General features: G+C 38.1%; 1 protein-coding gene across 5 annotated transcripts; it reads right to left on the bottom strand.

Annotated features, from left to right (window-relative positions):
* On the bottom strand, positions 56219 to 142579 carry MACC1 (MACC1, MET transcriptional regulator). 5 transcript variants are annotated; one of them, XM_018047343.1, is made up of 6 exons: positions 142408 to 142579; positions 126933 to 127008; positions 83595 to 83717; positions 80082 to 82123; positions 76249 to 76449; positions 56219 to 57753 (listed from the first exon to the last, which is right to left on the bottom strand). In XM_018047343.1, exons 3-6 carry the CDS (start codon positions 83707 to 83709, stop codon positions 57541 to 57543), a joined length of 2571 nt encoding a protein of 856 aa, XP_017902832.1. In that variant the 5' UTR covers positions 83710 to 83717; positions 126933 to 127008; positions 142408 to 142579; the 3' UTR covers positions 56219 to 57540. The 5 variants fall into 5 exon arrangements, with proteins under 5 accessions (XP_017902832.1, XP_017902833.1, XP_017902831.1 ...); XM_018047344.1 differs by lacking the exon at positions 126933 to 127008 and adding an exon at positions 121592 to 121684; XM_018047342.1 differs by lacking the exon at positions 126933 to 127008.

The following is a 144179-nucleotide window of genomic DNA, read 5'->3' as shown; positions in this document are numbered from 1 at the left end:
ATTCAGGTTGAAAAAACTTACAGAACCAGAATAATCTGAATTCAGAGACTAAGCCCTACTGGAATAAAAGTCTTCTCACCAAGTGTCTTTTGTAAGATGTACTATAGCAGCAGTAACATAGGTTTTGGAGTCAGATAGATCAGGTTATTCCAGTCTTTGCTGACCAGCTGGGTAGCTTTGGAAAATTATCTAACTGCAGAACTTCGACTGAAAAGTGAGGATTCTCCAATAAATCACTGGTGTGTTGAGACAATCTGTGTCAGTGCCTAGAAAATGCACTGTTTATGATTTTGCAAGGTAAACAGTAATTATGATATTGGAAGGTATTATTTGATTACTATAGTATCTCAGGATATTAAGTCAAATATTAAACCAATTAAAATATATATGTAGCTAAAACTGTCACCCAAGATTAGCCCTATAAAACTCTTGCTTTGAAATATGAAAAGAAGGACATGTATAAGAAAAACAGTATCTACTTGGGATTTAGGACTAGAATACCTATAAATATTTTATGGATTTGATACTTCTGAGGCAATTCATAGAAATGAAAAGTATTTTCAAAAGGTGCTACTATTTATTAGAAGTAAAAAAATGAAGCATGTTTTAGTTAAGATGCTTAAATTCTATTTCTAGGTTCATCCATTTTTTTTTTTTTCCTCTAGCAATGACTTGAGAATTTCTAGTCAGATTTTATATGTGTTTTGAATTTCTCTTGTTTTAGACACTTCATAAGGCCAAGGTATTAGTACTACAGCTTAAGTACTGTTAAATTTATAAATTGAAAAATAAAGTAGTTGAAAATAAAACAATTGATTTAAAGATTCAAGTTGTTTAAGAGCATGGAGAATAGGAAGAGAAAAATCTATATATGCAGCAGAAATTTTAAGAAGAGAAAATAGCAAGAATAGTTGTCTTTCAAAAGAATGTTCCAGAATTGGGAAAAAAAAAAAGTTTTCATAGAATAGACAGGATAATTTGAACAGGGTAAATAAAAAGCTATCTATATCTATGCCCATCACTGTTAAGCTTAGTGTATCAAAGACAAATTTAAAAAAATTAAAACCAGTCATTAAAAAGAAAGATTTGACAGCAGGATTTTCATCAGCAACTGGCTCTTTCCCCAGTTTTCTCTAGCTCATTAAATAGTAGCACAATTTCCTAAGATGTTTATGCCCCAAACCCCTGAGTCACGCTTCAGTCCTCTATTTACAACATACCCATATTTCAGTCATCAGAATAAGTCTGCTTATCTGTAATTTCTAAATGTCTCCTGAATCTGAAAACTTCTGACCACATTCAGGGTCCTCCACCTGACCCAGGAACTCATCTAAGGATTGAAATCCCCTTCCAACTGGTTTCCCAGTGCCTCACCCCTACGAATTAATCATACTGCATACCTGCTCAAACTATTTGATAGCCTTCCATCTCATTCAGACTAAAGTTCAGATTCTGTTCCGCAGCATACAAGGTGCTACATGACCTTGCACCTTTATCTCTGACTCCTCCTCCTAATTTCCCTGTTTATTAATCACTTTAGCCATGTAGTCCAAGCTTAATCTCATCCGCAGGGCAATCATTATGGTCTTTCTCTCTGCCTGGAATGATATTCACCCACATCACAGCATAGCCTGCTCTCTCATTGTATTTGGATTTATACTCAATAATCTCTTTAGAAAAGACTTACCCACTTTTCATAACACTTCTTTATAATTGCTTTTAGCATTTAACATGATGCAACATAGTATCATATGTTTATTGGTTGGTTTGCCAATCCCTAAACTACAACAAAATCCATGATTGTATGACATTATACTTCCCAGTGCCCCAAACAATGCCTGGCATATAATTCTCCAAAAAATTATTTCTTATATTAACTCTTATTTCCAGCAAAGAGAGAGAGTACACATTGATTCAAAAACTTGTGGAATATTTACAAAAATTTGCCTGACACTGGGGCACAAAGGAAATCCAATCAATTCACAATAATATATATCACACTCATCATGAAGAAGTATGAGTCCACTTAAACCAAGTTACAAAAGAAACAAAATGTCTCTTATAAAACAAATGTCTTCTCTGTGTCCAGACAGAATCTAGTACAAATTTAACTGCCAAAACAAAATCTCAAAGACTCAGTATGTCACTCATGTAGGAAAGAATTACTCAGTAGTTACTATTTGTTTGGAGAGAATTTTTAAAAAAAAAAGAATTTGCCTAAAGTGACTGAAATTGAGTAAGAAAAACTATATAAAAATATTTCACATAAAATCAGATTTAATGTTGTAAAATGTTTGCAAAGTCAAAAGACCAGTTTAGTGGAAGAAATGACTTTTGATCTAGGACTTAATCAATGGATAAAATTTAACAGGTGCCTATGGGGAAGGAGAAGAAAGAAAATCCAGATGGAGAGGTTAGTAAGTGTTAATCTATGAAATCAAGGAAGTGTACATTTTTAGAGAAATACCAAGTCATCCAACTTGGTAGAAATATATGCTAAGTGGTAAAGCTACAGGTTAGTTCAGTTCAGTCACTCAGTCATGTCCAGCTCTTTGCAACCCCATGAATTGCAGCACGCCAGGCCTCCCTGTTCATCACCATCTCCCGGAGTTCCCTCAAACTCATGTCCATCGAGTCGGTGATGCCATACAGCCATCTCATCCTCTGTTGTCCCCTTCTCCTCCTGCCCCGAATCCCTCCCAGCATCAAAGTCTTTTCCAATGAGTCAACTCTTCATATGAGGTGGCCAAAGTACTGGAGTTTCAGCTTTAGCATCATTCCTTCCAAAGAAATCCCAGGGCTGATCTCCTTGCAGTCCAAGGGACTCTCAAGAGTCTTCTCCAACACCACGTTCAAAAGCATCAATTCTTTAGGGCTCAGCTTTCTTCACAGTCCAACTCTCACATCCATACATGACCACTGGAAAAACCATAGCCTTGACTAGACGGACCTTTGTTGGCAAAGTAATGTCTCTGCTTTTCAATATGCTCTCTAGGTTGGCCATAACTTTCCTTCCAAGGAGTAAACATCTTTTAATTTCATGGCTGCAATCACCATCTGCAGTGATTTTGGAGCCCCCAAAAATAAAGTCTGACACTGTTTCCCCATCTATTTCCCATGAAGTGATGGGACCAGATGCCATGATCTTAGTTTTCTGAATGTCGAGCTTTAAGCCAATTTTTCACTCTCCACTTTCACTTTCATCAAGAGTTTCTTTAGTTCTTCTTCATTTTCTGCCATAAGCGTGGTGTCATCTGCATATCTGAGGTTATTGATATTTCTCCTGGCAATCTTGATTCCAGCTTGTGCTTCATCCAGCCCAGAGTTTCTCATGATGTACTCTGCATAGAAGTTATATAAGCAGGGTGACAATATACAGCCTTGACGTACTCCTTTCCCTATTTGGAACCAGTCTGTTGTCCCATGTCCAGTTCTAACTGTTGCTTCCTGACCTGCATATAGGTTTCTCAAGAGGCAGGTCAGGTGGTCTTGTATTCCCATCTCTTTCAGAATTTTCCAGTGAAGGCAAATTCTGAAAGCTTTGTAAGTGAAGCTACTGAATACCAACCTTAATGGACAGGTGATAAGAAACTGCAAAAGGCTTTAAGGAGAAAATTTTTTTTAATCTAAATAATATTTAGCAAAATTTATTTGGCTGAAGATATTTCTCTGGTAAGAACAGGGTCCATTATCGGTTGTGGGCAGAGAAAGTGGTCACTGAAACATTCTCTAACCTGAAAAAAAAAGAAAGAAAAAATAGGAAGAGAGGAGGGAGGGAGAGACAGAATGAGAGAGAATTTGAGAGAACTGTGTCTTATACAAGTCTTTTGTCTAAAAATACATTCCTCAATTCTGATAAATAAGATGCATGTTATGCATTCCTACCTACATCTGTGGCAAAGAAAAAGAAAGTTCAGAGTCCCTTGTAACTGTACTAATTTCCAGCCCATTAGAAGAGCTGGAGTGTGGGAACTCTTAGCTTAAGAGTAAATAGCTCCTGGCTTCCATCATTTAAAAGAAAGAAATCTCTGTTTTCACCCTTGAATGGGAGGTCACTGAGCGAGATGAACAAAGCTCTGCAATTACGGAGCCATGCAGTATATGCTGAGTAATATATTTATGCGCAATTTGCACAACTTTTTAATTAGTTTTAAATATCAAGCTTATCCTAGCTAACATCTAAGCTTTAATATTATCCAATTCAAGCAAAGTATGTGGTTTTGAATTTGCTTTGCAAATAGTATGTCCTTCAGGGTTGCTTATGCAGAAATATTCTGATCGCAGTAGCTACATGATCTGTCTCAAGAGTTCTGACCAGACAATTCTATTTAGCCACAGAGGTGGAATACACATCTCTGAACAGATCTATTGAGACAATGACTCCAGAATATTTATCTGACTTAAATTTTCTAAATGCTGTTTCTGGGTTATGATGATAGATCAAATAGATATACGTAATTTATCTTCCTCCAGAAAACACACACTCATTTAAGTTTTTGCAAAGCAAAGTGTTAAAAATGAAAAGTCACAAGGATGAGGTAAGAACAGCAAATGGGTCTGTGCTGACAATGGCCACTGTGTATGACAGAGGCTGAAATGAGGGCCAGAAAGTGTTAGTTGCTCAGTCCTGTCTGACTCTTTGACATCCTATGGACTGTAGCCTGCCAGCCTCTTCTGTCCATAGGATTTTCCAGGCAAGAGTACTGGAGTGGGTTGCCATTCCCTTCTCCAGGGGATCTTCCTGACCCAGGGATTGAACCTGGGTCTCCTGCATTGCAAGCAGATTCTTAACCATCTGAGTTCACCGAAATGAGGGCCAGTTCAGTTCAGTCGCTCAGTCGTGTCCTACTCTTTGCGACCCCATGGACTGCAGCATGCCCAGGCCTCCCTATCTATCACCAACTCCTGGAGTTTACTCAAACTCATGTCCATCAAGTCAGTGATGCCGTCCAACCATCTCATACTCTGTTGTCCCCTTCTCCTCCTGCATTCAATCTTTCCCAGCATCAGAGTATTTTCAAATGAGTCAGTTCTTCACTTCAGGTGGCCAAAGGATTGGAGTTTCAGCTTCAACATCAGTCCCTCCATTGAACACTAAGGACTCATCTCCTTTAGGATGGACTGGTTGGATCTCCTTGCAGTCCAAGGGTCTCAAGAGTCTTCTCCAATACCGCAGTTCAAAAGCATCAATTCTTTGGTGCTCAGCTTTCTTTATAGTCCAACCCTCACATCCATACATGACTACCGGAAAAACCATAGCCTTGACTAGACAGACCTTTGTTGGCAGAGTTATGTCTCTGCTTTTTAATATGCTGTTTAGGTTGGTCATAGCTTTCCTTCCGAAGAGTAAGCGTCTTTTAATTTCATGGCTGCAATCACCATCTGTGCTGATTTTGGGGCCCCCCAAAATAAAGTCTGACACTGTTTCCCCATGTATTTGCCATGAAGCGATGGGGCCAGATGCCATGATCTTAGTTTTCTGAATGTCAAGCTTTAAGCCAACTTTTTCACTCTCCTCTTTCACTTTCAACAAGAGGCTCTTTAGTTCTTTTTGCTTTCTGCAATAAGAGTGCTGTCATCTGCATTTCTGAGGTTATTGATATTTCTCCCAGCAATCTTGACTCCAGCTTGTGCTTCTCCAGCCCAGAGTTTCTCATGATGTGCTCTGCATAGAAGTTAAATAAGCAGGGTGACAATATACAGCCTTGACGTACTCCTTTTCTAATTGGGAACAAGTCTGTTGTTCCATGTCCAGTTCTAACTATTGCTTCCTGGCCTGCATGCCAATTTCTCAAGAGATGAGGGCCAGTAGGATATAAAAACCCAGCTCTTCATTCTATGTTCTCCCAGAGAGACCTGTGTCCTTATGGAGGAAACACTTCCCCCTAATTCACAGGAACAACTGGCTCAGTACATCCAAGAAGGCCAAAATTCAATTTGGCAGTAGTGAAAAATGAAGAACCAACACAATTTGTATTTCAAGCAGCACAATGATAGCAGCACTAAGTGCGAAAGTGTGTAATGACTTAAGGGACTATGGTAAACACTGAGAACTCGGATCCCTCTCTCATACCACACCTCAGGGGAATTGATCACCATCTCCAGCAGAAGCCTAGAGGTTTAGTCTCTCACCCAAGGAGAAAAGAGTCTCTGTACTGGGAGGCCCAGATGGATCTTGGAGAATATATTTCTGAAACAGCAGGATTAAGTGAACACTACCATTCCAAACACTGGAGACAGAAATATCCCCTGAACTATCACACTGTCCCAAGATGTTGGTCCCAGAGGTTCCTCAGAAACAATCAACTCATAAACTTAGAGATTAACTCAAGGAACACAGGAATTCCAATTTTGTGTCTCCTACTCATGTTCACAATGCCAAGTCCTGACTGACCTTTAAGAGAAAAGATGTCTTTAAAGTCGAGTATGGTGACGTAAACAATCAAAAAGGGGACAAAAACTGGAAAAAACAGAATGCTGGGATAAGAAAATACTGGTATCATTCATTTATGCAGAGATATGGCAAGATAACACTTGATTCCTAGGAATTAAAAAAAATTATAGACATGAAAAGTTCAGTAGAAGGTAAATAGTTGGAAGATAAAACAGGAAATCTTCCCAGAAAGTACAGCAAAAAGACAAAGAAAAAAAAAAAGAAAATCAGATCAGACCAGGCAGTCTGACATCCAACAGACTTTTCACATCCTCTTTTTGATTTCTATACCTCTTTTACTGCTGACATGAAATGACGTATTATCTTCTGAAGACTCTTTGAGAGACATATGCTATTTTGAATACAAAAATCAAAGTCTGGAAGACCATCGGCCTAAGGAATTATTCATTAAGCCCAATGGTAGTCTTCACCTGCACCCTAGATTATACATACACTATATCCACTAAAGAAACAAAACCATCCGTGCTGCAAACCATTACCTAGACATATATATGAACTCCCTTCCTTCATAAGGGGATTATCTACTCCCAGATAGCAGGGCTCGTATCTCATTCCCTGTTGTGTCCCCACATATAAGCTTGTATCTACTGGCATACAATGAACACTGACTAAAATTTTATTGAATAAACATTGAATGAATTTCCATAAACTTTTATCATGTAGTAAAGGGGTATATTTTTATCTTACATAGAAATTGCAGGTGACTCAACTTTAGCAGCTGCAGTTAATTAAGCAATTATGTTTTCCCTCACTTAATGTCTCTGGTGAGGTCATGGTAATGTAGTCACAAAAATAAACATGAACTAGCTTTTATGGAATAAAATTTGGCAACTGTTAAGTTTCTCTATGATGATCACATTCAGTGCCACACTGGTCGGTCTCTAACATGAGACCGTCCCTGGAATTGATGAGGCATGGAAGTCCCTTTGATTAGTTACTGTGTATTAAAATAATAAAGGGAATCCTGAAGTCCGTGACAAATTCTTATGTTTAGTATTACCAAAACTTGCTAGCCCCAGAAGGGGCAGCAATCTGTCCATATTGGAGCTGACACCTGTTCTGGATGTAATTTTTCCTTCCTGGCTTCTAGCGGCTGTAACAACATCAATATGGGAAGCTTCCAGAATGCCTTGATTGACCAGTATGGATTCCCACATAACAAAGCCTCAAAATAAGGGGCTTATTTCATAATAACGAAGTTGCAAAACTGGACACGTGACCAAAGATTTAGCATGGTTTTACTCTGGCTATTTCTAAATTCTCAATTGAAAGCAGATATAATCTGTCAATGCAGGAGACACAGGAGACACCAGTTCCATTCCTGGGCCAGGAAGATCCCCTGGAGTAGGAAATGGCCACTACTCCAGTATTCTTCAGCTGGAAAATTGCAGGGACAGAGGAGCCTGGTGGGCTACTGCTCATGGGGTTGCAAAGTCAGACGCAACTGAGCATGCATGCATGCTCCTTGCCCATTTTCCTAGATTATCTTTAATGCTCTTCATGTTTCCTTACTCAGCCTGCATCCTGATGACCAACTAAATCAGCCAAACTTTCAATACTTTATGACCTTATACCTCCTGTACCTACCCCCATAAATCCCCCATTTTGAGGTAATCTACAATGTTTTGCTTTTCATTATGTTCAAAATTCTTAGTCCAAAGTTATTGGATACTAATGAACAAAAGACATTAGTAAGTTGAGAACTTTTTAAGGTTCATTCTGTTCACTTTGACCTTAGTCTTCTCCTCTTTCATAATCAATTTTGTACCTCACTGTTGTTCTTTCAGATTACCCCACTTTCTCACATCCAGAGATCCACCCTGTTTTGTCTTCCTACTTAGCAGATGACCTTTCTAGCTACATGTAAGGAGAAGATAGGTAAGAGGTGATTCCCATTACTACTCTCCCAGAACTTTCAGCAGTACTGCTCTGATTTCCTTTAAGGTTAATCTCCCTCTGATATATTTCCTATTCCATTTTCCTGAAATCAATGTTAGTATCTGTCCAACTTCTATGACTTCCTCCACATCTTCTTACCAAAACACTACTGTGTATTATACATTTGGAGATTTATTTTTCTTTTAACTAGACAGAATCACAATTCGCACTCTGAACCTAATTTTCACTTAAGACCTCTCTCAAAAATACATGAGTACTGCCGGGCTGCACCCCGCAATCCAGTAAGCCCCATGCTCGCCTAGCCACGAGACTGAAGAAAGAGACTGGAGTGAGGAACAGAGACATCAGTGCTGTAATGGAGGGGGAAACTTACTTGTCTGAAGCAAGGTTCTGGAGTGACATCCGAATGTGCGCAGAGGAAAGCAAGGAAACGGCAGCAGATTTCACTCCCCAGAGGAGGGGCGGGGTAGGTTACCAGTTATAGGGGGAATTGGTATCTGGTTGGCTCCTTGGTTACCAGGGAAACTAGCGGAGGGGCCCACCCCTCACCGCCTCTTTAATATGCTATCAGGTGGAGATGTTCTGATCTAAAGGTTAGGACAATCATTAGCTGGGGCTGAGGCAAGTATGTGGGAAAGTCAGTCAGGTGATTAGGGTGTAGGCGAAGTAGGCACTGAGCCGGACGGGGGATGTACAGAGAGCAAGAGAATGGCCGCCTTGGGTGACCTGATCATAAAAATACACACATACTAATACACGCAAAAGTATTTTTAAAACACAGTAATATAAGATGCTGGGAGAATTTAGGAAAACATGTTATTCATTCAACATTTTCTTGAATGTCCTTCCATCTCTGACTTTTCTCATTCCTCTCCCTACATCATTCCCCTACCCTCACCTGGTTCATAATAACCCATGTAAACTACCTAGCAAGTTTATATCAGATTTCATCAACTGTTTATAAATACATGTATATAAAAAGGAAATTATACATATATATGTCTCTCTCTCTATATATATATATTTTTTCAGTTCAGTTCAGTTGCTTAGTCGTGTCCAACTCTTTGCGAACCCATGAATCGCAGCACACCAGGCCTCCCTATCCATCACCAACTCCCAGAGTTCACTCAAACTCATGTCCATCGAGTCGGTGATGCCATCCAGCCAGCTCATCCTCTGACGTCCCCGTCTCCTCCTGCCCCCAATCCCTCCCAGCATCAGGGTCTTTTCCAATGAGTCAATTCTTTACATGAGGTGGCCAAAGTATTGGAGTTTCAGCCTCAGCATCAGTCCTTCCAATGAACACCCAGGACTGATCTCCTTTAGGATGGACTGGTTGGATCTCCTTGCAGTTGAAGGGACTCTCAAGAGTCTTCTCCAACACCACAATTCAAAAGCATCAATTCTTCGGCACTCAGCTTTCTTCACAGTCCAACTCTCACATCCATACATGACCACTGGAAAAACCATAGCCTTGACTAAACCGACTTTTGTTGGCCAAGTAATGTCTCTGCTTTTCAATATGCTATATATTAAAAGATGTTAACGTTTCCTGGGGGATACCACAATACAATGGATATAAACTTTCAAAATTCAGGACAGATCTGAGGAAATTTCAAAATGATAAGGACTAGTAATATGATCCTAAACATTCATCTCAAAGAGATTATTTTTTAAAAAATGAGGTGTGTGAAAATTGGTAGGTTTCTGAAGAAATTTCTTTCCCCAGAAGAATGAGATGAGATAACAGAAGATTCATTTCATAAATTTGGGTCTTTCAAGAGAGGCTAAAACAGTGTCCTTTGGGGAGCACAACGTGTTCTCTGAAGTTAGGCAATGCAGGAACTGGTGTGTGACTCACCTCAAAGGAAACTAAAAGTAGCCTGGGGCAGCAAATATGCCTGCTTCTGAGAAGACATGGAATTCCCTCCAGTGTGAAATAGGGCAGGGGGTACATGTGAGACCTACCAAGGAGACAGTAGACTTGGAGATATTTCAGCTTCTGTCAAAGAGTACAGCTTAAAAAGGCAGTTTTCCTGGAATCTAGAAAACCAATATAAAACTTGAGGCTAGAAACGACTGCCTCTCCCTTGAAAAATAAGTTGTGGTCTGAGGAACCCATAGAGGAACCCCTGAAGAACCCATGAAAGTGCCCTAGAAAGAACCATATTCACACATCGATAAGCTGAGAAAGCATACAGCTGTGATTTGACAGCATCTGTCAAGTAAGAACTTTCTTCTCTCCTCCTCTTGACCATCTCCTTTGGTGTTACAACCCTGGACAAATCAGGCAGAACAGCAAGCTAGTGGGAAATAAAGGAAGCTAGCAAGCAAGAAGCAGCCAGACAAAAATGCAGGCTCTGTCCTACAGTTCACTCCTGCTGAGGGAAGTGTTTATAACAAATTGAACTCCCTTTGAGCTGCCATGAGCCCAGGATTGGCTCTCTCTTTGGCTATTTCCCAGGAGTACCGGCTCCTGGAGAACAGGTCAGTGGCCAGCCTAAGCCCTCACCCCAGCCACCTAGCTCCACTTCAGAGTATCTTTTGAAGTTAAATTGCAAAGCTGGGTCTCTGAAGAGCTGGAGGGGTGGTGAAGATGGGGAAAAGGCACAGAATATTCACCCTCTGCCCTTGTCTGCCTGGCTGACACCTCATATCTCAGCAGACAAGCCAATGACCATTCAGTCTTACAAAGCAGGTTTTTCTTTCCACAAAAGAGTCTTTCATTTCTAGAATTAAATATTTATTGTTGAATTGTTCCTGACACAAATCCAAGGTGTGAATTTAGAGAGAAATAATGGTTAATTCTTGGCTTCCCGGGTAGCTCAGCTGGTAAAGAATCCACCTGCAATGCAGAAGACCCTGGTTCAATTCCTGGGTTGGGACAATTCCCTGGAGGAGGGCATGGCAACCCAATCCAGTATTCTTGCCTGATGAATCAGCATGGATTAAGGAACCTGGTGGCCTACAGTCCATGGTGTCGCAAAGAGTTGAACACGACTGAGCAACTAAGCATAGCACAATGGTTATTATGTCACAGAATCATTAAATATGTTCTTTTATCTTCATTTTTTCTTTCTGAGAAACAAGCTAATTTGGAGGGGTTGCCTCGGGCTTCCTAGGTGGCTCACTGGGTAAAGAACCCCGCCTGCCAGTGCAGGAGACATAAGAGACACAGGTTCGATCCCCAGGTTGGGAAGCTCCCCTGGAGGAGGGCATGGCACCCCACTCCAGTACTCTTGCCTGGAAAATCCCATGGACAGAGGAGCCTGGTGGGCTCCAGTCCATGGGTCACGAAGAGTCAGGCATGACTGAAGCAACTGAGCATGTGCACATTGATCCAACAAAGCCTTAGGTCTGAGCTAGTCAGTGGGATGGTCCATGGGTTTCTCTTTCTGGATTTCAGGTGCATTCATTAAATAATGGCATCCTGGTACCAAAAGAACAAGCAGAATTTATCTTAGAAAATGACTAACTAGATCACAAAAGAACACATTCCAATATGGATTAGATAGTCATTATCAAGACTTTCCTAAAAATGTCTGCCTTAAAGTGATCTTATAGACAGGTATGAGTTTTCACACAGGGACAGAGGATGGACTTCCTGAATTAATTTTAAGAAAATATTTAGATTAAAATAAAAATGAGTTCTGGTTATATCCTATGAATCATATTTCTTCATGGTACTTAGATACAAATATATTTAACTTATTTAATGAATATTCATTGACTTTTATTAGTACCAGGCATTGCTCTAAGCTATTAAGATAAATAGATTAGTGAAACCAAATAAAGATCCATGATCTAAAGACATGCAAATTCTAATAGAAGGGGGAACACAGTAACAACAAAATAATTATAAGTTACATAATATTTTATATACAAAGGCCCATATAGTCAAAGCTATGGTTTTTCCAGTAGTCGTGTAAAGATGTGAGAGTTGGACCATAAATAAGGCTGAGCACCAAAGAATTGATGCTTTTGATCTGTGGTGTTGGAGAAGACTCTTGAGAGTCCCTTGGACTACAAGGAGATCAATCCAGTCAATCCAAAAGGAAGACAACCCTGAATATTCATCAGAAGGACTGATGCTGAAGCTGAAGTTCTGATACTTTGGCCACCTAATGAGAAGAGCCAACTCACTGGAAAAGACCCTGATGCTGGGAAAGACTGAGGGAAGGAAGAGAAGGGGCGACAGAGGATGAGATGGTTAGATGGCATGACTGACTCAATGGATACGAGTTTGAGCAAATTCCATGAGATAGTGGAGGACAGGGAAGCCTGGTGTGCTACAGCCCATGAGGTCATGAAGAATTGGGCATGACTTAGCAACTGAACAACAACAAAAGTGGTATTTTACATGGTGATAAGTACAGTGAAAATAGTTTAGGGTAAGGTAGATTTGGAAAGTTGTGATATGAGGGTGGAAATCATTGTAAATAGGGTCTCCAAGGTCAGTTCAGTTCAGTTCAGTCACTCAGTCTTGTCTGACTCTTTGCCACCCATGAGTCACAACACACCAGGCCTCAGTGTCCATCACCAACTCCCAGAGTTCACTCAAACTCATGTCCATCGAGTCAGTGATGCCATCCAGCCATCTATCTCATCCTTTGTTGTCCCCTTCTCCTCCTGCCCCCAATGTCTCCCAGCATCAGGGTCTTTTCCAGTGAGTCAGCTCTTCTCATGAAGTGGCCAAAGTATTAGAGTTTCAGCTTCAGCATCAGTCCTTCCAAAAAATACCCAGGGCTGATCTCCTTTAGAATGGACTGGTTGGATCTCCTTGCAGTCCAAGGGACTCTCAAGAGTCTTCTCCAACACCACAGTTCAAAAGCATCAATTCTTCAGGGCTCAGCTTTCTTCACAGTCCAACTCTCACATCCATACATGACTACTGGAGAAACCATAGTCTTGACTAGACAGACCTTTGTTGGCAAAGTAATATCTCTGCTTTTGAATATGCTATCTAGGTTGGTCATAACTTTCCTTCCAAGGAGTAAGTGTCTTTTAATTTCATGGCTGCAATCACCATCTGCAGTGATTTTGGAGCCCCCAAAAATAAAGTCTGACACTGTTTCCACTGTTTCCCCATCTATTTCCCATGAAGTGGTGGGACGAGATGCCATGATCTTCATTTTCTGAATGTTGAGCTTTAAGCCAACTTTTTCACTCTCCTCTTTCACTTTCATCAAGAGGCTTTTTAGTTCCTCTTCACTTTCTGCCATAAGGGTGGTGTCATCTGCATATCTGAGGTTATTGATATTTCTCCCGGCAATCTTGATTCCAGCTTGTGCTTCTTCCAGCCCAGTGTTTCTCATGATGTACTCTGCATTGAAGTTAAATAAGCATAAGTTAAATAAGTTAAATAAGGGTGACAATATACAGCTTTGACGTACTCCTTTTCTAATTGGGAACTAGTCTGTTGTTCCATGTCCAGTTCTAACTGTTGCTTCCTGACCTGCATATAGATTTCTCAAGAGGCAGGTCAGGTGGTCTGGTATTCCCATCTCTTTTAGAATTTTCCACAGTTTATTGTGATCCACACAGTTAAAAGCTTTGGCATAGTCTCAATTACAAGAAGGTATTTGAGCAAAGTCTCAAAACTAAAGAATGGAGATAGCCTTGTAGATATCTGAGGGAAGAACGGGCAGAAGACCCTAAGAAAACATGAGTGACAAATTTGAGGATCTGTAAGGAGGCAATGTCATTAAGAAAACTGAACAAGGGGAAGAGAAAAAAAGAAATAAGGTCAAATGGGTTATTTGTAAAGAGCAACTGAAAGAATGAATTGACATTAAATCCAATGGTTATGGTCTACAGACTAAAGTCCATGGGGTCGCAAAGAGTCAGACGCGACTGAGCGACTTCACTTTCACTTTCACACACAGAGACAAGAATATCCCTCAGTCGGTTCAATTCAGTCGCTCAGTCAAGAATATCACTAGTTTTGTACATACTGATTCATGATGTGCACTACATATCCAAATGGAGATATTAAGTGGGCAATTGGACATCAAGTCTAGAGTTGGCCAGAGGTAGAAATGTGGGAATCAGTACTGACGAGCGGGATGAGATTAGCAAGACTGTGCAGGCAGCTGGAGAAGAGGGGGAAGAATTGAACCTGGGGCAATTCAGGATAAAGTTGTTGAGGAAAAGATAAGAAACCAGCAAATGAGACTGTTAAAGAGTAGGGAAAGAGGAGGAAAGTAAGAGAGGAGGGTAACTATATCGCATTCTAGAAGACAAGTGAGGAAGTGTTATCAGTGAAGAGGGGGGTTACCTGTACTAATTGCGGCTGAAAGACTGCGTAAAATGTGGACTGAGAATTGAATGTTGGCTTTAGATATAGAACTTTGACCAAAAATCCTGGTGCTCTGGTGGGGTGCAGAAAATTTGATTGTTAAAGACAGTTTAGAAGAGAAAGAATTTCAGAGTATATAAACAGGAGGGCAACTCACAGGAGAAGTGAAACGAAGATTTTTAAATAAAAGAAAAAAATGATAGCATGTTTGGATACTGATGTCAACGATCCAGCAGACAGTGAAACAGTGATAGTATGGGAGCTTAAGGGAAATTTCTGGAGATACATCACTGAAGAGACAGGGGATGTGTCCCACTACATAAGAGAGTGCATGCTTAGAGGCATCATCTACAGTAGGAGGCAGGAAGGGGAATTATGGGACTGCTGGTACCCTTTTACTTAGGTTTTGCTCTTCTGGATGAATTGCTATTCATTTCCAATGTTACAGGTCATATATTATTTTTCCATGCCATTCATGATTATCTTTGCATTGTGGATATTTATTTTAAAATATCCTACCAGTATATATGAAACCAATATAACAACTGTTTCCTTCATAAAAAATCTCTGTTCCCATGTGATATTCCACCCATAAAAAAGGTAAACTTTAGAATATTCTTTTTCTTTTCCTGCCCTTCCTCCCCTTCCCACCCTGTTTTTTGCTTTGATCCATAGGGGAAACTTTTGGAATTCTTTTACTTCTCTTTCCTCATCATGATTCTAACCCAACTTTTAAATTTTACTGAAGAAACCTGAGATTTTCAATTCCAAATGATTATTATCCCAGGTGGCGCTAGTGGTAAAGAACCCACCCAGTGCAGGAGATGGAATAGATATGGGTTCGATCCCTAGGTTGGGAAGATCCCCTGGAGAAGGAAATAGCAACCCACTCCAGTATTCTTGTCTGGGAAATTTCATGGACAGGGGAGACTAGTGGGCTACAGTCAGTGGGGCCGCAAAGAGTTGGACAAGATTGAGCGACTGAGCATCATCGTCATTAGAATCTCTCCACACAATTTGTCTCTTCTATTTCAAGAACCTTTATAAAGGTCTCCTGTTGTATGTAAACCAGCAGGCTTTCAACGACTCTGTCTAACAGCACCCATTCAGATGTAACCAGATTTTGCACGACTCCTTGCTTACCACTCTTCCTGTCCTCTTTTGTCTTTCTCCATCTTGACTATACTCATTTATCTATTCTTTGGGTAGATAGTTTGTCTTTACCTGAGATTAGGTAAATAGTGATAAGTTCTCTAAAAACATGTATATCTGTAAATAGTTCTGTAAAAAGGAAATAGAACTGACTGGGCATAGGGTTTTAGATTTCATTCCTTCCCCCCGCCCCCAATAGTCTATAGATTAGATGGCAGTGCTAGGTATTTATTAGAAACATCTGGGGAGCTAAAAAAATACCAATTCCTTGCTCCACACTAAGATATTCTGATTTAATTTATCTGGGATACAGCCTGGGGTCAAGACCCTCCAGCTTCTTTCTAAAGCTTTCCAGCTGATTCTAAAGTGCAGCCAGGGTTGCAATCTTGCTGATGCTCTTGTACTTTGATTGTTTTCTGCTGTTGACATCGCTGTATTGTGGCCTCGCACAGGAGATAAAAAGCCCAATCCCATCCTCATCTGCCTGTCTTTGTAACTTACTTGTTCTTTCTATATGAAAGTGTTAATATATTCTCTTTATGCCCCAAATTTGGGGATTTTACCTTGGTTAGGTATGAGTTTTTCTTAAAAATCATGACTAGAACCTGGAAGATCCTTTTAATTGAGCTTCCTTTAACTCAGGGAAGTTTTTCTCTGCTTCATTTAATTAATGTGCTGGCATAATCTCCCCTGTTTTTCTTCCTCTGGAATTCCTATTTTTTTTTACAGTTTCATTTTTGTCGCTTAATTCTTCCCTTACAATTTTTATCCCTGCATTTTGCTCTGTGATATCTCCTTCAGTTTTTTTTTTTCTAACCTACTAATTAGGTAGTCAATATCTTCTCTGTTTGTTGACATGGTGAACCTCTAAACTTGATTCTGTTATCAAAGTTCTACAAAGTTTCTTTGGATTGCACTTGAATTTTCTTAAATGCTTTTTATGATTTCTATGTTGAAATGTCCAGAAGGCACGCCGTATCAGGAACCTTACCGGAGGAGGGTTGATCTGTTTTGTTTTTTTCTTTTCTCTATTTGATGGGCCCCTGTAGGTGAGTTGTAGGGCTTCCCCGATTGCTCAGCTGGTAAAAATTCCATCTATGATGCGAGAGACCCCAGTTCAATTCCTGGGTCCGGAAGATCTGCTGGAGAAGGGATAGGCTACCTGTCTCAGTATTCTTGGGCTTTCCTGGTGGCTCAGCTGGTAAAAAAAATCCGCCTGCAATGTGGGAGACCTGGCTTAGATCCCTGGCTTGGGAAGATCTCCTGGAGAAGGGAATGGTTACCCACTCCAGTATTCTGGCCTGGAGAATTCCATGGACTGTATAGTCTATGGAGTCATGAAGAGTTGGACATGACTGAGCGACTTTCACTTTCTGCAGGTTAGTTGTAATTTTCTGGGTTCTGCTCATTGTAGCTAAAATCTGGCTGTTTGGGAAAACTAAATGGCAACAGTCCCAGAGGAGGTAACGTCTGTTCATATGGACTGGGCTGGCCCTGTTGCAGATGCCAGGTTGTCCTCCCTTGTGGCAAGAAGCCTTTCTGTTCCCTGGTGTCCACAGCCCTTTAATCTTCAGAGATAGAAAATTGAACCTACCATCCCAACTATCCCTCCATTTATTAAAAAAAACAAAGAAAGCACACTCAGGTGAACCCATCTTGGCCTCTTTATCCTCACTCTCACATATATACCATCATGAAAACAGGATCACATTAAGCTCAGTAAAGAAATAGCAGTCTTCAAATATTCACCATGGGTTCTCTAACCCTGACTTCAGTCTTTATGTTTAGCACTGAGCCATCAGTTTTTCCTGTGGCTCAGAGGTAAAGAACCCACCTATCAATACAGGAGATATAAGAGACAAGGGTTCGATCACTGGGCTGGGAAGATCCCCTGGAGGAGGGCACAGCAACCCACTCCAGTATTCTTGCCTGGAAAATCCCATAGACAGAGGAGCCTAGTGGGCTGCAGTCCATGGGACTGCAGAGAGTCAGACACAACTGAGCAGATTTTTTATGCTTTTATTCCAATTTGGAGCTGCATCTGTCATAGCACTGAGAGCCTGAGGCTTACGCTTTTCAGTCTCTACCTGTCTGCTGGTTGCCTCAAAAGCTTATTATGGGATGGGTAGATGAGTTGGAGTTAGAAGTAGAGGAACTAAGATCCATGAAGTCAGTATATTACCAAGAATTCTTTCTCTTTGGGTTCTAAACTTTCAAGAAATTGACATTTGTTCAGCCCCATATGGGTTCTCAGTTAAGGGGCTATTGACTGACATAGGACATGTGTACTAATTTCCTGTAATGCCACAGTAAGAAGGAGACCTGCTAAGCAATAATTAGCCATAGTTTGCAGGGTATAGATTCATTTATATACACCATCAGATTTGATTAGTCTGTGGTATGGCCTGTGCCTTGATACCATTTTCAAAGTTCCCATGTGGTTCTGATATATAGCCAGGTTTGAAAACCACTGACATAAATGAAAAAGTTCCCATGTTATTAGACCTTTACAACTACTGTTTATAGTAGTATTTACCAGTGAGGTTTGAGAACTATATACTTCAGAACACCTGGGGTGGGCTATTTAAAATGTAAATCCCTTGGACTCACATAAATCCAATGGATTCTTGGATAGACAGCTTAAATTTGGTGCTTTTAGCGAATTATTATGATAAATCTTATGCATACGCAAATTTTTGAGACTCATAATAAAATTTGTGCTGGAATTCCCTATGAGGATACAGACCAAGAATACAGGAGGTACAAGTTAATACCTGTACTCTATAATACGCTAATACTTAACTGACATGGCATAGAGAAGTAAGATATTGTTACTAAATAGTTAACCTGAAAGATCAGTTTATTTTTTTTTTAATTTTTAAAAAAATTTTTTTTTAATTTTTTAAATTTTAAAATCTTTAATTCTTACATGCGTTCCCAAACATGAACCCCCCTCCCACCTCCCTCCCCACAACATCTCTCTGGGTCATCCCCATGTACCAGCCCCAAGCATGCTGCACCCTACGTCAGACATGGACTGGCGATTCAATTCTTACATGACAGTATACATGTTAGAATTCCCATTCGCCCAAATCATCCCACCCTCTCCCTCTCCCTCTGAGTCCAAAAGTCCGTTATACACATCTGTGTCTTTTTTTCCTGTCTTGCCTATAGGGTCGTCATTGCCATCTTCCTAAATTCCATATATATGTGTTAGTATACTGTATTGGTGTTTTTCTTTCTGGCTTACTTCACTCTGTATAATTGGCTCCAGTTTCATCCATCTCATCAGAACTGATTCAAATGAATTCTTGAATCTATTATTTCTGCAGGACCCTTCTCTCTCGTTTCTCATTTACTAGTTTATATTTTGGGAAGAAAGGGAGACAATGGAAGACTCAAGGGAAAAGAATAACAAGGCAATGTGCTCTAGAGTGGTTTTAGACCTGGTCTTGCCTACCGACTGCTCATTCATGCCTTAGACAGCATAGGCTACGTTACATACAGGTAACAAATTAACCTTAAAATCTCAGGAGCTTCACAAAATCAGTTAGTATTGCTGGCTCATAGTATATATCCAACACGGGTAGGAGGAATGGTTATCCTCTACATACAAGTTAGGAACCCAGGAATGACAGAAGCTCTGCCATCTTTCCACAAAACCATATCAACACAAGTTTTCAGCATTTGCTAGAGGGGAAATAGTGTGGGCAATTTACATCTGAACTACCTGAAGTTATGTATGTTACTTCCTCTCAACATCTGCTGGCCAATATTAACCATGTGATCCTGACCTCACTGTGTGGGAAGTTGGATGTCTTCTCATGAGTGCAGGCAGGAAAGAATTGGATATGGTGATCTCTAATGATCTGTGCCATAGAAATGTTTATCATGCACATACTGTGTGCTCTATACTGGGCCAGAAAATAGGAATTAGCTGTCAGATAAAACAATATCTTCCAAAAAAAAAAAAACAACAACTATCTTTCGGCTTTCATGGAGCTCATGAGACAACAAGGAGAAAATACAAATATTTCACTTATGTAGTAATAAAAAGCAGAGTTGTTAGTCATCAAACTTCACAAATTATTAGAAAGGAATATCAACAAAATACGGTACAGCAATATCTAGCAGGCCTAAACCCATCAGATGTAGCCTCCTGTTTTGTACACTATGATGAGTTTTGGAGCAAAGGGTGTTTACTTTGCTTGGCTTGAATTAAGCAAAGGGAAGCTTCTTAGTGTTTGTAGTCTCACAGTTTATACATCTCATCATCTCACAGTCCAGTTCTAGCCATGTGATTAACTTGCATTCATCAGCACAGCTGCTGTTCATAAATTCATACAGTACAGACACACTTAGGCCAGACAGATCAGGTACATTTTGTTAAAAGCTTTCCTAGCTTAGTATTCAGAGAAGGAAATGGCAACCCATTCCAGTATTCTTGCCTGGAGAATCCCAGGAACAGAGGAGCCTGGTGGGCTCCCGTCTGTGGGGTCGCACAGAGTCAGACTCGACTGAAGCAACTTAGCAGCAGCAGCAGCTTAGTATTCAGGAGCTAATAAATTGCATCAGTTAATATTTGCAAGAAACTGTGGTTGGGGTTAAAGAAAAAAATCATCTTAGGCATTTCCAAGGTAGAATGTGTCACAGACCCACTGTTAACCTTTTCCTTTGCAGCACCTGATCAAACAATCAAAGTAAATCTACCACAGTGGTAGGTTTACTTTGGTAGTACCCCTCTGGTAGCACCCCAGGGGGAAAGTGAATACTGTTATAAAGAGGAAAATGGCATGTCAAGGAAGTGAGGGGTTTTTATGAAGCGGTGTTTGAACTAAAAATTGAAGGGAGAGTAAGGGTTAACTAGGTGACAGAGGGAGAGAGAGAAAGCTCCAGGCAGAAGTAAATAGTATGCGGGTTGGGAAGGAGCTGGCTTGTCTGAAAGAGGCCTGTGAGACTGGACTTGAGAAGTAGGAGAGAAAATAGGGGGAAAATTATTCCAGAGAGATCTGAATGGGTAAAACTGTGGACAGGGTGAGAAAATAAGGGATCTTTATTTTAAAAAGCAGAGAGACATAATGCAGTAGTTTCTATGGGGATGCACATAGAAAAGATAGCATCAGAGGGGAGGGTAGTGTGGAAACAGGGGGTTGTTAAATAACTACTGGAGACATCTTAGCAGAGAGGTGACAGCATGGATTAGGATTGTGTCCTGTAAATAAAGAAAAGTGGTTTAATTCAAGAGATGGTTAGGAGGAAAAGTAGCCTAAACAGGTGATCTGTTGGACATGGTGATCTCCTTTAACATTAACAGGGGTAGTAAAATGCACTTGTTTTAATTAGATAGTTCCTTTAAATAATCAACCACAAAGAAAGTACTAGCTGAGGAAATAAGAAAAAGTAGGAAGGTTTTCCCATGTTCACTTAACAAAGCTTTTCCATACCCTCAGTTCTGGTTCCTTAGCTGCCATCTAATAGCTGTGTGATTTGGGGCAAGTTGCTTATTTTTTGCCGTTTATTCACCTTTAGACAATTAGTAATAGCTGTCGTGTGTGTGTGTGTGTGTTAGTTACTCAGTTGTGTCTGATTCTTTGCAACTCTATAGACTATAGCTCGCCAGGCTCCCCTGTCCATGGAATTCTCCAAACAAGAATACTGGAGTGGGTTGCCATTTCCTTCTCCAGGGGATCTTTCTGACCCAGGGATTAAACCCAGGTCTCCTGCATTGCAGGCAGATGCTTTACCATCTGAGCCACCAGGGAAGCCCAATAACTGCGCTCAGTTCAGTTCAGTTCAGTCGCTCAGTCGTGTCCAACTCTTTGCGACCCCATGAATTGCAGCACACCAGGCCTCCCTGTACATCACCAACCCCCGAAGTTCACTCAAACTCATGTCCATCGAGTCGGTGATGCCATCCAGCCATCTCATCCTCTGTCGTCCCCTTTACCTCCTGCCCCCAATTCCTCCCAGCATCAGAGTCTTTTCCAATGAGTTTAACTCGTTGCATGAGGTGGCCAAAGTACTGGAGTTTCAGCTTTAGCATCATTCCTTCCAAAGAACACCCAGGGCTGCTCTCCTTTAGAATGGACTGGTTGGATCTCCTTGTAGTCCAAGGGACTCTCAAGAGTCTTCTCCAATACTGCAGTTCAAAAGCATCAATTCTTCAGCACTCAGCTTTCTTCACAGTCCAACTCTCACATCCATACATGACCACTGAAAAAACCATAGCCTTGACTAGATGGACCTTTGCTGGCAAAGTAATGTCTCTGCTTTTCAATATGCTATCTAGGTTGGTCATAACTTTCCTTCCAAGGAGTAAGTGTCTTTTAATTTCATGGCTGCAATCACCATCTGCAGTGATTTTGGAGCCCCCAAAAATAAAGTCTGACACTGTTTCCACTGTTTCCCCATCTATTTCCCATGAAGTGATGGGACCAGATGCCATGATCTTAGTTTTCTGAATGTCGAGCTTTAAGCCAACTTTTTCACTCTCCTCTTTCACTTTCATCAAGAGGCTTTTTAGTTCCTCTTCACTTTCTGCCATAAGGGTGGTGTCATCTGCATATCTGAGGTTATTGATGTTTCTCCCAGCAATCTTGATTCCAGCTTGTGCTTCATCCAGCCCAGCATTTCTCATGATGTACTCTGCATAGAAGTTATATAAGCAGGGTGACAATATACAGCCTTAACGTACTCCTTTTCCTATTTGGAACCCTACCCACATTAAATAAGTGTATGAAGGTATTTTAAAAATTTCAAAGCAGGTTTACATTTATATATTGTAACTATACATAGGTCTTCTCTGGGGGCTTAGCTGGTAAAGAATCCACCTGCAATGTGGAAGACCTGGGTTTGATCCCTGGGTTGGGAAGATTTCCTGGAGGAGGGCATGGTAACCCACTCCCGTTTTCTTGCCTGGAGAATCCCCTTGGACAGAGGAGCCTGGCGGGCTACAGTTCATGGGGGTCACAAAAAGTCAGACAGGGCTGAGTGACTAAGCACACAGCTATACATAACATATAATTATGCTTATCATTACAACTAAATATAATTATTAACTCCCAGTTTTCTGAGCCAAGGCCCTGAAGAAATTAAGAAAATGAATAGTGACTCCAGTAATAAACACAGAAGGGTAAACTTACCCTTACCCAGCGGGAAAACTACATAAGGATAAGTAAGGAAAAGTCAAGACTGATTGCTTTTGTTTTGGACAGTTTTACTGGAAGTGCATGTGCAGAAAAACTCAATTTTCAAGCACATAACAATAATCATAGAATTTTCTTGCCAAGAATAAAATCTTAGAGGAGGGGACTTCCAACCCAAGTTTTTCTTTCTTTCCCAATTGTCATTTGTTTTTTTGGTTTTTCTCTTAAGGTGTAAGATCTGGAACAGCATTCAATTTCCTGTAAATTGTGCGAAGCAAGTATGTGGTGACCTTTTCCCCCCTCAGATATTGATCTACTGGATATTCCCATGGAGTCTGCAGTAATACAGCCATCTACAGCTGACCTTGAAAGTCGTGGAAGATTTTTTTCTTTTTTAAAGAAAAAAAGATGAGTGTGTCTTGAATGTGTGATACAGGTCTTCAAAAAAGGGTGGAGGATGGGAACTTACACATGTTCATTCTCTTATTTTTATTTTCAATACTTCTGAAATTGGGATGCAGTTTATGACTACTTAGTGCAGTATTTATTACACACATAATCCCCCACCAACAAAATATCTTGTAAAATTCTTGCTACATCTGGCACTGCAAACATATTTTCGCAAGGAAATACAATATATTAACTTAGAGTGATCACAATTTTTTAAAGCAATCTTGCCAGTAAAAAACAACAACAACAAATAATTCTTTTGCAAAAATTGTATCATTTTGGAGGGGATTATTCAATCTTTATTCATTCAAACAACTTTAGTAAAGGCCTACTAGGTGCTAACCAATCTCAGAAAAACAAGTCCCTATGTTCTGAGAAGATGAGGAGAAAAAGCCATCTTATGCAGAATGGCCATTACTCCCAGAGAGCCCTGGCCTGCCCTGCCCTCTTCCTCTGCCAAGGAATTTGCCCAGGAAGCACTTCTTTCCATTCCCTTTTATTTTCTCCTCTAGGCGTTTAATTCTCCAGACTTGCTCATTATTAAACCAGCTATGGAAAATCAAGAAATCTCTTGGAGGAAACTCTTGACCCATTCTTGCCTAAGGTGAGATAGAAGTCAGTGATTCTGACCCTCTACTCAGGAATCATGCACGTTGGAGGATGTCCTTCTGTAGTAATAACAGTGTGCCTTCCAAAGGATCCCAACCAACTACCAGTTAGTCTACCCAACTATCAGTTTATCCGAGTGAGGTTAGGATTAAGTATTCAAGAATTAACTCCATAAAAATTACCTCAGATATAAGGAATAAAGTTTGGTTTCCTCATCATGGCATTTAGGATTCTAAGACTGCAGCATGAAAGAATATTCTCAACTCTTCCTTCTACTTACCTACTATATAATTCTATCCAATCTACGCAAACTAGTTTAATGACTGCTTATTTGTTTATCACTGCCTAAGGCCTTTAATCATTGTATTCTTTTGTTTTTAAAAACTGAGGAATTAACTAAATACAGTTCAGTACACAAACTACTCAATTTTTATCTATTATTAATATATGTAAATGCATGTACTCACCACCCATACCAAGATAAAGTATATTTTCAACACCTCGTAAGACCACGTCATCTGCCTTTCCAGTTCTCACCATCCTCGGAGACCATTATTTTCTAATGTGTACTACCATGAGCAAGTTTCCTATACGGGCCTCCCTGGTGGCTCAGTGGCAAAGAATTTGCTTGCGATGCAGGAGACCACCTGAAATGCAGATGTGGTTTTGGTCCTTGGGTAAGGAAGATCCCTTGGAGAAGGAAATAGCAACTCATTCCAGTATTATTGCCTGGAAAATTCCAGGGACAGAGGAGTCTGGCAGGCTACAGTCCATGCAGTTGCAGAAATCGGACACGACTTAGCAACTCAACCATCACCTCCACCAGCTTCCTATATTACAGTTTGACTCAATTATCTAACAAAATGAGGCAATGAAAGAGAAGGGTCACATGGAAAGCAAAGCTATATTTGTTCTTTCTGACTGGTTTCCTCTTTCACTAGCCACTCTTCTATATACCAAGAACCCTAAGTTGAATCTGGGTTACCATGTAGCTATTGTGATGTCCCAAATTAATAAACATTGAATCAATAGTTTATCCTCATGTCTTCAATTATTTTCCCACTAGTGTCTGTGAAATAGGTTGACCACCATGAGACCCAGGAAAGAAAAGAGATATCATACTGACTTAGAAAAACAGTATCTCATAAAATTATCTATTTTATTTCTCAAAAAGATATAAAAGAACTTTCTATTTTAATAGTATATACTGTATGCTTTTAAATGATGATACAAACAAGCATCTAGAATGCTGTTTTGATTTGTGTAACTTCAATAAGTTCCAGAATGGTGTTCCAGCATGATCTCCCACAAAACAGTCTTCCACTGAGCCAGTGATCAAGAGACTGAGAATCTAGTGGTTCAATGAGCTATAAATCTACCTAACTATACTATCACTGAGCTCATGTTTCTTTTATTATATTTAAGGATATGACATGACAATTCATTAAAACCAGATGTATTATGTCTATGCCATCCTCTGATCTGTACAGTAATCCACACACACACACACAAAGAAAGAAATGAGGTGAGCTTGAAAAAAACAACGTTCTCATCAATTTCCTACAAAGCTTTACCTCATGCCTTTTGAGAATACACCTATTCATTTGGTGACAGCTATGTGTAGGGAACATCACTAAACAAGAACTAGAAAACAACTCCATTCTAAAGTCAATTACAATCTTCAGTAGGGAAGATAAAAATATGAAAATGACTCCTGCCTCAAGTCATGTCAAGATGAAGACATATTTCTCTATGAAGAGAGACTGCAAGTGGAAAGAGTGAAAGTTTAGGACAACGGTGCTGGTGGCCCTCGATAAGAGTCTATTATCCCTGAAGCTCAGAGAAAATAAATAAGAGGTAACAGCTGTCAGGGCCCTGTGTGGACGCACAAGGAGTCGGATCTCCAGGGTCTACAGACACAGCAGCAGATAATATTCCAAATGTTACAGGCCCTTTTGTCAACCTTTGACCAGGAAAGAATGTTTTAGAAGTTATACAAGTCCTCTTTTCCTTTTGGCTGATAGGAACAAACGTTGAAGTCACTCAATCTCAGTTAATATCAAATCAATCCCTATTAATAGAAAAATCCAACTCAGCACTGCGGTTTCATTGGCTTGAAAAAATGACGTCCAGAACAATCTGGCTAAAATTTGAGTTCTGCTTCTTTGCTGTCTCTAAGTTGAACCACTGTTAGTCTTGTGGTGTCAAGCAAAATTATAAATAAAGCACTAAAAAGGTTAATCCACACCTACACTGAAGTTTTAAATGCACATTTTAAATACATCTTGTAAATATTTGTCAAAAAAATCTGCATATACATCTACACATCTCATTTTATCCATTGCATGATAGAATAGTTTGTATTTGCTCAGATGGTTCTTAATTTATAATGCAAGGGGGAACAATTTTGTCAGATATTTTTCCAACCTATCTTTTTATATTATTTATTTATATATAAATATATATATGTATAATATATTTATATTTTATATTCTGTAGATATATAACATTTCTAAATGGTTCAGACAATAGAAAAGTGGTATTTTTAGCTCATTTTCCTCTCTTAGCCTATCATTTTAATGTTTGAGCCAGTCATCTTCGTCTTACTCAGTGGAATGGAACTCTTACTATTTGAGTCAATCCAATATTGTTTCTTGAGGAAATGTTTATGTTTCGCCATAACCTCTGAGCCTAAGTTTATTTGGAAGAGTGGTCATCTTCCTTCCATATGAAAACTGATAGCTCTTTAATTTACAAGGCACTCCATTTGAATTTGGAGCCACTCTGTTAGAATTTTGCCTTTATGAAGCCAAAACCAGGAAACAAATCATTGGTCCTAATCTGACATCTGAAACCAAACAATTAGTTAAATACCCCTTCTACATATGAATTATATACAAATATATAATCGCTAAGAAACCTAAATGAGATACTTGCTCTCTGTTGTGATTGCTATTTCTTTGGGTTTGGTAATGAAAATGTCCAGGGAAAACAGTGTTTTCTTTGTAGAGACCAAAGTGCCAATTCTTAATCTTTTCTGATCCATATTTCCCATTTCCTCCTAAATCTAGTCTGTAAATAAATACAAGACAGAATGATTATATTTTTAAAAGTCAATTTAGTTCATCAATTCTCTAGCAATAGAAGTAGTTCACATATTAGAAAACTGGAAATATCTGATAAGCCAGGAAAAGAAAGATGTGTGACTCCACAGGATTTTTGAGCATTTTATGAAAATTAAGGGAAAAAAGCACTTTTCCTTAAATATCTGTCTTAAAAACATCAAGTCCTCTTTGAATCTTCCCCCTTCCTCAGTTTTTTTTTCCAACCCTCAGGCATCATCTACTCTTTTAATGCTTTCTTATGTGATGATCATAACCCACATCAGTATTTTGGTTCAATGTGTACAAACCTGTCTCCCAACTAGATGGTGGGCTCTGGGAGGACAAGAAAGTTTACTATTTTGTTTTTTTGTATCTCTTGGGCCTGGAACATGGTGAGAGATCCATAGATATCAATTGTCTTGAATTAGAAGTTGAATTAACACCATCTCCCAAAGACAAGCTGAAAAGATTCTATTGATTTGTTCCAAGGTCACAGATGTTAATGGTTTAGAATGAAGCTGATTCAGCTTTTCGTGTCTCATCTAGACAGGCTGATTCGATACACACCATTCATGCATTTTATGAAACTATGCTCCTAAGAATATCTATCAAGCTTTCATACTCACAATATGTATAACATTTGTATTTTACAGCTTATAATATGAAGCACACTACATCTTGAATAAGAGGACATTTTCTAACAAAACTGCTCTCAGATGCATACAATAGATGACCACACATTATCTCTATGAGTCATTTCCAGCAGAATTCTAGACACAATTACTCACACAACTTTTAGATTCATATAATTTTTAGTCATACTTTTTGATTACCTGAATATTTTCTCAGGATTTTTGGCAAAGAGACCACTATAAGCTTATTGAAATAAAGCAAGCTGATTCTATTGTACTAGAATAGTTTAATAATAAACTAAAAGTTTAATAGCTTAATAATAAATCAAGACTCTCATTCTAGATTGAAAATGAGCAGATTAATAAAAACCTATCCAAATAGCAAAAGTAAGTATTTCTGTGTAAAATTATCATCCAAGCTCACAAAATCTAAGCCTAGAACATTGCCACAAGACACTCTTGCCATTGGGTGATCAAACATACAGCATTTGACTAGCAAAATTCTGAAGTCAGCTAAAGAAACACATAAGCAAAAAGATATGACACACAGACCTGTAGGTCCTGGGTGTTTTATCTATGCCTTTCATTCCTCTGCTGATTAGCAAATTTCCACATCCCCTGCCCTTCTGCAGAGAAGTGATATAGACTTACCTCAGGATGTCCATATAGCTGCCAAGTAGATTCAAGGAAACAATCAAGGAGCAGATTTCAGTGGTGTTAAATCATTTCTGTCTTACTGCCCCTCACTAGTATTGATTTAAGGACTGACCCCAAAGGAGGAGTTATTTTAGGGACACTAAACATGTAAGATACATGTACTGAATTCTGAAGTCTGTAAAAGCAGGGTGCTTTGAAACTGCTCAACTAAGTAGCCTTTTATATCTTTTAAGCTTCAGTTTCATGATCAGCAAAATTAAGGAGTGAAATTCAATTATTTCTTCTAGCTCCTTAAATAAAAAGTGAATTGGAAACAATTTCTTATATTTAGGTTCTCCTACAGTTTTAAAAGGAATTTTCCATACCTGAAAACAAAGGGACACAGATACCAGTGAGTGAAACTAAATAATATCATTCTTCTCTCCACCACCCATGACCATATTGTTATTGTTATCGTTACCATGCTCATGACAACACAATAGAAAATTTCTGAGTTCCATCTCAGTTTCTTAGTGCAGGCAGTTTGGTATACATAGGGGTTACCATCTTGGACCAGCACAAAGGATAAAACTCACTGTTATGACCAAATCCTTACATAGCTTCAAATGAAGACTCTTTTTGCATATTTATATTTGTCATTCACTGTTTAAGAAAGCCACTTTCTTAATGCCTCTTTTATCACTTAAAATGTAAGATAATGATTGCTACATATGTATACTAATAATGATAATAATGATGAAAAATTTTAATAATTGGTAATTGGCATTTCATAATATTTCAGCTCAACTTTTCTGCATTTTGGGGATTCTTTTTCAATTAGAATGTTTTATATGACAGAGGGCATTCTAGACCTTTCTCCAGGTTTTACTGTAATATGCCATTTGCCAAAAAACACCAGAGTACTCTGGAACTTTCCAAAGAGCCCATATAAACTGGCAGTGATTCTTTTCTTTGTATTCCTTAAAGGAAGTAAACTATCATTGTCACATTTGAGTTTTAACTCAGGTTTTCATAGTTTTTATTATATTTTAGGTATGAATATGAGAAGTCATGAAGAAGGGTTAAACACAACCCTCTTCTGTTATTCCAGCTACTGAATCAAATGCTGCAAGCTAATTTAATACCTAATATAAATGTGATTTCCCTAGCCATTTATACCAATATTTTCACAGGGACTGGAAGTAATCTTTCTAAAATACAAATCTGATCATGATGCTGCCTTCTCTAAAACACTTTAAGGGCATCTTACACTTCAATGTTCAAGTTAAAGCTCCTTAGTGTAAAATATAAGAACCTTTGGCATTTCACCTCTGCTTATTGGTCCATTCCCTGTCCCTTATTGCTACATTCCACATGCATTCTCTTTGTCTTACAGTAGAGGCTGCAGCCTTCCTAAATTCAGCTTTCAAAACACACTATACTTCCAACATCCATTCTTGCCTCTAACCATGTTGCTTGGGCTGCCTGGATGCCCCACCCTCCACCTTTTCACTTTTCTAACTGAATCAGAGGTTTCAGGTCTGGAAATGTCAACCATCCATAATACTGATTAGACTATGGGATGAAATATAATAGGTCCCTAAATAAGCTAAATCAATGTTAACAAGACCAAAGAGAGACTGAACTTAGAGCCTGTTAACTCTAAGTTCAGACAAGAACTATTATCTGGTTTCTATGGTTATAACAGATTAGAAATAGCAACTTTGAAAAAAACAAGTAAGCTGACAGATAAGCCCTGGTTATCAGCAAGAGCTGAAGTATGAAAAGCTGGGCAACAGAAAAGGAAGAGAACAGAAGAATTTTAAAACTTTTACAAAAAGTTAGAATACAGAACAACCTACATCATTCAGAAGCAGTTAAATTATATTTAGAGTTTACTTAGTAAACACTGGCAGGAAATGTTATAAAATATTTTAGAAGGAATGTGATAAGATGTTTTAAAACCATGAATGGAATGGTTTATAAAGAACAAGATTTTACTATCTAATCAGATTAAACTTATATGGAATTATAGAATTATAATTCTAGATAAGTATGATATTACTATATTTGGAAGTCCTGACATAAAAAATTAAGTTGTTCTGTGGTGAAAGATCTTAGTAGAAGATTTCAAATCATACATTTCTTTCTTAATTGTATTGAATTTTAACAATTCTTTTTAAATGAAAAATAAGTATATATATGACATTAAATTAAGTTCTATCCTCAGCTATACCTATTCATGATATTTGTATTTAAAGAGTGGTATAGGGGTTGCTTGCAAAGAGTTGGACATGACTTTGTGACTGAACAACAATAAATAGGGGTTGGTATCTGTATATGATAGCAGTTCTGGTTTACTTAAGCTATTAATATATTCTAAAATCTTTAAATGCCTATAAGGCAATAAAGTCAAGAAAATCAGGAAAATAGTGACTCTCTAGGTGCTCTTGTAAATTGGAATCAATGCAGTTGTAAGAATGAATGACAATTAAACTGATTGAATGATAATTAAACTAGTGGTTCAGAATAGTCTATGCCCTGTCATACTTCCCATATAAGATTTGAGTAAAAGGATATTTGTTTTCATTAATGTACATTTCTGTTGAAAAAGGATCCACAGAATATCTTGCACTATGTCACGAGAAGAAAATGTTCTCAGTAATGAAGGTCACTTTCTCTTTTGGCATTAACTATGCTATCACTACTCTTTCCTTCCTAACTATTACTGGAAAGTATCTTTTATTTCACTGCTTATTACCTACTGGGGGGGAAAGTAAGTTTCTTCTAAATATTTCTGATTCATACTTTTTGATCTCTCCATTGTGACCTGCTTACATATAACACATTTCTATGGTTTAAGCTTCTTTAGTTCTTTTTTTAGCATTTCCCCTCAAAACACCATTTTGTCTACCTTCTATCTATATGAGGGGGCTTCCCTCAAGTTCAGTTGCTAAAGAAGCTGCTTGCAATGCGGGGACCTGGGTTTGATCCCTGGGTTGGAAAGATCCCCTGGGGAAGAGAAAGGCTACCCACTCCAGTATCCTGGCCTGGAGAATTCTATGGACTGTATAGCCACGGGGTCGCAAAGAGTCAGACGACTGAGTGATTTTCACTTTCACTTACCTATATGATGAAATATAATGAAATAGATACATTGAAAGAGAGTGAAATACATATTCTTTGTGTAAACTTACTATTTCTCTTCCTAAAATAATGAATATTTAAAATAATTAATTGAGCATTACCATAGTAAACATATTGAGTACATGACAAGAGAATTTATAATAAGCCCAGAAAATAATCTTAAAATGGGTCTTCAATCAATAACTTAATATCATCAGTGTCTTTCCTGCTAATCCCTACAACAATCTTATGTTGAAAGAGAGCTGGGAGCCTCACTGTATACAAGAAACACTGAAGTAGCTGTAGTTGAGGCAAAGCTGTTCAAACTGGAGCCTGAATCTGGGTGGGAAGTCGCCTTTTCAAAAAACTATCTTGTTCACACAATCAAATGACATCTGGGAGCAACAACATCCTTAAACAAATTTCAGCCTTTTTAAAGAATGCTCTCCAGATGTGCTTCTGCTTGAGTAAGAATCCAAATTTTCGAGTATGATTCCAAGGCCTAACTTTATAAGCTGTGTGACCACAATGTATTCACTTCTCTGTTTCATTGTCCTCATTAGTAAAGGACATTAATGTCACCTACGCCTTATCGGTAGGTACTATGCACATTAAGGCACTTCACTTAGTAGAAATGCCTGGCAGACAGTTACTGCTTGATAAACTTTCCTTACTTCTATCACTAAGATTCAAAAAAAAAAAAAAGAAGAAGGCATTGATAAAGTTGAAAATACTTTGTGGAATCCATTTCATTACTGTTAGCTGATAACCTTGAGTGTGTGTGCTTAGTCACTCAGTTGTGTCTGAATCTTTGTGACCCTATGGACTGTACCCTGCCAGGCTCCTCTGTCCATGTGGATTCTCTAGGCAAGAATACTGGAGTGGGTTTGCCATGTCCTCCTCCAGGGGATCTTCCCAACCCAGGGATTGAACCCAGGTTTCCCACATTGCAGGAACATTCTTCACTGTCTGAGCCACCAGGGAAGCCCAAGAATACTGGAGTGGGTAGACTACCCCTTTTCCAGGGGATCTTCCCAACCCAGGAATCGAACTGGGGTCTCCTGCATTGCAGGCGGATTCTTTACCAGCTGAGCTACCAGGGAAGCCCACCTGACAACCTTGGAGAGTACACAGTTATATCCTTTCTCTCCTTAGCCATGTATGGTTTCATCAGAGTCCTTTCAGGAAGGGGTCTGGATATCTTTTGTATTTTTTAAAGCCAGAGATAACAAAGAAAATATTTGAGTTCCAGAAATGCTGTCACTAATGGAAGGCTGTGAGATGCTTGGGCCACTCTCTAGCCATTACTCTTCTAAGACCAATGCCGCACTAAGAACACAGAGTGAACCATGATGTAAATACAGAAGTCAGGTATCAGTTCTGGGTAGTGCCTTTCAGTCAAGAAGAGTGCTATTTGTTTGTTCTTCCTTGTAATAGGCAGTACAAAAGAGAGGATGGAAGAGTTTCAAAGATTTGATTAGTTTTGTATATTAGCGAGCTAGCTGAAGTGAATGAAATTATTGACATGGGACTAAAAAGGAAACACTAACTCAGTTTGGATTCTAAATCAGATTTCTGAAATTACCTGACTTGACTCAGTGAAAACCCTCCTCATTCAAAATCCTTTTATACCAAATAACATGACAAATATGAGTAACTATAAAACAAAACAAAAACTTAGATGTTGGAAGGATATGTTCAAAAGTGTTAGCAAAGGGGAATTTGCTCATACAAGCAAAATGTTAATACTTGTGGGCTAAAGAAATCAACATCATATGTCTTTAAGTTGGCTGGGCTGCATCAAAGAACTGTGTGTGGCTTTGTTCTGCTCAGAGCAGGCCTCTCAACCAGCTAAAGTCTTGGATTTTTATTTCAATTATTTGAGATATGAATTTCCTATTTATATTTTCTAGAGAATAATAGTAAAATATTAAATATCACTATTTTGAGATGATGTTGTTTCCTTTATCAAAAGAGAGGAAAGGGCAAGGTGATGGGAATATGTATATTTTTAATTCTTTGTGCCACACACAGAGATGACACTTATTTGACTATTTTGCTAAGTACTTTGCATAAATTATCTTATTGCTTACAATAATTCACTAAGGTAGATATTTCCCCTCCTATTTCACAAATAAGAAAATAGTCTCAGAGAAGTCAAGTAATTTGCCAAAATAAACTCAGCAATTTGTAGGAGGCAGAGGCCGACCCATTTACCTGTCTGTGAACCTTTCTTACTGCAGTTCACCACATCGCACAGCCAGCTGGAAGGACCCTGGATAAGGTCCTCCAAGCTCTCTTTCCTATAAGGACCTAATGGCTAGCCCTCCAAGAGATGCCACCTTCCTCCTAGAGGGGATGACATTGACCATTCTAGACGACAATGGTGGGCAGTAAGCCTCTGCGCCAGGCTTACTTCCTCCTTTCGTGAGGGCTAAATGGTTCTTCTGGTTCAACCTAAGAAACTGAGGACGATTGCCTCACTGAGTGGGAGATCAGTAATGAGCAGGCAGAAAGATTCCTGGCAGAGAGGATTAAAAAGTAAATAGTATGTTTGGAAAGAGCATTTGAGCTTTAGAACAGAATGGAATTCATACTTTTGAGTGGAAGAATGTAAATTTTGGCACACAGACTTCTTGCTTAAGAGAGAAGTTATCCATCCACGCCCCAAGTTGTAAATAAATTAAGCCAGATTCTTCCCAGAACCCAGAGCGTTCCTTGTCGGTGATGAAAGCACTCGGGACTTTGCTATTCCAGTCTGTTAGCTAGCACTGACAATGGCTGGGAGAGATAACAGTGAACACGGAGACCTAGCTAAATTCCCATGCTGTTCATTGAATCATTTGGTTCCAGCTCAGGCTCCAGGGCTGCTGTGTCTCATCCCCCTTCTCCTGGATTGATTATGAACCTCACCACCTAGCTCTTCATTGAACAGAGCCATATATGAATTAGTTATTATCTCATGTACTTTTTTTTACTATCTCAGGTGCATTCCTAACTCCTCCAGGGCCAGGACAAAGAGCCAAGGTCTTTTCAAACCTGGAATGCAGTGAAATAGAGTGGAAGTACTTTATTTGTGATAAACTAAAAGAAAGCATTTAGTATCATAAGATTTCACAAGGCTACTTTGTTTCTGGGGAAATTGAATCATAGCATTTTATCACAGTAAAAAATAAATAAATAAATAAGCTGAGGCTTCTCACTCTGGCAAAGCACTGTTTGAAGGGCCATGCTCATATTATTTTATTCAGTCCTCACATAGCCTATATGGAAGGGATAAGAGTCTGCCCTCGTTTGACCTCAGAACCTACTTCCTTAACATTCCCCAACTCCGCCTCCTATTGACAGGACCCACAGCTAGGAAGAATTTCAAGTCTTCAGTTTTTCAGATGAAGAGACAAAGACCCGGCAAAGGTAACTGTCTTGCTTATGGTTAAACTGTTATTAAATAGTAGGACTGAGGTAGAACCTGTACTCTGATCCTAAGCTCAGACTTCTTTCAGTACAACATACCTCCCTGTATGGAAAGAAAATCATATGCTATGTACTTTGTATGTAATTTTAATGTTTTCCAGGAGATTTATAATGTTCTCAAAGTTTCTCAGTTCCTGGTATACTCAGTTCATGCCTTATGAGTTATCCTTTATAAAACAGTAAGACATAAAAACCAATTGTTTTAAAGGTAACATCCTTACCATTTTATGTAAAATGAAAGCACATTTTTCAAAGAAGTAGAGAGGGTAACTGAGAGTGGTAAGTGATTTGAGATTCTGCTTAATGAAGCATTTTATTCAAGATCTGCTTGATGAGGAATTCTGTTAGGATTTTTCCTAACAGAAAAATAGGGGTTTAGGCTTTTCTTTGTTTTAATTTTAAATGTATTTTTACTTATCAAGTATTTCCAACATAAAGTACAGAATATACTGCTCATGTAAGCATCCATATGCAAAAATAACTAGATTAAGCACATTGTAATATGTTGCTACATATGGTTCAAAGCTCCATTTAGAAAAAATTAAAATGTAATAGAAACAGCCAGTGCCCCACTATTCATCTGTTTCTTCCTCTCTAAATGTGATCAGTCCTCAAAAATAGCCATGCATTTCCCTATGCATGTCCTTTATACTTTTATTATATACGTATGCATGTAATCATAAATAATGTATAATAAATTTACATATTTAGCATGCATTATATATGAAGGCCTACATACTTTATGAATCCTTTTTTGCTTTCTTCTCTCATTCAACATTACAGTTTTATTTTAGCTTTTAGTTAGAAAGCATGGTTCTTGTTTAGTCACTAAGATGTGTCTGACTCTTTGCAACACCAAGGACTGCAGAATATCAGGCTCCTCTGTCAGAGGCCCTCTGTCAGACAGTCCTCTACTGTCTCCAGGAGTTTGCTCAAATTTAAGTCCATTGAGTCAGTGATGCTATCTAACCAAAGAAAGCATTTTCTTTAGATATATAAATTATATCCTTAGGTGTTCGGGACTACGAGAAGGGCAAGCATAAGATATGATTACAAATTTATAAAAAACATATTTAAATATCATATCCTCATAAGGAAAGAGCTATTATATATCTTAAATTATGTATTTTATAATCTTTAATGCAGGTGGTATGCTTCTAAAATAAAGATGAGAAATTAACATCATAAAACGGGAGTGGAGATGTAACAATATGCAGAGAATCAAGCTGTAAAACATCATAAGTACCTCTAGGATAAGGGGGAACCACCAAGAAGTATAGAAAATTCTGAGTGCTCTCAGATCCCAGTGTTGCTCAGCCCTTAGGCTTTGGGCTCATTCATAGCCTGTACCTCTCCATACTACTCCTGTCCCCACCTGCCTTCATCTCCTGTGCTTACAAAGGCTCTTTACCTTCCCTTGGCACAGTTCTAAGTTTTAACCCTGGCAGAAGATGGCAGTGGAACCCCTTTCTCTTCCTTTCCCTTGAAATCTTGCCAGTCAACAAAACCTCCTAACAAGTCTCCCACTTGCCTCAAGAGCTCTCTTGCAAACATCCTCCCTTTGATGATGAATTACTTTGCACTTGTTTATTGCATTATTCATGTTTTTAGTCTGAGAAAACTCCTCAAAACACTTTATTCTTCAGGAATGACCTGTCTTTCTGGATAATGAGCTATTGAGTATGGAAATAATACTTAGACTGTTGAAATAAAATATGATAATCAATTTTAAGTTTTCTGATTTGCATTTCCAGTGAGTTATGATATATTTTATGGGTCAAAGGAGTCTAATAATTCTGCACAATATGAATGTAACTGATATAAACACAAATTGCTTTACCAGTGAATTTATCCAACCATCTTGGAAATCATGGCATTGATCCAGCACTAGACAAGAAGCATAAAGAGAGAAATTTCAATCTATTATTATTACCCAAAGGAAAAAAAATGACAATAACAAGACTTTGAAGTAGGTACTTGATTACACTTTTTTCATAAAGTGCTACAGACAATAAAAGTATGTGTTTATACGGAAAATAAAATTCTTTATATAAGTAGCCTATTAAAAACATAAAAAATCTATTACACCACAGAATATCATTGAAAACTGCTAGTATATAGATAATTTGAATGAGCTGTCCTATACTATAATCCTATATAATATAAAATTTTAGATAATCAGTTCAAAGATGTGCTTTTATCATCTACAATTTTATGTTAGAGAGTTTTGGGGAGACACATTACATTGACCTGCCTTGCTCCAGAGATTCTTTCCAAATACTTTATCCAATGTCCTGGAAACCATTTTTTTTTAAATATCCCAATCATTAAAATGTTTATTTTTCTTCTAAAGAGAGATAAAATTGTCAAAGTTACACCTTCACAGTTAATTATAACTGGGCCTCTCTCAGGTCTTTTCCTGTATGAAGTACTCAGTTGCAGAATTATTTCTACTTGAGCACTGTTTAGTCAGAGTTGTAGTTTTTCTAAGACATTTTTAAACACTGGAATGTTTTGGAAATACAATCTCCCTTATTAATATAAGAGCCCTGCCCGTAAATTCAGAGTTAATTCTGTTGAGTCAGGACTTACTGATAGATTCCTGAATTTGCTCAGAGCTTTAAATGTTGTGCTCCAAGTGCCCTTTGCCCTCAAGGAATCAAGGAGTGCATTAATGTAGTTGTCACTGTAATATTTAATAAGGAACCTTTTGTAAGATTTTAGAAACTTTCCATTTGAAGGTGATTTTTGCTTCTAAATAATACAGACACTATCAATATACAAATGGGACTGAGAAGGCAGGAAAGCTGGTCGATTGTACTTATTCTGATTCCTAGCACATAGAAAAATGGTATTTAAGTGGTCGGTAGCCTGGAGAGAAGAAAAGCCTTCGAGTTCAACTGCTTTCACTATGTACCACAGTTGAAATTAGCCGCCAAATGAGCTTTGGCAGCTAAATAGAACAACTTATGGTTAACACAAGTATGTCTGTTGTTATGCCACAAACCACAGAAGAAGTAAGGAGGGCAACTGGCCTCACTACTTCTCACGTTAGTATGTTGTGTAAATACATGATGATAGTAAACATACAGTCATGGTCTTTCTACACGTGAATTCAACTGATGACCAAGTCTGTCCTGTTATAATATCTATAATTATCTATTTGCTTGTCTAGTGCTCCACTAGATAGAAAATGTCAGGATGGAAAGATTTTCCTTATTTGTATCCCATGCCCTGCATGGTGCTTTAGACATGATAGACAAGCGATGAACATTGCTTTCATAAAAGTAGACACTTCAAATATTGTTGTGAGAATAATAGTCAACTTCTATTCTTTTTGACAATGAGAGAAAACAAATAGGAGGGAAAAGAGGAGGAGGAGGAGAAAGATAAGGATGAAGAGGAAGAGAAAGAAAAATAAGCAGAGGAGACCACACTGACAAGACTGTCACAATCAAAACAGTAAATCCCCATTTAAATTTATTTGGATCATTTCTCATACATAGGGTGCATGACTTAACACAAATTAGTGCTCCTTGACTGCTAATTAATAGTTTGGTTGATAACTGCATCCACATGAAGTCACAGTCATGTTCTAATTAATTTTAAAAGCATTTCCAAGAAGGCTTTCACAAATATCACAAAATTAGACGCCAAAGCTTTCCAAATCCTCTTCATGTTTCAAATTTAACGTACAGAAGAGATCAGTTAAGATGGCAGAGTAGGAAGACATGGAACTCAACTCTCCCTATGAACACATCAAAAATGCATCTACATGTGGTATAATCATCACTGAAAACTAACTAAAGAGAGTAGAAAGACTTCTGCACAACCAAGACTGTAAGAAAGATACACATAGGATCAGGAGGAAGGAAGGGAAGCAAGTTGATCAGGCTGGGACTAGGAGGGGACTCAGGGGAGAAGGGAGATAACATGGGCAGAGGTGCTCCCTCAGGAGGGAGTGTTTTGAGCCACTTATTGGGTCCCCCAGTCCTGGGTCCAAACCAGGGAGGATGAGCCACCTAGGCTGGTTGGCTGGGTCTAACAGGAGAGCTATCAGAAGCCTGGACTCCGCTGGTGAGGAGCACGCGTGCATGCCGTCTTGTGCCTGAGGCAGGCTGGAGAGGGCAGACGGAAGACCGCTCCACTGGCTACTTGGTTCCCAGTGAGTGCCCTGCCACATGCCCGAGCCTGAGCAGAACGAAAGCTCCATCCCCACTTACTAATGGAGCAGCTCTACACTATACCTGGGGTGCCAACACAAGAGAAAGAGCCCGGCTGTGGGATACAGAGGCAACTGGACCTTGAGTGGCATCTAGGTGGAATGGGGGTTGTAATCATTGGCACAGACTTAGGCAGTGCTTTAGAAGCAATCTGGAATACTGCTGGTGGCCGGTCCACCACAATCTGCCCCCTCATGAATACTGAGAGACCCTGTGGGCCCTGCCTGCAATGTGGCAAGACTCCACAACAGGGCGGGGACAGTGGAGACTGGAGGGCACGACCAGCTGTGAGGGTAAAGAAGACTCAGAGGTAAGGCTGAATGTAAAGCAGGTGAGGGCAACAACTGCTGGTACCTCCACAGATGGCCCAGTGCAGGCAGCTTGGATCCCTGTGGCTGACACACCGTAGCCCACGAGAGTGCCTGCATCGGCCCCTCAGGCTTCAGCATTGCTCTCCTCTGAGGAAAGAGTTCCACAAAAGGTGGTTAAACAGACACTGAGCAGAGAAGCCCTGCCTCAAACTCAGCTCTGGATCTAGCCACTCCACCTCCAGCCCCACTGCCTATCAAGGTGATGGAACAGGCATAACCTGAGGAAAGACGGACATGCATTCACATCGTATCTAGCTCTTCAACCAAAGGTACTTGGCCCAAGCAGTCTCTATAAGGACACTCTGAGATAAGGACACCCGTTCATGTCTGCAGTGAGTAACTGTTTTACATAAATTCATGGAGACAGAGAAAGTTAAGCAATGAAAAGGCAGAGGGACTGGTCTCAATGGAAACAGAAAACCATTGGGAAAAAATAGAAATAATAAAACTAATAAAAATTTAACAGATAAATAATTCAAACCACATCTAATAATAAGAATGCTAACTGAATTAGGGAAAAGAATAAATGAACAAAGTAAGAATTTAATAAGGAATTAGAAAATACAAAAGAAGACCCAATCAGAAATGGAGCATTCAGTCACTAAAATGTAAAACCTACTAGCAGGAATGAACAACAGACTAAATGATACAGAAGAACTGCACAAGTGATCTGAAGGTTAGAATGATGGAAACCACCAATCAGAACAGCAAAAAGAGAAAATAAAAATGAAGACAGTTTAAGAGATTTGGGGGATAATATCAAGCAAAGCAATATTTGCATTATAGGGATTCCAGAAGAAGACAAAAACTTGGTGATCGAAAATGTATTTGGTGAAATTATGGGTTGAAAGTTCCCAAACCTGAAGAAGGGAACAGGTATTTAGATCAGGAAGCATAGAGGGTCCCAAATAAAATGAACCACACAGACTCTTACCAATATATATCATAATTAAAATAGCAAAAGTTCAACAGTGAATTCTAAAGGCATCAAGAGAAAAACAAAGTGTCATAAAAAAGGGAACCCCCATAAGTATATCAGCTGATTTTTCTGTAGAAGATTTGCAAACCAGAAGGGAGTGATATGATATATTCAAAGTGCTGAGAGGGAAAAACCTGCTACCTAGGATAATCTGCACAGCAAGATTAGTATTTAGAATAGAAGGAAAGAATATTTTTTCTCAGGCAAGCCAAAACTAAGAGTTCATCAATACTAAACTGACCCTAAAAGAAATGTTAAAAAATCTTTTCTAAGTAGAAAAGAAGTAAGAATCTATCAGAAAGGGAATGGCGAGTATAGAGTAAGGGCTGAGTATCAACCAATTAAAAAAACTAGTATGAAGATGAAAACACAAAAAGTTGTAAAAGTAACTGTGATTATAACAAACAGTTAAGGGATAAACATGAAGATGTACAATATGACGTCAAAGACAAAACATAGGGAAGCAGAGTAAACAAAGTGGATCTTTTAGAATATGTTTGAACTTAAATGGCTACCAGTATAAAACACGTAGATATAATTACAGGTCAACACAGGTGAATTTCATGGTGACCACTACTCAAAAAGCTACAATAGATGCACAAAAACTAAAAAGAAATGAACACACGCATACTACTAAAGAAAATCGTCAAACCACAAGCGAAGAAACAAAGAAAGCTTACAGAGAACTACAAAAACAACCAGAAACCATGCAATAAAGTGTTATAAATCCAACATCCATGAAAATATGCACAACATTACTAATTATTAGAGAAATGTAAATCAAAATAACCATATCAATTCACAACTTTCAGAATGGCTATTATCAAAATGTCTACAAATATAAAAAGTTCATGAGAGTAAAGAAAGGGAACCCTTGTATACGGTTGATGGAAATGTAAATTGGCACAAACAGTATGGAAAACAGTATGAAGGTTCCTCAAAAGATTAAAAATAGTGCTACCTCATAATCCAGTAATTCCATTGTTGTGTTCAGTTTAGTTCAGTCCAGTCACTCAGTTGTGTCCGATTCTTTGCGAACCCATGAATCGTACCATGCCAGGCCACTCTGTCCATCACCAACTCCCGGAGTTCACTCAGACTCACGTCCATCGAGGCAATGATGCCATCCAGCCATCTCATCCTCGGTCGTCCCCTTCTCCTCCTGCCCCCAACCCCTCCCAGCATCAGAGTCTTTTCCAATGAGTCAACTCTTCGCATGAGGTGGCCAAAGTACTGGAGTTTCAGCTTTAGCATCATTCCTTCCAAAGAAATCCCAGGGTTGATCTCCTTCAGAATGGACTGGTTGGATCTCCTTGCACTCGAAGGGACTCTCAAGAGTCTTCTCCAACACCACAGTTCAAAAGCATCAATTCTTCAGCACTCAGCCTTCTTCACAGTCCAACTCTCACATCCATACATGACCACTGGAAAAACCACAGCCTTGAGTAGATGGACCTTAGTTGGCAAAGTAACGTCTCTGCTTTTGAATATGCTATCTAGGTTGGTCATAACTTTTCTTCCAAGGAGTAAGCGTCTTTTAATTTCCTGGCTGCAGTCACCATCTGCAGTGATTTTGGAGCCCAAAAGAATAAAGTCTGACACTGTTTCCACTGTTTCTCCATCTATTTCCCATGGAGTGATGGGACCAGATGCCATGATCTTCGTTTTCTGAATGTTGAGCTTTAAGCCAACTTTTTCACTCTCCTCTTTTACTCTCATCGAGAGGCTTTTTAGTTCCTCTTCACTTTCTGCCATAAGGGTGGTGTCATCTGCATATCTGAGGTTATTGATATTTCTCCCAGCAATCTTGATTCCAGCTTGTGCTTCTTCCAGTGCAGCGTTTCTCATGATGTACTCTGCATATAAGTTAAATAAGCAGGGTGACAATATACAGCCTTGACGTACTCCTTTTCCTGTCTGGAACCAGTCTGTTGTTCCATGTCCAGTTCTAACTGTTGCTTCCTGGCCTGCATACAGACATAGCCGAAAACAAAAACACTAATTCAGAAAGACACATGCACTCCAATGTTCATAGCAGCGTTAATTACAATAGCCACGATATGGAAGCAATCCAAGTGTATGTCAACAGACAAACAGATAAAGAAATGGGGTATTTGTATATTATGGAATATTACTCAGCCCTAAAAGGATGAAATTCTGCATGGATGGACCTTTAGAGTATTATGCTTAGTGAGATATGTCAGACAGAGAAAGGCAATACTGTATGTCATCACTTAATGTGGAATCTAAGAAATAAAACAAATGAATGCTTATACCAAAACAGAAACAGACTCACAGATACAAAAAACAAACGAGTGGATACCAATGGGGAGAGAGAAGCTGGGACAGGCACGATCGGGGTACGGGATTAAGAGATACAAAGTACTATGTATGAAATAGATAAGCAACAAGGATATATTGTTGCTTATAGCCACAATTCCACATGGAACTATAGCCATTGTTTTGTAATAACTTTAAATGGATTATAATCTTTAGAAATATGGAATCACTATGCTACACACCTGAAACTAACATAATATTGTAAATCAACTATGTGGCTTCCCAGGTGGCTCAGTGGTAAAGAATTCTCCCGCCAATACAGGAGACAAGACTTTGACCCTGGGTTGGGAAGATCCCCTGGAGAAGGAAATGTCAATCTAATCCAGCATTCTCGCCTGGGAAATCCCATGGACAGAGGAGCCTGGCTGGCTACAGTCCATGGGGTTGCAAAAGAGTCAGAGACGACTTAGTGACTATAGTTCAATGAATTAATTGAATGTGCAAATGGTTATGCTTAATACTGGTCTTTATAAACAAAAATAACCACTTTGACAAATATCCTTCCCATATGCTGCTGCTGCTAAGTCACTTGAGTCGTGTCCGACCCTGTGCGACCCCATAGACAGCAGCCCACCAGGCTCCCCCGTCCCTGGGACTCTCCAGGCAAGGACACCTTCCCAGATACTGCTCAGTAAATTTGCACTTTTTTTTAACCACTGTATTTTTTTTTTTTTTGACTGAACTAAGTTAATAATTCAGTGCTTTGTGGTCAGAGAAACTGATAATTAAGTAACACACTTACAGGTATCATTCCAAAGATTATCCACATCAGAGTGGCAAGAGTTTTATCAGTTCTGGTCCTCAGCCACAACTGTAGTTAGCAAAGTTTGCATTCATTATCTCTCCCTGTCAACTTTTGCACCTTGTACTTACTTTCAGTTTTGCCCATTTCTCAAGACAATCCGTCTCCAAGTCAGTGACACATTCTTGGTACTTTCCATGTCTCCCTTCAGCTATAAAAATATCCCATGTCTTTTTCTAACACAGCTTTAAGTATTGTGATTATTTGACCCTATGGTACAAAATGCCTGATAATGACTGAAAGTGTTATCCTTCCCAGTTGCCACTCTTATTTTCAGCAGTATCTTTCAGTGTTTTATACCTAGAGTGACCAACTGTTTCAGTATGCCTGGGACTTTCCTGGTTTCAGCAAAGAAAATTCCAAGTCTCAGGAAACCCCTCAGTTCCAGGCTTGTTTACCCTGATGTTCCTGAAAGGCCTGTGAGAAACAATGGTGGGGAAGACTTTTCACCCTTCACTCTCAAATGCTGTTTCCAGCTAGAGATTTTTCTGCCGTTTCTCTCAAATCTCTGCCCAAGATGATGTACTCAACTCCCTCGGCAGTCCAGCATACCTCTTCTTCCCTCCCCACCCACCACACTTGTCAGGACAAATTTCCCAGATTTGCTCATTTTGCTTTCTGGGTGATCTAAGCCTCCCATTATTTTATTTTGCTCAATAAAAGATATTTGCTTTCCCAGGCATATGTGTGTTCACACCAAAAAGTCCAGAATCATGTCATAATCCTTACCCACAACACTATTCTTAGACTCTCTTCATGTTCTCCACCTGTAGAAAGAGCATTCTTTATTTGCAGCACTCAGATCCTAAAATGACAAGAAAGAAGAGCCAAGGAAAATCATCTACAGGTATCTTTATCTACACCGATATTTTTCATTAGTTCTGACAAGCAGAATGTGATGCTACATCTTGCTTGAAGTAAAAGGACAATGCAGTGAAAAGGTCCAGCTGTCTAGGTGTGCCACCTCACTACAATCTGCTCATTCTGTGGCTCTGGAACATCCATCATTTCTCAGGCATCTATGATTTGCCTATGATAGAGAAGCAAGGATGCAACATTTTTATAAGACTCATTGCAGGATTATATAAAATACATTCAAACAAAGTAGCTGATTTCACTAAATTTAAAAAAAAAAAATCAGTTTTGCTATAGGCTGAATAGTGTCCCCTCCAAATTCATATGTTGAACTCCTAACCCCCCAGGGCTTAAGACTGTGATTGGATTTGGTGATAGGGCACTTTAAAGGGTAATTAAGATAAAATGAAGTTACTAGGATCAGCCTTACTCCAAAACTGGAAGCTATTAGGACACAGACACACGCACCAAGACAAAACCACGTGAAGACACAGAGAAGACAACCATGTGCACAAGACAGGAGATAGGCTAGGATACACCCTTCCCTCACAGCCTCTCAGGAAACCAACCCTGCCAGAGAGTTGATCTTGGATTTCTAGCCTCTAGAACTGGCAGAAAATAAATTTTTGTCGTTTAAGCCACCCATTTTATGGTACTTTGTTATGGGAGTACTAGCAAACTAATAAAATTTTCTAGTAGATAAATACAGAACATACTAAGTGGTCAAAATGAACTTCCATTAAAAAAAGATTTAGAACCTTGCTCAAGGCAAGAACCCAGGGCATTGGATTAATTACTTACAGGGGTTTGCAGCTCTCACATTAGAACTTGGACTGTTATCCCTAGGCATATAGTAAACTTCTCAGCAGTCCAAATGGAAATAAATAGAAACGTTCTCTAAGAATATGGAAGTAGGACTTTAGATTCTTTTTCTTCCAACCTATCAGTGAAACCTCTTGAAAATAGCTTTAGGAATGTAACATCAAGTGCTCTCTCATCTTCTCCTGAATAACCTTGATCACTAATCTCTTATTTCTCCACAACCCACAGCATTTAACTTCATCCTAAAAAAACATAATATGATATTCCCTCCTGAAGAGCATTTCTCCACTCAAGGTAATTGATGACTTTAAGTGAACATATATTAAACACATATTAAACAGAAACTTGTATTAAGAAAGAAAATGTTTATAGGCTCTTAAAAATGGACCAGATGAATTGTGAGTTTTATCTTTATAATGTTGCTCTGTATACAAAACAAGCAAAGAAATACACCACCCTTGCCCATGTATCCCTTTTGTATCATTTTGGATTTTTCACTGCTGTCTTAGAATCATCTGATTTACTTTGTTCACACTGCTGTTCTACATTTCCCTTGGGCAGCATTTAGAGGTTATTACTGATTCAGAAGTAGAGATAAAGGTCTCCAATGAAAAGTCAGATGGCTGAAAAAGATAGAAATACTCCTGACCTTGGACTTGCTTTCATGATTTTCAGAGACTCTTCAAAGGATTTTGGCATCATTCCCCCCCCCCCCCCCCCCCCCACACACAGGCAAGTGATGCCTGCCACTCAATCTGAACTACAATTTTCTCAGTCAGTCATTCTGGGAATTCCTCCTCTCTCTCTCTCTCCCAGTCAGCTTCTTTCCGGCAGCAGCTGAGGTGCATTGACTAAGTTACAGATACTGCTTAAAAGAGAACAATTAGGAGTAATAGGAGAACTGCCCCTGGACCTCCCGGGTCAGGTGAACTCAGAATCTTGATGGGGTTTTAGATGGCTCGGCCATGTCACCCATATTTTATAAAGTGGTATGTGAAGGGCAGATTGCTGGTGAGGTTTCACTTACTTAGCATTTGATTTAGTGCAGAAGTTTATAGAAGCGGGCCCATTGCCCAGTCTCGTGAGAAGGGCTCAGATGACTAGAGTCTTGAATTACACTCGAGGGAAAAAGTTTTTCCTGGTATAGGAAATAGTGCTGAGGTTATATAACATCACATTTTAAATGGAAAATTGCTGTTGACATCCCCAGCATCCACCTCCTCCCCATTCCAGGAACAAAACTCAATTCTATCTGTTGACTGAAAACTCCCAAATCCAGTGGTTTGAATAGGGTGGCGGTGGGGGTGAAGGAAGGAGCAAAAGACCCAGGTCTGACCAAAGGTTCCCTGGTTACAGCCCTTAGTGACTGACTGAAAGATGAGCACAAAACCGAAAAACTGGCCTCATCAGGACTCTTCTACTGGGGTTATCAGGAAATACTTATTATTGCCCTACCTATCAAAGTCCACTAAGGAAAGCAGAACCATCAGCGTTGATATACAATAAGGATTTATTGCGGTGACTTGATTTGATGCATATGTGAGAGCTGGTCAGAGTCTTGGCCTGGCTCGCTCTTCTGCCTATGGCACCGAGCTTGAAGTTTAAGGTCAGGCTGAGGGAAAGAAAAGATAAATACTTGACTGAGGAAGAGCAGGGTCAACTAGACTCTTATTTGTCTGTTACTGGCACAGTTGTTGGTCTCTCTCTGACTCCAAGCCTGCAACCTTGCTGCTGTGGATAATCTGCAGGACAAGCGGCACTCTGGCTGCAGAAGGGCAAGCCAATCACCTGCCCCTCACCAACAAGCTGAGTCGGGAGCTGCTGTGGAGACATGCCTACATTCACCTTCCAAGAATCACAGTGGCTACTGCTCCACGGTGACCTTCCAAATCGTCCACAGATGACTCTTGTTACCAACCCTAACGGGAAACAGTCAGTCAGGAAAACTCGGGGAAACATCATTTAGTTTAGCCCAGATGACACATTACAAAGCCACCACAGTCTGAAACTAGAACGTGGAGAAATGTGAGACTGGAACTGCTGCAGTCATCAGGCCCCAGGAAGGGAGAGCCCAGAGTTGCTGGGCTGCTTTGTGGAGCCCAAGGATGAAACTAAGATAATCAAAGTCAGAGAAGGGTGAAAAACAGTCAGTTTGATCACACCTTTCGAGCCCAGAATCCTGGAATGCCTGAAACTACCCCTGGGGTTTTCAATTGTGAGAGACAATAAATCCTTTGTGCTTAAACCTGTTCAATAGGTTTTCTGACACCAGCTCCTGAAAGACTGCTAAATGACAATCTTAACATAGAGCCACTGTATTTGCTCTAGTGAAGTTTCTTAATAGTTTCAAGGAACAGTTTTAAGTAGCATTAAATCCATCCAGAGGAAACCAAGCAATAGTTCATTTGTACCTTATTACTGATCATATAAAGAGAATCAATGAAATATATTTTCCATTTTTAAAAAGACCAGCAAAAAGAAGTTTCCATTGTCCCCGAATAGTCTCCTTTCATTAGACCATAATCAAACTGTTTCCTGTCTCCCCTTCACATGTTCCTTGCTTTCCACCATGATATAAAGGGGACTGGGTGAGCACTGAATACACATTTTTCTGGAATAAAAGAGTATATTTTCCTCCTGTAGAATGAATTTTTCTACTATACAAAAAAAAAGAGAGTATATAATTTTATTGTGCCATTTAACCTAATAAGTGTAAGGTCAACATCATACCAAACTTGTCAATCACAAATTCTATTTAAATGACTTACTTTTGCAGAATCAGCTTAAGTGAAAGCAGTAATATCATGGCTAAGTTTGACTTTCAACTTAAATATAATCATATTTATATAAATGTTAAATATTTCAGCATATTCCAAGGGTTTAAATGTCAATTTACATATGAGGAACACTGAAAATCTGCTTCCAAGCCCCAAAAAAGAGTCTCAAATGTCTCTAAGAACAAATTTTAAAAAAGTAATTAAAAATAAACTTTTAGCAAAGGATGAAATATGATACATTAATGTCAAAGTGAGGTTGCTCAGCTCATCACCTATTGTCAGAGTCACCATCCCTTTAAATGTGAAACTCCTCATTGGAAAGAGAATATCTATCTACCTTATCAACAATGTTTGTGATCACTTTGTAATTCTACAAAGAAAATGGGGCATGGAAATGCGTGTATTGATCACATTAATTAGAAATGTTTACTTTTTCCCAAATGGGGAAAAATTAATTCAGCAAGACATTTAACAAGTGATGGGTCAGTAAAAACAAGGCTTTCTCCCAAGAAGTTTTATGGAAACAGTGGATACATTTTGCAAAATCATCTTAACACACAATAAATTTCTCAAATTATTAATCTTTTTATTCAAATGTGATTACATTTTAGATGAGATGCAGAGATCTTTAATTAGTTTTCTAATAAAATTCATTTTGAAGCTTTTATGAGTTCATCAACAGTTCACTTTATATATGAAAATGGAGCCATTATATAATCTGATCTTCTTTTTTAATTCAAAAACTATTTTTTGATGGAGTAACATAAAAATTTGTTACCCAGAAGTAAGGTTTTCGGTTTTATAAAAACTCCTTTATTCTTAGAGATGAAGGATGTGTAACACTGTGGTTCTCAAAGGAGCGTCTTTGGACCAGCAGCATCTCTATCACCTGAGAACTTACCAGAAATGCAGATTTTCAGGCAGCACCACAGACCCACTGAATCAGAATTGTGGGGTGCAGCCCAGAAGTTTATGGTCCAACAAGCCCTCCAGGTGATTCTGCAGTTGCTAAAGCTGAAGAACCTCTGCATAGAGGTTGCTTGGTCGAAGGCCTTTGCAATGGGAAGGGAGCATGTTTTGAGAGTGTGCTTTCGGTAGTTCTGAGCAAAACCATCGGTGACCTTCTCATACCTCTAGTCTAGTTTGTTCTGAACAGTTGATGGTTTTCAACTATTCAAAATAGTGCATACTGTGTAACCTGAAACTTCAGGCGATGTGAGTAATAAATGAGATAGTATCTGTGCATAGCTTATGTATGTTATGCCTCACATGCAGGATTTTAATGTAGATAACTGATATTCAAACTATAAATTTTAGTTTATATTTTTCCCTCATAGCAAAATAAATCTATAAAACCCATAAAATATCCCATTCATTATACATTCATGAGTGAAGTGAGTGAAGTTGCACAGTCGTGTCCGACTCTTTGCAACCCCATGGATTGTAGCCTACCAGGCTCCTCTGTCCATGGGATTTTCCAGGCAATAGTACTGGAATGGACTGCCATTTCCTTCTCCAGGGGATCTTCCCGGTTGGGAAGAGTTGGACACAACTGTGCGACTTCACTCACTTCACTTCACTCACTCTCTCATAGTAAAATAAATATATAAAACCCATAAAATATACCATTCATTAGCCATTCATAAATATTTAAGCCTAAGAGGACTTTAGAGACTACCCAGTTCGAGCCCCTTATTTTACAGATGAGAAAACGGAAGCCTGGGGAGGCTGAATGACAGGTCAAAAGTCTCTTAGGAAGTGATAGGAAAAAATTAGAAGCCACAGCTGCCATCCCTGGACTAGTATCTTATAGAATAAGCCTTTCACGTTGTACTTACTACTACAACAGCACTGCTTGCTCTGGAATTTTCTCCTTTGCCATAATTATTCAGTTCAGTTCAGTCACTCAGTTGTGTCCATCTCTTCGAGACCCCATGAACTGCAGCACAACAGACCTCCCTGTCCATCACCAGCTCCTGGAGTTCACTCAGACTCACGTCCATTGAATCGGTGATGCCATCCAGCCATCTCATCCTCTGTCATCCCCTTCTCCTCCTGCCTCCAAATCCTCCCAGCATCAGAGTCTTTTCCAGTGAGTCAACTCTTCGCATGAGGTGGCCAACGTACTGGAGTTTCAGCTTTAGCATCATTCCCTCCAAAGAACACCCAGGACTGATTGCCTTTAGAATAGACTGGTTGGATCTCCTTGCAGTCGAAGAGACTCTCAAGAGTCTTCTCCAACACCGCAGTTCAAAAGCATCAATTCTTTAGCACTCAGCTTTCTTCACAGTCCAACTTTCACATCCATACATGACCACTGGAAAAACCATAGCCTTGACTAGATGGACCTTTGTTGGTAAAGTAATGTCTCTGCTTTTTAATGTGCTATCTAGGTTGGTCATAACTTTTCTTCCAAGGAGTAAGCATCTTTTAATTTCATGGCTGCAATCACCATCTGCAGTGATTTTGGAGCCCCCAAAAATAAAGTCTGCCAATGTTTCCACTGTTCCCCCATCTATTTCCCATGAAGTGGTGGGACCAGATGCCCTGATCTTCGTTTCCTGAGTATTGAGCTTTAAGCCAACTTTTTCACTCTCTTCTTTCACTTTCATCAAGAGGCTTTTTAGTTCCCTTTCACTTTCTGCCATAAGGGTAGTGTCCTCTGCATATCTGAGGTTATTGATATTTCTCCCAGCAATCTTGATTCCAGCTTGCGCTTCTTCCAGCCCAGCGTTTTTCATGATGTACTCTGCATAGAAGTTAAATAAGCAGGGTGACAATATACAGCCTTGACGTATATTTAGAACCAGTCTGTTGTTCCATGTCCAGTTCTAACTGTTGCTTCCCGACCTGCATATAGGTTTCTCAAGAGGCAGGTCAGGTGGTCTGGTATTCCCATCTCTTTCAGAATTTTCCACAGTTTGTTGTGATCCACACAGTCAAAGGCTTTGGCATAGTCAATAAAGCAGAAATAGATGTTTTTCTGGAACTCTCTTGCTTTTTCGATGATCCAGCGGATGTTGGCAATTTGATCTCTGGTTCCTCTGCTTTTTCTAAACCAGCTTGAACATCTGAAAGTTCATGGTTCATGTACTGCTGAAGCCTGGCTTGGAGAATTTTGAGCATCACTTTACTAGCGTGTGAGATGAATGCAATTGTGTGGTAGCTTGAGCATTCTTTGGCATTGCCTTTCTTTGGGATTGGAATGAAAACTGACCTTTTCCAGTCCTGTGGCCACTGCTGAGTTTTCCAAATGTGCTGGCATATTGAGTGCAGCACTTTGACAGCATCATCTTTCAGGATTTGAAATAGCTCAACTGGAATTCCATCACCTCCACTAGCTTTGTTCGTAGTGATGCTTTCTAAGGCCCACTTGACTTCACATTCCAGGAAATCTGGCTCTAGGTGAGTGATCACACCGTGATTATCTTGGTTCTGAAGAACTTTTTTGTACAGTTCTTCTGTGTATTCTTGCCACCTCTTCTTAATATCTTCTGCTTCTGTTAGGTCCATACCATTTCTGTCCTTCATCGAGACCATCTTTGCATGAAGTGTTCCATTGGTATCTCTAATTTTCTTGAAGAGATCTCTAGTCTTTCCCATTCTGTTGTTTTCCTCTATTTCTTGCTGCGATCACTGAGGAAGGCTTTCTTATCTCTTCTTGCTATTCTTTGGAACTCTGCATTCAGATGATTATATCTTTCCTTTTCTCCTTTGCTTTTCACTTCTCTTCTTTTCCCAGATATTTGTAAGGCCTCCCCAGACAGCCATTTTCCTTTTTTGAATTTCTTTTCCATGGGGATGGTCTGATCCGTGTCTCCTGTACAATGTCACGAACCTCCGTCCATAGTTCATCAGGCACTCTATTAGATCTAGTCCTTTAAATCTATTTCTCACTTCCACTGTATAATCATAAGGGATTTGATTTAGGTCATACCTGCATGGTCTAGTGGTTTTCCCTACTTTCTCTAATTTAAGTCTGAATTTGGCAATAAGTTCATGATCTGACCCATAGTCAGCTCTGGTCTTGTTTTTGCTGACTGTATAGAGCTTCTCCATCTTTGGCTGCAAAGAATATAATCAATCTGATTTTGCAAGCGCCCCGGCTGCAAAGGACCTCACAGAAGTGTGGCCGAGAGGAGCTACCCCACATCCTAGGTCAGGGGCGGCGTCTGAGAGGAGCTACCCCGCATCCGAGGCCAGGGGTGGCAGTTGAGAGGAGCTACCCTGTGTTCAAGGTCAAAGGCGGGGTCCAAGAGGAGCTACCCCACCTCCGAGGTCAGGGGCGGTAGCCGAGAGCAGCTATCCCGCATCCGAGACCAGGGGCGAGGGCCATGAGTGCCAGGCTGTGACAGCACAGGAGAGGCCCAGAGGAGCTACCCCATGCCTGAGGCCAGGGGCGGTGGCCGAGAAGGGCGACCCCATGTCCAAGGAGTGGTGGCTGCGAGGGTGCAGGAGGGCCGAGGGGAGCTACTCCATGTTTAAGGTCAGGAGTGGCAGCGGTGAGGAGATAACCCTCCTCCAAGGCAAGGAGCAGCGGCTGCACTTTGCTGGAGCAGCTGTAAAGAGATACCCCACGTCCAAGGTAAGAGAAACCCAAGTAAGATGGTAGGTATTGCAAGAGGGCATCAGAGGGCAGACACACTGAAACCATAATCACAGACAACTAGTCAATCTAATCCCACTAGGACCACAGCCTTGTCTAACTCAATGAAACTAAGCCATGCCCTGTGGGGCCACCCAAGATGGCCGGGCATGGTGGAGAGGTCTGACAGAGCGTGGTCCACTGGAGAAGGGAATGGCAAACCACTTCAGTATTCTTGCCTTGAGAACCCCATGAAAAGTATGAAAAGGCAAAATGATAGGATACTGAAAGGGGAACTCCCCAGGTCAGTAGGTGCCCAGTATGCTACTGGAGATCAGTGGAGAAAGAACTCCAGAAAGAATGAAGGGATGGAGCCAAAGCAAAAACGATACCCAGTTGCCAAGGTCCAACGCTGTAAAGAGCAATATTGCATAGGACCTGGAATGTTAGGTCCATGAATCAAGGCAAATTGGAAGTGGTCAAACAGGAGATGGCAAGGTGAACATCGACATTCTAGGAATCAGCAAACTAAAATGGACTGGAATGGGTGAATTTAACTCAGATGACCATTATATCTACTACTGCGGGCAGGAATCCCTCAGAAGAAATGGAGTAGCCATCATGGTCAACAAAAGAGTCCGAAATGCATTACTTGGATGCAATCTCAAAAACGACAGATTGATCTCTGTTCGTTTCCAAGGCAAACCATTCAATATCACAGTAATCCAAGTCTATGCCCCAACCAGTAACACTGAAGAAGCTGAAGCTGAACGGTTCTATGAAGACCTACAAGACCTTTTAGAACTAACACCCCCAAAAGATGTCCTTTTCATTATAGGGGACTAGAATGCAAAGTAGGAAGTCAAGAAACACCTGGAGTAACAGGCAAACTTGGCCTTGGAATGCGGAATGAAGCAGGGCAAAGACTAATAGAGTTTTGCCAAGAGAATGCACTGGTCATAGCAAACACCCTCTTCCAACAACACAAGAGAAGACTCTATACATGGACATCAGCAGATTACTAATTATTACCCAGTACTAATTTCTCCATCACTCCTTCATGTATGTGTGTGTGTGTGTGTGTGTGTGTGTGTGTGTGTGTGTTAGCTGCTCAGTCATGTCTGACTCTTTGTGACCCTATGGACTGTAGCCTGCCTGGCTCCTCTGTCCATGGAATTCTCCAGGCAAGAATTCTGGAGTGGGTTGCCATACCCATCTCCAGGAGAACTCCCAACCCAGGGATAGAACCTGGGTCTCCTGCATTGCAGGCAGATTCTTTACCATTTGAGCCACTAGGGAAGCCCCCCTTCATGTGTGAACTGAAACTATTATTCAGAATTGCAAAGCTATTAGATTTAAAGCTTTCTGGCCTCCATAGGCCTAGAAATGTATAAAAAGAAAAGGTAAAATATGTATGTAAAAGCCACAGATTTCTACAACAGTTAGTGAAATACTGAAATACTGTAGTGTATCCATAAGTCACTTATTCATGTTGTAGTCTAGAAAATAAGCATGCAAGAAACCAAATTTCAACAATTATGTTATTCTGAAGAAAGTCTTTCGGTTAACCCCACCTCTCTAGAACTCTGGAATTCACTAAATTATACAGCAGCACGTGAAGGAAACTTCATATGGAAGGGGAAGAAGTTTGTAGATATAAAAAGAAAAAAAATCGATTTAAACAGGAAAAGCCTTCAGAGACATAATTTTTATTATCGCTGTTTCCTTTATAGTGCCTAAAATATTCCTTAGACATGAAAAAATTACAGGAAATATAATTTACAACAGCACAGTATGAAAATTCATTTTGAAACTTCCAATTATGTATTGCATTATATGATTTTGAATGCATTTCCTTCATTGTATTTACATATAACATATTCAAAGCTATTTAGCAGTAGCAACATTTCTTAGACAAACACCATCCATTAATGCAGTGCATTCTGCTCCTTCCAGAGACCTAGTTATCCCCAGTTTCAAAACTTCATGCGGCATTTTCTACATTGCAGAACATGAAAGTGTGCTGTACTCATGACTGGCATGAACAGTTAATGACACACTATTACTTGCACCTCCTTAATTGACTTTCATATTAAGGCTTTAACAGAAGGAAGTAGAGGATCTGCGGCTTACATAGAAAAATTACTACATTGCAAGCTGAGCTCCAAACAAGAATCTCATCCTAATTCATCATTAGGCGAAAAGCCTGAGGAACTGAAAGAATCAGCTATGCTTTTTCCAGTTTCCAAATGCTTGAAGAAGTTTTACATTAATGGCTTTTGATGCTTTTAATGATGTCAAGGATGGGATTTAATTGCCTTATTAATTCTCTTGATTTGCTGCCAAATGTTAAAGGCAATTTGTGATTACTGAGCTAATCTTTTCTGATTATGAAAATCCATTATAGGAAGAAAAATATAAAATTCAGAAAAGTGGAAATGATTTATAAAAATGTTAGAATATATTTAAAAGAACAGAATGTTTGGACATGGGTTTAAAATTCCTCTGAAAGGATTTGTTATGAGATTGTAAGATATCGTTGTGTATATTAATATTTAAACTGTTGTTTCATCCTTAAATTACAGAGATAATACTGTTCATTTTTAAAACTCTTCTTAGACTTCCCAACCACAATCACAACACTCTGATGTGATAAACCTGAGTGATTTATTTAATCTTACTGCCCTAATCAACTCACAAGATCTCTGTTGTCTCAGATCTTAGAGCCTGGAAAAACCCAGTTATTAATTCCTTATTATCCTTTCCCGAAATTCTCTGGTTTGCTGACATGCTAATAAGATTCCAAGAATGTTCTAAAGAAAGCAAAAGCAAAATCACCACTAAAAATGATTGTGTTCCGAACTTACAGATTGTTTCTTTTTTCTCCCTTCTCCCTGAATTCATTTTCAACTGAAATAAATTCTGTCCTTGAATGTGTGTACATAACTTCTTGGGCAGGCTGTATTCACTTATCATCAAATATAAATATTAAAAGCCTTAAAGATCTTAAATCCTAATTCAAATTACCTTTGCCAGCATACCAAATACCTCAGGGTGGGTGTATTAAAAGCTCTAAAATGATTCTGCTTTTACTTTTTAGCCAAATGGACATGTTTTATTCAGGATCCCTAAATAAAATCCTTATTCAGCTCGTGCACATTACCTTTGAAGACTTCTCTTTCTTTCCTTCACTCCTTCACCCTTCCCAGCCCTTCACCTTGGATACCTGCATCTCCTGAGCTCCCTTCTTGCTTGAGGTCTTCAGTGCATTGAGGAACTGCCCTCTCCACCCTCTCCAGACAAGAAGCAATGTCTGATCCTCCTTCAGGCTCACCATTTCTTTACCAGGGAAAACTTATGTGATCTCCCTGATCCACATGATCCCACCCACCCCTCCCTCCACCCCTCCCCCCACCCCACCAAATCTATATCTCTTGGCATTCCAGCCTTTCCTCTGCAGCTGGTATTGCAGATGCCATTTTAAATAAAATTAATTGTATAGTTCTTTATTATTGCCTATATCACTTCAGCAGTACTGAAGTCAGGGGGATCATACTGTTTTTCTCCCATTATTAACCTCAAACATCTATGCATCTGCCACAAAGTGGGTATACACACTCTGTCAACTGAATGACAATAAATGAGTGACTGTCTAGAGCACATAAACAGAGGCAGGCAGCCAAAGGACTGGACACAGGAGTAAGCACAGACCATCCCTTATCAACTCTCTAACAGTTAGCATTTATACTTGCCTACATTTCTATACAATCTTTGTATTCCAAAAGATTTATAAAACATTCTGAAACACACACACATACACATGATTACATAAACATCTGAGCATGCACACACACACAGGTATCAGTGTTTCTAGTAGATAAGATGGCTGCATTCAGCTGCTATAAATCAGGCTTTTAAAAAACAACCCTCCTTCTTAAAAAGTCTTTGACAGTTAAAAGAATTACTCTGCATTATGATCCTGAAGAAAAAGTTGAAGGATTAGCTAGACCTCAAGATGGAGGAAGGTGGGAAAAATTCCAGTTGGTGGATGCAGAAAACAGATTTCCAGTCGTTTCTTCCTTCTGGAACTTTCATGAGATGGTAGAATAGAGCAGAGAGCTTAATTAAGAGGAAATAATTACCCATAAGTTTTAATATGCATTGTGTGTTTTTTAAACTATATTCCCATGTGCTGTTTTCTTAAAAAAAAAACAAAAACAAAAACAAAAAACAGAGCCAGATTTTGCAAACAGAAAACCTGCTTCACACTGGCTGTATAGCCCTGACTGTCCTCTCTAGTCCTTAGATTCTTCACATGAAAAATGGGAATAATCCTAACAAATGCCACTGGAAATAAAAGAGAGCAGCTAGAGAAAGCATGTAGTCTGGTGCCTGGCCACAGAGCATTGCTTCCTTCTCCCCTCCCTCTACCTGCCTGCTGGCAAAATTCCAGTGTTTTTATTGAGAGCCTCTGGATTATCTGGGTTTCTGTGTGATGTAATTATGCCGGCAGTCATTTGTTTTAACTAAAAGAAATTAAGAGTAACTTTGAAAGGGAGAAAGAGTTTTTTCTTTCTTTTCTCAACAATAAAGCAGCTTAATGTTTGTATGTGAAAGGGAGACACAAAAATACATATTTGATTATAAAACCCATCCTTGGATTTTGTGTTAGGCTATGTTTTCACCAGGAAAAACTTTTTTTTTTTTCTTAAAAGCAATACTTTTATGAGATTCTTTTCCTTTCTCTCTCTCTCACACGCACCCCTTTCTCCCTCTACTCCTTCCTCTCAAAACGTATCCTTCATTTCTATACTTCCTCACAAGTGGAGAATGCAGTTGCTCTCAAAACCTCTAAAGAGTTCACTAGTATTAAAGCTCCAGTTAAGTCTCGCCACTGTTTGGTCACAGGGTTTTTCATTCTGTCCAAAGCTGATTGTAGGTCTTGTAACACATCTCTGTAGCTGTTTCCATAGTGAGCACTCCAAGTATAAAGAAAATCATAGGCAGGTTTCCACATCATCTATAAAGAAAAAAAAATTAGACTAGTTTGTAAATAAGTCAGAGAAGAAAATAGATGCTTTAAAAAAGGGTTAAAAAGGTTCTTAAAATTTGAAAACAGAATACTAATTACATATATATATATATATACACACACACATATTTATACACATTTATTTAACATCACAGATGATGCTCAGTTGCACAGTCCCTGGAATTTTCCAGGCAAGAATATTGGAGTGGGCTGCCATTTCCTCATCCAGGGGATTTTCCCAACCCAGGGATCAAACCCACGTTTACTGTATCTCCTGCATTGGCAGATGGGTTCCTTACCACTAGTACCACCTGGCAAGCCCAATATCACAGAAAATATGTTTTAATAACTATCACTCCTGTTATATCCCTGTGTTTCTAAAACTCTAGATTTTAAAAACAGTGACCATAATAGGGCCTTTTTTTCTAGATTCATCTAAATACTGCTCATTTTCTTCATGTGAATTCCTTGTGCAATTTTTTTATTATAACAAATATTACTGATAAACTTTTCACTCTCTGACACAATTTTAAGGTTTAAGTCATAACTCTTTTATTGTTATATATGTATCTGTGGTGATCTTTACCACACCATATATAACAAGAAGGAACTAAACAGTATATCTAATGCTTTAAGTCACTGTATTTGAGCAAGTCTCAGTTCAGTTCAGTCACTCAGTCATGCCCAACTCTTAGCGACTCCATGGACTGCAGCACGCCAGGCCTCCCTGTCCATCACCAACTCCTGGAGCTTATTCAGATTCATGTCCATAGAGTCGGTGACACCATCCAACCATCTCATCCTCTGTCGTCCCCTTCTCCTCCTGCCTTCAAACTCTCCCAGCATCAGGGTCTTTTCCAAAGAGTCAGTTCTTTGCATCAGGTGGCCAAAGTATTGGTGCTTCAGCTTCAGCATCAGTTCTTCGAATGAATACTCAGGACTGATTTCCTTTAGGATAGACTGGTTGGATCTCCTTGCAGTCCAAGGGACTCTCAAGAGTATTCTCCAACACCACAGTTTAAAAGCATCAATTCTTCAGTGCTCAGCTTTCTTTATAGTCCAACTCTTCCATCCATACAAGACTATTGGAGAAATCATAGTTTTGAGTAGACATACCTTTGTTGGCAAAGTAATGCCTCTGCTTTTTAATAGGCTGACTAGGTTGATCATAGCTTTTCTTCCAAGGAGCAAGCATCTTTTAATTTCATTGCTGCAGTCACCATCTGCAGTGATTTTAGAGCCCCCCAAAATAAATTCTCTCACTGTTTCCATTGTTTCCCCATCTATTTTTCATGAGCAAGTCTATAAATAAGTAAAAATGTAGCTTCATGATCAAGTCAAAAGGAACACAGAAATATACTTCTCTAATTAAAAAATAATTTAATGATATATTTTAATAACCAAAAGAAGAATAGATATTCAATACTTCATTGTGCTTTCTCTAAAGCACCTACCCATACCAATGATCTCATTGTTTCCATAGAAATAAATGTACGTCAAAGAGGAACCTCACAAAAGAGGGTGTATATAATGGTAACCAAGGCAACCAGCCTCAGAGAGAATAGAGACAAAGGCTGACCAAATAAGACAAACTGTAGAAAACACACACAGACACATAGCCAGGTTAAAATACATTTTTTCTAGGATAATAACAAAATGAACCCTGTACTTGTAATCAGAATATTTGGAATATAAACTTTGTTACTTGCTACTTTCTGGGTTCGCTAAACTAATTCATTTGTGATTTTATCACTTGCAAAGTGCAGGAACACAGACTGTGAGTGACATATTATGCAGAGCTGCCCCTTTAAAATAGAGCCTCCATTAATAGTAATATCACGTGAAGCAGGGCCTTGAGATCTAATTGTCACCCTTCACTGATATCGCCATATACTCTACATTGAAGCTAACAGAATGAAAGACCTAAATAAGGAGTTCTGCTATGTTTCATTTCAATCTAAATATTAATGAAAGAGTAGGCATCAAGATCAAAGTATAATTTTATGTTATTTATTCAACTGGCATTCCTGGGAAGCCATGAACACCTGTATTTTCACCTCTCCAGGCAAAGCTTGATTCTTCAGGATACTGAATGGAAGAAAATTATCAGTTAAACCATACTGATATGGTCTTGATGCAGCAACAGAAATCACACCATATTTCTGTATATAAGATTTACCCTCACCAAGCGCTGTATCTTCCATCACAGTAAACTGTGAATGAGGTGTTCTCTCATCTACTTTCCTGAACACTCACACTGAAACCAAACTTCCCAAAGTGTAGGTTCCACCAATACTCTGCCATGCAAAATGAGTTGAGGCACAGTAATAGAGCCTTACTGTCAGATTCAGTCTTGCCTATCACTGCTAAGATGCACAGAAACACTAACTGAATAGTTTATTCTGTAGCGGGTATATCTCAGTTCAGTTCTGTTCAGTCGCTCAGTCATGTCCAACTCTTTGTGACCCCGTGGACTGCAGCACGCCAGGCCTCCCTGTCCATCACCAACTCCCGGAGCTTATTCAAACCCATGTCCTTCGCATTGGTGATATCATCCAACTGTCTCATCCTCTGTTGTCCCCTTCTCCTCCTGCCTTCAATCTTTCCCAGCATCAGGGTCTTTTCAAATGAGTCAGTTCTTTGCATCAGGTGACCAAAGTATTGGAATTTCAGCTTTAGCATCAGTCCTTCCAATGAATATTCAGGACTGATTTCCTTTAGGATGGACAGGTTGGATTTCCTTGCAGTTCAAGGGACTCTCAGGAGTCTTTTCCAACACCACAGGTCAAAAGCATCAATTCTTCAGTGCTCAACTTTCTTTACAGTCCAACTCTCACATCCATATATGACTACTGGAAAAACCATAGCTTTGAATAGATAGACCTTTGTTGGTCAAGTAATGTCTCTGCTTTTTAATATGCTGTGTAGGTTGATCATAGCTTTTCTTCCAAGGAGCAAGCATCTTTTAATTTCATGGCTGCAGTCACCACCTGCAGTGATTTTGGAGCCCCCAAAATTAAAGTCTCTCACTGTTTCCATTGTTTCCCCATCTATTTCCCATGAAGTGATGGGACCAGATGCCATGATCTTCGTTTTCTAAATGTTGAATTTTAAGCCAACTTTTTCACTCTCCTCTTTCACTTTCAACAAGAGGCTCTTTCATTCTTCTCCACTTTCTGCCTAAGGGTGGTGTCATCTGTGTATCTGAGGTATTGGTACTTCTTCTGGCAATCTTGATTCCAGCTTGTGCTTCTTCCAGCCCAGCATTTCTCATGACGTACTCTGCATATAAGTTAAATAAGCAGGATGACAATATACAGCCTTGACGTACTCCTTTTCCTATTTGGAACCAGTCTGTTGTTCCATGTCCAGTTCTAACTGTTGCTTCCTGACCTACATACTGATTTCTCAAGAGGCAGGTCAGGTGGTCTGGTATTCCCATCTCTTTAAGAATTTGTTGTGATGCACACAGTCAAAGGCTTTGGCATAGTCAATAAAGCAGAAGTAGATGTTTTTCTGGAACTCTTGCTTTTTCAATGATCCAGCGTATTTGGCAATTTGATCTCTGGTTCCTCTGCCTTTTCTAAATCCATATCTAAATCTATATCCTATACCTCTGTAAAAGCTTTAAACTTGTAATCTATGTTGAATTCATTTAAAATTCCCTGATGTTCAAGTAACTGGTACATTATTTTTCAACTTTTTATATATTGTTTAAAATGCTAATGTTTATAGCTAAAGACATCTAAGACTTTATTTTAAGCCCCCCAGTGACTGAGTCTGATGAAAAGATGTGTTTGATGATATGATAAACAGCAACTGAGAGCATTTCAGTATCGAGATAATGACACAGTATCACAGAGAACAGATGTCTCTTAAGGACAGCGAATGGGTAATTTTCAGGTTGTGCACTACGATGCAGATTCAAAGTATATACCTTCACTAACTTTCTTGAGTAGAAAAGCTCTGTGTCAAGTATCTTGTCACAGTACAGCAGATTGTTATGTGCAGAAAACACCTGAGGCATCCTCAGTCACAAAGCAGCTCCTTGGTGCTGTCAGAAGCAGGTAATACACCAAGGTGATAAGGGAATTAGAAAGTACAGATTCAGAAGTCCAGTGGTATATCTACCCACTTACTAAGGCAGCTGCTGCTGCTAAATCATTTCAGTCGTGTCCAAATCTGTGCGACCTCATAGACGGCAGCCCACCAGGCTGCCCCGTCCCTGGGGTTCTCCAGGCAAGAACACTGGAGTGGGTTGCCATTTCTTTCTCCAATGCATGAAAGTGAAAAGTGAAAGTGAAGTCACTCAGTCGTGTTTGACTCTTAGCGACCCCAGGGACTGAAGCCTACCAGGCTCCTCCAACCATGGGATTTTCCAGGCAAGAGTACGGGAGTGGGGTGCCAAAGGCAGAGGGCCATATAATCCCTTCAAGTTTGGTAATTTGTACTGATAGCATCACAGTATCACCAGTTTTTGCAATTCAGCGGAATGTGGATAGATTGCTGAGTCCCAGATCCTAATTAGGACCTCTGAAGTGGGAAATGACTTCCCAGGAGTCTCCTGTATTTGTCAGATATACAAGGAGACATATTGCCTGTACACTCATTAGAAATCCCCTGGAGTCTAAACTATAAGCTACCTAGAAATAGGTATAGTGGTTTTGAACTATAAACACATGGTAAACTTCATGATTTGTACTAAAGCATAAGCACATTTTGCATCCCGTTTTTGCTCCTATTTGTTGCGAACTAAACCTGGATATTCCTTCAGTGGAAAATTTGTTCTGCTATATATAATATCATTGGTGGCTCTCAATACAGATGACAGAGAAATACCACTGTGGTACACATTCAATGAAGATGTTTGAAATACATTGTTGTTGGTTATTTCACTTTTTAAATCAAAATTATTGAGCAACTGCTATAAGGAAAAGGAATAAAATGAATATAGCAGAGCTCTTGTTTTTAGAAGTTTTATAGCATGGAAGGGAGATCGATTCTTGTGGAAACACTGGCCCAATGTATGAACAGACAAGATTTGGTAGTAAATAATAATTTAGAAAAATTCAAAACTACTTGCAGATTGTAATTCAATGTAAGACAAAAAAAAAAAAAAATGGCAGTTCCATCAACTGAGAAGCACTATGCTGTAATAGAAAGATGAGAATTGATTTCAGAATCCTGGGTTCATATCCAATTTCCTTTTTCTTTTGGAGCATTCTTGCTTGGAGAATCCCACAAAGAGAGGAGCCTGATGGGCTACAGTCTATAGGGTCTCAAAGAGTAGGACATGACTAAAGCAACTTAGCACCGTATGGCAAGACATGGGATAGTTACAGTAAACTTATCAAATTATCAGAGCTTTTAATTTTTATTCTATAAAACAGTGATAATAATCTCTATGTCTGTGTCCAAAACACCTCATGAAGTGTCTGGCATATAGGATGCATTTAATACTTTTCAATAGGATATGATTGTACTTTTTGGTGAGGGAAAGATAGGCAGTAGGGTTTTAGTCTTACTAAGTTTGAAGTAAAGCAGGGGCTATCTGTTATCCCCAATAAGAAACTGAAATAGAGAGACGACCTCTAGGGAGCAGGCAAGGGTTTAGCATAACTCATGCTAAAGTGATGGTGAAAAGAATGAGAGTAGAGGAAAATGCCAAGGAGGAAAATAAAGGTATAAAAAGTTTAAGCCATAATGAAGTCTACAATTGGGGACCACAATTAAGAAACAGAAGCAATAAAAGGGTGGAGAAAAGCTGGTGTTAGAGTAATAGAAAAATGAAACAGATTGCTTCATGCTGCAAAAGTTAAAGACTAGATAGTATCTCCCAAAGGACATTCAATGGTTTGCTCACACAAATTTATGTTCATGCAGTTTCCCAATTCCATGTTCAGTGACACACTGGAAGATTAAAGTCATCCATGTTGGAAGAATTTACACCAAGGACAGTGGTAAAAGCTATAAATTAGGGCTTTTCCTCCCTGGACAAACTTGTAAAATTTCTACCAGCATAGCACTCTCTCACTGAAGATGTCTCTCTTCTGTTACTTCTGCTACTTGGAACATCAAGTGATGTGGAAACATGAAAGAAAATGGAAGAAGTTCAGGATTTTGGCAATTAATGGGAATTTGGTAACCTTGGAGGAGGCAGTTTCAAGAGAGTGAAAGGCAGCCTGCAGGTATAAGCAGGCGCCAAGGAACTGGAAGCCTAAGAACAAACGGGTCGCATCTGGGATTTGGAAGTTGAGGGAAGAGAGACAACACTAGAAGTGGAGGCAGTGGAAGATAAAACTACGTTTCAAAGGAAAATAATCTGTAAAAAGTGATATTATATAACTGAAAGGAGAATTTGGTTTGAATCCTAACTTAGCCAGATGGAGAATTTAGGGCTGCTGGGGATTAAAGAGGTAGCAAATGTAACATATTCAAGGAGAAAAGTCAACTTTCTTTAGGCAGAAAAGACATAAAGACAGACAAACATTAAAATAATTATGGATTGGGGAAGGTAATTAAGGGGGCAAGTATCAAGAATAATCGAGAAGGGATTAGATCAAAAGCATATGTTGTAGTTATGTACTTGATACACTGATGAGAAATATTAAATTTGAGGATCTATATTTTCCCTCAAAAAGCAAACCTCTGCCAAGCACAGTAAATATAACTTTTTCTACATTAAGATTTGCCTTAATAAAGCATGATAGAAGTCCAGCTTTCATCAATGCAATAGTCTAATCAGTTGTTTGTTGTCCTATATGGTATAGGTATATGACAATAAGGCTCAAATTCTTAAATACTTACATTTTTCTTTCTTCAGCACTTTTTATTGTTTAAAGTCATTCTAGTTTTCTTAGCAAGTGAATATATGTTATCATAGGCAAAGACAAAAAACATAACTTGCATACATTAATTAACTATGGCCTTTATGTCCATCACTAACTCGATGGACATGAGTTTGAGCAAGCTCCGGGAGTTGGTGATGGACAGGAAAGCCTGGTGTGCTGTAGTCCATGGGGTCACAAAGAGTCAGACAAAACTGAGAGACTGAACTAAACTGAACTGATGGACTTTATGAAATTATATCCAAATAGACATACATAGTAAGACAACAAAGGAGTCTAAACTTTATAATAAATTAAAGAGAAAACAAAATTATTTGCTCTGGGAAAGTTTGAATGCATAAAATGAGTAGAATTAACAATTTCCTTTCTAGGATGATCTAAGTTAAAACCTCTAGGATGATCTAAGTTGAATCTAAAAAAATTGGACATGAGTTGTGGACTGCCAAGAACTCTTCCAGGTTTATGTTATCTTATATCTATTCAGTGGATTAAAAATAGTTCTTCCTCTCTTGCTCAATGCTATGATCTAAGGAAAGATATTCAGGAACTCTGCATTAATGCTCTGACTAATCAAAAGGACAACATGCTCTTGAAGGTTTGTTTTTGTTGAATTTTTCCTAATGACAAAACAATTTCCATCAGCCTTCTCATCTTTATCATAAGTATTTGACACAGAGGCATCATTCTCATCTCTTTAAGATTTTTTATGTTAACTTCATGGTGTTTATGGGTTCATCTTTGAATAGGAAGCATGAGGCTGATGAAAGCCGAGAGTTGTTAATTTCTCACCTCTGTGCTATGATCTCTTTGTATAAAGGGCAGCAGCATCAGTAAAGCATTTAACCTATGAAGTCTGAGCAGTTTCCAAATCCTCAGAATTTTTATAGTAGGAATATATCTTTGATTTATCTTTCAGATATTAGAAGACAAATAAAAATGTAAAGGAGCAGTGAAAAAGCAATGTGTGATGCTAAAAGAAATGAAACAGGATAGAGTTTTCCAAATTTAGAGTGCTTGTTCCTAAAAGCCAATCAGATGTATTAGATAATGCAATAGATAATGAAATGCAACATGAACAAAAGCAATTCAAATTGAGCAAAGCATTCCTCATCTTATTTTAGCTCATAAAATATGAATAGTATAAAGAACCAAGTGGTTTTAACTACCTTGAGATAATTACATTTTGCCACATTAAAGAATTAATAATCTACCTACTTTCCTCATGAAACTATAGAAGCAATGTTTCATTTTAAGTACAATTATCTGATGTATCAAGGCAAATTTGCCTCATTAGTGATAATTATATGCGTTCTATCTTCAGTGCATCATTTACAATATCCAGGTGGTCCTTCCATCACTTGTAGTCGGTAAATACATAAATATTACTGAAGATGAGGTTGCCATTATCTTCAGAAAAGAAAGGAGGCTAACATATCAGGCATCCCTATTTCCTTAGAAAGGAGACAGCACTTGGACTTGGTTAAAATTTGACCTAAGATTCTCTTGGAAAAGTCCCTTTGGGCAGAGACAGCTGTGTTTGCTCTAGAAATAACCTCTTGAAACTTCAGGGATTAAGCATGGGCTGCCGTCTTCGGGGTCTCACAGAGTCAGACAGGACTGAAGCGACTTAGCAGCAGCAGCAGAGGAAGACAGAAGACCCATTCCTTGCTACTAAGTCAAAACCTCAGGAAAACCTAGGTAGGGAAACCTAGGTAAGAAACAAGTCCAGGTCACCTGGCTATAAATATGAGGCCATTTCACTAAAGTATTACCGCAAATTTATTTCAGTATTAGATTGTTAATAAATACTAATTTAAGTCTTATAATTAGCTACACTTTGATTTTCTGAATTTTTTTGTGATCGTTAATAATAAAACTTGATGGAGAAAAATCTAAATTCTAATACAAATATTAGTGTTTATAAATACATTTTAAAATATCTTTGTAATATTTAACCTAATATCACTATTACTTCTATCTGATTTTTAGTGTGCTAATCAGACACATTGTTGTTTAGTCGCTCAGTTGTAGCCAACTCTTTGTGACCCCATGGACTGTAGCCCTCCAGGCTCATCTGTGTGTGGAATTTCCCAGGCAGGAATACTGGAGTGAGTTGCCATCTCTTATACCAAGGGATCTTCTTTCCCACGGGTCAAATCCTTGTCTCCTGCATTGACAGGTGGGTTCTTTACCACTGAGCCACCTGGGAACCCAATCAGATATATAATGCAGAATTAAACCGCATATCACAGGAATACAGTGTATTACCCCATATATTACACTGCGATGTCTTTTTTCTTTATTCTATCATCTCAAAAAAGAAGGAGTGTATATTTTTAGAATTACAGATTATAGCACCAAGCATTATAGTTCTCTACAAAATAGACCATGATAGTCTAAATGTTATGTCACTGTGCCAGATCTCTAGTACAAACAATGAACATCTGAGAAATTATTCTAAACACTTTACCACTGGTAGATGAATTTTCATATAATATTTTCTCTTTTTAAAGAAACTATTAATTTATTTCTTACTGTAAAACAGCAGCAAACCATAGACATAAGCACCAAGGCTAGACCTGAGCCAGGCCCAGATACAAAACCAGGCAATACCACACTCTATAAGCAGAGTCCATACGTTGCAGTGTGAACCAGAAAACCATAAGAGTACAAGGATGTTCCTTTCACTTTTTATAAGAGATATTTTCCAAAGAAAATTAAATGCTGTTAAGCCAGTAAGAAAAATCTAATCAGCCAGGTTTCCCCGCCCCTCACTCATTTTTTCTGTGCATTACCATTTGCCAGTCTCTCAGAAGAGAAGGTTTAAAATCACTGTGGGGCTGGTGCACTGAGACGACCCAGAGGGATGGTATGGGGAGGGAGGTGGGAGGGGGTTTCAGGATGGGGAGCAACACGTGTATACCTGTGGCAGATTCATGTTGAAGTATGGCAAAACCAATACAATATTGTCCAGCAATTAACCTCCGATTGAAATAAATAAATTTATATTAAGAAAAAATAAAATAAAATCACTGTGGTTTTTCCCTTATCTACATTCTTTCTATGGTTACTCTTGGCTATATCACTTAAAAATTATTATACTTCATTCCCTTTTTCAAAATCACGCATTGCCACACGGTTGTCACATTCACCTATTCCTCTTAGACAAAATAATAAATAACATGTATTTAGCTATTACAATGTGCAAAGCATTGTCCCAAATATTTCACACGTTTCAATCCTTCAAACATCTGAAGAATAGGAGAGTATTATTTGCTTCATTTTACAAGAAAAAGTGATTCCTAAAAACAGTCAAGTAATGTGTCCAAGGTCTTAGGCTAATAGCTGGTAGAGCTGGGACAGAAATCCAGACAAGAATTTTAACCAATGCTCTGGCAGTCATTCAAGACTCTCCAAAATATATCTATGGCCAGCCATATCTCCTCATAATTATTAAAATGACCTCTCTCCTCAAACACTCAGTGGTCTCCTCAGTGGCCTCTAGAAGTCACTGTATCCTGAGCCCTGAAATCTCCTCTAGTCTTCACCAGTTAGTAACATGTTAGCTATCCTTCAGGACTAAGATATGCCCTCTGAAAGCTCCTGATTCTTTGATTTTCTTTTATGTAGTTAACTCTGAAAAGAAGTTATCATCAGCAGAGCACAGTGAACAGAACTGTGTGTAAAACACACCTAGATTTAAGTCCTACTTCTGTCACTTATCTGCCACGTAATTCTGGATAGCTAACACAAATGTATTCACTCGGTTTGCATATCTGCAAAAAGAAAATGGTTTAATATTTGCCTTGAAAAGTTTGTTGAAGTAAAGGAGATATTGTAAAGACGACGCTCATAATGATAGGATGACACACAGTAAACATATAACAACTATTATTCTCATTATTATTTATATTCACTTATTTTAGCATCTAGTCATATATGTCTTTGAAATATAACAATGCAAATATTAACAGTTTATCCCAATTCCCATGCCAAATGAAATGTGACTTCAGAGAGAAAAAAAGCATATCTTTCATTCTGTGTTTGTTGTAGTTCCTATGTTCCAATGTTGAGAACTGATAATCACAGAAAACATGTTAATTGTATGGATGATTTAAATACTGAATAAGGATACAGAGGTGAGAGTCTAAAAGAGTAGGAAGAACTCCATATAGAACTTTCATTCAGCTATAAAAATAATAATAAAATTACCTGTTTAAGGATTCCTACTTTACCATTTGAAAGCTAGACTTAAAATAAATTGCTCTGAACACTGCAGCAGCCAGTTGGAGAATGAGGAGGGAAAAGATTGCTAGAAGATAAGACAGAGAATTATCTTCTCACTGATTAAGTGCAGATGGCAAAACATATAAATATTGCCTATTATAACTCTCTATAAGTGAATGGATTCTGAGATGAAAAAATATTACCATTAGGAATGTTGACTTCACTGGACTTTTCTATGGGAGGATGGCCCATTTTGGTAAATCAGACAAGAGATCAGCCTCAGCAGGTTTATTGGTGCCTGTTGAGGTGGAGGTGGAGCCCAGTGGGCACTGCCAGAGGTAGTTTAAAAGGGGAAGTGAAACTTTAGTGTCCTTGGTGAATAAATGTTCATACTGAGTAAGATGGAAAGAGCACAGCCTTTATTGTTAGGCAGGGGACCAATGTGAGACAGTTGCTAAGGAAATCACTTCTGTCATAAATGGTAATAATCTCCAGAAAGTTAAATAGAGAATACCTAGTTTAGGCTGGTGAGTATCTTGACCCCTAAATCCCCAGCATTCTACCTGTAAAATACAACTGCTTTTAAATATGGACTCATTTTTAAAATGTTTTATTGCTACCTATTTTTTAAAAAAAGTAGGCTCAGAAAAACTCAGAAAAAAATTTACTAACATTCACAGGAAATTTTTCTTTGTATTGTGTAAATATACAGTTTTCTCAAAAGAAATACTCTGAAAAACACGTTTTGCTTATAATCATATTCTAGGTTGTGTAACTTTGCTTTTTATGTAGGAATTGTGACATCATTAGAAAAACTGAATAACTTTTCTTAAACTTTTACTTGGGGCAATGGTTAATTTAAAATTGTTGTTCTCAGACATCTCCAGAGAGAAGCTTTTTTCATCTTATAGAAGAATAAAAAGTGGCCAAAAGAAAAATGTGACACTCTTTTGATAATCCATTTTTAAACTGGCTGAGGCGTTGACACAAATTTTGAGAATCATGACATGGCTTGAAAAAAAAGAGAAATGAGCTTTTTAAATTCCCCATCACAACCATAACTCCCAGCTCTGCCACTCAGCCACTATACTGTATTTGAATTGGTGGTCAATGTGTAGGGCTTAAAGTATAAGGACCCCAAAGTCAAAGGTCTGTGCTCCAAACTTGGTTCTGTGAGTTTCTAGCTATGTGCATTTGAGCAAGTTACTTAGCCTCCCTACAGCTCAGATAACATTAGTATCCACCCCACAAGTTTTTGGTTGAAAGGATTAAATAAGTTAATTTTTGAACTGTTACTGGAATAGCGACTGGCACAGAGTAAGTGCCAGATAACTGTTAGATAAAATAAAAGTAGAACAAAGGAAAAAGGGAGAAGTTGAACAGCAAGGAAAGTAAGTGAAAAGAAGCTGATTGTAGGCATTGGCACACACAGGAGGAAATTTTCTAAATGCATGTCCACTGAGGAAGTGAGATAAAGGAAATAAAAAGCAGCATGGGAACCACAAGAATTTGTTATCTCCTTGCCCCAGTTTCAATACCCTCCCTCTGCATACCCTATCCAGAACTAATAAAAGTATGTTTTGAAATCAACTGCTTAACCTGTAAATTAGTCTCATTGAAGAATCATCTCCTCCTTAAGAAAAAACTATTGTACAGGTTTTTTTCTTTTTTCAGAGACATGGAAACTAGCACACATTTACCCTTCACAGTACATAGTCTAAAAGGTAAAGAATCTCATAGATGATTTGGAATAGCTTGAAGCCAATATACTATGAATTAGTTTCTAAACATGTAACCATATGCACCAAAGTGATGGGGGCTTCCTGGGTAAAGAAGACAGCGGTAAAGAAGACACCTGAAATGCAGGAGCCGCAGGAGACATGGGTTCGATCGCTGGGTCAGGAAGATCCCTTGGAGGAGGGCATGGCAACCCACTCCAGTATTCTTGCCTGGAGAATCCCATGGATAGAGGAGCCTGGCAGACTACAATCCATAGAGCTGCGAAGAGTCAGACACGACTGAAGCGACTTAGCACAGCAAGCACCAAAAATTGAACAATAGGCCCTAGAAAGACACACAGAGGTTTTCCTTTCTGCTTCTGAGTATTTATCAGCCTCAGGCATAGATTTAGTCATTTGTGATTTGGGCTGTGCTGAAGTAAATAAAAGAAAAGTAGGCTGTTAGCTGGCCTCTATGAAGATTTGCCAGGAGGACAAACTGAAAACAACTGCAATTTGAGAGATGTTGGATATTTAACAAAATTCCTTGATAAACAACTCTATGTAAAATCTTTTTAAAATCAGAGCTTAGTGAGAAAAAAAAAAAACAAGCCCTGATTTCAACTGGACAACTTTGTTTGGAAATATATATATATATATTTTACAACTGTTTTAGGTTCACAGCAAAATTGAGAGGAAGATGCAAAGATTTCCCATTTATCTCCTGCCTCCACACATGCATAGCCTTCCCCATTATCAACATCCTTCACCACAGTGGTATATTGGATACAACTGATGAATTTACACTGATACATCATAATCACTCAAAGTCCATAGTGTAGGGTTAACACCTAGCTTTGTACATTCAATTGGTCTGTACAAATATAAAATGATATGTATTCATCACTATGGTAAAAATCCTTTGTATTCTGCCTGTTTATTCCTCTCTTCCAAACTCTGGCAACCACTGATCTGTCTCCATAGTTTTGACTTTTCCAGAACATCATATGTTTGGAATCGTACAGTATATAGCATTTTCAGATTGGGTTCTTTTCTTTAATAATGTTATTTGAAGGATCTTCCATGTCTTTTCATAGCTTGATAACTCATTTTTTTATGTGCTGAATAAAACTTCATTGTCATGTAATATTCTATTATACCACGGTGTACTTATCCATTCACATTCACCTACTGAAGGACATCTTGGTTACTTCCAGGTTTTACTAATTATGAATACAGAAGCTTTAACATTCATGTACAGGTTTTTGTGTGGACAAAAGTTTTCAATGCCTTTGAGTAAATAGCAAGGAGCAGGACTGATGGATCATATACCAAGAGTATTTTTCATTTGCCAGAAACAGCCAAGACACTCCAAAGTGACTGTGTATTTCCAGGAGCAATGAATGAGAGTTCCTGTTACTCATATTCTCAATAGCATTTGCTGCGGTCACTGTTCTGGATTTTGGCTACTCTGATAGGTGTCTGAGTGTGTGCTTGTGCTCAGTTGTATCCAACTCTTTGAGACCCCATGGACTGTAGGCTGCCAGGTTCTAGTCTGCAGACATACACTGCACACACAGGTGACATAGTTACTTCAAAGTAAGGAAATGTTCTCAAGACATTAAGACTCAATTCTATGCTCAAAAAGGAAGCAGAGAATATAGATTATGACTCCTGTCAAGTCATTATCTAACTAGAGAGACAACTTTTCCTTAAGTGAAATATCTTGAAAACGTTTGCACTCATGTGAAACACAGATATAGGCCATTTTATATCTGCTCATCACAGGAATATTTTTATTTCAGTTCAGTTCAGTTAAGTTGCTCATTTGCGACCCCATGAACTGGAGCATGTCAGGATTCCCTGTCCATCACCAACTCCCAGAGCTTCTCAAACTCATGTCCTTCGAGGCAGTGATGCCATCCAAGCATTCATCATATGTCGTCCCCTTCTCCTCCTCCCTTTGGTCTTGCCCAGCATCAAGGTCTTTTCCAATAAGTCAGTTCGCATCAGGTAGCCAAAGTATTGGAGCTTTATCTTCAGTATCAGTCCTTCCAATGAATTAGTTCAGTTCAGTCGCTCAGTCGTGTCCGGTTCTTTGCCACCCCATGAATCGCAGCACGCCAGGCCTCCCTGTCCATCACCATCTCCGGGAGTTCACTCAGACTCATGTCCATCGAGTCCGTGATGCCATCCAGCGATCTCATCCTCTGTCATCCCCTTCTCCTCCTGCCCCCAATCCCTCCCAGCATCAGAGTCTTTTCCAAAGAGTCAACTCTTCACATGAGGTGGCCAAAGTGCTGGAGTTTCAGCCTTGGCATCATTCCTTCCAAAGAAATCCCAGGGTTGATCTCCTTCAGAATGGACTGGTTGGATCTCCTTGCAGTCCAAGGGACTCTCAAGAGTCTTCTCCAACACCACAGTTCAAAAGCATCAATTCTTCGGCGCTCAGCCTTCTTCACAGTCCAACTCTCATATCCATACATGACCACAGGAAAAACCATAGCCTTGACTAGACGGACCTTAGTCAGCAAAGTAATATCTCTGCTTTTGAATATACTATCTAGGTTGCTCATAACTTTTATTCCAAGGAGTAAGCGTCTTTTAATTTCATGGCTGCAGTCACCATCTGCACTGATTTTGGAGCCCAAAAAAATAAAGTCTGACACTGTTTCCACTGTTTCCCCATCTATTTCCCATGAAGTGATGGGACCGGATGCCATGATCTTCGTTTTCTGAATATTCAGGACTAATTTCCTTTAGGATGGACTGGTTTGATCTTCTTGTGTCCAGGGGACTCTCAAGAGTCTTCTCTAATACCACAGTTCAAAAGCATCAATTCTTCAGTGCTCAGCTTTCTCTATGGTCCAAACCTCACATCCATACATGATTACTGGAAAAACCATAGCTTTGACTAGATGGACCTTTGTTAGCAAAGTAATGTCTCTACTTTCAATACGCTGTCTAGGTTTCTCATAGTGTTTCTCCAAGGAGCAAGTGTCTTTAATTTCATGGCTGTAGTCACCATCTGAAGTGACTTTGGAGCCCAAGAAAACAAAGTCTGTCAGTGTTTCCATTGTTTCCCCATGTATTTGCCATGGCCTTCATTTTTCGAATGTTGAGTTTTAAGGTACCTTTTTCACTCTCCTCTTTCACTTTCATAAAGAGGCTCTTTAGTTCTTCCTGGCTTTCTGCCATAAGGGTGGCTTCATGTGCGTATCTGAGATTTTTTTATATTTCTCCCAGCAATCTTGATTCCAGCTTGTGCTTCATCCAGCTTGGCACTGATGATGCACTCTGTACCCTGTTAAATAAGCAGGGTGATAATATACAGCTTTGATGTACTTCTTTCCCAATTTGGAACCAGTCCATTGTTCCATGTCCAGTTCTAACTGTTGCTTCTTGACTTGTATACAGATTTCCCAGGAGGCAGGTCAGGTGGTCTGGCAATCCCATCTCTTTAAGAATTTTCCACAGTCTGTTGTGACCCACACAAAGGCTTTAATGGAGTCAATGAAGCAGAAGTAGATGTTTTTCTGGAGTTCTCTTGCTTTTCTGTGATCCAAAGGACATTAACAATTTGATCTCTGGTTCCTCTGCCTTTTCTAAATCCAGTTTGAACATCTGGAAGTTCTAGGTTCATGTACTGTTGAAGACTAGATCGGAGAATTTTGAGCATTACTTTACTAGCATGTGAGATGAGTAGAATTGTACAGTAGTTTGAACACTCTTTGGCATTGCCTTTCTTTGGGACTGGAATGAAAGCTGACCTTTTCCAGTCCTGCGGCCACTTGTGTGTTTTCCAAATTTGCTGGCGTATTGAGTGCAGCAATTTAACAGCATTATTTTCTAGGATTTGAAATAGCTCAGCTGGAATTCCATCACCTCCTCTAGCTTTGTTCATGGTGATGCTTCCTATGATCCACTTGACCTCAAAATCCAGGTGGTCTGGCACTAGGTCAGTTATCACACCATCATGGTTATCTGGGTCATTAAGATCTTTTTTTGTATAGTTCTTCTGTGTATTCTTCCCACCTCTTAATCTCTTGTGCTTCTGTTAGGTTCATACTGTTTCTGTCTTTTATTGTGCCCATCTTTGCATGAAATGTTCCCTTGGTGTTTCTAATTTTTTTTTTTTTTTTTGTATTTCCAAATGTTTTGTTCCCTTGGTATTTCAAATTTCTAGTCTTTCCCATTCTGTTGTTTTCCTCTATTTCTTTGTATCTATCACTTAGGAAGGCTCTCTTGTCTCTCCTTGCTATTCTTTGGAACTCTGCATTCAGATGGATATATCTTTACTTTTCTCCTTGCCTTTTGCTTCTCTTCTTTTCTCAGCTCCTTAGACAACCATTTTGCCTTTTTGCATTTCTTTTTCTTGGGGATGGTTTTGATCACAGCCTCCTGTACAGTGTTACAGTGTTCTTCAGGCACTCTTTCTATCAGATCTAATCCCTTTAATCTATTTGTCACTTCTACTGTATAATCATAAGAGATTTGATTTAGTCAATAAAAAAAGACTCATATGTCTTTATGGTAAATAGAGAAAATATTTATATAACTTACACTGAATAGTGTACTTTATTTTAATATTAATAAATTTTTTGCATTTTACATATTTGCTTTGTTTTACATGCTGTGAGAAAGGGAATATTTCCTGCCATACCAGCAAACAAGGATTACAGTCATGAGTGATTCCAGCCCTTCAAATGTGAATTCCTGAGTCCTAAGGGTACCCAGGAAGAGTACCTGAGCTCTCTGGCCCACTGGGCCACAATCACTCCCTACAGTGAGCATGGAGGAATTCAGGAAGTGAAAAATGCAGGATGCTGGGCCCAGATGGCTGAGATGCATATTAAAGGAATGATTTCAGTAAGCCCAGACTCTTGTATTTTCCCATACACAGAAAAGTGCTACATTGCTTAACTTGAGATATCTGGTTTTCTGTAATTTACTAAATACTTTTGATGTTCAGACTGCCTGCCCTTTGTGGCAAACTTCTATATGACTTGACTCTTCCCCCCACTTCCTCAGAGCAGTTCTTTCAGGGCTGCTCAAGATGCTGCCTCCCAGGCTTAACTCCACAAAATTTCCAAATAAAACATAACTCTCAACTTTCAGTTTGTGACTATATTTTAAGTTGACATCTGTCATTCTGTATTTGATGTCTATAGTTACTGTATGCAAAATTGTGAAGGAGATAGATAATGCACACAGATATCTCTAGCTATTGTTACCAACGACCTCACACCATTTACTCTCTTAAGTTTTTTTGTCACCAAACATTATTTACCACCAAAGACTAATTCTATGTTTGAAGCTGATAAATACTTACTATTGTGTCCCTTTTCCTTGTCCTGACTGGGTCCCAACTCCTTCAAAGTTTATCTTTTCTCCACCTCAAGTTCTTATAGCCCTTCATAACAACTGTCTATCTTATTTGGTCAATTTATTTGATAAAAGGCCATATGCAGTCCAGTAGGAAAAACATCAATATATCTTAAAGGTTCTTAATACCATTAAAGAGTGATGTGTATATTTCAGATAGCATCAATGGTTATAGATTCAGTGATTTCAGTGAGTGGATCCCTTAGGACACTCCCTCAGTCAGTTAGTATATGCAGTGGACTCTTGACTGCATTTGATTTACTTTGTCTGCAGTTTTTTACTACTTAGATGAACAGAAATCTTACCTCTACAGCCACATCTCCAGATTTTCCTTGGTGAGGAATTTCATATGCCTCCATTTGTCGCTTTGTGAGTCGCACTAACTTTTCAGCTAGTTCCCTCCAGCCTTTCCCAAGCTTGACAGCTGAAGTCAGAATAGCAGCCTCCTGGACAAGATGCACTACTAATCCTTGGCAATCAATCTTCAGCAGAGCCTGCAGCAACAACTACATGTCATAACTTTAAGCAACTAATTTGAACTTTTATCTAGAAATTAAATTTGTTATTACATATTCTAGAAACTTGCATCCTTTTTTTCACCACACATATATTTGAGTTTTCTAAAATTCAAAGAGTTGATTTACTTTTAAGCGAATCCAACAAGCAAAGTACAGAGGATATAAACTAGACCAGAATTAAGGGGAGTTTCAGGGCTAACTTGGTAGCTAATTATAGGGCCTTAAGTAAACCACTTAACTAAAATGTCTCTTAATATCCTTAATTACCAAAGGAGGAAGTTGAATTAGCCACTTCCAAAGATACTCTGAAGTTTTAGCAGTTAATAATTTATTAACCCATGATTATTCACTATACAAACAGTAATTACTTTCCTTCCAGAGGACTGGCTATAGGATTCCTAGAGTGAGCACACAGCTGTTGGTAAACATTATTTAATTTTTTAATCAAAGTATGATTTAAAACTCCCCAGAATTATATGTATTGCATAAAAATGAGAAACTTGGACAACCTTCAACAAAGCTATTGCTATTAATAACTTAAAAAATTAACTTTCTCCCTTTACCATCAATGTGCTGCTGCTGCTAAGTTGCTTCAGTCGTGTCCGACTCTGTGTGACCCCATAGACGGCAGCCCACCAGGCTCCCCCGTCCCTGGGATTTTCCAGGCAAGAGTACTGGAGTGGGTTGCCATTGCCTTCTCCATACCATCAATGTAGTTAATGCTAAATTTAAATCACAAGGTATCAAATATAAAACACTTAGGTTTCAACAATGCAAAAAAGAAAAAATTCAGACTTTTTTTATTCGTTAAGCATTGAGCTTTGTCAGTCACTATGCATGTTTCAAACAAGTCTACGAGTTTCTCTTTTGTCTTGAATATATTTTTAAAGTACAAGAGATTTATCTATATTTCTTTTCTGTTCAAATAAAAATGTTCAGTAGTCCTTCATCATTTAATGGCACTTAAAAGCTTTATCTATCATTATGAAACAATAAGTAAAAATGAATGACTAAGTGAAGCAACTATTACAGTCCAAGGAATGTTCATTCTTATGGATGCATTAGGAGAACTACTCATGGTCTCTATACATGGCCTATATTTATCTGTAAATTTATGGAGAGGAGTTGTGACCTCAGGGAGAAGCCGTGCTGAGACAGCAGGCCCCTGAGGGTGCTTTTAGTAAACTGTGGAGTGGGTTTAGTTTATCCCAGTTCCTTGTTTTAAGGAAAATAAATTTGCACTTAAAGTTATAAAACCTAAGTTTAAAATCCAACTCCACAAAGAACAGGAATTTAGATAAATCACAAAATGTCTCTATTTAATGACTTTTAAAGTGGATATTATAGTAATACTACCCTGTCTAACCCCTTAAAATCATTATGAAAGTTGAATCAGATGCTGAAGTGCTTAGAGTGTCAAATTCCAAAATATATAAAGACAGTCTTAATGTCTAGATATGATTGAGGAGACTGTAACCCACACTCTTTATAAGTTCATTTCCAGCTACTCCAAGCTGGAATCCCAAGTATACAATCCAAGAAAAAGGTACTCCTAATTCCATTGACTGTATAGTCCATGGGGTTGTGAGAGTCGGAAGCAACTGAATGACTTTCACTTTCACTTTTCACTATACAAATAAAGTTTCAAGAGGTAGCCTCTATACCATATGCTTCCTCATCTTCCGGTTAGATAACTAGGCCTTAGCTCTTTCCTTTCAGAAATTCTGAAGCCTCCACTGAGGCACAACATGAAATTGTAGGAAACACTCACTTAAACGAGCTCTCCACCAGCTCTATCTAGTTAGTCACCAAAGTGACTCAACTATCATACACTAACATAGAGTAAGTGTAACCCAGCTTAAACTTTAAGACCATTTGGTCAATATAACCTTTTCTGCCACAAACAGAAACAAGAAAGCAATTTTCAGTTCAAACTTTCATGGGTCCATGCTGAACACAAGCTACGAGAGGTCATGAGCTATTGCAAAATGCATGTGCAGCTTCAACCAGGTAGATTAGCCAATGACTGTAAACATCCTGGATTAAGTGAAAATGCATCACACCATCATAAAACCACCTATTTAATTGGATATTGGGTTTTAAAAATTCACCCTTCTCAGTATCACTGTAGAATCATAAAAACAATTGAAGAGTTATCTGTGTGTGTGTGTGTTAGTCACTCAGTCATACTTGACTTTTTGCAACCCCATGAACTATAGCCGACCAGACTCCTCTGTCCATGGAATTCTCCAGGCAAGACTACTGGAGTGGGTTGCCATTCCCTTGTCCAGGGGATCTTCCTGACCCTGGGACTGAACCCAGAGCTCCCACACTGCAGGCAGATTCTTTACCATTTGAGCTACCCGGGAAGCCCATAAGCCCACATGTATGTGTGTATATATATATATATATATATATATATATATACTATATCATGTTAGCTATTGTTAACATCACAGAATAAAACCCTTGCCAAAAATTTTTTCTCCCATTTTGCACTTCGATTAAAACTTGACTCCTCTACATGAATCTGCCTCACTTTACATGAACCACTCATCTCTTATAGGGTACCTGTTTTGCAATTATAATGATATTTACTACACACCAATACACATACTTAAATATCTTTATATACCTATGTACATTGTTAAAAACTTTGTTTCAGGGAAATATAGTGGTTTTATGTGTGGCTTTGGAACCAAAAAGATTTCAAATCCCATCTCTGATACCAACTGGCAGATCTTGGGCAAGTTGCCCAATCTCCCAAGACTCTGTTTCCTCTATTTAGAGATAGAGATACTAACTAGACTTATCCTGTATTGTGATTAAAATGGCCAAATGAAAGAGTATGTATACAGTGCTGGGCACAGTGCCAAACATATAGAGATCCTTAGGAAAGTGGTATATATCATTATTATTATTTATACAGTCACATTTTAGCCATTTTTAGAAATATGCTCTTGATTTTTTTTTAAATAAATTACTGAATATCCAAATGTAAGACAAAACAGTTCTTCATGTTTTTTATAATTCTCTGCTGAGCCTTACACGGGGGTGAATGCTATGTTGAAAAAAACATGATTCTTAGAGTCCTATTAAAACATAAACATTAAGAAGAGAATTAGCAATATCACTTTTGGATTGTGATGCACCACGTACATAAGACAAATGTTAAATTGCTAAAGTTAAGGACATTGGTAGCACATCTAAAAAACACTAAAAAGTGAATCTACAGCAATGCCCAAGTTAAGTAGTTTTGTTTCAGTTTTGTCTTATTTACTTTCATGTAATTGGAACTCCTCTGATATTTTAAGAGCTATCTAAATATTTGAGAGAGGAAAAAAAGGGATCTCTTAATTGTTATGTTTTAGCACAAACAGAATCTTTAATCTTCCATTAAAGAATGATCCTTGGGGGCCTAGTTTCTGGGAAAATCACAATTGAATGTCAAATCTAAGACACTAGTTATATGATCTTGTATGCAAAGCTCTGAAGTGACTTCAGTTTACTTGAGACTACTGAGAGTTTTTCAAACTACTCTCATATGTTTACTTATAAATATTGCCAAGTTAATAAAGTTCTCTACGGTAAGTAAATTCCTGTGATCAAGCAATACTCACCACAGCAAGTTCATAAAGAAACTTCCTGGTATTTCTATCTGCATGGCAATCTTCCTTTAACTTCTTTACAACATAAGCAACTTTTTCTGATTCTTTGTCTGCTTGTAGCTGATCAAAGTCTTCTAGTGCCAGATGTGAATAGCCTAGGACATAAGCTAAAACTTTCCAATCATACACTTTTTCTGACACCAAAGTCAAGACAACTGAGTAGATGTAAGTCAGTTTTTTAAGAGGCAGGGTAATTTGTTCAAGTAGATTCCGGGTTGTGAAGACAGTATCTGACATAGACATTACTTGTTCCTTTGCAATCACCCTGATGTTTTTGCAGTGTAAAAGTCCAATCTTGCCTCTCAGGACTCCCACATACCATTCTTTCACTTTGGACTGTCCAATGGCTTTTACTTTACCTTCTCCAAGAAGAGCTACTGTGTCCCCTTTGAAATATTCAAGTAAGTATTCAATCTTATTTTGTCTTATCACTGTCTTCTGGGTTATTCCATAGCTGGTAAAGTTCAATTTTTTGTCTTGAAATGTAGGATATTTAACATGCACTGTTGGTAATAAAGCAGATTTACTTTCCTTCTTCTTCTGCAAATCACTTGGAAGAATTGACAGACTTTTTAGGTTCGGAGCTGGATCAGGTGAAGTTATAAAGAACTGTGTCACTGGCCTACCACTGCACGGCTCCAACTGAACACAGAAAACAAACAAATGCATTTCTCTGGAGTCAACTAAAGAGAAGAAAAATTGTTGATGAACTACTTGACCTGATTGCAAGTGCTTTTGCTTAACTTCTTTCCTTTTCCTTTCTGCTTTTACTTCAAAATCAGGATCACATGATAAGACAGATATACTTAAATCTTGTGGCTTTTCAAGTAGGAAGGAATGCTTCCCCCAGAGCTGAAACACAACTGGAGATGTGTTGGGTTTCCCACCTTTTTTAATATCAGAGATAGTAAGCTTTCCTGGCATATAACTATGTCCACAAACTGTGAAAACAGCAGTGAAACTGGGGTGGATATATTTGGGTCCATAAATTCCAACTGAAATGGTTTTGTGGATATAATCCCAAATGGTGGCAGCTGGTGATTGAGTACCTTTAGTTTGTGCGGCAACCACTAGATACATCACTTGACTCAAGTCTACTAGCTTGACCTGGACGGTGTCTTTATAAATGTAGCAGTTGTTTAATACTTTGAAAGGGCCTTCTTTTTCCAGACTGTGTAAACACACTATTTCTGCCATGACTTGGCTGAAAGGATCCTTTTTCACTTCAGCCCCAATTTTCATCTCCAGCAAAATGGCTTCCATTGTGTTGAGGTTACCTAACATGATTTCCAACAGTGGGCTTATGGTGCATGAAAGATCGTGGTTAAGCTTTTGTGGAGGATCTAGAAAAGCCCTTAGAGATACCTCTTGGAATTCTCCCACAGCTACGTGGCCTTGGGGCACATGAACAGTGATATCTGATTCAGGTAACTGTACTGACCCTCCTTGGTGGTTTAATTTGCAAACGACTGTAGTCTCTGCAACTTGTGTTTGGGCCCATCCAGGACTCTGATTAATTGTACTCAAATCTAGGCAGGAACGGGCAAGGTGGCGCTGACTTAACCAAGCCATTTTATAAGCCTCTCGATCATTTCGAAGCCATTCTAAGTCTTGTTCTAAGATCTGGTCAAAGTTATGTATATTCTGACGGGCATGTGCTGTGTCATCCAAAATGTCCAAAAGTTCAGAAACACTTTTAGATCTTCCAGACTTTCTTGAGGAAGACTGCCTAAGCAACTGATGCACATCAAGTTCATCACCAGAGGAATCAAAAGAGTTTCCAGTTTCTATTTCTCTAAAAAAAAGAAGAGGATCTTCCTTCAAGATAGAAATATTACCTCTCTTCTGGTTATTTCTTAGCTGAGTTATATCATCCAAAAATGGGTTAGATGCAGACAGTCCATTCCAGAATGGATTTGTAGCATTGGAAGCATTATTGCCATGAAGTGTGAAATCCTCTGGCCAATCAAGAGGCAAACCTGGATCTGGACATTCTTGTTATTTAAACCAAAATAATGCAAAACAAAGATGAAATGGCATTCTGAGATACAACCAAGATTAAGTTTTACTATAGCTTAAAAATTGAAGAATTTTTATTTGTCTTTCATCTCCAGTCTAAGTACTACAAAATCAATGTTAATTTCGGTCAAATTTTCATGTTTAGAGGAAAGAGAAATTGTTTGACCAGGTTATTTTGACTCTATGTAACATTATTTTATCTTAATACACTATGATTTATAAACAAAAATATTTAGAAATTTCAATAATAATCATTTAACACATATTTGTGAAAATGACCCAGACTACATACATTTATGCCTTAATATGTCATTTTCATAAATGAGTATCTCTGAATAAACAGAATAATTTAGTCTATTATCCAGATTTTTCTAAACATACAGTGGTTGGTCTCATTACATCTAGATTATTTTATTTAACATTTTCTTTCCTGATAATATTCAATATGTGAAAAATATCAAATATATCTATAAACAGCTAAAATTTTTTTAAAAAAATAACAAACTAGACAAACAGGGATTCCTTAGAATATTTTCCAAAAATTTCATATTGAAAAATTTTAACAGGTTGAATTTTTTTTCATGAAAAGTGAACATTTCATGAAAATAAGCACAGAAAAAATAGACCACCATTAGATTTACTACTTGAAGGAATTCTTTGAGCTTTTTAAAGTTTAAAATGGCAAAGAACAGTCTTATTACCACCACAAAAGGGAAATACGCTGTTACTTTGGAAAGTGGATATTTTAAGAATCAGCAACACATTCAAATACTTGTATGTCAACTATAATGAATTTCTATATATCTCAAAAATACTGAATATTTATGTTTAGAGCAAATTATATTTGATCACTTTTTCAATAAATATTGATAAAGATTCTGTGGACTTTGTAAAATTGTGGCTGCTTTACAGAAAATGAAAGCTAAAATAGAAAAAATGAGTTCAAGTAAGCTTTCAGACATTTTTGTTATATATAGAACTATATATTGATTGAAATTAGTTTTAAGTGTCATATATTAAAAATGTTAAGATACATTTTGAAAAACAATTGCTGCATTTATTTTATTTTCACAATTTTCTTCAAATCCAGGACCTTCAAACTCTCTTAAAACCTACATTTCCTCTGAGAATCTATTCCATTCTTTTATACTGGATTTGTTGGCCCACTGCAACCTACAGATGTCTCTTTAACCTCAAAATTCACTGTATATACTGCATATACTGCTCATTTAATAAAGAACTTTGTCTCCTTATAATACTTATCATTACCTGTTTTATTTTATTTTTACTATTTTATTGTTCGCATCTTTTAAATGACAGTGTAAGTATTTCAATGATAAAGTTGTGATTTGACAATTCTCTTGTTTGTAACACTTTTCAGAAGTAGTCCCCCAATAATTAGTCATGATGGATTAAAAAAAATTCAATAATTATAAATTCCTATACCTGTAATATCACAATTTCTTGAGGATTTTCGGGCTTCCATGTCAAACAGATTTCCTTCAGACATACTTCGTGAAATTCCTCCTGACCAAAAATGGGCTTTTTCATTGGTTAGCATTATTCCACCTACAAAGTAAACAATATATAGGCATATATATGTTATATATATATGTATGTATATTTCTTATAAGATAATATAAGCAGGCTGGCATAGAAACCAAACTCGAAGAAATCCACAGATTTAAATAGAAAACTACATATAAAAATACTCTTCATAGATCCTCTACTTCTGGTAGGATGCTTGACAGATATCCTGATACAGCTGTTAATACTCCATTGAAAAACACTCAGATCCTGGATTAATAACAACAAACAAACCTAGAAATGCATTAGGGATACTATACTATAAAAAATGTAATAATGAAAAACTCAAGGATAACAAAAAGAATAGTAAGTTGAAACTCCACTAAATAGGCATTTCTTGTTTGATGACTAAAAAACTAAAAAAATCTTTAAACTAGATATCCTCTCCAAATCCTCCTATAAATTCAATGCAGTTCCAGAAAAATCACATATTATAAACATGTTTGTAACTTAGGCTGTTTTGAAAATTATGAAGAAAAGCAAAGGACTATTCAAGACAATCCAGAAGGACATAATGGAAGTGATATATGATACTAGATATCATAATTTATTAGAAATAAGTGCTAAGTAAGACAATGTGGATTGGAATAGAAATATACTAAGGACACACAATATCACCAGAAGTAGTATCACCCTCAAACAAGAACTTAATATTTATATATGATAGAGATAGTCAGGCAGAGCAGTGTGGAAATAGATAATTCAATTAACAGTGATGGTACAATTGATGGTTCATGCTGAAAAAAATTACATTGATCATATGCAAAAATTTATTCTAAGAGATTTAAAGACTGAAAAGCAAAATTTTAAAAGTAGAGTCTAAGGATTTATCTTGATGCTGTTTAGAAACAATTTTTAAGCAAAGCACAAACACAAAGCAAACCATAAAAAAAAAGAATGATATCCTATATATCAAAGTACATTGTTCACAAAAAGTAAAAACACAAGCCAAAAACCTGGAGAAGATATTTTCATTATATATGACTGAAGATGAAAAAAGGATTGGATTCCAGCATATATTGAAGACTTCTACAAAACAATCATCAAAATAAGACATTACTAAAAAATTTGAAACAATATCTGAATAAGCATTTATCACAAAAAGCAAAAATAATCAATCCCTAAATATATTAAGATTGAAGGCAAGAGGAGAATGTTGTTCAGTTGCTAAGCTATGTCTGACTCTTTGCAACCCCATGGAGTTTAGCACATCTAGCTTCCTTGTCCATCATCATCTCCTGTAGCTTGCTCAAACTTATGTTCGTTGAGTCGGTGTTGCCATCCAACCATCTCATCCTCTGTCGTCCCCTTCTCCTCATGCCTTCAATCTTTTCCAGCATCATGGTCTTTTCTAATGAGCCAGTTCTTCACATCAGGTAGCCAAAGTATTGGAGCTTTAGCATCAGTCCTTCCAAAGAATATTCTGAATTGATTTCCTTCAGGATTGACTGGTTTGATCTCCTTGCTACCCAAGGGACTCTCAGGAGTCTTCTCCAACACCACAGTTCAAAAGCATCAATTCTTTGGCACTCAGCTTTCTTTATGGTCCAACTCTCACATCCATACATGACTACTGGAAAAACCATAGCTTTTACTAGATGGGCCTTTGCTGGCAAAGTAATGTCTCTGCTTTTTAATATGCTGTCTATGTTGGTCACAGCTTTTCTTCCAAGGAGCAAGCATCTTTTAATTTCATGGCTGCAGGTACCACCTGCAGTGATTTTGGAACCCAATAAAATAAAGTCTGGCAGTGTTTCCACTGTTTCCCATCTAAGTGATGGGACAAGATGCCATGATGTTAGTTTTTTAAATATTGAGTTTTAAGCCAGCTTTTTTATTATGTCCTTTCACCATCATCAAGAGGCTCTTTAGTTCTTCTTCACTTTCTGACACAAGGATGGTGTCATTGGCATATATGAGGTTATTGATATTTTCCCCAGCAATCTTGATTCCAGCTTGCAATTCATCCATTCCAGCATTTTGCATGATGTACTCTGCATATAAGTTAAATGAGCAGAGTGACAGTATACAGCCTTGACATACTTCTTTCCCATTTTGGAACCAGTCTGTTGTTCCATGTCCAGTTCTAACTTCGCTATTTATTTATTTATTTATTTTTTATTGAAGGATAATTTCTCTACAGAATTTTGCTGTTTTCTGTGAAACCTCAACATGAATCAGCCATAGGTATACATATATTCTCTTCCTTTTGAACCTCCCTCCCATCTCCCTCTCCATCCCACAACTTTTCTCAACACAGAGTCCCTGTTTGAGTTTCCTGAGCCATATAGCAAATTCCAATTGGCTATCTATTTTACATATGGTAATGTAAGTTTCCAAGTTACTCTTTCTATACATCTTATCCTCTCCTCCTCACTTCCCGTGTCCATAAGTCTATTCTCTATGTCTGTTTCTCCACTGTTGCCCTGTAAATAAATTCTTCAGTACCATTTTTCTAGATTCTATATATATGTGTTAGAATATGGTATTTCTCTATCTGACTTACTTCAGTCTGTATAATAGATTCTAGGTTCATCCACCTCATTAAAACTGATTCAAATGCATTCCTTTTTGTGGCTGAGTAATATTCCATTGTCTATATGACCACAACTTCTTTAGCCATTCATCTGTCGATGGACATCTAGGTTGCTTCCATATTCTAGCTATTGTAAATAATGCTGCAATGAACAATAGGATACATGTATCTTTTTCAATTTTTCTTTCCTCAGGGTATATGCCTAGGAGTGGGATTGCTGGGTCATATGGTGGTTTTGTTGATAGTTTTTTAAGGAATCTCTATATAGTCCTCCATAGTGGCTGTATCAATTTACATTTCCACCAACAGTGCAAGCGTGTTCCCATTTCTCCATACCTTCTCCAGATTTATTGTTTGTAGGCTTTCTGATCATGGCCATTCTGACTGGAGTGAGGTGATATCTCACTGTAATTTTGATTTGCATTTCTCTAAGATCAACCCTGGGATTTATTTGGAAGGAATGATGCTAAAGCTGAAACTCCAGTACTTTGGCCACCTCATGCAAAGAGTTGACTCATTGGAAAAGACTTTGATGCTGGGAGGGATTAGGGCAGGAGGAGAAGGGGACAACAGAGGATGAGATGGCTGGATGGCATCACTGACTCGATGGATGCGAGTCTGGGTGAACTCTGGGAGTTGGTGATGGACAGGGAGGCCTGGCGTGCTGCGATTCATGGGGTCTCGAAGAGACGGACACGACTGAGCGACTGAACTGAACTGAAATGAACAATGAGCGACATTGAGCATCTTTTCATGTGTTTGTTAGCCATTCGGATGTCTTCTTTGGAGAAATGCCTGTTTGGGTCTTTTCCCCACTTTTTGATTGGGTTGTTTGTTTTTCTGGTATGAGTTGTATGAGCTGCTTGTATATTTTGGATATTAATCCTTTGTCAGTTGTTTCATTTGCTATTATTTTCTCCCATTCTCAGGGTGTCTTTTCTCCTTGCTTAGAGTTTATTTGCTGTCCAAAAGGTTTTAAGTTTAATCAGGTCCCACTTGTTTACTTTTGTTTTTATTTCCATTATTCTAGGAAGTGGGTCATAGAAGATCTTGCTTTGATTATGTCATCAACTATTCTGCCTATGTTTTCCTCTAAGAGTTTTACAGTTTTTGGTCTTACATTTAGGTCTTTAATCCATTCTGAGTTTATCTTTGTGTATGGTGTTAGGAAGTGTTCTAATTTCATTCTTTTACATGTAGCTGTTCAGTTTTCCCAGCACCATTTATTGAACAGGCTGTCTTTGCTGCATTATATATTCTTGCCTTCTTTGTCAAAAATAAGGTACCCATAGGTGCATGGGTTTATTTCTGGGTTTTCTATCTTATCCATTGGTGTTTATTTCTGTTTTTGGCCAGTGCCATACTATCTTGATGATTGTAGCTTTGTAGCATAATCTGAAGTCAGGAAGGTTGATTCCTCCAGCTCCATTCTTTCACAAGACTGCTTTGGCAATTCTGGGTCTTTTGCATTTCCATATGAATTGTGAAATTTTTTGTTCTAGTTCTAGTTCTGTGAAAAATGCCAATGGTAACTTGATAAGGATCACATTGAATCTGTAGATTGTGTTTGGGAGTATAGTCATTTTCACAATATTGGTTCTTTCTACCCAGGGACATGGAATATCTCTCCATCTGTTTATGTCATCTTTGATTTCTTTTAATAGTGACTTATACTTTTCTGTATTCAGTTCTTTTGTCTCCTTAGGTAGGCTTATTCCTAGATATTTAATTCTTTTTGTTGCAATGGTGAATGGGATTGATTCCTTGATTTCTCTTTCTGATTATTCATTGTTAGCATATAGAATTGCAAGTGATTTCTATGTATTGATTTTGTATCCTGCAACTTTGCTATATTCACTGATTAGCTCTAGTAATTTTCTGATACTATCTTTAGGCTTTTCTATGTACAGTATCATGTCATTTGCAAACAGTGAGAGCTTTATTTCTTCTTTTCTGATATGGATTCCTTTTATTTATTTGTCATCACTGTTTGCTGTAGCTAGGAATTCCAGAACTATGTTGAATAATAGTGGCAAAAGTGGACACCCTTGTCTTGTTCCTGATCTTAAGGGGAATGCTTTCAGTTTTTCACCATTAAGAATAATATTTGCTGTAGGCTTATCATATATGGTCTTTCCTATGTTGAGGTAGGTTCCTTCTATGCCCATTTTTTGAAGAGTTTTAATCATAAATGGGTGCCGAATTTTGTCAAAGGTTTTTTTCTGCATCTATAGAGATTATCATATGGTTTTTATCTTCTAACTTGTTGGAAGATGGTATATCACATTGATTGATTTGCATATATTGAAGAATCCTTGCATTTCTGGAATAAATCCAACTTGATCATGGTGTAGTTATAGAAGGATAGGCATTCAGTTCAGTTCAGTAGCTCAGTCGTGTCCGACTCTTTGCCACCCCATGAATCGCAGCACACCAGGCCTCCCTGTCCATCACCATCTCCGGGAGTTCACTCAGACTCACGTCCATCGAGTCCGTGATGCCATCCAGCCATCTCATCCTCTGTCGTCTCCTTCTCCTCCTGCCCCAAATCCCTCCCAGCATCAGAGTCTTTTCCAATGAGTCAACTCTTCGCATGAGGTGGCCAAAGTGCTGGAGTTTCAGCCTTGGCATCATTCCTTCCAAAGAAATCCCAGGGTTGATCTCCTTCAGAATGGACTGGTTGGATCTCCTTGCAGTCCAAGGGACTCTCAAGAGTCTTCTCCAACACCACAGGTCAAAAGCATCAATTCTTCGGCGCTCAGCCTTCTTCATAGTCCAACTCTCACATCCATACATGACCACAGGAAAAACCATAGCCTTGACTAGATGGACCTTAGTCAGCAAAGTAATGTCTCTGCTTTTGAATATACTATCTAGGTTGGTCATAACTTTCCTTCCAAGGAGTAAGCATCTTTTAATTTCATGGCTGCAGTCATCATCTGCAGTGATTTTGGAGCCCCAAAAAATAAAGTCTGACACTGTTTCTACTTTTTCCCCATCTATTTCCCATGAAGTGATGGGACCGGATGCCATGATCTTCGTTTTCTGAATGTTGAGCTTTAAGCCAACTTTTTCACTCTCCTCTTTCACTTTCATCAAGAGGCTTTTTAGCTCCTCTTCACTTTCTTCCATAAGGGTGGTGTCATCTGCATATCTGAGGTTATTGATATTTCTCCCGGCAATCTTGATTCCAGCTTGTGTTTCTTCCAGTCCAGCGTTTCTCATGATGTACTCTGCAGAGAAGTTATATAAGCAGGGTGACAATATACAGCCTTGACGTACTCCTTTTAGGTGATGGCTTGGAAGTGTTCCTTCCTCTGCAATTTTTTGAAAGAGTTTTAGAAGGATAGGCATTAGCTCTTCTCTAAATGTTTGACAGAACTCTCCTGTGAAACCATCTGATCATGGGCTTTTGTTTTGGGGAGATTTTTGATTACAGCTTCAATTTCAGTGCTTCTAATAGGGTTGTTCATAATTTCTATTTCTTCCTGGTTCAGTCTTGGAAGATTGAACTTTTCTAAGAATCTGTCCATTTCTTACAGTTTGTCTATTTTATTGCCATATAGTTGTTCATAATGGTCTCTTATAAGCCTTTGTATTTCTGCATTGTTTCTTGTAACCTCTCTTTTTTCATTTCTAATGTTGTTGACTTGATTCTTCTCTTTTTTTTTTTTCTTGATGAGTCTGGCTAAAGACTTGTCAATTTTGTTTATCTTCTCAAAGAACCAGCTTTGAGTTTTATTAATCATTACTATTGTTTCTTTCATTACTTTTTCATTTATTTCCCCTTGGATCTTTATGATTTCTTTCCTTCTATTATTTTTTTTTCTTTCTGTTCTTCTTTTTCCAGTTGTTTCAGGTTTAAAGTTAGGTTGTCTATTCGATGTTTTATTTTATCCTTGAGGCAGTATTGTATTGTTATAAACTTCCCTCTTAGAAGTGCTTTTGCTACATCCAATAGGTTTTGAGTTGTTGTCTTTTCATTGTCATTTGCTTCTAAAATTTTTTTGATTTCTCATTTGATTTCTTCAGTAACCTGTTGGATTATTTAGAAATGTGTTGTTTAATCTCCATGTGTTTGTGTTTCTTACAGTTTTTTTTTCTTGTAATTGATATATAGTCCCATAGCATTATGGTCTGAGAAGATGCTTGATACAATTTCAATTTTCTTAAATTTACTGAGGTTTGATTTGTGACCCAAGATGTGGTCTATCCTGGAGAATGTTCCATGTGCACTTGAAAAGAAGGTGTATTCTTCTGCATTTGGATAGAATGTCCTAAAGATATCAATGAGATCCACCTCATCCAATGTATCATGTAAGACTTCCATTTCCTTATTAATTTTCTGTTTTGATGATCTGTCCATTGGTGTAAGTGGGGTGTTAAGATCTGCTACTATTATTGTGTTACTGTCAATTTCTCCTTTTATGTCTATTAGTGCTTTACTCATGTATTGAGGTGCTCCTAGGTTGGGTGCATAGTTATTTACAATTGTTATGTCTTCCTCTTGGATTGATCCCTTGATCATTATGCAGTGTCCTTCCTTTTCTCTTGTAATCTTCTTTAAGGTCTATTTTGTCTGCTATGAAGATTGCTACTCCAGCTTTCTTTTGCTTCCTATTTGCATGGAATGTATTTTTCCATCCTCTCACTTTCAGTCTATATGTGTCTTGAGGTCTGAAGTGGGTTTCTTGCAGATGGCATATATATGGGTCTTCTTTTTGTATCCATTCAGCCAACCTGCGTCTTTTGGTTGGAGCATTTAATCCATTTACATTTAAAGTAATTATTTATATATGTGTGTGTGTATATATATATATTCCTATTGCCATTTAAAGTAATTATACATATGTATATATTCCTATTGCCATTTTCTTAATTGTTCAGGGTAGATTTTGTAAATCTTTTTTCTCTTCTTGTATTTCTTGACTATATAAGTCCCTTTAACATTTGTTGTAAAGCTGGCTTGGTGGTACTGAATTCTCTTAATTTTTGCTTGTCTGAAAAACTTTTTATTTCTCCATCAAATTTGAATGAGATCCTTGCCAAGTACATTTTCCCTTGCCAGGTAGATTTTTCCCTTTAAATACTTTAAATATATCCTGCCATTTCCTTCTGGCCTGCAGAGTTTCTGCTGAAAGATCAGCTGTTAAGTGTATAGGGTTTCCCTTATGTGTTACTTGTTGCTTTTCCCTTGCTGCTTTTCATATTCTTTCTTTGTGATTAGTCTTTGTTAGTTCGATTAGTATGTGTTTTGGCGTGTTTCTCCTTGGGTTTATCCTGTGTGGGACTCTTTGTGCCTCTTGGACTTGATGGACTATTTTCTTTTCCATGTTGTGGACATTTTAACTATAATCTCTTAAAATTTTTCTCATACCCTTTTCCTCTTCTTTTTCTGGGACACCTATAATTTGAATGTTGGTGTGTTTGACATTGTCCCAGAGGTCTCTGAAATGGTCCTCAGTTCTTTTCATTATTTTTACTTTATTCGGCTCTTCAGAAGTTATTTCCACCATTTTATCTTCCACCTCACTGGTTCGTTCTTCTGCTTCAGACAGTCTGTTATTGATTCCTGCTAGAGTATTTTTCATTTCAGTAATTGTGCTGTTTGTCTCTGTGTGTTTATTCTTTAATTCTTCTAATTCTTTGTTAATTGATTCTTGCATTTTCTCCATTTTGTTTTCAAGGTGTTTGATCATCTTTACTGTCATTACTCTTAATTGTTTTTCAGATAGTTTCCCTATTTCCTCTTCATTTATTTAGACTTCTGTGTTTCTAGTTTGTTCCTTCACTTGTGCAGTATTTCTCTGCCTTTTCATTATTTTTTTTAAGTTATTGTGTTTGAGGTCTCCTTTTCCTAGGCTTCAAAGAAAATTGAATTCTTTCTTTGAAGAAGGTTGAATTCTTTCTTCCTTTTGGTTTCTGCCCTCCTATGGTTGCTCCAGTGGTTTCTGCAAGCTTTGTATAGGGTGAGATTTGTGCTGAGATTTTGTCTGTTTGATTGTTTGTTTGTTTTTCCTCTGATGGGCAAGGCTGAGTGAGGTGGTACTCCTGTCTGTTGATGATTGGGTTTGTATTCTTGTTTTGTTTGTTGTTCAGATGAGGTGTCCTGCACAGCGTGCTACTGGTGGTTGGGTGATGCCAGGTCTTGTATTCAAGTGATTTCCTTTGTGTGAGTTCTCACTATTTGATACTCCCCAGGGTTAGTTCTCTGGTAGTCTAGGGTCTTGGAGTCAGAGCTCCCACTCCAAAGGCTCAGGGCTTGATATCTGCTCGGAACAAAGATTTCACAAGTGGTTTGTTATGGCATTAAATGAGATTAAAACAAATATCCAAAAACAAGAAACCAATGATGAACTCCAGATAAATGGCAGTTACAAAATCAGGCAAATAATAATTAAAATAATGGGATATACAGATACACCCATGAACAAAGTCAAAACAGCCCAACAAAAATAAAGTACAGTAGATTGATGCAGAGAACAAAGGAAATCAAAAATTATATTTATCAGTTAAGAACAAAACTAACTAAAGCACAGATTGGAAAACAAAACTAAAGCAAGGTGCTTAGTGGGAAATAAAGAAATTAAAACAAAGCTAACAAATATGTTGAGAGAAAAGGAAAGAAACAAAAGAAAGAACAGATATGCAAAATTAAATAGAGGTAGATTTGTATACATTAAAGATTAACTTCAAGAGGAAAAGAATAGTAGGAAAGGAAAATAAAGGAATAAATGTAGAAAAAATATAATAGGTTTAAAAAAATTAAAAATTATAATTATAAAAAAGAGAAAAAAGAAAAATCAGAAGAAGAAAGAAAAAAGAAAAAAAAAAAGGAAAACTCCACAGAACTGCCAACGTCCAATGAAGAGGCAGAGGTTTATAACAACAATAAAAAGTGTAACTGAATATACACGTATACATATATACCCATAAGCAAAATCAAAACAGTCCAGCAAAAATCAAGTACAAATAGATTGACCCCGTGAACAAAGGAAACCAAAAATTACATCTACCAGAATGAAACTAAGGCACAAACTGGAAGACAAAACTAAAGCAAGGTGCCAATTGGGGAATGAAGCAATCAAAATAAAACTAACAAATCTGTTGAGAGGAAAGGAGAGAAGGAAAGGAAAGAAAAAGTAGATATGCAAAGTTAAATAGAGGTAGATAAAGAAGATTTATATGTTAAAGATTAACTGCAAGAGGAAGAGAACAGTAGGAAAAGCAAACAAAGTAATAAATGCAGAAAAAAATAATAGTAGGCTTAAAAATTAAAATTTAAAAGAGAAAAGAAAAATAAAAAAGGAAACCTCCACAGCTGCAAAAGCCCAATGTACAGGCAGAGGTTTATAACAATAAAAATGTGACTAAAAAAAAAAGCTCAAAAGCTTAATTGGATTTCTTAGTGCCAATAAAATTGATAACTACAACAGAAGGGGGAAAAAGGAAAAGAAAAAAGAAAAAAATATCTAAAAGAATCTACAGAACAACTCAAAAAATAAGAATAGTAAATGTTTTTCTTGAGTCACTGCTGTCAGAGTCCTTTCCCTTGCTGCAAGTCACAGTCCACCTCACCTCCCTAGGATGCCCTCCAACACTGTGCTGATCTCTGGACCTGCTGTGGGGACAGCTCAGATTTTAATCTGGTCCTACTCCTGTATGTCTTGCCTTCAATGTCCACAGCTATCAGAGCTACTGCATTTTCTTTTGTGGGAGCTCTCAATGGCCTTTTATATATTCCATAGACACAAAGTCTGCCCAGTTGATCATGTGGATTTAATCTGCAGCTTGTACAGCTGTTTTGAAAGTTTTGGGTCTTCTTCCTTAGCCACACTGCCCCTGGGTTTCAATTGTGGTTTTATTTCCACCTCTGCAAGCGGGTCGCCCACTGGGGTTTAGCTCCTGAGGTTGCCCTTGAGGACCTGGGTTTGCCTCTGTGAGGGCCAGGTGTGGAGGTAGTGCAGCTGCTTGGTTTCCAGGGGTTCTGGCAGCACCAGGTACTCAAAGGGGCTGACAGCGAGGGCAGCAGGAAATATAGTGCTCTAGAAGAGTATGGCAACCTGTATTGGCCAATACTCTTTAGTATTCTTGCCTGGAGAACCCTCTCTCTGAAAGAGAAGTCTGGCAGGCCACAATCCACAGGGTCGCAAAGAGTCAGACACAACCGAAGCAACCCTGCGTGCATAGACGCAAGAATTTTTTTTGCCTCTGGCAGCTCTGCCCCAGTGAGAGTTGAGTGTGAAACTGGAGCAGCTGCTTGGCTTGCAGGGACCCTGGTGGAGCCAAGTGTACAGGGACATGCACTGCCTCTGCTGCAGGAGTTATGGCCCTATCAGAGTCTTTTTTTGAGCCTCTTGTAGCTGGCAATCAGAAGGCCTCTTTGGTCAGTCTTTGTAGCTCCGCCCTTTCAGGCACATAGAGGGGCCCCCCTGACTGGGGTTTACTCTGTAGACTGGCGCATCAGTTACATAAAGGAACACCCTGGGTGGGGTCCTACTCTGTAGTTCAGTGCGTCAGGTGTTTGATGGGACAGCCTCTCTATTGTTCAGCTGTCGGTGGTGGTGTGTGGAGAGAGAAAGGCTATGGTGATGTTTCTACCCACTACATGTGACTCAGCAGCATCGCCTTGCTTCCATGGCTGCCTGGCTTTCCTCCACAGGCATTTCCCACCATGATCTCCTCCCTCATATCCCCTCAATCTGTCTCTCTGGAGTCAAAGCACCCCTCACCCTGGGATTGCCCCACAATCCCCAAACTCCAGCTCCCAGCCACTGTACCTTCCAGGGGACCAGCGTTCCTGTCCAGAGTACATATGGCTGCAGCAAGGACTGTCTGATTCTCATTCCATTTAGGCTGCCACAGAACAGCTGTTTCACTCTCAGCCTTATATGTCTCTCCTCTGACTCAGTCAATTACCCCGACATGGGGATCGGACAGCTACTTCAGTTCCCCACCCACAGAGGGCAGGTCCAGTCCTACTAACATTCCTGTTTCTCCCCCTAGTTCCTTATTCCTACCGAGTTTTGCATGATTCTATATATTCTTTTCCATTGGTCAGGTACTCCTGTCCCCTCTCACCTGGTGTTCTCCATGCACTTCTGTGTCTGAAGGTGTATTCCTATTTGTATCTGTGGAGAGAGATGTACTCCACATCCATCTATTCCTCTGCCACTCTGTTCTCTAACTGTTGCTTCTTGACCTGCATGCAACAGGAGGCAGGTAAGGTGGTCTAGTATTCCCATCTCTTGAAGAAATTCCCAGTTTGTTGTGATCCACAGAGTCAAAGGCTTTAGGGCAGTCAATGAAGCAGATGTTTTCTTCTGGAATTTTCTTGCTTTTTCTATGACCCAACAGATGTTGGCAATTTGATCTCTGGTTCTTCTACCTTTTCTAAATCTAGGTTGAATATCCGGAAATTCTCAGTTCAAGTACTGGTGAAGCTTAGCTTGGAGAATTTTGAGCATTATTTTGCTAGTGTGTGAGATAAGTGCAATTGTGCAGTCGTTTGAACATTCTTTGGCATTGTCTTTCTTTGGGATTGAAATGAAAACTGACCTTTTCCAGTCCTGTGGCCACTTGTGAGTTTTCCAAATTTTCTGGCATATTCAGTGCAGCACTTTAACAGCATCATCTTTTAGGACTTGAAACAGCTCAGATGGAATTCCATCACCTTCTCTAGCTTTGTTTATGGTGATTGTTCCTAAGGCCCACTTGACTTCGCACTCCAGGATGTCTGGCTCTAAGTGAATGATCACACCATCGTGGTTATCTGGGTCATTATGACCTTTTTTTGTATAGTTCTTCTGTGTATTCTTGCCACCTCTTGTTAATATCAAATAAATATATTAAATATGCTCAATTTATCAGCAATCAGGGAAACATAATCAGGGATGCCACATGAGATACAATTATCAACCATGAAATTTGGAAAAGTTTTAAAATCTGGCAACACTAATTATTGGAAAAGATGAGGAGCACAGCAAACTTATATACTTCTAATGGAAGCGTCAAAAGCACAACCACTTAGAAATCAATCTAGTATTATCTAGGAAAGATGCTTATGGGGTGCGTGTGTGTGTGTGTGTGTGTGTGTGTGTGTGTGCACGCACTCAGTCCTGCCCGACTCTTTGCGGCCCTATAGACTGTAGCCTGCCAGGCTCCTCTGCCCATGGGATTTCCCAGACAAAAATGGGGTGCCATTTTCTATTCCAGGGATCTTTCCCACCCAGGCCTCATGGGTTGCAGGTGCATTCTTTACCACTAGCGCCACCTGGGATGCTGGTACTTAGCAATTTTAATTCCAGTTATTTGTTTCTAGTAAACCTTGCATATGTGCATTAGAAGAAATATATAAGAATGTTCTTTATATATTTATCAAAAAACTAGAATCAATCAAAATATCCTTTGTTATATAAGTTAAACTGTGGTGTTATAATACAATGGAGTATCATGCAACTATGAAAACAGATGAATTACAAGTAAAAGTATCAGTATGTACTAACTGTAGACATGGCATTGCTGAGCTTCAGCTTTCTTTACATATATGTTTTCTCTGAGACCTATGACAACCCTGAAAAATAGGTATATTAAATCAGATTTCATAGAGTCCAAAGGTGAATCTTAGCCATGGGACATAAGTAACCTACAAGATCAAATAGCTTTTGAGTGGCTGACCAGTCATAATTACCCATGCACATTACAGCTATCCCATACACTCCATAATGCAAGCTGCCATACACCCCTTCTCAGACTCAAGATTCCCAACATTCTATTCTGAGCCTATCCTACCTTGCAGTTCCAGTTTCCACTGTTGCTTAACCTTGCTTCCTGTTGTCCATCTGTTAACCACACCTCCTTCACCTCTCACTTGTCTTTTTTGCCATACATTACTTTCAAGTTCTTGACATTTTATTTCAAAAACTTTTTTTAAGAAATAAAAAGCCTTTTCTGATATAAAAGAAAAAAAATTAAAAAGGAGAAAGGAAAATAGGGGAGGAAGGAAAAGAAAAGAAAAAGGAGGACCTTCCCTGCCAGTCCACTGGTTAAGACTCCCTCCATGCTCCCAATGGAGGGGAAGCAGGTCCAATCCCTGACTGGGCAGCTAAGACCCCACATATTCCAAGGAAAAGGAAGGCGGAGAAATAAAAGGAAAAAGTGGTCATATTTTCCAAACGTGGTATATAAGCAAATGCAAAAATTATCTCATTAAAATATGGTGCAATAGCAGTTTTTTTCTCTAACAGGTAAAGCCACATGGAAAGTTTTGGTGAAAAGCAGAATTTTATGTGCATTTTATACTGAACCTCGTTTCTTGGCAGATTCTCAAAATTCTCTGGCTGATTTTGCCAAATGTAATGCCCAATACTAAAATCCTTAGAACACTTTGAAATAGTGTAGCCAAAACTTTAAAACAGGAAAACTGAGTTCACATCCTTCAGTAAAATTAAGCAAATTAAAGTGGGGGAAAATACTTAAATATAAAAAGTATTTTTCAAAAAGATAAAGTACATTTTAAAAGGAAAACCAGTTTAGACAGAAATCTACCTAAACTCTTTAATTTCTTACAGAAAAAAGACAGAAAGGAATAATTTATACCAAGGATTGTTTAGCAGCAAATAACCCTTGAAGTAAAACATAATTATAACCCAATGGAATGCAGTGAGAATATCTCAACCATGCAAGAACCAGGAATGATGCCTTATGACATTATGCTCCTGTAGGATCATAACTCCTCACAAAGGAACAAGGTGGTTGTGCTGGAATTTTTTGTAGAGTACTCCTCTTCTCCAGTCACCTAAGAAGATCTTCACTGTCATTTAAGCCAGTAGTTGTAAAATGCAACCCCACTAGAATGACATGGAAGGTTTGAACAAACACCAAACAAAACGGTTTGCTGGAGCCACCCCATCAGCGCTTCTAATCTATTAACAGAAGGGCTGGGGTTGCACTTGAGAATTTGCTTTTCTAAGGAAGTGGCCAAGTGATAGGACGCAGTGGTTCTGGGGATGCAGAGGACACATTTTAAGAATCACATTCTAAAAACCACCCTGCTGATTTCTTTCCCAATAGATTTCTCCTATCTTCTGGCTATTCCCACTACGCCTCAACAGATCTTTCTTCTTGTAAATTTTTTCTGTATGAACACACACACAGGATTATACACACACATACACACATACACACACACCTCACTGGACTTTCTTCTAAATCTGGAATTCTTTTCCTATAAACACAGGGACAGGCAATAAAAGGGAAAAGCTCTTGACTGGAAGGAACATGGTGCCGGCATACAGAGGGCAGTGCATGTTTACACAGGTGCAAATAGCACTAGACACATTTATCATTTATTTCCTTGTGTTTTCTTCTAGTTAAACTTTACACTCAGTTGCAATTGCTGTCAGAAACAGGAAATTTTAAACTTCATCTAAAGAAGCATGAGTCAGTCTTTTTTGGAATGAGTAAGTAGGAAAAGAACAATCTAGTACTTTACTAACTTAACTGGGGACATGCTCTGGCCAGTATGCTTTTACAACACAATCATTCTGACTCTACATGATCTACCTTTTTTTTCTTAAAGAACCAATGAGTAAAGTTTTGACCTTCATTTATTTTACTGTTTCAATTAGGCCTTAAGTGACTTAGAAAATTTACCAATTGTATAATTTAGTAAAAGATTACAGATTTTTTTCAGAAGGGGGCAGTGTTTCCAAGAGTAACCTGGGAAGCAGTATCATTTAAAAGAATTACTCCTTTAAAATGCATTCATTTGAAGTTGTTATGTTTATGCTAGTCATTATACAGGGAAGATTGCTATTTTTAGCCACCAAGTAGGTTTGAAGTATTTTCCAACTTATCCTTGAATATCTCAGGTCTCCTTTATATTTCTATGATCTCTACTGCATTTAATTCTTGACCTATGTGATATTAAAAATACTTCCATCTAGGCTATAACTCTTATAGGTGACAGTACATGCTAAAATGTCAGAAAAGTAATTATTGGATTAGTGGACTTCACTCCCAAAAGGCCAAACCTACCTAAATAACTTTGCATTTTCCTGAAAATGCAACTGGTATAAAAAGTCTCAATGGAACACAAAAGAACTATAAGCAAAAGAAATAACTGTGATGATGCTTACCTTCTGTGATTTCACTGGATGTTTTCATCATGCGTATGGCCCCACTGGATATTAACCCCAGGGCACCTTCTGATTGTATACTGGCAATCTTTGATCGGTATATATTCTTACCATTAGTCATTAAACCATGACTAATGGTTTAACGTTTTTGGACTAATGGTTTTGAGTGTTACCTCTGGTAATCATGATCAAAGATTTAAAAGAGCTGACAGGGAAAATATCAGCAGTCACTTTTCCTAAGAAAAATAGCTTTAGGCTCTTTTCCAGGGAGGGCAGCAGGGACCCTGGTGCATTAGGCAGTATTAGTAATAGACAATCATTTCTATGATGCCTCTGATTGTTGTGACTCAAAACATTCCATCAATACATCATATTGTTAATATAACCATGTCAAGATTTCCATCATGTCCTTTTTATCTTATCACCCTTCCATCACTGGCAGAGCTGAAGTTTTGGTAAATTACAATAATTATGCAGGATAACATCATATTAGCAAGTACAAATCAGAAACAGAGGAAGAGTGGAATGGAAATTGTCTTATGTTCAGCTTCATGATGTAGCCAAGAAACCTTCCTAGGAACCATAGTCTGAAACAGAAACTGTAAAGGACTCTAAACAAATACACAAAAGGAATAATTCAGACCTGAAAAATAATAAAACATATCCATAATAAGTGGAAAAGGAAATAGTAACCCACTCCAATATCCCTGACTGGAAAATATCATGGATAGAGGAGCCTGGTGGGTTATAGTCCATGGCATCACAAGAGTCAGACACGACTTAGAGACTAAACAACAACAACAATTCATAATAAGAGCTATTATTATTATTATCCTCAATGCCATGCATGAATTTTCTCATTTGTAACTTGCAACAACACTAGAAAGTTGGTTCTAAAGATAAGGGAATTGAGCTTTGGGAGTTTATTTGCCCAAAATTATGTAGGTACTAAACAGCAAAGCCATTGTTTGAACTTAGGGATAAATGATTCTAGAGAACAAGCTTTTGAACCCTACACTATGCTTCCTATCCATTGGTCAGAACAAGGAAGTAAGATGAGAGGCTATGCCCGGGCTTGTTGCTGGAGAGTATTATCAAGTCACAATCTTGACCCCAAAAGACTGTCACCAAGTTATCAGGACCCACAAGAAGAATGTATCAACCAGGGTCCCATTCTCAGCAGGGTCTCATGCTTGGTCTAATACTCTGCTGTTGCCATCTTGAAGTACTATGTTTGAACAAGGGGTTCCATATTTTCATTTTGCACTGGGCATTGCAAATTATGGAGTGGCTCATGCAGTTGGCAACTTTCAGCCTTCAGAACTAACGCAAGTGACTACAGTTACAAGTGACCATGAAGAAAAGAGAAAAGCATTATTTTAGACAAAGAATGCTCATTTTGCAGATGGTAAAACTGAGCTGAAGAGAGTTTAAATGAGTTGTCCAGGATACTAGGATCATCACTGGTAGGGGCAAAGAATCAAACTCTCACCTCCTGATTTGAACTCTGTGAGAAGAAGAGTATGAGAATATTTCTAGCCATTTCCATGAGTTCTATAAGAACAACATATAGATCTTTTAAACTTCTGATGCTATATGATGTCAAAAGTAACAATGGCTTAGATTTTAAGACTTTGAACCAAAAATAATAAAGAGTTTAATTCAAGGAGAATAAAATAAAGTGGTCTCCAGCCTCATGCACTGTACCTCCTACCAAACAAGGACTTTTTAGGTAGGACATTTAGCTAAAGCAAGAGAAGATCACTTCCTTGGCAAAGTTAGTTCTACTCATCCTGACTTTATCTCATTCTTGCAACATCCTGTCTTTCACTTCAGAGAGCAGAACTATGTAACCAACACGTAAAAAATGGTAAGAAACCTTTCAAAAGTTCAGAAGCTAATCCATGGAGAGAGAAGTGTTTCAGAGAGTATTATATACTTCTTATAAATATTCATTATAAATCATCAGTATTTAATATTGAGCTAAGCACATAATTGATAATCAGTAAACATTTGTTTTATTAATTTGAAGTCCTTTCAGTATGTTCATTTTAAGAGTGTTGTGTGTTTTTTTTTGTGTGTGTGTGTGTATGCATACACACACTTTGGTTTAAAAAAGAATTTGAAAATGTTTACAAATACTCAAATAGCACAATGCAGTTACCCAACAAGTAAGTGTGTGTTGTTCTTCAGTAAAAAATAAAATATATAAGCAAATAAATTAGGGTGATACGTGCAGAGAGTTGGTAGGAAAATAAAATAAATAATTTTACCAACATCATGCTGTACGTTCCACTATATTATTAGCAATAGACCAAAAATTTGTCTCTCCACTTTCTCATAGAGACTACAATAAGGAAAACATTCCTAGTTACAGCTACACAGTGAGCATTTGATACAAACAAACCACTTACCGGAAGCATCAACATCACTGGGAGTGTTGGGGACCTTATAACTGCTAGGAAGGACATCTTTGGCCCACCCTTTGGTGTATGTTGAACAGTGTGAGTCTCTGTCATGGAATTCTCTCTTAACATGTGCTGATGGCATCTCTCCCAGGGCAATACTGTCAAATTGGATAGAGAGCAGGGGTTCCAGCTAAGCAGCTATTTATTTCCCCGTCCTAATAGAAGAATGTTAGGTTACAAAAGGGCAGCACAGATCATCGGGTCCAGTAAAGCCCACTCTACTTAGTTTCTCTCAACTGAGTTTCTGTTTACACATTTCAACCCACACAAATTTATATGCTCCAGTTCTTGATGAGGATCCAGAGAAGCATTATCTCTTGATCCAAACAATCGGCTAAGCTAAAGATGGGATTCACTCCCACTTGTGCAATTAAGAGGAGTGGCTAAATCGCAGACCTGAACAGATCACTCTACCTCTGCATATTACAGTTAGGACATCGGCTGGAATCTTCCTGAGATCATAGCTATGTTAATGCTCCCACATAGAAACATGGATACCAACCTTCTGAGTCATAGAACAAAGTTAGTACTTTTACTGTGGAAAACATTTAATGAAGGTATTATCAAATGTCTGTTGCTACCATATAATATTCCTAGTAATATGTCTCTTAAGTTTAACTGCCAGTCTATGTTCGATACAGGATACAGGATGCTTGGGGCTGGTGCATGGGGATGATCTAGAGAGATGATATGCAGTGGGAGGTGGGAGGGGGATTCAGGATTGGGAACTTTTATACACCCGTGGTGGATTCATGTCAACGTATGGCAAAACCAATACAGTATTGTAAAGTAAAATAAAGTTTGAAAAAAAATAAAAAATAAATAAATAACAACAAAAAAAAGAAATATATCTTCCTTATGCACACACAAAATTTTTCTTGATTTCAAAAAATTGAAGACTGCTTACAAATACTCAAATAATATAATGCTCTTAAACAAGTAAGTATATATCATTCTTCAGTTTAAAAAAAAATGAAAACAAAACAAGTGAATAAATTAAGGTGACACTTTCAGAGAGCTGGTAGGTAACTGAACAAGTTTAACTGTTGCACGAGCTCCTGGATATGATTTTGACTGTTTAAATGACCTTAAGCAATATTTTTTTGCATTGTTTAGTGCAAGAGAAGTCTCTCAGCTTGTATTTTTTAAAAGGTACAGAGGTCAAGTACTGATTCTGAAAGGGTGGAGCTAGAGTAGAATTATTGCGATTAAGGGGGCTGAACCTGTAGGTCTTTGACTTGCACAGCCCTTTTCAGGACCCTGAGACTAATGCTGTATTTGTTTTCTTTTAAGTTTTATACCCTGTAAAACTCTACCACTTTATAGAGTACTTGACATTATGAGATCTCAGTAGTTTTCCCCTATCAGCAGTGTTTGTTTCTGTTTTTATGTGTAAATGCATTTCTGCAAAATACAAAGAATTGAGGCTTTGAAGTTAGAATTCTCTTGTTTTGGACCCCTGGGTATAAACTAAGGAAAGTTACTAAACATTCTGTGACTCTGTTTATCATCTGTAAAAAATGAAGACTAATAATAAGTATTGTTGTTGTTATTGTTATTAATGAGCCCACATTGATAGTGCTGCTTTAATAGTCAAAGTACTATATAAAAAGTGTCAGGACCAGTTGATTCTCTTTCTTTTCCTCTGATCCCTCCTTCCTATTATTCCTGTGCATATAGAAATAATTTCTCCAACTAGGCCTATTCCAGAAGCTTCTCCTATTATTCAGATGGTTTGAGACCCTGACCTCAGCCCCTAAGGGAAAATAAATAATTGCTGGTCAGTTGTCTTTGGGGACCCTATCTCCTATCCATCATTCTTCTTAGAACATTTTAACAGGTATTTGCATTACTCCTGTCAAAAACAGTGGCGGGCTCATGACAACAGAGGAACTGGGGTGCAAGAGAAAGAATGCAGACCTTGAAATTAGACAGATAGAACTTCAAGACAAAGCTTACAAATGAATTCACTGTCTGAGCATCACTTTCTTGACAACAAAGTATAAAAATATTTTAAAAGTTGTTCTAGTGGTATGTGAATTATATATCAATAAAGCTGCAGAATTTTTGGTAGAAAAGTTGTTGTAAATATTAAACTGAATAGCATAAATCCTGAATTAATACCAATTACTGCTGAAAATGATAGCTCTTATTTGTCTTATTTTTCTCATATCTGTGAAAAAAATCACATCAATTCTGTTGGTCTTAGCATAAGTAATGAGTAGCTACTGACAAAGATACTTAAGAAATATTGGAAAAGAGGAACCAGAAAAAGTACTTTGGAAGTTTAACTGCTTTTAACATGATTGATTATTCAACTATGATCTTTTTACCTCTCTAAGGAGAGTAATTGAAAAATTACTGTATTTTTTTCTAACTTGTTTTTCTCAGTCCTTTTGCAACAAAATCTAATGCTTTTTAGCCAATACTTGCCCCTGAATTGTTACTGAACTGAATTAATTATAAGATTCCTCAAATTCTTTGCCAGGAAAGAAAACACCCTCTGACAAATATTTTGTGTATACTCAGTCTTCCTAGGTTTGAACTTAAAATGCTAGTGTAAATCATTTACATATCTAAAGTCTACCTTCTTGACAGAAAGACAGTACAAATGTTCAGCTGCTATTAAATGATAACAGCATGAACACTGATGTAAAAAAGGCTTATAGTGGATCACTAATAAGAAATGCTGAGTCCTACTCAAAGGCATGAATAACAGGAAAACACAGCTGCCTGAATGAATGTATGGGCTACAATTTATGAGGGTTTGCCCAGGACTGTCCTGTTTTGAAACTAAAACCTCTCAGTCCAGGGAAACCAGGATGGTTGTCACTGTAATTACACTATGCTGTTTAGTTGCTAAGTCGTGTCTAACTTTTGTGACCCCATGGACCATAGCCTGCCAGGCTCCTCTGTTCATGGGATTCTCCAGGCAAGAATATTAGAGTGAGTTGCCATTTCTTTCTCCAGTAATTACACTATATTATAGTAATTACACTATATTAGACAAACACATGGTCGCACATAGATGATGTGAAATAGTCAATATACATTCCTTCTATCTGTAAATATTTTTAAATATTTAAAATCATCATGAGGAAAAAAGTAAACATAGCCATAACTGAGCCATCAGGAATGCCAAATTTTAATGTTTAAATTAGACTTTGTTGATTCTATTTTCAAGTGTTAAATTCTAATAGAAATAGCAAATTAAATACAAAGGAAACCATCCAGAATGGGATGAATAGACTTATCCATCACTGTCCTTTTTACTTCATTAAATCAGACTGAAAAATTGAACTCTCTCACTTCCCCCAAAAGAAATTCGAACATTTCCAGAAGGAACTCTTCCTTTCCCTTCCTCCGCCTCTCCCCTTTCATTCAAAGCACTTGGAACACTCAATATAGAGGGCTGCGTTTCCGTCTACTGAGACCCTCACTGCTCTGTGAGAGTTCCTGGATTCCGTGTGTTCAGCTGAGGAAACCGGAAGGAGGCTCAGATTTGTGCCCAGAGCGCCACCTGGTGCCAGGTCGGGGTCCTCCTAGACTGCTGCTTGGGAGCTTTGTGATGGTCTTGCTTCCAGCCCCCGACTGACTGCCCTCACTAGTTTAGTGTAAAATGGAGATTTGCAGCCATTCTTCTGCATCATCAACCATGGAACTTAAAAACAAATAAACAAAAAAACACTGATGTCCAGAACTTGTTACAAGAGTCTGGAGAAACGTCCCAGAAGATTCCGATGCACAACAAACATTGAGAGCCACTGAATCATAATTAAAGGTGATGAGAATATATTGTAGAATATTAGAATATTATCATATATATGAGAATATATATGTTGACTATATTTGTTTCATTTTGTTTTGTTTTGGACACGCATAAAATATACACCATTAAATATAGGAAGCTCAAGATGCCCATCTCTACAAGTCAAACCTTCTGGGGCAAAAACACTTATTGGGACATTGTAAGAGACATGGGATTTCAAGGTGATAAAGCAAACATGTAGGATTCTCTCTTCCCTGTAAGTGGCATGGCCCTTCCTGGTATAGCCCAGGGATCATTTCTAAGACCAGTGCTACTTTAGGCTTTAAGGACAAATACTCTCTCCCTTATCAGGCTTTGTTGGGGCTTATGTATTCCTCTTTTCTTTCTCTTAGTACTATAAGATCTATATGGAGACACTTTTGGATACCAAGGTAATATAAAAGCCTGTTTTTAGCATAAACCTTGGTTATATTAGGCCAAAAGAGTTTTCTTATGTTCAGGGTAACATTTTCTAGCTTACCACATACATACATATAGATATATCCCCAAAGAGCATCTCCCTAGTTAACATTTCCCAGTAAAAGCTTTCCAGCTTTTATTACACAAATTTTACATAACATGTGAACCTCTCATTAGGACCTATTGGCAGCCTCTCTAGGAAAAAAATATGTTTATTTCCCCTAAATTCAAAGTAATATTTTTAGCTAAAAACCTAAAGTTTCATGGATCAAAGCCATGTCATGGCAAAGGGGCTTGTATAACTCAATGAAGCTATAAGACATGCCCCGCAGAGCTATCCAAGATGGATGGGTCATAGTGAAGAGCTCTGACAAAACATGGTCCCCTTCATGGATCACAGACTTGTTGTGGCAAAGGGGTTTGCATAACTCAATAAAGCTATGAGCCATGCCATGCAGGGCAAAACAAGATGGACATGTCATCGTGAAGAGTTCTCAAAAACATGGTCTACTGGAGGAGAGAATGGTAAACCACTCCAGTATTCGTGCCACAAGAACCCCATAAAAATATGAAAAGGCAAAAAGATATGACACCAGAAGATGAGCCCCCACTGGTTAGAAGGTGCCTAATATGCTACTAGGGAAGAGTGGAGAAACAACTCCAGAAAGAATGAAGAAGCTGGGCCAAAGTGAAAGTGACGGCCAGTTGTGGATGTGTCTAGTGGTGAAAGTAAAGTTTGATGCTGGAAAGAACAATATTGAATAGGAATCTGGAATGTTAGGTCCATGAATCAAGGTAAATTGGATGTGGTCAAGGAGATGGCCAGAGTGAACATTGACATCTTAGGAATCAGTGAACTAAAATGGACAGAAAAGGGTGAATATAATTGGATGACCATTATATCTACAGCTGTGGGCAAGAATTCCTTAGAAGAAATGGAGTAGGCCCCAAAGTCAATAAAAGAGTCTAAAATGCAGTACTTGGGTGCAGTCTCAAAAATGACAGAATGATTTTGGTTTACTTCCAAGGCAAACCATTCAGCATCACAGTAATCCAAGTCTATGCCTCAAACACTAATGCTGAAGAAGCTGAAGTTGACCAGTTCTATGACAAAATCTTCGACGAATAAAACTGAAAAAAAAATGTACTTTTCATTACAGGGGAATGAAATAGAAAAGTAAGAAGTCGAGAGATACCTGGAGTAATAGGCAAGTTTGCCTTTGGAGTACAAAATGAAGCAGAGCAAAGCCTAACAAAGTTTGTCAAGAGAATGCGTTGGTCACAGCAAACACCCATTTCCAACAACACAAGAGACAACTCTACACAGGGATATCACCAAATAGTCAATACCAAAATAAGATTGATTGTATTCTTTGCAGCCAAAGATGGAGAAGCTCTATACAGTCAGCAAAAACAAGACCTGGAGCTGATTGTGGCTCAGATCATCAGCTCTTTATTGCAAATTCATGCTCAAATTGAAGAAACTAGCGAAAACTACTAGGCCATTAAGGTATGACCTAAGTCAAATTGCTTACAGCCAAACTGAAGAAACCAGGGAAAACCACTAGGCCATTAAGGTATGACCTAAGTCAAATTGCTTACAGAAGACAATGACCAAAACCATCCCCAAGAAAAAGAAATGCAAGAAGGCAACATCGTTGTCTGAGGAGTCTTTACAAATAGCTGAGGAAAGAAGAAAAGTGAAAGGCAAAGGAGAAAGGGAAAAATATACCCAACTGAACACAGAGTTCCAGAGAATAGGAAGGCGAGATAGATAAGAAGCCCTTCTTAAATGAACAATGCAAAGAAACAGAGAAAAACAATAGCATGGGAAAGACTAGAGATCTCTTCAAGAAAACTGGAGAGATCAAGGGAATATTTCCTAAAAGGATGGGCTTGATAAAGGACAGAAATGGTAAGGATCTAACAGAAGCAGAAAAGATTAAGAAGAGGTGGCAAGAATACATAGAAGAACTATACAAAAATGTTCTTAATTACCTGAATAACCATGATGGTGTGACTACTCACCTACAGCCATACATCCTAGAGTGCAAATTCAAGTGGGCCTTAGGAATAATTATTACAAACAAATCTAGTGGAGGTGATGGAATTCCACGTGAGCTATTTAAAATCCTAAAAAGATGATGCTATTAAAGTGCTGCACTGAATATGCCAGCAATATTGGAAAATTAAGAAGTGGCCACAGGACTGGAAAAGGTCGATTTTCATTCCAATTTCAAAGAAGGGCAATGACAAAGAATGCTCAAACTACCATACAATTGTGCTTATTTTACATGCTATTAAATTTATGCTCAAAATTCTTCAAACTAGGCTTTGGCAGCACATGAACTAGAACTTCCAGATGTATAAGTTGGATTTAGAAAAGCAAGAGGAACCAGAGATCTAAATGCCAACATTCGTCAGATCATAGAAAAATCAAGAGAATTCCAGAAAAGCATCTACTTCTGCTTCATTGCCTATGCAAAGCCTTTGACTGTGTGGATTACATCAAACTGTGGAAAATTCTTAAAGGGATAGGAGTACCAGACCATCTTCCCTGTCTCCTGAGAAACCTGTATATGGGTCAAGAAGCAATAGTTAGAACCAGACATGGAACAACAGACAGTTTCAAAATGGGAAAAGGAGTACAACAAGGCTATTGCCATCCTGTTTATTTAACTTCTATGCAGAGTACATCATGTGAAATGTGGGCTGGATGAATCACAACTGGAATCAAGATTGCTGGAAGAAATATCAACAACCTCAGATATGCAGATGATACCACTCTAATGGCAGAAAGTGAAGGGGAATTATGGAGTTTCTTGATGAAGATGAAAGAGGAGAGCAAAAAACTTGGCTTAAAACTCAACATTAAAGAAACTAAAATCATGGAATCTGGTCCCATCGCTGTGTGGCAAAAGAAGGAGAAAAAGGAAGCAGTGGCAGACTGTTTTCTCAGGCTCCAAAGTCACTGCAGACAGTGACTGCAGCCATGAAATTAAAAATCTTGCTCCTTGGAAGGAAAGCTATGACCAACCTAGACAGTATATTAAAATGCAGAGACATCACTCTGTCAACAAAAATCCATAGTCAAAGCTATGGTTTTTCAAGTAGTCATGTACAGATGTGAGAGTTGGACCATAAAGAAGGCTGAGTGCTGAAGAATTGATGCTTTCAAACTGTGGAGCTGGAGAACACTCTTGAGAGTCTCCTGGACAGCAAGGAGATCAAACTTATCAATCCTGAAGGAAATAAACCCTGAATATTAATTGGAAGGACTCGTGCTGACGCTGAAGCTTCAATACTTTGGCCACCTGATGTGAAGAGCTGACTCATTGGAAAAGACCCTGATGCTGGGAAAGACTGAAGGCAAGAGGAGAAGGGAGAAGCAGAGCATGAGATCATTAGATAGCATCACTGATTCAATGGACATGAATTTGAGCAAATTTCAGGACATAGTGAAGGAAAGGAAAGCTTGGCATGCTGCAGTCCATGGGGTTGGAAAGAATCAGAGAGGAGTTAGTGACTGAATAGCAACAGCAAAGTTTCTTTTCAAATTCAACCAATAGAACATCAGAATCATAAGCAGTCACTGCAAAATAAAGATAGTATAAATAAAGGGGTTATGAATTTTTAAGCTACTGGAACTAAGCAGTATTTTGTTATACATCTATATTAACTACATAGTATTTCGTGCACGTGTGTTTTAGTAGTTTTCTGTTACATTTGTAGGAAAGAAGTTCAGGATTTTGTGTGATATATAATACATTTTAATTTTTTTCATTTTAAAATTTGGAAATACACAAACAATATTTGAAATTAAAGGACAAATTACTAACATTATGCATGAAATTGTTCTATCCAGTTTTACTTATTAGGAAATTTTTAAGCTACTTTTTCAAGCTTACTCTATCCTTACAGTTATTTTACACCTGTTTGATTTATAAATTTCTGCTGGAGATGTCATAAAATTGCCAAACACATTTTTAAATTGTCAAATTTTCTTGAAATTTCATCAGTTTTTCTTCATAAGGCTAGAGGCTTTATTGTTAAGACTAGATACATTTCTGCTGCTGCTGTTTAGTTGCTAAGTCATGTCCAACTCTTTGTGACCCCATGGACTGTAGCCAGCCACGCTCCTGTCCATGTGATTTCCCAGGCAAGAATACTGGTGTGGGTTGCCATTCCCTTCTCCAGGGGATCTTCACAACCCAGGAACTGAACCCATGACTCTTTTATCACAAGCAGATTGTTTACCACTGTGTCACCAGGGAAGCAGTAGTTATGTTTCTTTAACGGATTTTCTCTTTATTTTTCTCTAGCATTTCTCTTTATCACCATAAATGTTTTTTGACCTAAATTTTATTTTATGTGGTATTAATACTGCCTACCAACATACTTTTCATTATTGTATTTCACAATTTAAGGCACTTTTTTACACAGTTTGAAATCTTAGAAATCAAAATGCATAAACAATTATTAGAGTTGAGATGACTTTCTGTTTTCTGGTATTATATATCATAAGGGTGTGTTTTAAAATGGAATGGTGCCTGAAACTCAAGGAAATTCAGTATTTGTGTGACATCTTTTTCTCTTGATTTCAATACTTTTGATTGGTTATTAGGTATGCTACCATAAACAGCTAACAGATGAATTTTTAAGAATTCATATTGATTGTTAATCTCTGTCTTTAAATAGTTGAATTCTATCATTTTATAGTCATTTAAAAGTCATCAAATGTCATGATTTTTACTTATTTCTCCCACCTCATATTGTATTTTTACTTATTTGTCTTTCTTTTCTTGGTTTGATAAAATTTTCAATATTCCTTTTATTCCCTATTCCAAGTTTCTAAACATATATCATGAGTCTCTTTAGCCTCTTGGTGAGACTATGGAGGAGGAGTCTCAGTCTTCTCTTAAGAAGTAAAAAGCTGAACTCGAGTTACTAACAAATAGTTATTTGTACAGAGGTTTACAATTTGCTGTTTTAAGAATTAATAAGAGACTGACAAATTGCTCTTTAAAATTCCACCACTATCTATCTACAATACCTATTGTAAGTTCTTATAAGACTGTAATATCTATTTTATATTATTATATTATCATTATTACAATATATATCTTACAATATCTATTGCAAGCTTTCATAAGACTATATAAAAACATGTATTATTCTAAAATATATATTCTGATATTCAAACAATAACCAAAATGAACACTCCAACTTAACTCAACCAAAGAGACAAATTGACTGAAAATGACATGTAATCATGGAAGAAAGACAAGAATATAAGGAAGTTTCTTTGGATAAGGTTGGATGTCCAAGCTAAAAATGAGATGGCACTTGGAAAATATATGGAAGAAAATAGAAACATTCATTTAAGTAGATTATAATCTATGAAGAAAACTTGTAAAAGAATACCTAATCTGCTTAGTTACAAAGGGAAAAAGGTAAAAACAGAGAATACAGTAAACATTACTATTAATATTTACAAATGATTGTGAATAAAATAATAGAAAATGAAGAGACTGGAAATAAGGGGAATCTGACAGAAGCAAGAGTTTGTCTATTATAGGTAAACTTAAACTTGCAGTAACTAATAACAGCTAAAGATTACCAGGTATACTCTGTGCTAGGTAGTGTTCTAAGGACTTTACATCTGTTATCTCCTCCAACCTGCATAGTGAAATGAAAGTGAAGTCACTCAGTCGTGTCCAACTCTTAGCGACCCCATGGACTGCAGCCCACCAGGCTCCTCTGTTTATGGGATTTTCCAGGCAAGAGCACTGGAGTGGGGTGCCATTGCCTTCTCCAAATCTGCATAGTAGGTAAGTGATATTATTATCTCCATTTTGCAGTGAGGGAAACTGAGGTATGTAGAGATTAGTTTACTTACCTAATGTCATATAGCAAAGAAGTAAAAGAGTCAAGAGCCAAAGTGCAAAAATATTGCTCTGGGGTCCACACTGTCATAGAGTAAAACCAGAGTAATCTGTAGGCAATGTCCCTGAAAATCCTAAAGCAGAAGGCCTTGAGTAGCTCCCCTGAAGGACCAACCACACCTGCCACCACACGGCCAGAGCACCGGTTACATCTGTAACTGTATCCCAGGTCAGCAAAGCCCTGCTCATTGGTTTCTCACGTTGTTTTTCTCTCTAACATCCTCATGTTGCCTCTCCATGACCCCTTGTAATCTAAAGGCATCTTTGATTCTTATAAACTCAAGGGGACCTACTAACTGGGATGTTTTTGAGTTTTACAATATAAATGAGATGAAGCATTTATCAGCATTCTAAATGGGTCTGGAAACTTTCAACATAAAAACTGATCCATAAGTATAAAATATTTAATGCCAAAATAAGTAACTAGAAGTTAGAATAAATCATTATCTTAATCAAGAAAACAACAGGACATGTGAATTTACAGCTCTGGTCAGGATGGAGCATCATAAAAATATAGTATCATATTGAAAAGTGGGAAAGATAATAAAATAAATAAAAGGAGCCCAAAATACTGAAAATGAAAGAATGATCTGTTATATTTAAATTCACTGGAAAAGGTTTTAAAATACTATCTGGAAACTTTGAGAGGATTCACTTGAAGAAAATAAAAATGTCTAAGGACTGGTTTGAGGCATTTGAATAATTTCATTTAAAAAAAGGAAGAATGAACACATAAAATTCCTTAGGCGATCTAAACAATAATTTTAAAATCATTCATAAAACATTCATCACCACACAATTTTAATGCCAAAGTAAATTAGTATAAATATCCCATAATGGAGAAAAAAATGAATGGAATACAAAACATACCCACATTAGAACATTATACAGTCATTAAAGGTAATCTTGGTGGAAGTATGTAATAGCATGAAGTTTTTTTTTTTTTTTTAATAAGTTATGCTTGGATGCACTGAAATGGAGAGGAGTTAGGGGCAGACAGGTAGGCCTGCACTGGAGGGAGCTGAAATGAAAGGTCAGAGATGCACTTTTTAATTTTTTAAAGAATAATTTCTTTACAGAATTTTGTTTTCTGCCATAAATCAACAAGAATCAGCCATAGATACACCCATGTCCCCTCCCTCCTGAACCTCCCTTCCATATCCCTCTCCATCCCACTCTTCTAGATGGTCACAGAGCCCCTGTTTGAGTTCCCTGATTCATACAGCAAATTCCTGTTGGCCTTCTGTTTTATATATGGTATTGTAAATTTCCATGTTACTGTCTCCATACATCTCACCATCTCCTTCTTCCCCTCCCACCATGTCCATAAGTCAGTTCCCTATGTCTGTTCTCCATTGTTGCCCTGAAAATTATTTCATCAGTACCATCTTTTTAGATTCCATATATATACATCAGTATGCACTATTTACATTTCTCTTTCTGTGTTACTTCAATCTGTATAATAGGCTCTAGGTTCATCCACCTCAATAGAACTGATTCAAACGTGTTCCTTTTTATAGCTGAATAGTATTCCATTGTCTTTATGTACCACAGTTCTTTATCCATTCATCTGTCAATAGACATCTAGGTTGCTTCCACGTTCTAGCTATCGTAAACAGTGCTGCAATGAGCATTGGGATAAATGTGTCTTTCAATTTTGGATTCCTCTGAGTATATGCCTTGGAGGTCATATGGTGGTTTTATTCCTAGCTTTTTAAAGAATCTCCATTCCATCTTCCATAGTAGCTGTATCAATGTACATTCCCACCAGCAATGAAAGAGGGCTCCCTTTTCTCCACACCCTCTCTAGCATTTATTGTTTGTAGATGTTTTCATGATGGCTATTCTGACTGGTGTGAAGTGGTATCTCATTGTAGTTCTGATTTGGATTTCTCTAACAATGAGAGGTGTTGAGCATCTTCTCATGTGTTTCTTAACCATCTGTATGTCTTCTTTGGAGAAATGACTTTTTAGGTCTTTTTTCCCACTTTTTGATTGGGTTGATTGTTTTTCTGGCATTGAGTTGTATGAGTTGCTTGCATATTTTGGAAATTAATTCTTCATCAGTTGTTTCTTTTGCTATTATTTTCTCCCATTCTGAGGGTTGTCCTTTCACCTTGTTTGTAGTTTTCTTTGCTGTGCAAAAGATTTAAGTTTAAACAGGTCCCACTCGTTTATTTTTATTTCCTTTACTCTAGGAGGTGGGTCATAGAAGACCTTGCTTTGATTTACATCATTCAGTGTTCTGCCTATGTTTTCCTCTAAGAGTTTTATACTTTCTGGTCTTACACTTAGGTGTTTAATCCATTTTGACTTTGAATATCTCTCCATATCTTTGTGTGTGGCATTAGGAAGAGTTCTAATTCCATTCTTTTCCATGTAGCTATCCAGTTTTTCCAGCACCATTTATTGAAGAGGCTGTCTTTGCCCCATAGTATATTCTTGCCTCCTTTGTCAAAAAATAAGGTACCCATGGTTGCATGCGTTACCTCTGGGCTCTCTATCTTATTCCATTGGTCTATATTTCTGTTTTTATGTCAGTGCCATACTGCCTTGATGACTACAGCTTTGTAGTATACTCTCAAGTCAGGAAGGTTGATTCCTCCAGTTCCATTCTTTCTCAAGACTGCTATAGCTATTCAGGGTCTTTTGGGTTTCCATATGAATTGTGAAACTTTTGTTCTAGTTATGTGAAAAATGCCATTGGCAATCTAATAGAGATGGCACTGAATCTGTAGACTGCATTTGGTAGTATAGTCCTTTTCATAATATTGATTCTTCCTACCCAGGATCATGGAATATCTCTCCATCTGTTTATGTCATCTTTGATTTCTTTCATCAGTGTCTTATAATTTTCTGTGTCCAGGTTTTTGTCTCCTTATGTAGATTTATTCCTGGATATTTTATTCTTTTTGTTGCAATGGTGAATGGGATTGATTCCTTAATTTCTGTCTTATTTTTCATTGTTTATATAGGAATCAGTTCAGTTCAGTTCAGTTGCTCAGTCGTGTCTGGCTCTTTGTGACCCCATGAACCACAGCACGCCAGGATTCCCTGTCCATCACCAACTCCCAGTCCACCCAAATCCATGTCCATTGAGTCAGTAATGCCATCCAACCATCTCATCCTCTGCCATCCCCTTCTCCTGCCCTCAACCTTTCCCAGAATCAGGGTCTTTTCAAATGAGTCAGTTCTTCACATCAGGTGGCCAAAGTATTGGCGTTTCAACTGCAACATCAGTACTACCAATGAACACTCAGGATTTATCTCCTTTAGGATTAGCAGTAAGTATTTTTATAAGACTATGTTGAAATGAAAAAACTTAAACATGGTAGAAAATCATGAAATGTCATGAAGAGAAATAGGACAGAGATATTCAAAGACTGACATACACAATAATACTACCAGTACATTTGTTTAAGTGGTAAGACTCTTTCAGTGATTTTCATTTACCTTTTCTATATTTTTTAAATTTCAATGGGTATATATTATTTTATTATGAAAATATTATTTCACATAGAGAGGACAGTAGTAATTAAATCATACCTAATGTCTCCAAAATCACTGCAGATGGTGATTGCAGCCATGAAATTAAAAGACGCTTACTCCTTGGAAGGAAAGTTATGACCAACCTAGATAGCATATTCAAAAGCAGAGACATTACTCTGCCAACAAAGGTCCGTCTAGTCAAGGCTATGGTTTTTCCAGTGGTCATGTATGGATGTGAGAGTTGGACTGTGAAGAAAGCTGAGCACCAAAGAATTGATGCTTTTGAACTGTGGTGTTGGGGAAGACTCTTGAGAGTCCCTTGGACTGCAAGGAGATCCAACCAGTCCATTCTAAAGGAGATCAGTCCTGGGTGTTCTTTGGAAGGACTGATGCTGAGACTGAAACTCCAATACTTTGGTCACCTCATGTGAAGAGTTGACTCATTGGAAAAGACTCTGATGCTGGGAGGGATTGGGGGCAGGAGGAGAAGGGGACGACAGAGGATGAGATGGCTGAATGGCATCACCGACTCGATGGACATGAGTTTGAGTGAACTTCGGGGGTTGGTGATGGACAGGGAGGCCTGGGGTGCTGCAATTCATGGGGTCACAAAAAGTTGGACATGACTGAGCGACTGAACTGAACTGAATGCCTAAAGATGGATATGTTTAAAGGAAAAACAGGATGAAGGGGAAACCACAATGGGAATAAAGAAAAATTCTTAAAATTGATATGAACTCTAATATGAATTAATATTTCATGGCAATTCCTTGATTCCTTTACCCTATAGGACCAGCAACCTACTGATTCTATCACTGTTTCACTGCCTCTCACCTGTTTCCTCTTCAAATAGTTCTTCCTCTATTCACAGTTTAAAAGACAAGAATGGTCACTACAACCACCTTCCTGCCTTCCTCCTTAACTCTCCAAATGTTTCTACAAGTTCTATCAATACTAACCATTGGGACTGTACCTTGGTGAAACCCAACACTGAACCATAATTCGGAAAGCGCTCATAGATGAAGAAAAACACACAGACTAACCCCAGTTGGTTAGTTCCTAATGTTGCAAGGCAATCTTACTTAAAATCCCAGGCACATACATGTCCCTCTCCTTTCTTGTTGAATCTCTAACACCCTCCTTGGTTTCCATTTTTAGCTGATAATTTTCCTTTGTATTTTACTGAGGATAAAAAAAAGCATTCAGAGAGAACTTCCACCTGTTCTTACCAACACTTCTTTTGAACTACCTATATTTGGATCATGCACTTGGGTTTCTTTCCCATTACTGAGGATGAACTGTTGGTACTGCCAGCCAAGTATCCCTGGCTCCACAGATACGCAGGTTCCATTCCTAGTAACCTATTCAAAGAAATGCATCAAAAACAACCTTTCTCTTTCTGGCATCACAAGTGTATTCCCTTCTGTTGCATCTTTTCCAATGCATAAAAACATGCTGATACTTTGGACATCTTTTGAAAAGTCAACCAAACCATCCTGACCTTACTATACCCTCTAGGTTCCACCTATTTCCCATCTTCCCTTTATAGCAAAAACAGACACAGAAAAATACCTTCTCTGTTCATCCATAATTATTTTTTTCTTACTCTCGGTGTCCTTCCATCATTTTTACCCACTCTCCACTCCATCAGAAATGCTCTTGTCAAGGTCACCTATGATTTTCCATTGCCAATTTCAAAGGTAAATTCTCATTCAGTGTCTTTAATCCATCAACATTATGAAATGTAGCTTATTACTCTCTCCTCCTTGAACAGTCAGGTCACTCAGAGCATATCATTCATTTATTCAAAACCTTGCAATGGCTTCCTTTCTCAACCAAGTAAAAGCCAACGTCATATGATCTATACAAACTTAGTCCAAAACACCTGACGCCATACCCAGTCTGAGGTCATCTTCTATACCCTCTCCTTCATCCAGAGACTCTATTCACACTGGCCTTACCATGCTTCAAACACAATAGGCACATTCCTGCCTCAGGGCCTTTATGTTTGTTGATTTCTCTGCCTAAAAATCTCTTTTCCCAGATATCTGTGGTGACCTCATCAGCATCTTTATGAGGTGATATTTTGGCAAGTATATAAATGACACTTTCCTTGGCCCCTTGACTAAAATTATTAATTCAATACACATCCTTCATTGCATTCTTTTTCTCCATGCCACCTTTAACCTCTAACAGGCAATATATATGACCAATTTATTTTATGTTCTGTATTCCCTACACTAGAATATAAGCACCATAGACTAAAGACTTATTTATTTGTCTATTTTGTTCACTGTTGTATCCCTAGGATCTAGATAAGTTTCTAGTGTATAGGAGGTCCTCAGTAAAATATGCAGCAAAATGAAAGAATGAACTTCTGCTTAAGAGCTGAAAAAGTAAAAAGCTGGATTAACAGACCAAAAATTACATGTAACAGATCGATAGAATTTTGTGAAGGTTTTCTAGGTGGTTTGCAAATGTGGCATATAGGTAGTTTACATGAATGGTTTTCTTGAAAGAAATGCCCACGATAGTGTGAAAGCTCTGGGAAGACTAATCAAGAAATGGCATAAATTCCACTATCTACTGGTTCTAGACCAGCATGAGAAAGGGTGCCAACTAATTGAGAAGGTGAGAGAGACAGAGACAAAGAGTCAGACACAAACACAACCAGAGAGAGAAACAGAAAAACGGAGAAAGAGAGAAAGATTCAGGAAAGTAGATGAGACTCCATTTTCTAACCTACCTTATAATCTATTATTATCTATGCTACATGTGAGGATTAACATGTCTCATTGTAAATGAGTAGACCAGACAATCACAAATATCTTCACTCTCCTAAATTATCTACATATTTATAAAGTTGGTAACTAATAAACATCTTTATTCTCTTTAGCCTTTACAACTATCCTAAAAGACCTCCTTCTATAAAGATCTGAGTGGGTAATCTCGATCTAGACTGTTTATCAATTTGAAGTATTTGTTCTCTATGTGCACAAAGATAGTCACATGAAATGATATTCTAAATAAGCCCCACTGGCTATAATAAATAAACTGTTAGCTTGATTTCTGTATTCCAGAGTAACTTAATCCTAAAAGAAGGATATCTATGATACAAAATAACTATAAATACATTATGCTGTAAAGATAGAAAGATAATTATCCAATTTGGCATTTGATAACCATCAGTTCAGTTCAGTCACTCAGTAGTGTCCAACTCTTTACAACCCCATGGGCTGCAGCACACCAGGCCTCTCTGTCTATTACCAACTCCCAGAGCTTACTTAAACTCATGTCCATTGCATCAGCGATGTCATCCAACCATCTCATCCTCTGTTGTCCCATTCTCCTTCTGCCTTCAATCTTTCCCAGCATCAGGGTTTTTTTCCCATGAGCTGGATCTTCACATAGGTGGCCAAAGTACTGGAGTTTCAGCTTTAACATCAGTCATTCCAATAACTATTCAATAACTGATTTCCTTTAGGATGGACTGGTTGGATCTCCTTGCAGTCCAAAGGACTTTCAAGAGTCTTCTCCAACACCACAGGTCAAAAGCATCAATTCTTTGGTGCTCAGCTTTCTTTACAGTCCGACTCTCATATCCATACACAACTACTGGAAAAACCATAGCTTTGACTAGATGGACCTTTGTTGGTAAAGTAATGTCTCTGCTTTTTACTATGCTATGTAGGTTGGTCATAGCTTTTCTTCCAAGGAGCAAGCATCCTTTAATTTCATGACTTTGGTCACCAACTACAGTGATGACCATCTGTATCTGCAGTGATTTTGGAGCCCATCTGCCTTGATTTTGGAGCCCTAAAAATAAAGCTGCTGTTTCCATTGTTTCCCCATCTTTTTGCCATGAAGTGAAGGGACCAGATGCCATGATCTTCGTTTTCTAAATGTTGAGTTTTAAGCCAACTTTCATCAAGAGGCTCTTTAGTTCTTCTTCACTTTCTGCCATAAGGGTGGTGTCATCTGCATATCTGAGGTTATTGATATTTCTCCCGGCAATCTTGATTCCAGCTTGTGCTTCCTCCAGCCCAGCGTTTCTCATGATGTACTCTGCACAGAAGTTAAATAAGCAGGGTGACAATATACAGCCTTGACGTACTCCTTTCCTGATTTGGAACCAGTCTGTTGTTCCATGTCCAGTTCTAACTGTTGCCTCTTTACCTGCATTCAGATTTCTCAGGAGGCAGGTTAGATGGTTTGGCATTCCCATCTCTTTAAGAATTTTCCAGTTTGTGTGATCCACACAGTCAAAGGCTTTGATGTAGTCAATAAAGCAAAAGTAGATGTTTTTATGGAATCCTCTTGCTTTTTTGATAACCCAGCAGACGTTGGCAATTTGATCTCTGGTTCCTCTGCCTTTTATAAATCCAGTTTGAACATCTGGAAGTTCATGGTTCACATACTGTTGAAGCCTGGTTAGAGAATTTTGAGCATTAGTTTGCTAGCGTACAGTTTGCTAGAGATGAGTACAATTGTGCGGTAGTTTGAGCATTCTTTGGCATTGCCTTTCTTAGGGACTGGAATGAAAACTGACCTTTTCCAGTCCTGTGGCCACTGCTGAGTTTTCCAGATTTGCTGGCATAGTGGGTGCAGCACTTTAACAGCATCATCTTTTAGGATTTAAAATAGCTCACCTGGAATTCCATCACCTCCACTAACTTTGTTTGTAGTGATGCTTCCTAAGGCCCATTTGACTTCGCATTCCAGGATGTCTGGCTCTAAGTGAGTGATCACACCATTGTAGTTATCTGGGTCTAGAAGATCTTTTTTGTATAGTTCTTCTGTGTATTCTTGCCACCTTGTCTTAATAGCTTCTGCTTCTGTTAGGTCCTTACCATTTCTGTCGCTTATTGTGCTCATCTTTGCATGAAATGTTCCCTTGGTATCTCTAATTTTCTTGACGAGATCTCTAGTCTTTCCCATTCTATTGTTTTCCTCTATTTCTTTGCTCTGATCACTGAGGAAGGCTTTCTTATCTCTCCTTGCTATTCTTTGGAACTCGGCACTCAAATGGGTATACCTTTCATTTTCTCCTTTGCCTTTAGCTTCCCTTCTTTTCACAGCTATTTGTAAGGCCTCATCAGACAACTATTTTGCTTTTTGCGTGTCTTTTTCTTAGGAATTGTCTTGATCACTGCCTCCTGTACAATATCATGAATCTCCATCCATAGTTCTTCAGGCACTCTATCAGATCTAATCCCTTGAATCTATTTGTCACTTCCACTGTATAATAACCATAATACCAGGCTTAAGGTGTTAATAAATAAATCACGACTATTTTATATGTTTGTCCAAATATATGTATACAATATCATCTTTGTCTTCTGAATATTAAAGATAATTACATTTGTGCTAAATTAAATGCTTAATTGTGAGCAGTTTTCTGCTTGGCTTTCTTTATTTGAAACATTTCGATTCTACTACTTTATTATTTAATATTTATATAATAAATTAAGGTCATACACTAATAAATTGTTGCTGGATCTTGATATTATAGAAAATTCTTTTCTCAATACAAATTTTTCAGAACTGACAAATGAATTTAAGAGTCAAGGCATAATAAATAAACACCCCCTTTTTTTTTTTTCAAAAAGCAATTGGCAGTGCCTTTTTCCATTCCCACAGATACACAGATAATTCTAAACATGAAAAATCTGGAACAGTTCATGGCTTCAAAACAGCAACAAAGCCAAAATCTGTTAGTTTTTGTCAAACCAATAAAAATTGAAAGATTTTCAATGCAAGCTTTTTTTTTCCTATAATAACCCACTCTTTCATTTTTGAGAGGCTTCCTATGAACTGTCAATGACAGAATAATCACTGCACTTATTCCTGTGACTTATGCTGTTACAAAATTCAATTTGACAATGACAAGAAAAATGAGTACTACCCCCAATAATGTTTGCTTTCTGTTTTGTGAAAAGACAGTATTTTCCTGCAGAACACAACTGGTACTGTGACACAAAGCCCATAAACAAGGGTGGTATTAAAAACTCAGATAACAAAGCACCAATATTTTATGAATGGCTTGCTCACCTTTCTCTTGAACCAGCTGCTCTGATCTGAATATTCTCCCTTAGTAGACATGTTCTCCACATCTGCAAATGACTAGCAGTAACAGAGCTCCTACTGTATCACTCAGGGTCCAGTAAAAAAAAAAAAAAAAAGAAAGAAAGAAACCATATGAGATCTTTCAAGCATAGACGTCTGAAAGAGTAAAAATTCAGAGTGTGAACTAACCTAGATATTGACACCTGCAGGAAGGAGCCATTATTCCCAGGCCAAGGAAACAAAAGGGAGGATGAGATTGTAGAATCCAGTTGCCCATTTGCTAGTGCATTTTTGTGGTCCTTTAAGAAACCCTGGAAACATGAATAAAGTGCTGGAGAGAGGTGGGTGGCTGGAAATATAACTGGGCCTTGTATAACTGGTGCTCAACTGCTGAAGAGGTACCACTCAACTGGAGCCAAGGTTACTGAAAAGGTCTCTACTGCAGGTTCTGGTGTTGGTATAGCCAAGGAGTACACCAAAAGGCAGGTGTGTGAATTAGGGAAGAATTCTGTACTGTGTTATTGAAATGGTCAGAGGATGCTTAGAGTTCATAACTTTTTGCTGCTGCAGATGGAGGCCAAGGAGCTGAAATCAGGAAATGAGTCACTTTCCCCCTCCTTCATTTCTCAGTCTCTTGGCAGGACCTCCCATTGGCAAGACCTAAATAGAATCTTGCTGTCAATAAAAACCTAGAAAGGCAATATGTGGGGTATCACAAACCTACAATACACAGAGGAGCAGAGAAGGACAGAAATGGAGGCTAAGGGCAAACAGGCAAAGGGCTCACATGTCCTTTCTTCTATGCTAATTTTCCTGTAGTATTTATTTAACATGCTGCTGCTGCTGTGTACTTTCAAACTATATCTGACTCTTTGTGACCCTATGGACTCTAGTCTGCCAGGCTTGCTGTCCATGGAACTTCCCAGGTACGAATATTGGAGTGGGTTTCCATTTCTTTCTCTAAAGGATCTTCCTGACCCAGGGATCGAACCCATGACTCATGCTTAGCAGATGGATTCTTTAGCACTGAGCCACTTGGGAAGCCCTATTTATTTGACATGACTATACCTAAATTTGCTAATGACAATTTGGCATCTCATCTTTATCATCTTACTAAAGGAATAAAATAAATAAATACAAAAGAAAGAAATGGAAGACAAGGATATAATATATACAATATGTAACACATAACCATAAACTAGTGACCTTATTCAAGCTGGCTATTGAAGTAATTCTGACTTTTCAACTCTATTAAAGGCATATTTAATAGATTAATGCAGGTTACAAAATGTCTCTTTCCTTACTATCATAAAGTCATTTAATATTTTATTTAAACCTTCATAATTATGTTGACAATATATGATGCTATTTAACAGGTAGTTTATACAAGAAGTACACAAGCAAGAAAAATGTATTACCCTGTGTAAATTAAAAATGATTTCCAGTTCAACCGTATTATCCTCTCACTGAAATTCCACTTGAATCCAAATGGGCCTTAGAGATTTGCTTGACTAATAGAGTGTGGGAAAAGCAATGTTTTTGAGATTTCCAAATCTCCATCATAGAAAGTCTTGGCGGCTCTGTCCAATTCTCTTTGAAAACTTGCTCTGAGTGAAGTCAACTGCCACGTCATAAATCTGACTGCTCTGAGGCCATCATGCTGGATAGCCTACATAAAGGTACTCTGATCAACAAGCCCAGCTGAGTCCGAACTTCTGGTCACATGTGCAAAATACCAGGTAAGAATATGAAGCCATCATGAGCCCTCTAGACCAGTCCACCTGAAAACTTAGAGCCACAATCCATATAATGAAGGCCAAAGTTTGAGGTAGTTTGCTATATAGCAAGAGGCAATGAAACAAGATCTTTTTAGTAAGTAAAACAAGTACACTAAAGCAAATTATCCATGTTAAATGTAGCCATGTTATTATAGTACTGAAGTAATTAAGTCATAGTACTCATGAGGTTTCAGAGATGAAGTATTTCATATCTTACTGATGAAACTGCAATTATTACAGTATTTGAGCATTTACCATTTTGACAATTTGAGGCTGTTAGAAGTCGAGCTTATGGCGCCTCACTGTGATGAGCCTTCATGGGCACTGAGAGGAATCCTAACAATTTATATTTGTGGTTTTATATTCTTTTTCTCAAAGATCCCCTTTCCCCAAGTTATATAAATTTCATGCCTCACAAAATAGTCTCTCCTTGGGGAATGTGCATGTGTGTGCGTGGTGAGTTGCTTCAGTCACATCCTACTCTTTGTGACCCTATGGTCTGTAGTCCACCAGGCTTCTCTGTCCATGGAATTCTCCAGCAAGAATACTGGAGTGGGTTGCCATGCCCTTCTCCAGGGGATCATCCCATCCCAGGGATTTGAACCCACATCTCTTATGTCTCCTGCATTGGCAGGAGGATTCTTTACCACTAGTACCACCTGGGAAGCCCACCTTGGGGAATTAAAATAATTATTTTAATCCTTCTAAATAATTTGTATTTTCCCTAAGAAAGTAATTCAAAAGTAAGAGGGATAGCTAAGTTTATAAAATTCTCAATCATAGCATTATATGTAATAGAAAAATAAACTGAAAATGACCCCAATGTTCTTTAATAGATGAATAATTAAGTATATTATAAACTATGAACTTAGAGCATAATGTCCTCTTTTAGCAAAATAGTTGCAGAACCTCTAACATGAGAAATAGTATGTCTAAGTGAAAAGGCTAGTCTTGAAAGTTTATTTAAACTATGATTGAAAGTATAAAAATGTACATACTACAAATAAAAACTGAAAAGAAATTTGGAGAAATGAAAAAAACAGTTACATCAAGGTGATGGCTATAAGGTACAACTTTGTCTTCAACCTTTTTTATTGCCATTTCTCTTCTAAGTTGCATCCCCTTACAGTCACTGGTGCAAGTTCTCTAAGAAATCAGCTTCTGAGGTTTTATGAGCGATCTTGTAAAAGGTGCAGCTAAACTAAGGAACTTACTGTAATGTCAAAAACTAGGGAAAGCAGGCCAGGTTGCGGAGGCCCCACTTCTCACTTCTTTGCAAAATGTGACGTGGAAAAATAAACATGTCATTAAGAAGGTAAACTCATACTCTTGGGGAAGTTTGACTTCTTTCTATTCCCTTTTTGTCTCATGAACAGCAAAGTAAAACCATCAGGAGCCAGAAATCAAAAGGCCAACACTGTTCTCCATCCCTGTATCTATCATCTTTACACAATAGGGATGTGTCTGCACACACATAGTCACGCACACAGTTTCAAGTAGATATATTTAAATAAAACATTGACTATTGTAACATAATCATTTCTTTGGACCCTGAGGAGTGGTAAAATAGAAAAAGTGAGACCTGGAGGCTAGTTCTGGGTTTGTGACCAGCTGGTTATGTGACCTGCAGTGACTCATTGCTTGCTTAGAGTCTCATGTCTCCATATGTAAAATGAGAGGAGCTTCATGATGTGACCATCAAGATTTCATCTCGTCACCATCATCTGACTGTTCACAAATGACATGGAATCCATTTTAAAATCAGGGAAATTAGGAAGTCATGGTGCTCTGAGGGGTTTTATCTTTCTTTTATATCATAACCATAGATCATAGAATTTTAGATGATAAAATTTTTGGTGATAGAACTGAAAAGGAAGCCAGGTTCTGACAGTGGTGGCAGAGGCAAGGAACCCAACTTTTTTCCTCTTCTCCAAACTTAGAAAATAGTACAAGCAAGTGATGCCCCCTTCTATGTTCTTTCTTTTTAGTTTTCCTTAGAGATAAACACAAGGGGAAGCATTTTAATCTGGTCCCATGGCAGAGGAATAAAGAGCCTCTTGGTAGGCCTCACTCCTTTTACTGTACCCTTAAAAGCTCACACCTGAGTCACTCATTTGCTGGCTGAAAGCCAGCTCAACCTCTGGGCTCTGCTGGCTGAGGTCCAACAGAAAACTAAGAAAACAAGACCATGTCAGGAATTTTATTTCCACACAAAACATCATTTTCTGTATTCACAAACAACAAAGAAAATCTGCCTTTTAGATATGTTCCACAATGTGAATTTAAAATCGCCCATCACATAGATTCTATTAAAAGCCATGCCAATCTTAGAAGAGGGTATATGAACCATTCACAGCACCCCAATTCTAGCCTTATCCCTAAATCGATTCCAATAAGTGGGCAGCTTTAAAAGTAAAGCATATTATTCTAGCCTGTTATCAAAATGGTCTTTACAGAGTGACGGCTTAGCACTACTTCCTTGGTTTTTACTCCTGGTAAAGATAAGATATGACCATACATGTAATTTCCCTATATTTCTGTAAAACTGTAATCAGGAAACTTACCCATTATGTTTCATATAAAGCCATGTATGACAAATTATTCTCCAATGTGGGGGATAGAAAAAGTTTCTTCCTCCGAATTTTAATCTTTTCTCTTATTAAAAGACTAGTTTCATCTACCTCGTAAAACTAGAGCCTGTTATACAGAGTGAAATCAGAAAGAGAAAAACAAATATTGTTTTGCATATATATGGAATCTAGGAAAATGGTACTGATCAACCTATTTGCAGGGCAGAAATAGAGATTTAGACATAGAGAACAGATTTATGGACCCAGTGGGGGAAAGAGAGGGTGGGATGAATCAAGAGAGCAGCAGTGAAATATATACATTACCATATGTAAAATAGATAGCTAATGGGAAGTTCTGTATAACACAGAGAGCTCAACCTGGAGAGGTGAGATGGGGTGGAAGTGGGAGGGAGGGGACATATGTATACCTATGGCTGATTTATGTTGATATATGGCAGAAACCAACACAACATTATAAAGCAATTATCCTCCAATTAAAAATAAATATTAAAAAAAAACCAGATTAGTATTGCCTCAGGCTTTGGGTTTTACCTTAGCTAGGGAAGATTAGACTAAGATTTTATACATTAAAAGAGATTCTCGTATCCCTGATATTTTTGTTTAATGTAATTAATCTCTTTACCCAACCTGCTATACCTTGCCATTATTTTATGAGGCTTAACTTCCATTGTTAATGGTTTTCAATTTTATTATGTATGTATATTTTGTGATTTGGTACTTTAAGTCACATTGGGGAAAGGTAGTGTATAAATATATAACAATGTATGTTGGTATACATATATAGAAAACACATCTTTAGAAACGAAAGGACCTTAGCAATAACTGAATGTTTTCAAACATAATTCTCTCATGCATAGAGGAACAATTCCTGAAAATGAAATATTGTGCAAAACTTAAAGAAATAAGTTTTGGAAAGTAATAAAAGACAAACTTATCTGGTTGACAGGTAACCCTCACCTTGCTAGCCACCACTTTCACTGCAGTCGGAGCTCTGAAATCACTCCATAGAACTTCTAGTTCCCACGATATATATCTGAAAAGTACCAATCAAATTCAGTTGTCATCTTTTATAATATGGAAACTGGTTTTGTTAATCTAAAAACACTTGCAGAGGTGGTGGTAAGGTCCACATTAGTTCTCAGGTTCCATGAATGCCAGATGTTTATATTTGTCAAAACAGAAAGTTTAATCCCAATATGAGCTTTACATTAAAATTGTGGTATTTGAAAAGGATTGAATAATTTTTAATTTGGTTAAAAATTAAAGAGAGTCTAAGGTTTTCGTAACAAGACAGCAATCATTATTTTCTTTTTTGCTCCTCCTAGGCCCTCCTGGGGGAAGAGAGGCAATCTCTTCTTTTCAGGTTTGCTTTCAATTGGTTCTGCGCCTTGTGCCTTTCCTATGTGAAACTAACAGATGTAAATTGTTTGACCTTCTTGAGTAAAAATCATGTGGCTCTGCATTTTTTTGTGTGTATTAAATAAGCAGAGCTAAGATAAAGATTGTGTGGAATCTTAATGACAACTTATTTTTCTTTCTTGGACATTTCAAAATGTTGAGCTGACTCTGATTTTTCACATAATATATATCAAACTCTTTTGTCTGCTAGTAAATCTATACATGTCCTTGTGTTCCCACTATCAATAAACTGAGGAATGAAAAAATTTGAGAGCATGGTTTATTTCACAAATGCCTCCAGACAAAAACTGAGAAAGTATAATGTAACTGTATGATGTACAAAGATTTCAGACAAACTTTATCTTGTAAAGTTTTAAAAACCCATATTTGAAAAATGAAGTTCAAAGTCATTATTCTTCACACTCAACTTCAATTGAAACAGAAAAGTTTAAAATGAATTTTGATCAGCTAATAGTAGACTTAATATTTTGGTTTCTAGGAGAAATGCTTCCAAAGCTATCATTTATTGTTTGCTTTCATCCTTAAAATATATAGGCTTCCTTTGTCCACTAGAATATATATGTGACTTCATTTATAGAAATATTTATTTAATAAAAACCATTTCAACATAAATGATTTCAAGGATCATAAGAAGAAAATAGCACTCTCTAGTGATGAAACCCTGAAACACCAAAGTCATGAGGCAGACTGCCTTCCAGTTACTAGACTGACTCATGCAGGTAGAGAAAGAAAGAAGAGGAAGTTCTGAAGTCTAGGTATTAGCAAAGAAACCTCATGAAGACTACATACATCTGGATGTCCTGGAGAACACAGGATACCTGGGGCATGGAGGAGAGTGGTGGGAAGGAAGCAAACTGTTGCCAAAAAGATATTAGATCAAAGCAATGCCTGACCCCCTTTCATGAGTGATGGGAAAAACCTGGCACTAATTAAACTAGTGCCTGGGTAAAGTCCCAGGGACTTTTCTGAGCCAGAATTAAGCATCGGATCCAAAGGCAACATGGGAGATCGAGAGGGATAAAGAGCCAAGTGTATCCAGACAGTTTCAGGGTATAAACAATGAACAAAGCTGTACAGCCAAGGAATCAACTTAATGGATGCTGGTCTCCTAGTGGGCGGAGGGGATGAAAAGAAATCAACTGCCCAAGGTAAACACTGAAGGCTTATTTGGACAAGTGAACATTCTGTCCAAGCTCCACCCTTTGATAATTCAATCATGATTTGATAAGCTCCTAAAGTCTGAACCTGGTCCAAGCCTCCATTCTGGAGTTCTCAATACAGATCTCAGCCTCAATTTTAATCTCTTCATTTCCATTCTAATGAAGCAATATTTTTACAAAGGTTACCAATTTATAAGTCAAATTATATTTATAGTATCCAAATAATTCAATTAGAAGAATAAATCCCATACCCCCCAAGCAGCCTTGATATAGAACAAATCCTTCAAGGATGAGACAAAATAGAATTGAAAAATAATAATCTGAATCAGCAAAACAATGATGAGTTCATGAAAAAGATCTATATGAATCCTTTGTCAATAGAAGCATGATGCTGAGACTGTGCAGGGAGAGGCTTTTCTAAGTTATTAAAGATTACAAAATACTTTTAAAAATGCAAAGCCCTTTATAAATACTAGACCCCATTTGAGTTACTATTCTCCTGGCAGTAAAATGGAGGATAGTAATAATTGTAATTTGAATTTATGGAGGGCCTATCATCTCAGACACTTGTGCTTTTGAAAGTCAGTTCATTAATCCTCAGGACTATCTTAGCAGAAAAAGTAGCCAGAGTACAAGCTCCTTTTGCAGATAAGAAATTGAGACACAGACAGATTATGTGGTTTATACAATACACACACAAAGAAGCTGGAAGTAGAAGAGAAAATAGTTAACTACAATGGTGGAAATGTGGTTTACAGGTAAAGAGTTAGTAGATTTGGCTTTCTCCTGCTTAGGCACATTAAAAAAAAAAAAAAAAAAAGAACCATCCCAGCCAAAGCTATCAGGGCAAAGGGGATTTACACATATAAGGGACTTGAGAGTATATGGCAGAGAAGGTGGCAGCAGCTCAACCCAGGACATACCACTGAAGTTTAGGTAAAGGGCTTGGCCTGCCTTGCCCGGCACAATGGACACTCTGGCACCCTCTTGACTGGTGCTCTAGCACTATCCTCCCCACCACACCCTCCAACAACGTGAAGATCATTGCATAAACATGAAGAAACAGTCTCTCAGAACCATGCTCTAAAATAAGGCTTAGAATGAGGGGATAAGAATCCACTTGCAATTCTTATCACCTAGTTTTAATAAAAAATAGATTTTATTTCAAAATAATTTTGTTTATATTGAAATGCTTAGATTTTAAAGTGAATAAAATTAATGTTCTATAAAATTAATCAATATGAAATGTGTGAATTAAACATATTTTCATAAGAGAAAAAGGTCTTTTGAACAGTTTTAAAGCAACTGTGATTTAACTATTGCTGTTGTTTACTCCCTAAGTCGTGTCCAACTCCTTTGGAACTCCTGCCAAGTTCCTCTGCCCATGGAATTTCCCAGGCAAGAAAACTGGAGTGGGTTGCCATTTTCTTCTTCAGGGGATCTTCCTGACTCAGAGTTTGAAACCATATCTGCAGCACTGCATGTGAATTCTTTACCGCTGGGGAAGCCACTAGGGGAGAAGCCCAAGTGAACTATGTGCTTATGTGCTCAGTCATGTCTGATTCTCTGGGATCCATGAACTGTAGCCCACCAGGCTCATCGATTCATGGAATTTTCTAGGCAACAATACTGGAGTGGGTTGCCATTTCCTACTCCAGAGGATCTTCCTGGACCAGCAATCAAACCTGCATCTCTTGCACCTCCTGCATTGGCAGGGAGATTCTTTACCACTTGCACCACTTGGAAATCCATATTATTCTACAATTATTAGCAAGATAGAGAATAAAGAAAAATAAATGGCTATATCATCCTATATGCATACTCACACACACACTCATTAAAAGATTACTAGAAACAGAGAGCTACAATTAAACATAAAAATGTCTCTCTCAGAAACAACCACTACTAAGTTATATTTCAAAATGATAAGAATAAATATGGAAGAAAATCATGACACCCACGAAAGAAAACAGGTCACTGAGAGACTTCTGGTATCAACATTCTCAACCAACTTACTGATCATAACAACAAATCCTAAAAGAGAAAGTAAATTGCTATCAAACCTCAACAAGCAAGACAGAGTAGTTTAAGAACAGGGAATTTCAACTTCAGTAAACAGCCAAACTCAACTTAAGGCATGAGAGATCAAGCAATGTAATTAGATAAAAGGGGAGCCAAAGCAATGCTCTCAACCATCAGTACCTCATTTACTCTTTGCTTGAATCAAGAGAAATATCCTCATAGTTAGGCTCCCAAGATATATCATGCCACCCAAGACTGGAAACATGAGTGTTATCTGATATTGGAAGTTTATAAAAGCCAGGCAATATTTTCATGACTATCCATGCTTCTAGGCAGCGTGGATACTCAGTGAGAACACTGGGTACTATATGCTGACCAGCATCCATTCTGATAAGCCAGCGTCCGTGCCAATAGCCATTACTGAGTATTTTTCATATTACTCAGTACCCAGGAAAGTGTCACCCTAAACCAACCCAGATAGTTGTTCATCTTTCTTTTTTCAAATAACTGGGTATTATTTGGCAGGATAAATTTCTGTTTTTATGTTTCTTTATTTAAAGGCATATATTGTAAAAGGAAAGAAGTGACACTATATCACCTGAATTTAAGAGTCAAATATAAAGATGACCTTAACTGGTGCTGGTCGGGCTTCCCTTGTGACTCAGCTGGTAAAGAATCTGCCTGCAATACGGGAGACCTGGGTTCAATCCCTGGATTGGGAAGATCCCCTGGAGAAGGGAAAGACTACCCACTCCAGTATTCTGGCCTGGAGAATTCCATGGACTGTATAGGCCATGGGACAGCAAAGAGCTGGACACAACAGGTTAGACCCAGAGGAAGGGGTACACAGTCTGTAGCAGTAACAACAGAGAGGGATGAAAGGAATAGCTGGGATGAGGAGATACAACAGTAGGAGATACGTAAGATACAGTGTGATACGATGTGAGCCCCACTGTATCATGAAATGTTTATGAAATGGACTCAAGGCTGAGCCATCTCAGTTCATATTTTCTCCAATAAAACAGTTACATGCTCACACCATTAGATGTTTAGTGTGAAGCAACAGTTTTAAATCTATTTTTAAATATAAATTTATTTATTTTAATTGGAGGTTAATTACTTTACAATTATGAGTTTTGTATATTTATTTTGTAAAAACAATAGAAAGTAAACCTGGTCTTAACACAATCTATGCATAACCAAGTCACTGAGTAAGTTTCTTAGAGAACCATACAAAAGTGAAGGGGAAATATTAGTTAAGTGTAGTTATTTAGTACTTCACTATTGCTGCTAATGGAGAAGGAAATGGCAACCCATTCCAGTATTCTTGCCTGGAGAATCCCATGGACAGAGGAGCCTGGTGGACTACAGCCCATGGGGTTGCAAAGAGTCGACCACGACTGAACGTCGAACACAACTGAATGGCTAACACAACACAACAACATTGCTACTAAAATATTCCCCATTCATTAAAACAGTCTTTTAATGTTGAATCTACATTTATATGAATAAATTTTATAGACTGTAAAACAGGCTGTATTAGAAACTAGAAATGCCAGCAAATTTGGAAAACTCAGCAGTGGCTACAGGACTAGTAAAGGCCACTTTTCATTCCAATCCCTAAGAAAGGTAATGCCAAAGAATCCTAAAACTACCACACAATTGCAATCATCTTACACGCTAGCAAAGTAATGCTCAAAATTCTCCAAGCCAGGCTTCAGCAATACATGAACTGTGATCTTGCAGATGTTCAAGCTGGATTTAGAAAAGGCAGAGGAACCAGAGATCAAATTGCCAACATCTGTTGGATCATTGAAAGAGCAAGAGTTCCATAAAAACATCTACTTCTGCTTTATTGACTATGCCAAAGCCTTTGACTGTGTGGATCACAATAAACTGTGGAAAATTCTTAAAGTAATGGGAATACCAGACTGCCTGATGTGCCTCCTGAGAAATATGTATGCAGGTCAGGAAGCAACAGTTAGAACTGTACATGGAACAACAGACTGGTTCCAAATCAAGAAGGGTATACATCAAGGCTATATATTGTCACCCTGCTTATTTAACTTATATGCAGAGTACATCATGAGAAATGCTGAGCTGGATGAAGCACAAGCTGGAATCAAGATTGCCAGGAGAAATATCAATAACCTCAGATATGCAGATGACACCACCCTTATGGCAGAAAGTAAAGAAGAACTAAAAAGTCTCTTGATGAAAGTGAAAGAGAAGAGTGAAAACGTTGGCTTAAAATTCAACATTTAGAAAATGAAGATCATGGCATCCGGCCCCTTCACTTCATGGCAAAGAGATGGGGAAAACAATGGAAACAGTAAGCAACTTTATTTTATGGGGCTCCAAAATCACTGCAGATGGTGACCGAAGTCATGAAATTAAAGGATGCTTGTTCCTTGGAAGGAAAGCTGTGACCAACCTAGACAGCATATTGAAAAGCAGATACATTACTTTGCCAACAAAGTTCCATCTAGTCAAGGCTATGGTTTTTCCAGTAGTCATGTATGGATGTGAGAGTTGGACTATAAAGAAAACTGAGTGCAGAAGAATTGATGCTTTTGAACTGTAGTGTTGGAAAAGACTCTTGAGAGTCCCTTGGACTGCAAGGAGATCCAACCAGTCCATCCTTAAGGAAATCAGTCCTGAATATTCATTGGAAGGACTGATGCTAAAGCTGAAACTCCAATACTTTGGCCACCTGATGCGAAGAACTGACTCATTGGAAAAGACCCTGATGCTGGGAAAGATGAAGGCAGGAGGAGAAAGGGATAACAGAGGATGAGGTGGCTGGATGACATCATTGACTCAGTGGACACAAGTTTGAGTAAACTCCGGGAGTTGGTGATGGACAGGGTGTGCTGCAGTCCATGGGTTCACAGAGTCTGGCACGATTGAGCAACTTAAATGAACTGAACTGAACTGACTGAGAAACTAGAAATAAGACTTGTTCCCCACCAATCCAGTAACACTTAGATGAGCAAATCTTCCTTCCCTTAGGGATTTCTAGATTTTAGGATATCCCCTACTGCATTCTGAAAGTAGAGTGAAACAGATTTTTTTATCCTCTTGCCTTGAGGGTCAACCAGTGTGGTTTGGAGGAAAGATCAGGGGACCTGGAATCGAAGAACTTCAAGATTCTAAACCTCTTTGATTCTATATTTTCATATTTATTAAGTAGGAACAATAACTATAACATCCCCCCTATGTTTTGTGAGAATTAAACAGATTAATGTCTGTGATAGGGACCAAAAATTCTGTGATTTGGGGAATATTCTATATCTGCTCTGTCAAATCACATAATCAATAGTTATTTGTAGCTACTGAACATTTGAAATAAGGCTAATACAAATGAGAAACTAAATTTTTCATTTTTGCTAATTTTAATTAACCTAAATTTTTATTAGTTTAATTAATGTAAATTTTAAAAGAGACATTAACATACTGAATTCATTTCAGTTCATTTCAGTCACTCAGTTGTGTCTGACTGTCCGTGACCCCATGAATCGCAGCAAACCAGGCCTCCCTGTCCATCACCAGCTCCCGGAATTCACCCAAACCCATGTCCATCGAGTCGGTGATGCCATCCAGCCATCTCATCCTCTGTCATCCCCTTCTCCTCCTGCCCTCAATTCTTCCTGGCATCAGGGTCTTTTCCAATGAGTCAACTCTTCACATGAGGCGGCCAAAGTATTGGAGTTTCAGCTTCAACATCAGTCCTTCCAATGAACACCCAGGACTGATCTCCTTTAGGATGGACTGGTTGGATCTCCTTGCAGTCCAGTGACTCTCAAGATCTTCTAGAAACACTCTCTATACTCTGTCTACAGTAGTTTTAGTTTCAGTTATTCTTACTGCAAGTTAATTACTCGGTTCTGGAAATTCATAGATATATTGTCTTTGTTTAAGAATGAGAGTTTCCCTTACATATAGGCAAAGATATACATGTAACCATTTGAAACAATTTGTGAAATGAATCAGAATGTAATTGCATTTTTGTCCACCACTTTCCTTTTAAAAATGTATTCATTGGGGGGAGTTTTTCCCAGTACCACTGATGAAAATTCCCCAGTTGGCCCCATGTTTCTTTTGGTTACTCTGTGGTTATTTAAAGTTGCAAAATACAGTTTTGATTCATGAATTAGAATGCCCCATCCAATATTTCCATCAGCATACCAACATTTTGGTGTAAGACCGAACTCCCTGCTCTCGTGCCCTGCAAGTCTACAGGCTTCTGGGGAGGGCGTGCTGTGAACACCTTCTCTTTCTCTACCTCACTTCCTCTGTCACCCAACTTGCAACCTCCCATTCCTGTAGCCTCCAAAATTGGAGAGTAGGGAAGAAAAAGGAGAAATAAAACAGAACATTTTTACTCTATTAGTGTGACTGAAAGTTGGCTTTGGCTCTGCAGTGTTTATTACTGACACTGTGTATGGGGGTGAGTGTGTGCACATGTACATGAGTGAGCTTTGAGGAATCCTCAGAAGCTTATGACTGTATCACCTGTGAACTGAGCAACGCATCTAATTCTTCTGTTAGTGATGTCCCCCTCAGCTCTGGTTTTCTAGAGGAAAACACATTAAGCTTTCCAGGAGTATATAGCAAAGCCACTTCCTCTAAGTTTGAGATAAAAAAGATCATCCCTCACTTCTACCTATCCACACTGGGTTAGCGCTTCAAAAATCACTCTTATAAAATCCTCTGTGTTTTATTCTCCCTTTATTTTTCCTTATAACCTGGAGGTGGGTGAGGAGTCAATACTTGTGAAGATATTCCCAACTTGGGATTTTAGTTAGAAAACAGTTATCTTAGCATCTTGGCCAAATTTTCCAATTTAACCTCCTTGACCACTCTTGCTTTGTTAATTGTAGCCAACATCTAGAAATTAGATAAAAATCAACAATATGAGACCAATAAAAATCTTTGGCATATCCATAGCCATTGTGGGAAAAAATAATGTGATCTTCTCATATGCAATGATATGGGTCAATCACTGAAATATATTAAGTAAAAAAAGGAAAGGCACTAGACATTCCATATGTTTTCAGTGTTTCTTACTGGAAGAGTTGGAAAAAACTGAAAGCTGCCATGTCGTATTTATGAAGAGAGAATTTGCAGATTAAAAATCTGAAACCTAGAGTTTCAGCTTACTTCACATTCTACATGCTAACATATTATTTGCATTTTCTTATTGCGGCAAGAATTACTTTACATTTTTTCTTTAATATCTTTGTAAATATATTTACATACACAGTAAGGCCTCTATTCATTGCTGAATTTTTAAAAGTTTTTCTATCTGGCACAAAGTCTCCAACATCTTTTTTCAGCCCTGACATTCTGACACAGTTGTGTCTATATCCAAGTGAAATGCCCTTTCCAAATAACTGACCAAGTCATTTATAAATAAGATTTAGAAACCTGAATGAAACACCATGGACTGAATAAATGAGTCTATATTTTTCCATAAATAGGTGAACTATAACATACTTTTTTTTTTTTTTGCACCTGATAATACAGAAAAATAGGCTGGATTACAGGCAGAACATAAAAATACATCCATACTGTATGCTTGCAATCTACATGTAAATACTGAGGAATTAACCTTTACAACTAGAAAACAATGTTCGATTATTGATATTCATGTTTTTATTGAATTTTCAGTTTATTAAAACCATCCAAAAAGAGAATGGTTTAGTAAGCAGAGATTGTTCACTTTGCTTGAGACTTGCTATTTTTCAAGTAGCAAAGGATAAAGGGCTTCTCCTAGCACTCTAGTTTGAGGATTGAGAATTATATTTCTGTATAGGTATTGAGGAGAAAGTTTCAGAAAATTAAAAAGTTTGATATATGAAATGATATGTCAGTTAATAAAATTTATTTTCTTTTGAACATTAAAAAATTGGAAGGGAAACACACCTAAAGTTTTACTCTGATAAATTTTGATAAGGTCAAAACTGGCTGCTATCTCCAACCCTAGTCCCCCTCTTCTCATCACACACTCCAGCCTCTGTTAGGCTTTCCTATGCTTTGCAACTCCCACCTTATTTCTTACATAGCATTATCAACTGTATACACATGCTTATCACTCCCTCGATCTTTGTATCCCCAGGACTAAGTAAAGCTCAGGTGGAATTAATGCTGTGTGCTCAGTCGCTTCAGTCATGTCCAACTCTGTAAGATGCTATCGACTGTCACCTGCCAGGCTCCTCTGTCTATGGGATTCTTCAGGCAAAAATACTAGAGCGGTTGCCATGCCCTCCTCCAGGGGATCTTCCAGACCCAGGGATTGAACCCTGTCCCTTATGTCTCCTGCACTGGCCGGCGGGGTTTTACTACTAGAGCCACCTGGGAAGCCTGCTGAATTAAAGTTTACTGAATAAATAAATGAATAATGCCACCCACCCCACAGTGACTTACACTGATTCCTCACTGCCTTCAGAATAAAGTGCACAATTCTTAGGCTGATATTTGAAAATGCTTCATAATTATAGGCAATCTATCTTTCCAGTCTTATTTCCTTCATCTTTTGCCCCCAATTCCCCAGATACTACATCACCAATCACACTTACCTATGGGGAGAGATGGGGTCTTTTTTGTTCACTGCTATGTCCCACAGTTTAGGTCAGTGCCTCACACACAACAGATGTTCAGAAATTATTTGTTGAGTCAATGGCTGGATAAATTAACTTTACCAAATATATTTTGTACTTTCCATTTCCTTATATTTTATAAGTAGCTACTCCCTTTGTTTTTGCCTCTTTAACTTCCTTTCTCTAATTTCCAAGGCTCAGTAAAGTTTGATCATTTATGAGAATCATTTCCAGGTTTCCTAGGCAAAATTAAATTCTCTCCATACAAATATAGACTTATTTGACACTTCTCATCACTTCATTATGCTCTTTTTATCTTATTAAATAGTGGCTAGATTTTAAAGTTTTGGAAGTTTAGGACTATGATACTTTGATGTCTCTTTATCCAGTCTGTTCCCACCTACCTTTTATCACTTGTCTTAGCTGGAATATTCTGAGTAGATACAAATTCCACAACCTCTTACTACTGACATGGTATTTCTGTGAATCAGTTTCTTTATCTCTAAAACTGGCAGAACATCTTTATCCTAACCCTCAAATTAATTGAGCCATATATTTTACTTAAGGGATTTAATACAGTATTTGGTACATGGTATTGTTATTATTATTAATACAAAAGTGAAAAGGCTGGCTTAAAACTCAACATTCAAAAAATGAAGATGATGGCATCTGGTCCCATCTTCATTGCAAATAGATGGGGAAAAAGTGGAAACAGTGGCAGATTTAATTTTCTTGGGCTTGAAAATCACTGTGAACAGTGACTGCAGCCATGAAATTAAGACTTGCTCCTTGGAAGGAAAGTTATGACAAACCTAGACAGAGTATTAAAAAGCAGATACATCACTTGGCCGACAAAGGTCCAATAGTCATATACGGATGTGAGAGGTGGACCATAAAAAAGGCTGAGCACCAAAGAACTGATGCTTTCAAACTGTGGTGCTAGAGAAGACTCTTGAGAGTCCCTTGGACAGCAAGGAGATCAAACCAGTCAATCCTAAAGGAATTCAACCCTGAATATTCATTGGAAGGACTGACGCTGAAGCTGAAACTTCAAAACCTTGCCCACCTGTTTCAAAGAACTGACTCACTGGAAAAGACCCTGATGCTGGTAAAGATTGAAGGCACAAGGAAAAAGCCATGGCAGAGGAAGAGATGGTTAGATAGCATCACTGATTCAATGGACATGAATTTGAGCAAATTGTGGGAGATAGTGAAGGCCAGGGAAGCCCGCTGTGCATGGAGTAACAAAGAGTCGGGCACGACTTAGTGACTGAGCAACAACAATGTCTACTAAATAGAAAATTCAGTTGTTCTCTCACACCATAGGTTGAGAAACAAGGAAGTTGATTTAAGATCAAATTTTGCACTATATTTTAGAGATTACAATGCTACAAACATATCTGAGTCTCCAAGATGCCACAAATATCTGGTTTTCAGTTACATCTGGAGAGATTATTTATTTAGAGCATTGAAGATAAATAAGTGTCTTGAGATTAGGGAGAAACAGGAATTCTCCTTCATTGTGCATGAACAAAATATGGGATAAATATTTTAGAAGGCAATTCATCAGTATCTCATAAATTTGAAGATATACATGACTATGGTTCACCAAATCTATGAAATATTCACTAAAATATATCTTATATTTGTATACAACTGGCATGTATAAGAATATTATTTATAATTCTATTTATGATAGCAAAATACCATGCTGCTATGAAAACTAATAAGTTGTGCTACAAAAATCAGTACAGATTATCCTGAAAAGTACGAGGTTAAAAGAACAGAGCAAGTTGCAGTTGAACACTGTATACTCTAGGGTTTATATAAAATCTTTCAACTTTAAAACAAGCTTATATAATATTTATGGATATGTTCAATTGCAGTAGAAATAGTAAAATATAAAAATAAAGGTAGACAAAAGAATAAAAGCGTACAATAGAGAGAAAATCTACAAAGACCGAAAAGCAGTGACTGCTGAGGTAGCAAAGGGAGGAACAGAACCAGGGAGAGCACTTGAATTTTTTAATTTCTAATTTTTTTTTGCTAGGCTGGAAGGTGAGTGTGCAAGGCTTTATGATATCTATCTTTAAATGGAAATCTACTATGTATTGTATCTTTTAGGAAAACTTCCAAATTAAATGCTCTTCCCAATGGAAACAGAAGACACAAAAACTCCCCTCTACCATTCCTGGAAAGTAAACCTAGTGGTCAGTCTCCTGGCTAGAGATGATGTTTCTGTTTTTTCCCAGGAAGGCTCCTACAAAGAAGCATCATCGCTGAGCAAGGTGGTAACTATAGTAATCAAGAGAGAAACCCTAAGACAAAATAAAGTTGTGGAAGCAGTCAATCCAGTCTTCTTTCTCCTCTCCATCCCTAGATACCTGGAGAGTCTCTTTCTTCAGCATGCCTCTATGAGTGAGGCAGGAGCAAGAACAGAACCAAGTTTCATTTTACTGAAAGGTGCTTGCTTGCTGTCTCTATTGTTCTGGCCAGTTCTGATGGCTCTCCAGAATTCCAATTCCAAGTGATTAACAACTCAGTTTCCCTTTCCACTGAAAGATCAGCTCAGCTCCGATTTCAAATTGCCTGAAGCACATTTCCCCCACAAGAACTAGCTCCCCTCTCTTTTGCTTCAGTATTACTGTTATTCTCTCAGGCCCAAGCTTAAAAACTCAAAAGCATTTTGACTGTTATCATTTATTACTATTATTAAATTATTATTGTTGTTGTTTTGCTATTGAGTTCCCATCCCCCTCTTCCATTTTCATTCCCAGCACCTGTTATTTATTCCAGACACTATGAACTCCCCTTCCTCTGAAATTCTGGGTATGTATTTCTTCCATGTTCAGGGAAGTCATTCCACTTTGTTTTTGACCAACTCACATTCAAGTTTCCAAATTTCTTTTTTTCTGTCCTCTAATTATTACAGTTCAAGCAAAGATTTATGAAAACTTCTTTAATCTCATGATCCTGAGCACCATATATGCTAAGCAGTAGCAATGAACCAACAGTGAGGCCAGGAATGACTTAAGCGACATGAATTAGCACTTTCTGCCTTTAGCTATTTAGAAGTACATACCTCCTCTAATAGAATAGGATCCCCTCAGGGGCTATGTCTCAGTTACTCTAACCCCAAAGCCCAGCCCAGGGGAAGGACATTGTAGGACTGTGAAAAGTAATCTTAAGTGAATAAATGGCATGTCCTAGAGAGAGTAGACTATAGATGACATTCAACAGCAGAAGTAATGCCCTTTTAGATAGTATACTATATTTATCAACTGATTCGGCAGCTTTCCTTCTCCTTTGTTTTCACTTTAATCCTACCCTGGACTTCCTGACATAGTTCCTGAGAGAGTTTACATTTAAATGATATATCCCATGCAAACCTTTACACACTTGTCACGCTGCTGCTAAGTTGCTTCAGTCGTGTCCAACTCTGTGTGACCCCATAGACGGCAGCCCGCCAGGCTCCCCGGTCCCTGGGATTCTCCAGGCAAGAACACTGGAGTGGGTTGCCATTTCCTTCTCCAATGCATGAAAGTGAAAAGTGAAAGTGAAGTCTCTCAGTCGTGTCCGACTGGTAGCGACCCCATGGACTGCAGCCTACCAGGCTCCTCCACCCATGGGATTTTCCAGGCAAGAGTACTGGAGTGGGGTGCCATTGCCTTCTCAGTTATCACCAAATACCATAGAAGACACATAGTTTCAATAGACAGCTAGACATTGGTGTAGTCTTTCAAGAGAAGATTTTCCAAAAATTCAACAATGACATACTTTCATTGTATGTTATTAAATTTAAAATCAACTTAATTTCAAATTGTCTTTTGTCCCCCAAATTTGCTAACACATTTTAAGACAGGATGGTGTTTAACAGATCCTGTCTTAATAGTCTTTATTATCTCTAAGACAGACACATAAAATTATCTGTTTATAAATTAGCTCCAGGGAAGGTGAGAACACCAAAATAAATAAAACATTTAAGCTGTTTCTAAAGTTTTCAAGTAAGTTGTAACCAAACTATGACTTCACAATTCCTATATTCTGTACAGTAATGATGAAATCTCACTATTTTGAATTAATCACATAATTAAGTTATGGAGGCTATAAAAGGATTTCCACAAAAATAGTGATGACTTTAAGAATACAGCAAAATTGCATTATCCTCTCTGCTAATTATTATTATGCAAAAAAAACCTGAGATTAACACAGGTGATCCAATATCAAACTCTAAAATTAGAGCCACTGAAAATGGATTTAGACATGTTTTAAGGAGTCAGAGATACTTTCATAAATAAGAGGCACCAGAATTCTCACTACGCACTCCTTGATCTGTTTTTTTTTAATTGTGGTAAAAACACATGATGTAAAATTTACCATCCTAACCATTTGTAAGTGTAGAGCACAGTACTGTTAAGTATATTTACATTATTGTGCAATCAATCTTTAGAACATTTTCAAATTGCGAAACTGAAACTCGTTACCTACTAAATATTTCCTATTTCACCCTCTCCCTAACCCCTGGCAACCGCAATTCTACTTTCTGTTTCTATGAATTTGACTACTCTTAATACCTCATATAAGTGGAGTCCTACAATAAATTATCGTTTTAATCTGTTTTTGAAGCTGAATTGAGACTTCATTATGAAGAAAGTCCACCCTCCAGTAGCTATTGTCTAGGCACCTATTCAGCATAATGCACAGCACTCATTTATACTATTAATCTAGTGAGGTAGGTTTTACACCCACCTTACAAGTGTGGGAATGGGGGCTCCACAAGGTGAAATACTGTGCCAAAGTTCACACATCTAATAAGAAGTAGGGCCACTGAATCTAACTTTATCTGACTTTAACATCCACAGTCTTTTCAACACAGCTGTTGCCTTTTGAAATATTTAAAAGCTTCAAAGGATGTCAACCATCCACATATCTGAAGTAAGTCAAAGTGGGGTTCTATTGTTGTTGTCATTGTTTATACCTGACTTTGAATGTTCTTTTCATAAATTATTTCATCCTATGCCATGTCTCAGGTATTTATGTGTTAAAATTTATTCTAAACCATGTCCCACAAACCCACAGAGTGTCAATTACCTTCTCTTTTTCTTTCCCAAGGAGGCCTTGGGAAGGAAGAAATATTTACTTTATTCAATTGTTCTGGAAATGACACAATTTCCTATTTGCACCATGTATCAATAGTGAAAATAATTAATTTTTAAAAGCAGCACTTACAATTGCAGAAATGAACCCCAGTCTCTTCAGTTCAGGAACATTATTTGGTAGAGTGAATGGAAGTCTTTCTACCCCAAACCAAGGACTCCTTACAAACGTGCCTTGCTCTGTATGTGGCGCCTGGACTAATACTTACTGAGCCACCTGGGACTAGGAGTCCTTGTGGTATGACTCCAGGCTGCTCAACCGGAAATCCTAAAAGGGAGAAGAACTACAATACCCACAATTCAAATGTCTCACCTGAAACTGGGAGAAGAGGATGCAGCTTTGCTCTGGGAAGGTGGGAAAAAAAAAAAGCAAAGCAAAAAGTAAACATGTATGTATTGAGTGGGTATATTTAAGAACAATTTGTAAATATGAAATTATTTCTATAAAAGGAAACGGAAAAAAGGTTTGATGTTTGCCAACAAGAAGGTGCCCTCACTGTTGGAACGAACTAAAAAGACTTTATGCAAACAAATCCTCATTCAGCTGTGCAACCTGCCACACCAGATTCTCTTTCAGTGATTCAGGGCAGAGATGCCTCATTACCTTGTGCAACAGATGAATGAGAACTTCCCAGGTAAATCCTGAAAGCCTCTAGTTAATCCTGCATCAGCATTTGTGATTGTCACTCACAGGTGCTAAAGGATATAATAGAAACATTATACCCTTCAATTTCTAAATGCCCTGGATTACTTTAAATGTGATTTTTAAAATGTGAACAAGATGAAACTTGTGGATATTTTCTATCATTTTCCTTTCCATTCCCTGATTTTGTGTTTTCCTTCTGTGGATTCCAACATTACTTCTGATTGCTCAAAACTCAAGAAAATTGGAAGGAAAAATAGAAATTTTAAAACTTGAGTAAAAGTAAAGGTGCAATAATTGTTTCACTTCTTTGCAACACTGGGAAAGTGTTAGAAACAAACAAACAAAACCTTAAAAATGTATTTTCTCCATTTATTCATACAGCATCTGTCTCTAGCCTTTTCTTTCTCATTAGAAACAAACCATAAAATGGTTATAGACAAGTCCTAGTCTGAACCCAAAAACCTAATGGAAGCATTCAGCTAAAGTAAGCAGATGGCAGAATGGTGACAAAAGAATTTTTTTTTTTTTCCATTTTCTGCACTTTCTGTATCCCTACCTCCCCACTAAGGAAATGGGTTTCATGTGGCCAAACCTACTTGATCCACCCAGAGCTCCTTTGAAGTTTCCCCTTGGGTCATTCCACAATTCAAACTGAGTCATTCTATTTCCTTTGCCACAGATCTCTCAATCTCCTGACCAGAACCTAACTTGCCCTTATGTCATTTATATTATTTCCAAAACAAACAGTTTTCTGTTTCCCTAAACCCTACAGATTTTGTTCTCCATGCTGTTTCTTCTCTCTGAAATACTATTTTCCCAACTTTAAGTGTTCAGATCCTTCCTTTCTTTCAAAGCTCAGTGAAACAAAACATTCTTTTCTAAGAAGCCCTTGCCAGCCTGTCCTAATTTGAATTATTTTCTCTCTTAACAAACTTCATATATTATCTAGCCCTCTCATAACAGGTTTTATACCTTATTTCATTGGTATGTATATATATATGTGGTCTTATCTTCCAATGTGAAGGTAAGATCTGACTTTATTCCCACTCACTAACTCAGTGATTTACATGTAAATGTTTCTGATAAAACAACCAATGAATGAAATAACTGAGATATTTACTCCAAGCTGGATAATACTATCTTTATCTCTCCCAGGAAATATTTGCATTTAAAGAACTCTTTAAATACCTAGGAGGAAT

The sequence above is a fragment of the Capra hircus genome, chromosome 4 (assembly GCF_001704415.2).
Source record: "Capra hircus breed San Clemente chromosome 4, ASM170441v1, whole genome shotgun sequence".
NCBI classification, from domain to species: Eukaryota; Metazoa; Chordata; class Mammalia; order Artiodactyla; family Bovidae; genus Capra; species Capra hircus.
Note: the sequence above shows the minus strand (reverse complement) of the source record. Positions and strands in the feature narration are given on the sequence as shown.

Coding starts and splice junctions, on each gene's coding strand:
- MACC1 (XM_018047343.1), bottom strand. CDS start 83,709: ATGCTAACCAATGAAAAAGCCCATTTTTGGTCAGGAGGAATTTCACGA. Junction 82,124..83,594: donor AAGAAATTGTGATATTACAG/GTATAGGAATTT, acceptor TTAAATAACAAG/AATGTCCAGATCCAGGTTTG. Junction 57,754..76,248: donor CTGGAGATGTGGCTGTAGAG/GTAAGATTTCTG, acceptor TTTTCTTTATAG/ATGATGTGGAAACCTGCCTA.